Here is a 144179-nt window from a genome sequence, read left to right on the forward strand (position 1 = left end):
TATAGCCTGATTTACATATTCACAGTGCCGGGGTGTTTGTATAATGCAGACAGATCCAATAGCAGCTGATATTGTTCCCTATTGAACATATGCAATATTATTTTATATTCTAGAAATCCCGATCATATTAAGAGTTATGAACAGGTTGTTCAAATAACCTTACTTTGTGTTTTTTCAATTGTAAATTTGAACCCTTAAATGCTAGAGCAATGAAACAAAAAACCTATCTTATAAGTATAGAGCCTTGTCAACTTGCAGATCATTTTTTATTTGTTTGGGTCATCAGACCAAACAAATAATGGTAGCGAAATTTTCAGAGTCTAATGTTGTTAATTGCAAATGCCGAAAGTATCCACTTTTTTGAAGGCGGTTACTTCTCCCTTTTGTATGTTACACTAACGCCGAAAATTCAGGGGAGATCACTGCGTAAAGATGGTCAAAGACAGGCGCGTTAATTTCAAGCAAAGTGATTTCCGAATGGTCAAGATTTTAATATTGTTTTTTGATTTTTGATGAAAATAATAAATAAAAAGGGGCATTCAATTTACACAGAATTTCGAAAAACCAAAACAACAATAGTTCTAAAAACAGCAAAAAAACAAAACTTAAAAAAAAAAATTTTTTTTTTAAATTTTCCAAAAAATTTACAACCTTAAAATTTAAAACAATAGGTTGGCTTATAAAATTTGTAAAAAAAATGCAAAATAAAAATTGCCGGATAAAATATTTTTTATCAAAAAATACTTTTTTTAGGTGTGGTTACCGAATACTACAAAAACCGAGTAGTGGAATAAAAGTTTCCATGGAGAAATTTCGCTAAAATATTTTTCAATTTAAAAAACTTTTATCCTAAAAAATACCTCAAAATTTAATAAGGATTACAAACTGAAATCAAGGGAATTTCAATTTTTAAAATGATTTTGAAGATTCAGCCCTTGTTTATAATTTCTGGGTGTTAGGGGTAACGGCTCGTTTAGGAGTGAGGGGTCTTGGTTGTCCCAACGAGGAATTTTTTTTTTTTAAATTTTTTAAGTGTCTTTGTTAAGGAAGTAGCCTGTATGCAAGGGTAAAGTTGGTCGTAAAAAAAGAACATAAAAGTTTTTTGATGCAATCATTATGCAGAATTCCCTTTTAAAACTCTGGTGCTTTTAAAAAAATTTTAAAACTAAAAAAAACTTATACAGGAAAACATACAGAATACATACGATTTTAATTGCAAAGATCAGAAAATCCACAGAACTTTCACCCTTTGATTTTTTTAATATAACGCTTTTATAAACCAGGATTTTTTTCATCTTTTTAAACAACAGTTAAAGCGTTTAAAAAGCCCAATTTTTAATAAAATGGTTTTTTTTTAGGGGGTTACATATAATTCACCGTGCCTGAAGGGGTTTCGGGCTCGCTTAGGAAGCGTGAGGTCTGGAGTTCAAATCCCAGTAAAAAGGTAACTCATTTTTTTTTTTTTCAAATTGTTAAAGTCAAATAAACATTGGATTGAATATCAGTGTTGAAATTAGTCTTATAGCCAATTTACTACAATTAAAATGCTGGAAAGCATTGGTGGCACTATACATATAATCTCACAACTTGCAACTTTCTTACATTCTGAGACCCAAACAAATTCAGCGCCTTCTGTGCTTTGATTTATTACTGTTCACTGTATGGTTTAATTAATCAAACTTGCAGTTCCAAATTCTAAGCAGAACATTACTAACATTCCAGCAGTCAGAATTAAGGTCAGGAAAATACTGTGTCATCACAAGTACTCTGTAAATACATGTGCGGTACATGAAGTACATTAGTATTATTCTGAGTAAATCATATTATATACAAGTAAATATTTACCTCTCGAATCTTGGACAAATTGGAGCTGTGTTTATGATGTTCCCCACCACTACCATCTTGACCTTCCCCTGGCACAAGTACCTGGTAATATAACCAATAATGAAATAATAAAACCAATAATGAAATTATATAACCAATAATGAAATAATTATATTCATGGTCACTCACATTAACACACATTTTACAAAAAAATGTGCAACTTTAACACAAGATGTTATGAAAGTCTTATGCCACCAGTATAAAGGAAGACCAGCCTACATGTCTGTACAGTCACACCAGCCTTTCTTCTGTCACCTGCTTAATTACAGTAATTCTATTCTTTAATTATTTAGTGGCCTCAGCTGTGTTCCAACTTTCTTAATTTTTATATTGAATTACCTGAACTTATGATCATATTAAATGACCAGCTTTAGGACTATAACTTATTTCCTTAAAAAAAATCACATGTATTTTAATAAGACATAATTATAAGCTCAGTGTTGTAACTTAGAGAAAATTATGTGAAAGGGTGAAATAAAAGACAATTTGCAATCAAAACAAATCGGTTATTTCATATTTGATTACTTTCCAACCAACTAAATGGATTTTATTCATAAACTGTGGTAAAATGTAAGTTCTAAAATGAGAAATAGCCTAACAGGGACAAAATTTAGGAGCAAATTTAATTCATTGTAAAACACACAGAGTAATCAAAATACAAATTAATTAATTTGATAAAATTGCTTAATGTTCATTGCTACAATAAAAACCTGTATATTTATACCAATATAGAAAGTCTTTTCTAAAAAAATTGTCCGTGCAGATATATAATAAATCAGTTTATAGTTAGTCAAACTAATTTAAAAATGTCTTTACTGCATAGTCATGTTACAGCTGATTCATTTAACGATGCTATATAATCTATTCTCAGCAATACATAAATTTTCATGTAAGACTAATGAATGTCACATCAAACTCACTATTAAGACAGATTAATCAAAGGAGATTCTGTGATCAAGAATGAAGAATCATGGGATTTTTTACAATCAAGAATGAGTTCTTGGTTAATGTTATGAAACCTTTTCCATAGAGACCTCCACCTCAAAATGTAGTCACCACTAAATGGGTACATTTCTACCACACGCAAATATGATTTAGTAGTATGTAACTCAGGAAATTACATAGGTAATTGTATGTTAAATAAATTTTAATAAAAACACACAACAAAACAAAGTAGTGATCCTGTGTTGGTGTGTCCTGCAATTTTGTCTATGTTCAATATCTTGATTATTTAACTTTACATTTTGGTAGGAAAAGTCATGTGACACAATCATACCGGCTAATAAACATGTGCTCGCTGTAGAGCTCAATTTTTGGGGAGGCTATGCCGACCCAATGTTAATAACTGTTCGTCAAATCTTACTGCCGCGGTAATCAGGTCAAAAAATAGTACCTTGATTTTTTCTAAGCTTACTCATCACTCATCACAGACATTTACAATATGAAAATATTTTCATTCTTTAATTTCATATCTGCAATTTGTAAAGATAATAATTCTCTGAAAATTCTTGATTTTTGTATAAATCACTACTCCGTGACGTCATACTGCCGCGGGTAATCAGGTTTAGGCATACGTACGTCTGTAATAAATAGTTCAGGTATGAAAACCCTTCAAAAATAATAACTTTATCAATATTTTTTTAACAAAAAGCAGTATTTCGAAAACCAGCTTGCCTAAGAAACACACTCACAAAATCAGACATCAATCCCCAGATGAAACCACAAGGATCACACCCATGTAAAAGAAATTGTATCGCATGCAAACATATCAGCAGTAAATCATATGTTAAAAATTCATTCAACAGGAAAATACTTTCATATCAAAGGCACATATGACTGTAATTCATCCAGTTTAATCTATTTTTAATAACATGCAATAAATGTGGTATACAATATGTAGACAAACCGGAAATACTTTAAAAACGTCTAAGGGGCCATTTGCAGACAAAAAAAATCCCAACAATTTATAAACCCTTTTCCCCCATTACACCACAGAAACAATTTAAGAGTCGACGAAAACATTTTTTATCAACACCAAGAACGTCAACATCCCCCTCAAATGAAAAAACCTTTAATATCTATTTAAAAAAAATCACCATCCGGACTTACCTTAAAAAGAAATAATGGACTTTAAAAGAAATTTCAAAACAACATTTAAACACTAACAACGAACACTCATTGAAATATCCAAAAAAATACGACAATTAAAACCTGCACAAATTTTTGAAGGATTAAAAAATAACTTTAACCAAAACTTTTAAAATTCACCAAACACGAAAAATTAATTTTTTATCTAAACTGCAACAACCTTTAGCCGACGGAACCTTTAGAAAAAAAGCAATACATAAAAAACAACACTAAAACGATACCTCACCAAAATTAGAGAAAAAAACACGACAACATTGAAATAAAACCTATCAAACCTTGGAAAAAACCTTTGAATCAACCACCATACCGAAATTCCGTATAATACCCCGGCGTTAAATCATGGCTACAGAATACACCACAATCAACAACGGACGAAATTTTAAAAGAAATGATAATAGATCCGGAATTATCCCCACTTCAACTGTCACCCTTTAGAAGTAACAATCCGTCGCCGTGCAGCAGCCACACAAGTACATCAACCAATTGCCAGGATGAAAAAGAAACACTGAATGACGTTAACATAAACATTTATTCCATTTACGGTATTTTTTCTTAAAAGTATACAGCTAAATATAGATTATGGGGTAAACCAAAATGACATAATTTAAAACTATTTTAGAACAAATCACGTGACGTAAAGTAATACCCGATTTTTTGTACGTTAGACAATGATTTCTATTATTCTGATATTTTATAACCCTGATGAAGACTCGTGAGAGTCGAAACGTCGGTTATCATCATTAAATAAACCTTAAAACTTATCCTGTGTTGATTGTTTGTTCCACTTGTATTGTTTTTTATTGTAAAAAGCATAAATGAAAATTTATAAGTAAATGCTTTAATTTAGTGGCAAAAATTCTTTATTATTTTTGATAACAATTTTCCAATTACTACGCAGCGACCAACTGTTTATGACGCGGTCATTAACTAGAACGTTCCAACACCGTATTCTCCATTGGTCTTACTGACGATATTTGAGACCGGTGTATATACAATGCCGTATTCTCAATATCATGCATGTTATTTTGTTGTTATAAACCATTAATGTCCTTAATATTTTTTAAAGACAAATAATTGTAAACTGTCGCTTACATCAGAGACATGGATCATGCTTGCGTGATAACTAAGGCCTTTAAGGAAAAACTAACTTATTAGTACACCCCAGGAGGCTGTACCGCGGAAAACGGTCATAAACCGCTATAATCATATAGCTGTTAGTAAATATTTTGCATACATTTAACTAAAAATTCACTGATGGTGATGAGCATATAGTTTGAAACATTATATTCTTGAACCATTATCGCCGAAAAAAAACTATTTAACTACAAAACCCCTATAAGGACCTTCAGACAAAATTCAAGCACAATATTACATTTTACATTAGCAAAATAAAAATAGCAATACTTATAATTTTCATCTTACATAATTCATTAATCAAACTTTTAACATAAAAGTATATTTGGCAATTGACAGATCCCTACTCTGATCTTTTATTTGTATAGGAATACATTTAAACATGTGCTCTTTTGTTTAGGAATATTTGTAGTGAAAGTCTTATATATTCACTGATCTCATAATTAGAATTAGACAGGTCAGGGATTTATACAACCAGTGTTTACTTAACTATGCTCATTTTAATCCCAATAGAAACATTCAAATATTTGGGGTAAAAAACATGACCAAAGTACCTAGTAGTCGTTTACCCGGTGGTGATCCCATTAAACTGATTATAGATTCGAATTGATTAGAAAACACAAATAGAAACATGTGTTTCCGTACAACAAAAATCGGAAGTAAAGTGAACAGTTTAATTGACAGAAATATGTGGTCAAATATGTTTTAACAAAGAAATAATTATTTCAGAGAAAGACGCAAAAGATCAGTATGACCCCGTATTGTGTAATTAGAAAGTTTTATTCAATTCTAGGGCATACATCATAAATTTGATAGTCCATGTGTAATAAAATTCAAATTTCAATAGCCAGATTATGAGATACATAAAAATATTAAAGATTAAGAAGCTTTAATTAAAAAAAAAAAAAAAAAAAAACAAAACAAACAAACAAACAAAAACAAAAACGCATACATAAAAAATTACTTACAGTCGAGCATCTGGAAGTCATTAACATATCTTACGCAACTTTAAAATTTGAAAACGATATTTGCGCGAGCTGAAGTGATTAATGTTTATTTGAAAAATAAAAAAAAGAACTTTTATGTTTGTGTTCTAAAAAAATCGACGGCATAAGAGGAATTTCTTATTCATTTTACAACACTTGAAAAAAATTACTTACGAAAAAAGTTTTGTTTTTTTGTTTTTTTTTCAACAAAATGGTGTGTTTTTAAAATTATTTATACCCCGCCGGGAAAAACCTATTCCCAGATTTTAGCATTGGGGCTCTTTTTTAAGGGAGATTCTTCCCCGGGAAACCCATTCTTCGGCTTTTTGGGAAAGGGACGACAAAACCGTCAAGGGATCAATTTCTGACGACACAAAAAAGGGAAACTATTACGCCAAACCCCGAGTAAAACAAGACAAGGCAACCAATCACCTTGGGACTTTTGGGTGATTGGGTAAATTCCCTTCCCCGTGCCTTTTCCCGACGTTTCCAACCTCTGGGGGAAATTTGGGGGGAAAATTTAAAAAAAAACTTTCCCAAAAACGCCCCTTTTTAAAAACCATTCATAAACACTGACGGTTTGATGTTTTCTCTATTTTCGGGAAAGGGGGGCAGGGAAAAAACCCCAACCAATAACCCGACCCCTGTTTAACAACAGATTTTTTCCGCGTAATAATTATATTTCAAGCTAGTGGGTTTAAAAAATAACAAGCATCGATTTAACTACCATAAGTTGGGTTGATGTTGGCGGTAAAAAATTATAACTTCCTGATCAATTTTCCACTTAGGTTGATTCAGTTTTGGGGAATAACTTTGGGGCAGTATGTTTTTTTTCAAAGAAATATTTTAGCTTAATATTATCCGACGCCCGCAGTTTAATGAAAATGGAAATAAATTTTTCATGAAAAGTGATTTTTTTCGAGATTTCTTCGGGAAGACAACCCTTCTTTCCGTAGAACATTAAATATTAAACTCATATCACAAGACATATCCCTTATTGACTCAAAATTAATGGTACATCTAAACGTGTAAATTTTTATGTTAAATAAAAAATTTGCATCCTTTGCATTGTTATTATCATTCAATAATATTTAAAATTCATAAAATAATTTACTGGGTAAAAAAGGGGGCCTAGAATTTTGACACAGGAAATTGAAAATTTTTATCAAATAACCAAAAATTTAACCCAAAAAAATCCAAAAATACCCCCAATTACTAAAAATTTTTTTTTTAAAAATAGGGGGTAATTTGGGAAATTTTAAAAAAATTGGGGTTTTTATAAATTTCAATTCCCCGTATTTTAAAAAGGAACCGTCAGTTTTTAAAATTTTTTGTTTTTCCCGAAAAGAAAAAGTCGTCCCTACTTTCTGGAATTATTTTTATTGGGAGTTTAAAGGGTTTTTTAAATTTGTAAATTAAAAGCCCCAATTAAAATCTATGAAAATTTCCCGGGAAAATTTAAAAAATTAGCAACCCCCATTAACCAAAATATTAATGGGGAAACAAACAGAAGGTTTAAAAGCGCAAAATTCTATTTTTTTTTTTGGGAAAATATTTTAAGCAAAAAGAAAAAACATATTTTTCTGAAAAAAATTTTTATAGCCCCCCATCATACATTCAGGGTTTTATTTAATTTTGGGGCAACATTTTCAGACAAATTTTTTTTGTCAAATTTCCCGTCTTTACCCAATCACAAACATCCGTATTGTTGGGGGTGGGAAAAATGTTTTTAAAAAACTGCGGCATCCCGGGGTATTAATAAAAATTTTGGCAGCCCCAAACCAAGCCAAAAACTTCAATTAGCTTTGTCCCGTTGAAAGGAAAAAAAAACAAACAAGATGGGACATCCTTTTCTATTTTTTTGTGCAAACCATAATTAAAATTATAATTCGGGGTTTTTGGGGTTGAGAAAAAAAAATATTTAATGATTTTCCCCCTGTGCGTGCTACAAAATTTTGATGTCATTCTTTAAAGTTGGTCATTTGATCAATAATTATCTTTATGCAGTTTTTAAACTGGACATAATAATTGTTTTGTCAGTGCCAGGTATTACAGAACAAAATAGAGAAAAGTGAGGCCAACTTCAACAAGTCATAATTAATGGTGTCCCAACTTGAAAAACACTTAAGATCACAGTCAAACCCTTAAGTATAGCATTAATGCAAAATTTGGAGAAAAAAAAAACCCAAAAACCAATATGATCAAACAAAAAACCACGATAATTGAAAATCACGAAGGCGACTTTTAAAACTGGCCTTTAATAGCATTTCTCATAATTCTGATTACAACTTCCAAAACTTTATCACAACTATCTATGCTTGTTAAAAATATTTTGTCATTCTAACCAAACAATTATGAAATTGAAGGTGTGAAATTAAGAATTATATTAGCAAATATCAATAATTTCAGTGTTTGATACAAACTAAATAAAGTGGATGTTGTATAATGTATTAAAACTAGGACAGCTGTTGTATACATCAAATCAATATATGACAAAATGTCATTGTGGATAATTTACAGAACATGACTGAATCTACAGGTTGTGTTACCAATAATAAGGTACTATGTGTCATAATATAGCCGTTCAGGCAACAATTGAAATATTGTTCTTATTGGTGGGTTGTTCTTGAACATACCAACTGTAAGGACAGCATTTTTTCTTAAAGCCTATCCCAATAACTTAAGTCATGAAATTAGGTAATTCAGGGGAACAATACATTTTTTTTTTGCAAATAATTATTGAAATTTGTAAAAAAAATTTAATAATGAAACACTAATTGGGAAAAATTCAATAATCATTGTAATTTTGTGATTCTATTTTTTAATAATTGTTGTCATTTTTGGAAAATTAACATACAAAGATTTCCAGCCAACAGAAAAGGGTATATGGCCTTAAAACCCTGCAGGGATTTGGACCAAAAGAGGCGTATTAAGCACATGTAAGCCATCTTTGAAATATTGCATAAAACCATAATTGTTTTAAACAAATTAAGCATTTCTACAAAATTATATAGCATTTCAATGTTTTAAACTATAATAAATAACAAGTGAAACACATTTCAGATATGTGGTATATCTGAAAACACAATATATGTATCATTTTGAAATTGATGTTGTTTTCTTTCAGCATTGCAATAGTTATTAAAGTCAGTAGTTAATTGTTTTAATGATATATCATACACACAAATTCAAGGGAATAATGCAAAACATAAGTAAACTTGAACTGCCACTGTCATGGCGTGAATACCCCTGCATACCACTTTGTCAGACTCAACAGTGGTCACTTAGAGCTCAAGGACAACCTCCCAGCCAAATCTGAGGGAAGTAAGCCAGCGTATTGTTAAGTTATGTATTCTACATGTTTTAGTGGCAAAGATCAAAGTGACCTTTACCTTTGACCTACTGACCTAAAACTGCCACTGAATGACTTCAATACCCCCCCCCCCCCAATTCATGCAGCTTTGCCTGGAGGTGTTTTATGATGAATATATGACAACATAATTATAGCCTTCAAATGTAAAAATGAAAAACTCAATACACTGTGGACAGGCATTCTTAAGCATTTGAGCAGAAAAGCTTATTGTAATAAAAGCCCCTGGGACCTTGACCTTTGACACAGTCACCTTAAAATCAAAATGGGTCATCTAATAGTCATAACCAACCTCAATACTAAATATGAAGACTGTTGACTAAAGCATTTTTATGCAATTGAGCAGAAAAGCTTTTTGAACTAAAGGCCCCTGTGACCTTGACCTTTGACCCAATGACCTCAAAATCAATAGGGGTCATCTACTAATCATGACTAACCTCCATGCCAAATATTAAGACTGTGGGTCAAAGGATTCTTAGGTAATTGGATGGACAAGCCTTTATTAGTCAAGGCCCCTTTGACCTTTACCTTTGACCTTAAAATAAATAAGGGTCATCTACTAATCAAGACTAACCTCCATGCCAAATATGTAGACTGTAGGTCAAAGGATTCTTAAGTTATTGGGCGGACAATATCTTTTCTGTCAATGCCCCTGTGACCTGGTGACCTCAAAATCAATACAGGTCATCTATTTATCATGACTAACCTCCATGCCAAATATGAAGACTGTGGGTCAAAGAATTCTTAAGTTATTGGGCGGACAAGCATTTTGAAGTCAAGGCCCCTGTGACCTTGACCTTTGACCTCAAAATCAAAAGCTGTCATCTACTAATCATGACTAACCTCCATGCCAAATATGAAGACTGTGGGTCAAAGGAATCTTAAGTTATTTGGCAGACAAGCTTTTTGAAGTCAAGGCCCCTGTGACCTTGACCTGGTGACCTCAAAATCAATAGGGATCATCTACTAATCATGGCTAAGCTCCATGCCAAATATGAAGACTGTGGGTCAAAGGAATCTGAAGTTATTGGGCGGACAAGCTTTTTGAAGTTAAGGCCCCTGTGACCTTGACCTTTGATGTGGTGACCTCAAAATCAATAGGAGTCATCTACTAATCATGACTAACCTGCATGCCATATATGAAGACTGTGGGTCAAGGGAATCTTAAGTTATTGGGCGGACAAGAAAAAACCGACGGACAGCCAAGCTGATTCCAGAATACCCCCTTACAACTTTGTTGTGGGGGGTTATAATAATTGCTTCAAAATTTAATATGCAAATAATTCTTGCAGGAAATATCAGTAAAAGTTTGATTTTCGGTTTCACATTTCGAATGTCTGATATGCTATTGTTTGATCACTTTTATGTTTAATAGTCCTAACTGAACATCAGTTGTTGTTTTTTTACTTAAAAAAAAAACCTTGACAATTTTTGGCGACCAAAGGAAACAGCTAATAAGTGATTCATTGAGTATTTATGAATATTTGTGAACTTGCCTGACCATTTTATCCTATTTCAATCAACTTTAATGACAAAACACCCACACCAAACTCAAGATGGGGTTACAAAGCCCCTGGGTATATCATGCATTAAATTTCGTTATGTGCCTGTCTTCCGGTACTGACATTGACTGACATGTACATGTATATTGAGCGAGAGCCTGTGTCATGTTTCCATATTTTAATTGACATTTAAAGTATGTCATCAGAAAAATTAACAATATAATTACACTCAAAGCTTGGCTAGAACCCTGCTGTTTCTATGGTTACATCATTTCAGGTGATTTATAGCTTTAAATACATGTACACTTATAAATCTACATGTATTGTATGTTAACCATTTGTTTGGTGAAATTGACATTGGATTTTTGAAATTCAGTGGAAATCAATGACATGGCAGAAGAAAGGGAGATAAGGGAGAAAATGACCTGATGGGATATGACATGTAAGACTTTTGAAATTGTATAGATAGAAAAGTGGCAGAAACTACTGCAAGTATTTCATTCATTATTTACCTGACTCTTATCAAGTCCATTTGTGACAGGTTGTTTGGTTGGGACTACATCTGTGTTCTTTTTCATACCATTGCTTCCAATCTAGAAAATAAAACAACAAAACATTATACTGAAATAAACAGACTGACATCATCTGAAACATGTAACACTTACTTCGTTCTCCAAAGTTAAAGAACAAAATGGCTGACAGGATCTTTAGGGGTGTCCTGGCCAAAATTGTACAATTATTTATCAAACTCTCTCATGATTCCCAGATTAAGGCCACACTTAAACTGAGTTCCAGAATGGCTATCCCCAATGCCTCGATTGGTGGTTAAAAAAAAACTGGGTATAAAATATGTAGTTTGGAATATTTTATATGGCCATGGCCATTTAGAGGTAGTTATAATAAATATAATGATGGTGTTTTACATACTGTAACATGCTGTTATATCCAAATATTAATCAAATATGCTTAGAATACAAATTCTACAAAACCTTAATAAACCTTTATAATCTATCTTGAGGGTCAATGTCATTTTAAGGCCAAGATCATATTTTAATAACTTTACATTTATGCTTTAATTTCTCAAAAAAACTAATGCTAAGCATTGCTTTCTCCATGTTTTAATTAAATCTGCCCATAAATAACAAAGTTCATTTTAATTCAATTTTAGCAACCATAGTATCATGGTGATATAAAAGTCAATGTCAATTTCAGCCTCAACTACTAATTTATTTATTTTTTGTATTCCATCATTCTTTTTTTATTCTGAGGGGATGGTAGACATAATTATAAGATATCTTGAAATACTCTAGCACTAATGATTATAAAACTTATTTTCCCTTGATTTTCTGCAATAATAAGGGAGGGTTATATAAGGGCATACATTATTAATGAGAAATTATGGCATAACATTGTGTTTTTGACAAGAAGCCTCATGCATCTAAATGTTTAAAATATCATGAACATACAATACAGGATGTAAAAATATAATACAAATCAATATAGTTATATCACGAAGATTACAAACCAAATTTTCCCTAATCTGATAATTATATCATTATCTATAATCATGAAGAAAACCAGAATGCAGAGAAGACATTGACAGAAGTGTGAATAAAATAGAGAACATATCTTTGCAATAATAACTCACACAAGGTGGAACAACTGTTTAAATACAAGCTTAACAAAAACTGTGATTTATCATTATATGAATTTTTTCAGGGTATAAATAATGAAAATGAGAAAATAATTTGACAATGCAGATTCAGTTACAGAACCACTTGCCAAATGAAAACTCATTAATGTAAACAAATGCAACATCCATCGCTGCTAGACTTCTCTTCTGACAATTATTTATATAATAACAAATTAAGATGTATCCTTAAGATTAGATTATAACTTGCTTTTTCTTGAAAAAATTATTCTTGATTTTATACGATATTATAATGACAGTTATTACTTGAGCAAATTCAAAGTTGTAATTACATAAAGTTATGCAGGACTCCAAATAGGTTTAGTCCAACAAACTGCTATACTCTGTTTGCTTGGTTTGTATCAGCGCGCCAACACAATTTAGGTCATATGGCACCAAAACAGTAAAGATGATTTTGGCTAACCTTGGGTGTTACAAACTTAAACCAACACCAGATAATCTGCTGGAGCTAAAAGATGCATAGACTCCAGCAGTCGCCTCTTTTGATCATGCAGTCATAAACTGTGGCTGCAATTCTGATGCCTCATCCATCAAAGGCAACCCCTCAGCCACAAGGGGAAACTATTCTATAAAATGATGTTGTGCTATCTTATTTTTGGGCAATATCTCTCCTCTACAATTTAGAAGTGATTTTTAGACCAAAAACAATAAGTATCCAGAATCTAGCTTTGGATAATAAAATATTTTGACTATCAGAAGGTACTGAATCTCACAAGACAATTACTCTTTTACCAAAGTTTTCAGGAGTCAAATCAAATTTTTCTTGGATGCATGGATCTCAATGATCAACGTTTTTTTTGTTTTTTTATTTAACTTTTAAATTGGTGGTCTCATTTAACATTTAAAAGTGATAGATTATATAATTGTAAAGAATGGTATTTATTAAAAATATAATTAATTGGTTTTTTTTAGTCCATATTGACATATCCAAAACAAGATATGTTTGTAAAACATGTATGCCCCCTATCAGCAGCCAATTAGTCATGTGATAAGGTTATTATGCATGACTTCTGACCCAGTGATCAAACAATTAAAAAGGATTATCAAGTATCTACTGGTCATGACCTTAACCTTTGACCCCTTGACCCAAAACTCAATAGGGGTCATCTACTGGTCACGACCAATCATCATACAAAGTTTGAAGTTCCTAGGCCTAAGCGTTTTTAGTTAATTGATCAGAAACCGTTTTTACCTTCAAGGTCAATGTGACCTTGACGTTTGCCCACTTGACCCCAAAATCAATAGGTCATCTGCTGGTCATGACCAATCACCATACCAAGTTTGAAGTTCCTAGGCCTAAGGGTTCTTTAGTTATTGATCGGAAACCGTTTTAACATACAAGGTCAATGTGACCTTGACCTTTGACCCCAAAATCAATGAGGGGCATCAGCTGCTCATGACCAATCACCATGCCAAGTTTGAAGTTCCTAGGCCGAAGCGTTCTTTAGTTATTGATCAGAAACCGTTTTACTTACAATGTCAATGTGACCTTGACCTTTGACCCCTTGATCCCAAAATCATTAGGGGTCATCTGCTGGTCACGACTAATCATCATACAAAGTTTGAAGTTCCTAGGCCTAAGTTTTTAGTTAATTGATCGGAAACCGTTTTTACCTACAAGGTCAATGTGACCTTGACCTTTGACCCCTTGACCCCAAAATCAAAAGGTCATCTGCTGGTCATGACCAATCACCATACCAAGTTTGAAGTTCCTAGACCTAAGGGTTCTTAAGTTATTGATTGGAAAGCATTTTTACCTACAAGGTCAATGTGACCTTGCCCTTTGACCCCTTAACCCCAATATCAATAGGGGTCATCTGCTGGTCATGACCAATCACCATACCAAGTTTGAAGTTCCTAGGCCTAAGGGTTCTTTAGTTATTGATCGGAAACCGTTTTTACCTATGAGGTCAATGTGACCTTGACCTTTGACCCCTTGAACCCAAAATCAATAGGGGTCATCTACTGATCATGACCAATCATCATATCAAGTTTGAAGTCCCTAGGCCTAAGGGTTCTTTTGTTATTGATCGGAAACCGTTTTTACCCAAGAGGTCAATGTGACCTTGACCTTTGACCCTTAACCCCAAAATCAATAGGGGTCATCTGCTGGTCATAACCAATCACCATACCAAGTTTGAAGTTCCTAGGCCTAAAAGTTCTTTAGTTATTGATCGGAAACCGTTTTTGCTTACAAGGTCAATGTGACCTTGACCTTTGACCCCTTGACCCCAAAATCAATAGGGTCATCTACTGATCATGACCAATCACCATACCAAGTTTGAAGTTCCTAGGCCTTAAAGTTCTTTAGTTATTGATCGGAAACCATTTTTCCTTACAAGGTCAATGTGACCTTGACCTTTGACCCCTTGACCCCAAAATCAATAGGGGTCATCTACTGATCATAACCAATCACCATACCAAGTTTGAAGTTCCTAGGCCTTAAGGTTCTTTAGTTATTGATCGGAAACTGTTTTTCCTTACAAGGTCAATGTGACCTTGACCTTTGACCCCTTGACCCCAAAATCAATAGGGGTCATCTACTGATCATGAACAATCACCATACCAAGTTTGAAGTTCCTAGGCCTTAAGGTTCTTTAGTTATTGATCGGAAACCGTTTTTGCCTACAAGGTCAATGTGACCTTGACCTTTGACCCCTTGACCCCAAAATCAATAGGGGTCATCTACTGGACATGACCAATCACCATACCAAGTTTGAAGTTCCTAGGCCTAAGGGTTCTTTAGTTATCACTCGGAAACCATTTGGTCTACGGACCGACGGACCGACGGACCGACAGACCGACGGACCGACGGACCGACAAGTGCAAAGCAATATACCCCCTTTTCTTCGAAATGGGGGCATAATAAGGTCATACAATACCACTATCAAATCTATTAGCAAAGATAGAAGACCCTACCACATACAAAACATACACTGATTCTCATAAGTTTATTTGTACTTTAAATTTTCACTTCAATTCACTTTAACCCTCTTGTATATCGTTTTAAAGTTGTTGTTTATTTTTGCAACTTCCCAGCATTACAAGTGACAGGGAGACCTCATGTGCCCTCCAGCCTCCAGGCAGAACTGCCAATGTTCAGAAAGCAAGCTGGATAGCTTCATCACAGGGAAAAACCTAAAGTCCCCCACAGAGATAAAGGGTAATGAGCCTGAAGTCAATGACCTTCACCACTATTTCAACATATGGAATAATGAATGTTTTGTATAAAAATAACCATATAAATACCTTCAGAATAGGAGAAGTGTACTCGGGTATAATCACACCATGCTTGTATAACCAAAAATGTCTCCTCTCTCTTTGTGACATTGTAACAAAAATTCACACAGCAATAAAATATAAAACTATATTATTTCCTTGATAACATTAATATCAATTATTGCTTTTCATTAAAACATGCTGCCAGTGTCAGTGAGTATCACAGAGTAATGGTTGGAGTATGAAACATGATTATTGGACTGTTCATGATGATCGGAAACAACTAGTATATAAACTAGCTTCCTCAATATTATTAAATATGTCCAGGTATGACATTATATTGACATTCAAATGCGAAGGAAATTAACTTTTTTTATTTTAATGTATAAAAATACATTTTAGAATGCTGTATTGAAGTGTATTTTAGTTTTATAACTCTAGTTATCTTCCAGAAACAATTTTTCTATTTTTAGTTGCAGTGACCTTGACCTGAAAATCTAGGGAGTCCAACAACAATCCAAAGCAAGGTCTCTTCATAAGCTTGCTATACACCAAGTTTTATTACAATATCACATTCCTTACTCGAGTTATCGCCCCAAACCATTTTAAGTAACAGTGACCTTGACCTCAAGCGGTTCAAAAGCAATCCCAGCCTGGGTCTTCATATAAGGTTGCTATATACATAGTTTGATTACAATACCTCATTTCTAACTCTATATCTAGTTTTTATCCGGACACCATTTTGCTATTTTTATTAACAATGACCTTGACCCCTTGGGGTACAAAAACAATCAAAACCTGGGTCTTCATATAAGTTTGATATATACCTAGTTTGGTTAAAATATCTCATTCCTAACTCTAGTTATTGTCCGGAAACCATTCTTCTATATTTAGTAATAGTGACCTTGACCCCAGGGGTCTAAAAGCAATCCAAACCTTGGTTTTGACCAACGGTTGCTATATACCAAGTTGAATACAATAACTCATTCCAAACTCTAGTTATCATCTGGAAACAAGAAAGGCTGTACAGACAAGCTGACTCGGTCCTATATACCCTCTAAACTTCCTGCGGGTGAAATAAAGTTTCACAGTTTGGGGGTATAATTGGGGGTATAATAAAGTTTCACAGTTTATTTATGTTGGTCATTAACTTATTATAGTGTATATAAATAAAAGCTCATTTGATACCAATATATACCCGAATCACAATGATATGTATGTAATAAGATAATTACAAAAGACATTGACCTGATAAAGGATGCTAATGTTGAAAAGAAACATCATCCATTTAATCTTCTACAAGATAACTCAATCATGACTGTCCCTGTACATCAGAAAAACAAACAAATCAACACTTCCTTTGTTACATGTCTTTTTAGGTCATTTTACCATAACCACATTCCTATGTAACATTTAGGACCTGTAAAATATTACAAACATGCACACTATAGTGGTGAAGCTGGTTTTGAAACAGCTCAGTAACTATCTTCTATAATTTTGATCTTTTATTTTACATCAAGTTCTTTCATATCTTAACAAGTTCATACTCTTTACTGATGCTGAAAGAGTATTATTCAGTCAACTCAAACTAGAGAGAGCTACAAAATACACTTTAACCTTTAAGTTTTAAAAGCAACTGATGAGCTAACTTTCACATCAAACTACTTTAATGTCTGCCAATTAAATCTAGGAGCTTTATTATAAATCACATGAAGTAAATGACAAATTGATCATGTATTAACAATCTAGATGTAATCTATTTTTTATCAATTAATAATGTCTCCTGTATCAGGAAAATAGAGCTTTTGATTCAAGAGCATGCCTTCCCTATGGATATTACTGGAAGATGCATTAACTGACAACACACTGGAGATATTGTGTCAAAGATCAAAAATGTCAGTTCATTAAAATTTGTAGGCATGTAACACAGCATGTTAAAACAAATTTGGAAGAAATAGACCTAAACCTCTAATCATGGCTGTCTCCCAAATGGTTACCCAACAGTTATATAAACCATCTCAGTATTTGACTTTTACAATGATGGATGTAAAACAGGTATGTGAACAGTATGTGAACTTATGAACCAGGTAGTATTTAACAATTCACCGGCTGTTATTTATCATTGCAAGCATTATTTTTATGTTGAAACATAAAAGATATATATCCGTTAGTGTTAACAGTATAGCTGCTTCACTTGGAAGACATATGAAAGCTATAAAACAACTGTATCAACAGGATATGTGAACAAATTTTCAGTGAACCAGTAACTATCAATATGTACATCCTGACAGATCAATTTCACAAATAGAAATACTAACTTCCTCTATTGCTTTTACATCTGTAGAATTACTTATAATATTAATATTACTATCTTCTCAAATGGAATAGGATCCTAGCTGTGTTTTTATTTACATTGTATTAAGTTTTTAACTAAGACAATTACATAATATCGTAAAGCTGAGATGTCTTACAAATAGAGAATACATTCATAATTATGGCAGAACTCTTGAAAAGGATAGACAACATATATGCAAAATGTTCTACTGCTTTTTTTCTTTATCTAAAAAAGAGGATAAAATAGCTTCCCTCTCAAGTAGATAAAGCTATGTTGGAATTCATGTTATAAATTTCTTAATTAGGACTATAATCAAAGGAACATATTATTATTATTAGCTACCTGTAGAAGGCAGTATCAATTTATCTATTATGTTGATAACTTTCAGGGTTTTTTTTGCAATCATTACAACCAAGGTCAAGAAAATGAAAGTTGAGACATCCTTCATTTTGAAATTTTCAATTTTACAACTAAAAGGGTATAATTTATGTGTCTGGTGTATAGAACTTAACACTGATGTATCATTTGTCTCGAAGTTTTATTCAAGAATGAATAGTAAAATCAAACAAAAACATATATGCCTAATGGCAAAATATAAATGCAATATATTCTAATTGTGTCAACTTTACATACTTTAAATTAAAAGTTGTTATCCGGAACTCTGCAAATGTGGATTTTTGCAAGCCCTTGGTAAAGACAAAAATTATACTGTTATAACTTCATGGTGCACTGCCATTCACAAAAACTTAGTCAGCTTGTTGCCCTTTTGAAGCTGTAACTGTAAAAGTTTGTAACGGAAAACCTAAAATATTCTTAATTCCAAAGTAAGTCTATTAACTGCCAATGAAAGACCAAAATTTACTTAGCTATTCCCTTCAAAAAATTACTTTACGGCTCTTGTGTTTAAAAAAAATCCCTGATAAATTGTATATTTTATATTCCAAGATAATTAATGACTTGAGGTGAGACATGATTATGTAAAATAAATTTTCCCTGCCAATAAACAGACACTATCATTGATAAAACTTCAGCCAAAAATTTATAAATGCTTAAATGGTGAAAGATTAATCTTACTGTAGGTTGGGAAGCCAGTGTTGCTTTGGCAACAGACAAATCACAATATTTTTTGTTCAACTAACTCACCAAATTATCTAATGCAATATCTTTTAAGTTTTCAAATATATGCAATATTTTCCTAAAATACAGCATTGTCAAAATGATTTCAGCAATCCTGTTAACAAAGTTCATCTTTATGTTGCTTCAAATCATTTGTATTTAAAATTTTTTTTTATCAGTAAAAACAATTAAAGTAATTTTCTAAAATATTCAATTGATTCTTAATTCAAGAGCAATCATGACTTACTTCACAATGACCTTACTTATTTGACCTTAATTACTTATTCATCTTTACATAATTATGCTTCAAGTATACCTCACAATAACATGGTAAGTTTTGGACCAGACACTAAATGTTTTCCCTTTTTCCCATTTTTGTATAAAATTTAAAAAAAAAGAACAAACCCTTACATAAAAACTATATTAACTTGTTTTTTTATAAAGATATATCAAACCTGTATCATAGAAAGAAGGAATCACATGAAGAGAGTATACCAGTTTATTTTTCAAGTTCACAGTCCCTGCAGTGAAAGCACACTTGTAACAATCAAGAGTAGCAATATAACAGTTGATTTATAGTCCAAATTACCCATGCTATCTATGTGCTTATTATAATGAGAGCAATAAAAACTACTGAAGAATCTCCCATACCACTGATAATGCTGTATCAACTTTTTCAGGTCATAGTTCAATATCTTCATAAATTTATAACGGAGAAATTTAAGTTTTTAATTCCGTACTCTGGATAGTTGCTTCATATCAACTTACTGTTGAATAGTAGCTAAGATATGTTTGGGGTTTGTTTTACAAGCAATGACACAACCCTAATGTCAAGGTCCTAAAGCAACTTTTCAGCTTAATTACCTATTTTATCCTTGCTTTGCATTATATCAGCCTAGGTAGAATAAATTACTACAAAGCTTCATGAAGTGAAGGCAATTCCATGTGAAAAGCAAAGGTTTTAGGAATATTAACACAAAATTGCCTTAAATGCAGGTCAAAAAAACTTCATTTATCTTTTAGGCAATACATCTTGAATAAATTTGATTGCAAGCAATCTTAATGATGTTATTTCTGATGATGAATACCCAACAACAGCATTTTATCTTTCTTTTGAAAACAGCATTTTATGATAAGCCATTGTGATTCAAAGGTTACAAGCCTCACAAAAATTGCCAAAATAACCATCAATTACTAACATGATATCAATTAACTTTAAATTTAAGCAATATATTCAATGCCTTTATCATTAATCAATGTAGAACTTTATTATCACTGGGTTACTATGCAACAGAAGACACAATAGTTGTAAAGCAAGAAAAAAGTTCATCTATTAGCTGCTGTAATTGCATGCAATTTCTTTCACAATATTGAAGGGAAAAATCCTTATTGGAAAACATCTAACATATTACTTTAGAGAGGATATTTTCATAAAAACTATAAACCTTAAGACTTTTTGCCAAGTTCAATCAATTACAGTAAAACATGTTTTAGTGAGAAACTTGCATCCAGGTATATAAACATTGTTTTCATACAAACACAGGAAGGTAAAATGCACCAATTAGCCAAACAATTAGACACTGTATGTAAATATTACTGAAAGATATCTGAAACATTTATATTTTCATAAGCATAGACTAGTGAGAGAAGTAAAACATTTCCAACTTCTTGTAAATCTTTCCTTTATGATAAGGTAACACTTGTAGAGATATTTGAGCCGCGTCACGACAAAAACCAACGTAATGCATTTGCGACCAGCATGGATCCAGACCAGCCTGCACATCTGCGCAGACTGATCAGGATCCTTGCTGTTTGCTTACAAACTCTATTACAAGTAGAGAAACTGATAGCGAACAGCATGGATCCTGATCAGACTGCCCGGCTCATCTGGATCCATGCTGGTCGCAAACACACTATGTTGGTTTTGTCCATGACATGGCTCATTTAAAGTAATTACAAGTTATCATGGACAATAATGTCAGCAGTTAGTAACCCTTGTAGTGACATTTCAGAGAAAAGATGTGGTAATAAATTCTCTGAATGTTCATAGAGATGTTGTTTATCTGTGTTTGATAATTCTATCTTACATTTATAATCAAGATATTAATACTAGATGAAGTTTCTAAACCTGTTATTACTTATAGAAATGTCTCTCAACTTGTTGGAAAGAAAAATTAGTTGATAAGAAAAGTATGGAAAATCAGAATATTTGGCAGATTGATCATCAATTTATTAATAAATTAGCAAAATAATAATTTTTTTATTGTCTAAAAAATTATAAAGAAGAGTTCCCTAATAAAAAATAAAATATTAAATGCATTTTCCATTATCAAAAGTTCAAAAGCTGGAAGTAAAGTTGAGTTTTTCAATAAAACAAGTAAGTAGCAGCCACAACACATTCAAAGCATTATATAAACCTTTCTGGAATAGACCAACTAAAAACACATGAACATAATTTACAGTTCCATATACACGGGACTCAAAATAGATTATTTTTTTACTTTTCAAAGAATGGGAGAAAAAAGAAATCTTCATTATGATAACATATTAAACATCAAAGAATATGTTCTTTAGACGTAATCCTGTAATAATGTTTGGTAATATAAAACACTTCAGACTAACACAGCACTAGCTCTGCACTACAATACCTCAACAAGGCAGTCTGAAGACCAGCTGTATCCCCTACTCCAGTGGATAAGAATTTTTAACCTTTGACATGAAAATTTAATGACTTTTCCCAGTTGTTAGAATGCTAAGGATCTTTTCAATCCCTTTTAAGGACATTTCACTGGCTTAAAGGTGCCAAATTATTTTTTTTAAAAATTCAGTTGTTTAAAAATTCTAAAGTGAACAATCAGTCATGAAAAGTGGAATTTTTATATTTGACCTTTAAATGTGACCTTGACCTTAGGGGAAGCAACCTGGCGGTTGTTTTCTGCATGGTGTCTAATTCTTGTTATAATTTGTGGCAAGTTATTATTGATTTGATTTGCTTAAACTTAATGCAGCATACATGAAAAAGTTACAGATGGACAGACAAAGGGTATTCCAATAATCGCCTGCCTCCCTCTATCCCGTTACACAGCAGAGGATTAATAAGGAGCAGATTTCTCACAGCCAGTATACCAGTAAAGCAGGCGTAAGTAATTTCAAGGCATTTCTATACATTTATGGTTTGGTAAAAGAATATGAACCTGTGAAGAAATCCACAAAATTGTAATTATAGTCAATTTTCTTAAGAAATTATCTTCTTTCTTAAAGTATTGCAAATAAACACACACTCCCAATAAAACAAAATGTTGTTTATAATAAGACACCTGGTAAAAAATTTTGATGCTAAAAAGTCTTCAGGAAAAGAAGAAAAAAAACCATCTCAACATCCTTCACTGCACTTGGGGAAATCATATCAAATTTACAATTTTGTTATCTTCAAGCTGCAAATGTTACAATATTTTTTGTCGCAGTTCTACCACAGATTAATTATCAAGATTATATCATTATGCTGAATTATTGCTAAAATGATAACTGGGGAAATTTAATCATTGAATGAAATTTTCTGTTCAAATATCAACTGTATAATAACTATAATTCATACTAATGTATAGACTTAGATACACTGAAAATAGTTTCATGCATGGCAGTGTTCATGACACTATGGATGAAGACACCAAGGCAAGTTTAGTGTCTCACTGAACCTGTTTCATTGCAAGGTAAGCCATTTGTCCTGTTAAAAGCAACCCTGTGTCATTGAAGAGATTGACTGTTTACACCAACACAGTATAGGTCATATGACGACTTCCATCTTTACTGGCAGAGGAAATTCCAGGTTATCCAAAATCACCTTTTCTGTGTTGGTGCGCTGCTAGACAAAAACCTAACAAAACAGACAAACAAAACCTCATGTACAGAGGAATTTCAGGCACAAACATGCACCTGAGTAAGACCACTGATGTTCTACATACTAGCTGGATAGCTTTCTCACATATAGAAACCTAGGACAATATGATCTCATGCATAATAAAAGTTCATCATGTAATTGGCCAATTTTAAAGGCAGTTTTTTTCTCATAGCTTCGAAAAATTAAGATGAAATTTTTTTGCAAGACTGCTCTATTTGTCTGTGTTTCTATGAACACGCCAATCTTTGTCCTTGTCTGACACTGTTAACCAGGAGACTTACAGCCAATGAAATTCATTGAAGCATGTAAGTAGTTAATGAAGGGGAGAAATTATGTGGAAAATGCATGCAGTACATTCATGTCCTCCCAAGCACCTCAGACATTTTTTCCAGAAGTCTGACTCCTGACTTCATAATGAGATGCTATTTCTGTTTTTTGTTGTGTTTTTTTTTTTTTATCTTACTTCATTTTTATAAATTTATTATTCTAAAATATATCCTTTCAAAGCAATTCATTTACTTTTATAAATGTATTACTCTAAAATTTATCCTTTCAAAGCAATTCATTAACTTTTATAAATGTATTACTCTAAAGTATATCCCTTCAAAGCAATTCATTAACTTTTATAAATGTATTGCTCTAAAAAAAAATTCTTTTTAAGCAATTCATTACAAGTTAAATAAGAAACAATTGTGAAAATTGTTGCAATTTAAACAGGTTTGAATTCTTTTCTTCAAGTGAAATCATTAAGCCAAAAAGTTTGAGTGTTAAGGTAATAAACTGCTGAATATATGTATGTATTGGTCATCTCAATCAACTTCTCACCAATATTATAATTATATTATTATATTGTTTACAAAAATGCCCCTCCCCCCAAAGATAAACAACATGCAACACCTGTTTTGAATGAGAGTTGACCTTGACCTCAACCTGACATATATGATAATACTTGAGCTTCAAGGAAAATAAAGTTAACTTCTTTGAAAGAAAATATATGTTCCAAATTTGATTCTATTAAAGACAAAAGTTATGGTCCAGACACTAGTAATTGAGTGAAGTTGACCTTAATGGTGAACATACAGCAGAAATGCCAATATCCATAATGTACAATATAATTATGTTGTTTTTGTTTGTTTGTTTATTTTTGTGAGTTTGTTGGGTTTCAACACTGTATAGGTCATATACTTATGGCAACTTTCCAGCTTTACTGGTGGAGGAAGACCTCAGGTGCCTTTCAGTTCATTATTTCTCCACATTGAGATTCAGACCCATAACTGTGAGGGGCAACTGTTTTGAAGGCAACAACCTTGGCCACTCAGCCATCTGCTGATGCAGGATATATTGCAAGATGTGCTTTAATATATTCTTAAGTTATATAATTTACTCTATTCAAAAAGAAATGCAATAAGTTATCATATAATCTTGTATAAATTTTTCTAAATTAGGAATATTGTACACACAACTAATAGCTGATTAAAAACTGTTTCCACATAAATAATTAATGTCATTTATATAAAAGTCTCAATATCTGAACAAGTCCCTAAGTGATTTCATAACAATTCCATAAACATTTTACACTTAACTTGCTGAATATTTACCCTGAACTTGTAAATTTATTGAATTTGTAGCAGACCATTAGCAATTACAGTGATTTCAATATTAATGTAAACACTGAGCAGTTTACAGTATAAAAGCTTATAAAGATAACAAGTGGGTGGGAAGGATGAGGGGGTGGGGGTTTGGAGGTGTGTGACAGGGGTGGGGGTGGGGGGTCGCTGGTGCTTGATGGCATTCTGGCAAGTCATAATCATCATTAGCACTCTTAGGGACAGGAGGATACAAACAGCTGGATCATCAAATTATCAGCATATCATTATGTATCATAAAATGCAACTTTTGTCATGCATAAAATATTCTGATAAAAACATTGTTATTATCACATGATTAATATGACTGGGCAAATAAAATTCTATATTCTCTTGTTACAACCACAATTTGAATTAGAATAAAAAATCATTAAAAATCTTATTTAAACACACAGCAGTTACTGCATAAATACAATTATAGAATCAAATGTTAAAACAGTGTGTTTAGCTTCCACTGAATATAATGTGATAATATATCAAATTATTTTCTTGTCAATTGCTTAACATTTCTACTGTGACATGTCTAGGGAAATGTCTGGCATAACCACACTGAATTTCTATACGGCTGAAAAATGTCTGCCTACCTTTTGCTCTAATCGTTTTATCATCCTCCACAATTGATAGTAATTTCCAAATATAGATTTCAGCACCACAAAAATATCACATCACACACTGATTATTTTCCCTTAAGAAATTTGTTATAATTCCTTCCCATGAAAAAACCTGACAATCATTTTCTAGCCAAGCTGTAATGTCAAATTAAGTCCAAAAATATTTCCCTACTAATGCTTAAGAGTCATTCTTACAGTACTGCCGCCAGTCTCTTAGAAAAAAATAAGGAAAAAGAGAGAAAGCACAATCTTGTCAAGAAATGTGCTTGACAATTTGTAGACCCCTGGTCTGGCTTCTAATAACTTCCTTCTCATTTACACCATGTAATATGTTTATAATGAAGAAGTCTTTTTTTCTCTACAAAATTATCCAGCACCAAAAGTTTGAGAGTATCCGTGCAGCTCACCTGTATAACTGTTGCTTATAGTGCTTACTTCTCTTTCAAATATATGACACCTGGGGTTAACAATATATGCAAAAACTGAATAAATTATCTAGATATACTTTTTCCTTTTTTATCTACATTATTCTATAAACAAAAACTAAAGAAGATATTGCATCTTAAGAGAATTCTTCACATGTAAAACCATCATTTTCATGCTTGAAATAAATGAACACACCCAAGAGATAAATAAACCTGTAAGTTCATGCACAGAGGAAAAATACAAATGCTAACAAGTTTGTTAAACTAGGCATAAATAATAATTTTCTTGATAACTGGAAAGTTTTGCTACAGATGATATAAAATTAAGATTTATGTTAAAGGTAAACTGTATTTCACATCTAAACATATTTTAAATTATGATAATTGAAACTTGCAAGAAAAAACTGAACATTTTCCCAAATTATCTGCAGTACCTGTCACAATCAAAGGATGAAAATCTGATAAAATTACACCAGTTCTGATTTAATATAATCATAGTAATCAAATAAAAGTTATCAGCCTAGTTTATGGTACATTCTAATGAGATGTATATCTCTATATAATGCTGATAATATAAGAACAGAATGATGAGCTTTTTCTGTAAGTGCAATTTTACTTGTTTTTACAGGTTAAACTTTGCTAAAATCATGACTCAGGAATTTGATCTATTTAAATGTTTTTTTTCTACAGTAAAAATATTCTGCAGCTATGGTAGTGAGCAGCACTCAAGGAAGAAGATAAAGATGAAGTGGTAGATAGATATAATTGGCCTCCTGTAGACAATAGCACAGACCTCTCAAATATTTGTTAACAGGAAATTGTGCCAATCTTTGATCTAAAGCATTATCATAATTGTTATGAATCAATCAGTGCTGGCAGGTGCCCTTGCTCCCCAATCTTACAGTTTATATTGTATAGATAACCAGACATTGATGCCAAGTCTATGTAGCTTGACATATTCATTAATGTCTTATATATACATTTTATAAAGATTTTTTCAACCTCATTTTACCTACTGAATCACCATGTGCATTAAAATACATGTATTATATGTTTATCTTGAATAAGTGATATGAGAGGTTGTTGTGTGCTTCTTAAATATAACAAAGCCACAGCGTGCAGTGTTAACTTGTCTGTCAAGAGCAATAACATTTTCATAAGTATTCTATATAAGTTGAAAAGTGACATAACTCCTAAAAATATTGCTTTCAGAATTGTCTCACAACTGCAAATTGTCTAAATAATCAAGTATTTCAAGCCTTTACAGTACATGACTGACAAAATTCAAAGTTAAACAGGGACCTTACTCCTAACTATAATGCTTTCAGGATAATACCCCTTGCCATGTCATGATAAAAGTATTCCAAGTTTCATGCAAGGCCGTCGTCGATGGTCCGGCCCGTCCGGCCCTGGCCGGACCAATATTTTGGCCAAAAATGAGTTTTTAAAAAGAAAAAGAAAAAAAAACAACACCCATCGCTGATTAGCAATTAGACACTTAACTGGCCCCTTATGCAATGCGCGGTAACATACAAACATGACGCGAAGAAACAACTGGACACTGTTAATTGACCAGGTATATGTAAGGGTCCTACGAAGTCAAGACATCGACGTGACTTCGGACAGTTCACCGTATTATAGGAGTAATCCTGAATACACACATATATATGTTTACAATTCCTTAAATTAATTACATCTGTTCACATACAAGTATCTTAATATGAATAGTTTAAGATAGTTAAAATACCATGATGTGTGACACAATTCTATCGGAACCAAATCAACCAAAACGAACATTTGGTGAGTACATTTTTTCGTCAATGTTATATATATTATGATATAAAAAACAAAACAAAAAACAGTGCATGAGATTTGCAATATGCATTATGAATATCTTAAACTAGTATGCCTGAATTCTCCGAGAACTTGATAACATTTTATTGATTGTACACGGCAACCGTTCAAAAGTCATATTTTTATCACAGTCATATTGATCAGTGCCGTTTTTGCGACTCCGTGAAAATGGTATTGCACGGCCGTGCATATATTTTGACGTCATTTGCGTTATACACACTGAATGTTATCGTTTTTCTATGGGCGTCAATGAAAATGGTTCTTTTTTCACTTTAAAAGGTCCTTTATTTTGGTATGTAATAAACAGAATATTAAACTCGTGTAAGTTCATACTGAATGTATTGAACTCTTTGAATAAAATATTATACTCGCCAGAGGCTCGTGTAATATATTTTCATTCAGCTCTTGGAATTCAGTAGTAAACTCATTCAATTTACTCTATTACATAATTACAGTGCAGGACGTGTTCCGGCCTAAGTACTTTAATGAAGCACTCGATCTTGCAATGGCCAATGTAAAAGAGAGATTTGACCAACTGGGATATCGCGTACTTCAGAACGTGGAGGATAGACCAAGTACACTAGAAAACTTGGTTTTGTTTGTGATTTCTATGGCAACGATATTAAACAAGACATTTTAGAGGTGCAGCTTCAGCTGCTACGTTCACATTTTGACAAAAACAGGAGATAGTACTGTTACTCTACCTGACTCTTTGAAATTTGTTTCAGTACAGTCGGTGTTAGTACGAGCACTGTTCTCCAAGGTCGTTTTGTTGTTAAAGGTTTTGTTAGTAATGCCTGCTACTAATGCTACCAGTGAAAGGACATTCTCGGCGCCCAGAATAAAGAACATACCTGAGATCGACAATGTCTCAAGTACGCTTGAACAATCTAATGGTGTAACATATTCATAAGTACAGGACAGATTCACTCAACTTACTTGTAATTGCCGATGAGTTCATTACCACCAGAGAACGACGGCGATGTGTTTTTGGAAAATTTACATAAAATGAGACTCTGATTTTTGCAAGATTATTGTGAGCAAAATACAAGTTACTGCTAAACAAAAGCGGTTATTGTTGACTCGTAATGTACTATTCTTCCATCATGGCATCGACTGCTATTTAAGCTTATACCATTGTGTGATTTATGTTAAACAATAATCCACGTACTGTAATATTTCTTGTATTTGTTTATTTATAATTATCAGATTAAAATGTAACTAAAGAATTATAACAACATTAGTTATTGTTTATTTTTCATTTGCCAAATATCAATTGCATAAAATCTGTAAAAAATCGTTGACATATTACTATAACATGTACTAGCGGCAGGCTGTAAACTGTGCCAAATATACGGGAAAACGCCCCTGAGAGCATCCTAGAATAAAAAATTTCCGGGGGAGCATGCCCCCGTACCCCCCTAGATTCTAGCTAAAACATACCAAATTGGCCGCACCAATCACAAAATCGTGACGCAGGCCTGTCATGTTGAAACCTTCTATAGTTTTGAAATCATTCTATATAATAAGATTTTTTGTCAAAAATTCAAAGCTAATAATATATCCCTGAAATGCTAAAATATTTCATTTTCATTTCCAAATAAACGGGCAGATTGTATACATTTTCAAAATATAGAAAATAAAAATTCACAAGGATTTCTTTAAAAACAAATAAATAACCCTAATCACCCCACAAAAGATGCTTAAACAAATGCACATATAATGTATAATCAACCTTTAATTACATCGGTAACCTCAATCTTATGGAACCAGTAACACAGAAACCAGAAGAGCTAGTTTGTATAAAACAGAAACTAAAGTAAAGACTATAATGCAAACAACCTCAAGGCAAAACTTTTATATCTTCAAAACAAAGTGTTCCCAGATGCTTCTATTTGAAAGTTTCCAATAAACTTATTTGCTGAATAAAACCAGAAGGAAACAATAAAATTTATTGCAGATCGTTAGGAATCTTAAAGGAGGCAATGAAAACTATAACATACTTCACACACAATAAGATGTGCATGCAACAATTACTTTAATATCCCCCATGTATATTGTTTGCACTTTTTTTCCTTCTGTGAAAATTCTTCTTTGAAGACACCAAAGCTATGCACATTTAATGTCAATCTAACATAAAGTTCAATATAACGTAAACATGTGAAGGATTCATATCAAAAAGTGCTCAAACTTTGTTGTTTTTTCTTGTCTATTGAGCTTTTTTTTAATAGCCCCCTATCATATCATAATATGAATTTAAAACTACAGTAACTCTATGAACTCTAAAACCATTGACTTTAGCATGAGTAAAACTTACATCAATAAACCCTTTATTCGAATACCCAGCATTATCCAAAGTAGATTTGCGGTCCTGTTTTTATCTCTACATAAATCAATATAAATACGAGCGTATTATTCGAAATGCATTATCTGAATACCTCCTATTTTTCGAAGTAAAATTTCTATTCCGATTCTATAATTATGAAAGAATTTCACACCTATTATTTGAAACCAGACTAATTAGCGAAGATCCACTCTCTGACCAGTCGACTTATGAAAAATTATCATCAGTTGTGCGTGTATTTAGCCAATCGTGATAATAACTCTTTGTGTGTTCTTTAATCAACTTTAATTACCGAAAATGAAAAGCTATGCACCAAGTTCAATGTTGTTACTGTTATTGTTTGAAGATGACATAAATTTTCATACATACCGTATATGTGAATTTGTCAAAACATCCAAAAGATTTTTTTTCATTAATTATAACGCTACATGAGAGCCTTTACCCTAATCGAAAATACCAGAGTTAGTTGTAATTACGGTAGTGACAACACGGCCATTATCAAGGCTTTGCATGAAACGAAACGATACATAATGAAGAATAAAATGCAAGCATTTATAACTTCAATGCCAAAAAAAATATGTCTTTAATATTTATTTTTCTCAATTAATTGCGGGAAGCAAGTGTGTTGTAAACGGCAGTTTTGCTATGATTGGCCAAAGTGGAGTAAAATAATAAGTTTTCGTCTCTCACAATATTCCGATTTCGATTATTCGAACCCATCGATTATTCAAACTAGGCACTTCGAATAAACAGGGTTGGACTGTATTCAGCATGTTCTTTTTTTACACAAACAACATAAAACTAAGCTGACCATGTCTCAGAAAGAGTCTTTAGTTTCTTCAGAAGTTGGGGTTATAAAGTGCATTTAGTGATATTAAGGATAGGAGATTATCTCCAGATCCCCTAAATGACCAGTAGGCTCAATCATGCTGATAATGAATATATCAGCACAGCCTGATACTGATGCTATATGTTTCTTTCTCTAAGTCACTACAGTGACTCACTATGCAGCAAAACAGAAATTGTAAAATAAGACTTGCTCTGCTGTTCATTTTTAATCTGAATTATCAAAAATCAGAAACTTGAGCAGCTAAAAACATACTGTGTGTGTGCTTTGGATTGTTTACCATAGCCACTGGAAAGATTACTATATGGATGAGCATGAAAAGCATAAATATGATACTATTTAATTAAATGTACTGATTTGTCTGACCCTACTGGTGGCACCTAAGTTAAGTCATTTATAACCACCACATACCAGTGTTCAGAGAGTTAAAACAATTCTTTTTAATTAGAATGATATATTTAACTGGCTAAATTATATCAACTGACAAAACATAAATTTCCCAAGAGCTACATAATTTTGCAAGTGTGCAATTGTTCAACTTATGCTTAATTAATTTCGAATGAATTCTGCTATTATATTTATTACCGTATAATTTTAATGCAAGTGTATTACTTTTTTGTTACAACAAAGATATTCTGGGGAAATAATACAAACTAGTTTAGAGCAGAAACATCAAAGGATAATACCAAATAAAATTCTGCATCTCTTAGATATATCTATAAACAAATCAGTCAATAAGTTAAAGAGGAAAGCACATGTTGTACAGCAGAAAAAGAATCTATCAAAAAATAGCTATTAAAACCTTATTCTGTACCATACATCATCTAAACAAATCTCAAGATCATGTCCGACTATGACCTGTTAGAGGTCTATAAAATAAAATAATAAAGTGACTGGTACATGTATCTATGGGTGTAAAGGGTGTCTATCATTTAGTTTACAAAGTAATGACTGTACTTCTCATGTAATAAATTAAACTTTTCATAAGGGCGTGTTTTACTTACATATCACTGATATTATTCAAAATTCAAATTCTACTTATGTTTTGATACAGTAAACCAGCAAAAGGTACTCAAAACAAGAGCTGTCGGTAGGACAGCAATGCTCGACTATTCTTAGTGCTTGACAGTAAAAGAGCCTTGATAATGTAAAATTTTCTGAGTTAATAACAAAAGAACAAAATTTTTCTTTAAATCCATGTTACAGTTATAGGCCTTGGAGAGAGTCCTATTATGCTCTCAAAGAAGAGTATAAAATTTCAACTTGTTTCAATAGAATATGAAAATATCTGAGGTGGTATGCAAACCTAAATGTAAATTCTAAGTTGAACAAGAGCACCGCTAGGCGGAGCATTATATGCCCGAAAGTGATTTTTTTTTAAAGAAGACGAAGCATTTGTTAGACATGGGAATTAAAAAAAATTTTACCTCCTTCAAATAACAATCCTCCCTTGAAGTTTCAATATTTTGGTCCAAATGGAACTTAAGTTATGCCCCAGAAACTGTTTTCAATTCTAAGTAATAGTGACCTTGACCTTGTGACCCCAAAATCAATAGGGGTCTTCTACCCAATATGGGCAATCATCCTATGAAGTTTGAATATTGTGGGCTAAATGGAACTTAAGTTATGCTCAAGAAACTGTTTTCAATTTCTTAGTAATAGTGACCTTGACCTTTAACTTGTGATCCCAAAATCAATAGGGTTCTTCTACCCAATATTGACAATCATCCTATGAAGTTTGAACACTGTGGGCCAAATAGAACTTAAGTCATGCTCCGGAAACTGTTTTTAGTTTTAAGGTAATAGTGACCTTGACCTTTGACCTTGCGACCCCAAAATCAATAGGGGTCTTCTTCCCAATATGAACAATCATCCTATGAAGTTTGAACACTGTGGGCCAAATGGAACTTAAGTTATGCTCAAGAAACTGTTTTCACTTCTAAGGTAATAGTGACCTTGACCTTTGACCTTGTGACCCCAAAATCAATAGGGGTCTTCTACCCAATATGGACAATCATCCTATGAAGTTTGAACACTGTGGGCCAAATGGAACTTAAGTTATGCTCCGGAAACTGTTTTCAGTTTTAAAGTAATAGTGACCTTGACCTTTGACCTTGTGACCCCAAAATAATAGGGGTCTTCTACCCAATATGGACAATCATCCTATGAAGTTTGAACACTGTAGGCCAAATGGAACTTAAGTTATGCTCCGGAAACTGTTTTCAGTTTTAACGTCATAGTGACCTTGAACCTTATGACCCTAAAATCAATAGGGGTCTTCTACCCAATATGGACAATCATCCTATGAAGTTTGAATATTGTGGGCCAAATGGAACTTAAGTTATGCTCCGGAAACCAAATTGCTAACGGACGGACGGACAGAAAAAAGGGGCATAATTCTGTCAAAATGCCTGATACAGTTACCTCCTCCTGTCTACAGATTGGGGTCATAATGGTTAACAAGCGTGCAAAGTTTCAAAGCCATATGTCAATGGACTTTGAAAATATTTGAGGTATTACAAAAACTTTAACGCAAATACTAAGTCAAAAAAGGGGCATAATTCTGTCAAAAAGCTTGATACAGTCACCTCCTCCTGTTTACAGGTTAGGGTCATAATGGTGAACAAGTGTGCAAAGTTTCAAAGCCATATGTCAATGGACTTTGAAAATATTTGAGGTATTACAAAAACTTTAACATAAGTGGTTACGCGGACGCTCGGGTGACTACAATAGCTCTACTTATATTTATCGAATAGTTGAGCTAATAATTCAAGCTCAGATTCTTCTCATGATTTGATACAGTAAACCACTATTAAGGTGCTTAAAATAAAGTTTTATTTTCCCCCCTCGTCTTTCCATCAAATTCAGAAACATGAAATATTATAAGACTGAAAAATAGATTTTATTATTTTGTCCACTATAGAGCTTTGACTGAATTTATTACTTATTACAGTTTCTTCCTGCTGGATATTGGATTTCAAATTATTTATTAAATGTCATTTGATATATGAATGAACTTGATTATTTTAAAGTGACATTATGCCTATCCAAGGGTATAAATGAGTGAATAGGTGAAAGTCAAAATAAGTTTTTATTTTGCCATAATTTCTTTTTACATAAAAATTTATTTCACATGAACAATAAACAACAGACGGCAAACAAATTTTTTCTTAAATAAACCCTTAGAATTATTTAGTTCATAAAAAGAGTGGGTCAGTCTTTTTATATTTTAGGCTGATTTGAATTTGATCCTAAACATTTTTTCAATATGAACTATTGGTCAATCACCATTTTAACAGTCAATCTTTTGAAATATATAGTCAGTTCAGCCCAACTTGACTATGAAAATATGAGCATAATGTCACTTTAAATGTAATATAACCATTACATAATATTATTTTCTATATTAATCACATTTAACTTTCAAAATATAGAATTTGTCGATTTTCAGTGGGAATTTATTTTGGGCAAAAAATACAATGTGATAAAAGGGCAACATTAGTTTTGTTGACATTTAATAGATATATTATGACAGGTTTGATTTATCAAACTTTTCCTTTATAACAAAATCTGTTTTGGGTAGTGTTGTTCTCCTTTCCCCCTTCTAAACTATTTTCCCTTCACTTATTTATTGCAAATTGCAATATATAATATTGAGGACACCGAGGCAATAGATGAAAAACATCAATATTTCAGTTATGTAAACAGAACAAAGATACTGACAATATATAAACATAAACTATGTTTTAATATTATAGTAACATTCTGCTTTTTCAGGGAAAAATCAAGTTTATTCAAAAGTAAAGACAACTCTGAATCAACAAAGCAATACAAGTTTACCAGAGTTACCTACCTTGAAGAAACAGATAGCAGGAGAGGGTGGCTGACTGGTATCTGAACAATCCTGATCCTCTTTTACAGGTGAAGTCACAGTCACTGTCAGGCCCATCTTATTCTTAGACTCTGTATCATCTATGTTAACCTCCTTTGATTCTACACTGGCAGGATCTGCTGTTGTACTCCTGTTTTGTAAATGCACATGGTTTGTTATATTTTGTTTATTTTCTGGAGAATTTGCCAATTTGTTTGCGGCTGACCTTTGTAATATCCTTTCACTTGGGGCTAAATTCCGTTCACTTTCATATGAATTAGAAGTTTGTGGTCTTTTAGGACTTAGAACAAATCTAACTTCACTACTTTTGTTTACATTTACAGTATCCTTCTCGACTTTTTTATCACTTTTTTCACTGGGAGTACAAGCTTGAGAATTCGGTTCAAAACCCGCACTCACATAGTTCTTAGACCCTTCTTTATTTAAATCTACAGCTACTTTACATTTATCAGTAACATTGTCAATAATATCAACAGGTTTATCACTGGATAAAGCTTTACCATTATCAAGTTTACAATCTGATGCAGGGACAGTAGTAGAATTTGTTGTAACAGTAGCATGAAATGGTTTAACACTGTTGCAATTAATATCTGAAGCTTTCCCATTATTTTCCTCCCTATCTTTCTTTATGTCAAGAACTTCATGCGGAGATACAGATGCATTATATGAGGAGGTATAATCAAGAAAAGAGATTGGAGATTCATGAGTGGAGACTGAGGTAGAGTGAAAAACTGGAGATCCTGATGGTGGCGGTGTTTTAGAACTGAAAACAAAAATGTATAAGAAAAAATAAAATATAAATCAAATTAAAGTTCCTCCAAAACCCCGAAAAAGCATAAGAAAGTTTCATTCAGTAGTAAATACTATTTGATTATGATTTGATTAGTAGGTCTCTATACATGTTATAAACAGAGCTAAAATGAACTTAGAGATCAAGATTGTACAAGTATACATTTATTGTCTGGCAGAGAAAAGACAAATTGAAAATACATGTATATATCAACATTCAAATATGCATCAAAATTCTATTACAATATACAAACTGCATGAAACATATCTGAGAAAAACAGTTTGAAAGGACTAAATAAAGATTTAGAAGTTCTTGCATTTGATAACTTAAAATTTAAATTTTCAACAGCCACTCCTTCTCAGATAACAAGAGGGCCATGATCAAGAGGGCCATCATGGCCCTGAGTCCATGATCAAGAGGGCCATCATGGCCCTGAGTCGTTCACCAGAAACAACTGCTTTTCAGTGTTGGAATGTCAATATACATTTTTGTATTCTAATACTAAATTTGAGCATAGAATATGTTTAAACAATAATTTGAAGAAATGCCATGATCTGGGGCATTAAAGCTTTAGCTTAAACGGGGCTAATCAAATTAATATGAGCAAACTTGATAAAAGACTACCTAAGAATGCTACAAAGTTTGGTGATCATCTATCAATTATTTCAGTAGGAAATGTTCAAAGGTTTTTTCTATTATTAGCTTTAGTGGCCCCTAAAAGGGGCTAATCAAATTAATATAAGCAAACTTGATAAAAGAGTACCCAAGAATGCTACAGACAAAGTTTGGTGATCATCCATCAATTGGTTCTGAAGTAGAAGATGTTTAAAGGTTTTTCTATTTATAGCTTTAGCAGCCCCTAAAAAGGAGCCAATCAAATTAATGTGAACAAACTTGATAAAAGATTACCCAAAAATACTACAAAGTTTGGTGATCATCCATTAATTAGTTCTGTAGGTGAAGATGTATAAACATATTTCTATTTTTAATTTAAGCGGTCCCTAAAAGGGGCTAACCAAATAAATATGAGCAAACTTGATAAAAGACTACCCAAGAATGCTACAGACAAAGTTTGATGATCATCCATCAATTAGTTCTGTAGGTGAAGATATCTAAAGGTTTTTCTATTTTTAGCTATAGAGACCCCTAAAAGGGGCTAATCAAACTAATATGAGCAAACCTGATAAAAGACTACCCAAGAATGCTACAGACAAAGTTTGGTGATCATCCATCAATTAGTTCTGTAGAAATAGACATTTAAAGGTATGTCTATTTTTAGCTTTTGTGGCCCCTAAAAGGGGCCAATCAAAATAATATTAGCAAAATTGATAAAAGACTACCCAAGAATGCTACAAAGCATGGTGATCATCCATCAATTTGTTCTCTAGATAATGATATTTAAAGGTATTTCTGTTTTTAGCTTCAGCGGCCCCTAAAAGGGGACAATCAAATTAATAAGAGCAAATTTGATAAAAAAAAAAAACTATGTAAGAATGATAGAGACAAAGTTTGGTGATCATCCATCCATTAGTTCCGTAGAAGAAGATGTCTAAAGGTTTTTCTATTTTTAGCCCTAGAGACCCATAAAAGGGGTCAATTAAATTAATATGAGCAACTTTGATAAAAGACTACCCAAGAATGCTACAAACAAAGTTTAGTGATCATCAACCAATTACTTCTCTAGATATAGACATTTAACAGTATTTCTATTTTTAGCTTTATAGGCCCCTTAAAGGGGCCAATCAAATAAATATGAGCAAACTTGATAAAAGACTACCCAAGAATGCTACAGACAAAGTTTGGTGATCATCCATCCATTAGTTCTGTAGAAGAAGATGTTTAAAGGTTTTTTTCTATTTTTAGCTCTGCTGACCCCTAAAAGGGGCCAATTAGAATGACATGAGCAAATTCAAGTGTGACTGTCACAAGGATGCTACAGACCAAATTTGAAGTAAATCTGCTTAGTAGTTTCAGAGAAGGAGACGATTGTTGACGCATGACGACGGACGATGGACGCCGGAGCATCCCCCTTTGATACTAATAGCTCACCCTGAGCCTTCGGCTCTGGTGAGCTAATAAAGCTTAGCATAATATCATACCTATGTTGTATAGCATCAGTATGTAACAGAATTTCTGTACTTTACCAGCAGGTAGTTGTATTGGATCATGTAGCAGACCATGTAATGTAGCAAAATTTTCATTTTATTTATATAAAAACAAGCTCAATATTGTTATATGATATAACCAAACTTAAGTGTACTTACCTATTTTCATTAGAATGGTACATTTTATTATCCTCTGATGGTGACCTATTTGCTTTCTCAAAACTTGTGATAGAACTTGAATGACCGGAGTCACAAGATGATGGTGTGTTTGTGGAGTTTTCTGAACTTCTGCTCAATGTCCAGATCTCAGCAGAGAAATCATACTCTGAAAGCTGACTTTTTTCCTGTCCTGAATTGTCCATTTTGGAATTTCCTGACTCGGACGGACTTGTGAGACCAGATGGCGACGAATGTGAACACAGGGAGCTCTGATCTCCATGAGCTTCCTCCTCCAGGAGGATTGATAAGTGGTTGGAACTGCAATGAGATAGTCTGTAATACATACATTCAAAATCTGTCCTAAAAGGCCAGTGGATGAAATGGAGAAAGGAGCATTTAGTGAGAGGTTGCCTCTCATAAAAGGAAACAGAAGTGCAATGAAATAAACTGTAATATATGCACTGAAATCTAACCATCAAGATACAATGGTCTTTGTGATAGGCCACCACTCATTAAAGACAATTTGCACAATAATAGATCACAAATAAAAAAGGAAAACTAATATAATATATTTCATATATATTGTATTTGGGAGGTCTTTAAAGCAGTGTTGACTGTAGTTGGAAATTCATGAAATACATAACATGTTACAGCAGAGTTTTGCAATCAAACTTCAATATAATAAATTATGAAACATTCACATATTTACAAAACTGTTTTATCTTTTCAAATAATCTCCTAAACTATAAAATTTCCTCAGTAACATTATAACATCTACTCTAAACACTTTCCTCATTCTCTCAATACTTATATTAAGAAGAGTATATTTAAAAGAAAATAATATCATAAAGGAAAACACAATAAGTTGATGTTCCTACTGAAGAGTGATAACATCACTTCTCACTTAAATAACTTCTAACAACTTTGATCTCATCAATAAATAAATTTGTCTGTTAGCATATCTGATGTGAGATGTCCTGTGACCCACTTTGCCAATAAGTACCAGCTATCAATTTAGCTAGCTTTTAAGCAAAAGAATTCAGATTAAACTATGCACTATGGATTTCAAATTCAACAAGCAATTATCATAGTATTGCAAGCAATCCATAAGTCCCCAACGGTTGGAACCCCAGCAACATTCTGATGGGCCTTTTGCCATTCAATTTTACCAGTGAATGAATGACATGAATGAACTTATATCTTTTGAGTTCTAAGTTTGTCTATATCACAGTAATGTGTTCAGTTTCCCTGCCTAGTAAGGAAATTATGTTTATACAACCTTGTCATATTATAACAATGTGGGATTTTAAAGTAAATCCTATAAGGAATGAAGAAGTTGGAGTGAAAAATACCAATTTCTCGAAAAAAATCTAAGTTCAAGGGGGACATAATTCTGGAAATAGTCTTGCTAGAGTATTTAACCTTCTCAAAAATGTTGAGTGATAATAAGAAACATATATATGAAGTTTGAAGTAGATACATTAGGAAATAAAGAAGTTATTTAAAAAAGACAACATTTTTTTTCATAAAAATTCTAAGTTCAAGAGAGGTAATACTGATAATCTTTGTGCTAGAGTTGTAAACCTTGTCACATATGATGTGGTTGATGACCAGAAACTTATATTTAAAGTTTGAAGTAAACACCTTAAGAAATAAAGAACTTATAGTGAAAAAGCTGAAAAATTTAAATCAGAAATCTTGAAATTCAGGCTATTGTTGCCATAGCAACCAGAATTTTCAACATAGGAAGATAAGAGAAAGATGTGCATAATCTCCAGACTGCCATCTACCCATATTATAAGTTTCATAAAAATATTTTCAGTTCTTTTTAAGTTATCACTGGATCCAGTTTATGTGTTAAATTTGCCATATTTTCAGACTATTTGTTGCCATAGCAACCAGAATTTTCAACATAGGAAGAAAAAAAAAGACGTGCATAATCTCCATACTGCCATCTACTAGTATCCATATATATCAAGTTTCATAAAAATATTTTCAGTACTTTTTGCGTTATCGCGGGATCAGTTTTGTGGACGGACGGACGGAGGGTAAACCTAAAGTCCCCTCCGGTTAAACCGGTAGGGGACTAATAACAAAGAAACTACATCTTTCTTAAGTTGATGATTTTGTGGTATCAAAAGAAAACAGAAGTTAACTTACTTATTTGAATTCACTCCTCCAGCTTTGAACAACTGAGCCTGAAGTGTTGGAATCTTTGGTTTACTTTCATCATCCTTACAACTGGTTCCATTATCATTCACACAAACTGTCTTTCGATCAATAGGAACAGGTTTTACAGTATCAATCGACAAAGGAGTGCTAAAGTATCTTGGAGCAGAGGTCATAGAGAACGATTCAAATCCCTCATACTCTGGTGTAGTATCACTCACAGAGAACACAGGGGTTGTTGAGAAACTGGTGGGACTTATCTGACCTTCTTCTATAGCATTACTGAAACTGTCACTTCTAACTCTACCTGTAGGCATCTCATCTGTTGAACTAGCAGGATTTTCAATGGCTTTCCTGTAACTTTGCCTCCGTAACATAGCATGACCTTTGTCCTTGTGAACAACAGCATTTTCTGTACCAGGTCTTTTAAATTCAATTCCTTTTTCACTTTCACCCCAATCTCGGTCTTTGATAAATTGCCATTCTCCATTTCCATTTGATTGAATTTTTTCACCTGATCCAGTCTTTGATATCTGACATTTAGGATGGTTGTTGTTTATAACCCCTCCCTCTGTATCAGAATTATTTGAAAGCATACACTCTGACCCTGTAGAGTTGTCAGACCTGAATCTGACTGGTATATCCTTCCTATGCATATTATCAAGTTCTTCAGAATTATCTATGATATCTACATTGGCATCTGAATTTTCACTTGTCAAGTTTTCTTGGTCATCTAACAGACTATCACCATGACTAAACTGTTGTCCATCAGAGTTATCCTCACTGCTATGTTTACGCATCAAAGGTACAGATCTATTACAGGTGTGAACTTTATTATCACACTCACACGAACATTTATCTCCTTTACTTATACCCTGCCTTTTTATACTTTTCACTACATCTATGTTTAATGCCTCTGGAAAAATCAAAACAAAACATCAGTAGTATTGCCTATTGGTACATTTTAGTTTGGTAATTATAGTAACATTATTCTTCAACTATACTTTGTATATAATATAAGACAAAAAAAATATTATAATCCAGCTCTTTTAAATTTTCCATTACACTAAATTTTGAAAGCTGATTGAAACTTTTTTGTTTTTGTTGTTGCAAGTCACAACAGTTCAAACATTCAGTACAACATTATTCTAACTGTTGTATGTTGTGTATATCTTAGGTTTTTCACTTAATAATGCAATGTCAATAAAACAGAAGTCTGAAGGTAATATCTTACGAAAACCTTCATTATGGACATAGCATTTCTGATTAATATTGCAATAAAATGGATGGAAATGAAATGTAAAGGGAGAATAGCAAAAGAAAACTTGCTTACCAACAAGTGGAGAGTTTGTTGTCCTTTTCTTACAACTTGGATGGACCTTGGATTTTTCTAGTCTCTGAAAAAATAGAATGAAGTTATTGACTTGCAATCAAATGATTGAAAGAAACAATGTTTTATTGTGTGTTGATGTAGATTGCTGTCTATTGATAAGAATTTTAGTTCTATTCTGGCAGGCAGTTTCATTCATTTCGTTTCAAAAGCGCTTAAAAAACTTAAATCTGGCACTGATAAGCCCAATCTCTACAAACCAAATATGAAAGATATTTGTCAATAAATGAATTTGCTTAGAGGAAGTGTAGAAAAGTGCTATGGAAATACAAAGGGATGAAGCAGCAACTATAATATGCACCCTGAATTATTCCAGAAAGCATTAAAACATTACTCTGTATAAATTCAATATCTCAAACAAATAAACTCAACTCTCAAGACAACTCGGTTAAAGAATTAATTCTATCACAAAGGCTGCATTAAAAGCAATTGCAATAGGTGTTGCACCGATATGTAATTCTAGCTTTAAAACTTCAACAGAGGTAAAAGTTATCAACAAGTCTATTTCTTGAACTAATATGACTAACCAGGATCTATATTTATTAATGATAGTTAATATCTTTATAGTACAATGAAATAAGCTAGGAATGGTTTATTCTAAATTCAAAGCATCACAGAGCCATTATGCAAATTTGGTTGGTCAAAGGGTTACCAAGATTGTTAGAAAGAGATCAGTATGACAGCCTACCAGAGCAGACAGAGCTTTTTCCTTGATGTTAAGTTTGTTTCTGAGGGCTGAAATCTCCTGTCTGATCTGATACTTTAGATATTCTGCAGATGATGACAATGAAATCTCACTCTGAAAATATAACAAAATATTTAACTTTAATATCACTCATTTCCTTCACAATCGCCTTTCATACAGATATTGTTAAAAAATGTAATTCTGTTTTGATTACATTCTTCTATCAGATTGTTGTATAACAATATATCAAATATGAAAAGTTCTCATCCAAAATAAAATGATAATAGAAAATAGAAATAAGTGTTATGAATTAACAATAGTCACAATTTCATCATTGAAATGTGATAGAGATTTAGAATGCTGTTTAAATCTATATATTTTTTTGTTTCATTTCAGATTCAGGTATGTATTAAATGGTAGTAACTGATGAAAAGAAAATATTTATTTAGTTTCCTTGCCAACAAAGAAAATGACATTTATAGGAGAACATCAGATTTCACATTTTCACTAGAAGCCGAGGCATACATTAAAGTGTTTACAAGCTGGAAAATAATGGTTATTTTAATCTTACACAGAAACAAACATTCTCTGTTTGATGCATTCCTATATTTAAAGCATCAATGACTTTTAGTGAGGCAGAATTAATACAATCCTATATCTAATGCCTCTCAGCAAGTGTACCATCAATTACAAGATTTTATTGGTAATTGATTTTGTGATAAGGTTAGACTTCATTCTAATAAAATTGTCATAAAAACTAATTTGATGAACCAGACAGAATAACACTATCAAAAGTTTGTGACTCAGAAACAATAGTCATTCTTTCCTTATGACCAGTTAAACAAGAGCCGGTGGAACAGGGTGATGCTCCCCGAATAGGTTTTGGACACAGGAAGGTATACCTCTTGTAGTGTCAGAGTTATGTCACAGACAAAGTTCAAAGTGTAAAAACATCCCAAATGTTCGCGTGACACGTCGTCTCAATATGGTGATAATTTCAGTGAAATTGTTATAAAATCTGACTTGAAATAACAAAGTTATGGGCTGGACACGATTTTGCTTAAAGGTCATGCTGTGACCTTGACCTTCAAGGTAGCGACCCAAATGTTGCGCGTCGTTTCAATATGGTGATAATTTCTGTGAAATAGTTGTAAAATCCGACTTCAAATAAAGAAGTTATGGGCCGAACACAATTTTGCTGCACGGTCATGCAGTAACCTTGACCTTAAATGTAGCGACCCAAATGTTGCGCGCAACACATCATCTCAATATGGTGATCATTTCTGTGAAATAGTTGTAAAATCCAACTTTAAATAAAGAAGTTATGGGCCGGACATGATTTTGCTGCAAGGTCATGCTGTGACCTTGCCTTCAAGGTAGCAACCCAATTGTTGCGCGCGACACGTCATCTCAATATGGTTATCATTTTTGTGAAATAGTTGTAAAATCCAACTTCAAATAAAGAAGTTATGGGCCAGACACGAATTCGGGACGTACGTACGTACGTACTGACTGACGGACGGACAACCCGACGACTATTTTCTCCCCTGAAATTTTTCGGGAAGCATAAAAAGACTTTTATGATTTGAACAAGGCATAAACTTAAAATTTTATTTCTTGAAAAATGATTGACTGATAAAACAATTTTGCCATTATGTTGGACAATGTAGAATTTTAATTCAATGTATGAGTTTTAAGTCCTTTCCATGTAAAGCCCATCATTGACGCCACCAAATAGCAGCAAGTATACGTATGATTTCTTATCAGACCCAAACTGTGTGTTCCTCAATATACCTTGAATTTGGAATAAATTGGTTTTCCGAATTGTTGAGAGAATATTCTTCACCTGTATACTCCTTTAAACAAGGGCAACATTGTTGCAAATATGCCTGTCACAATAGCTTTTGTCAGAGATGTGGGCATCGTAGATATGCATATAGTTGATATGCTCTGGGCAATATCCAGACAATATCTGGAAATTTTATCATCTCTAGTGACCTTGACCTCGCAAATATTAACCTAAATTACATGTGTCACAATTGTTATGATTGTTATAATTTGTGTTACAATCCATCAATAAATAATGACTTAAAGGTCCCTAAAACACACTTTGACCTCTATGTGACCTTGACTTTGGTAGCAGGGACCTGGAATATGTGCACAATAGGTAGCTTCACAATGGTAGTCATGATAATGACCGTTTGTGTTTCAATCTCTCAATAAATGATGACTAAATGGTCCGAATACACATTTTCATATTTTTATCTGAACAAGCATTTTTCAATAACCTCTTAGTGTGACCTTGACCTAGAGACCTGGTTCATGCGTATAACACTGCTTCTCATAGTGGTGAACATGTCTATGAAGTTTCATTAAAATCCCGCCATATGTGTAAGAGATATGCTCTGGACAAAATCTCTATATTTTATCATCTTTAGTGACCTTGACCTTGCATATATTAACCTAAATTACATGTTTCACACCCGTAGTCATGATAATGACCATTTGTGTTTCAATCCCTCAATAAGTGATGACTAAATGGTCCAAATACACATTTTCATATTTTAATCTGAACTTTGATCTCTCTATGTGACCTTGACATTGGCAGCAGGGACCTAGAATTTGCATGCAACACTCCGCCTTACAATGGTGAACATTTGTGCCGAGTTATATTGAAATCCCTTTATGCTTGTAGAAGTTTTGCTCCGGACAAGCTTTTTTTTAATGACCTCCAAGTGTGACCTTGACCTTTCACCTAGAGATCTGGTTCATGTGCATGACACAGCTTCTCACAGTGGTTAACATTTCTATGAAGTTTCATTAAAATTCCTCAATGCATGTAGGAGATATGCTCCGGACAAAATTGTGGGCACGCAAGTCCAGGGGAAACTTTAATACAACCGGCTTTTCAAACAGGCATATAATATAATTATTACTTGTTTGTTTGTTTGGGTTTAGTGTCACACCGACACAGTATAGGTCATATGGTGATGTTCCCGCTTTAAGCTTTTAACTGATGGAAGAATACCTCAGGTGCCCTTCCGTTCAGACACGAACGGACACCAGAGTAAAACAACCAACATTCCATACGCTAGCAGGATAGCTTCCTCCCATGAAAGAATCTAAAGTCCCTGTTGGGATACGAACCCACAGAATGGAGGGGCAAGTGGTTTGAAGTCAACAAAGTCAATGTTTAATATTTTACAAATATTACAAGTGCCACATTCAGTTAGCACTTTAAGGAATTTTCAAGTCTTACTATGTGTGACTGTCGTCATTTCAAAAAGACTTATATTCAGTTGTGTTTGAAATCTTAATTTGGTGCTTCTTCATAAACTGTATTTGAATGAAACATAAATATGTATCATTATCCCATTTTTTGCATAACATATTATGGCATGTTCAGCATATCTCTTTAAGTTACAGCTGACTATAGTCATTAAAATTAGTGACAATTTCTTTCAAGGTAAACACTAGTTTGTTCCCGAACACCAGTTAATTAGCAAAAATAAGTGGTTTTCTAAAATCTTCCTCAGTAAAAGTAAAAAAATTGTCCACTTTTCACAGCAAGGTCTTTGAACAGACCAGGGACTTGAACATGGGCTACATAAAATGGGGAGAAATAAAAACAAGAGGGCATGATTGCATTGAATCGTGTTAGAAATAATTTTATATAAATAATTTCAATTTAAATAATGTTTAAAGGCTTTTCTATTTTTAACTGAAGTGGCCCCTAAAACTGGCCAATCAAATTAATATGAGCAAATTTGATAGAATGCTACAGACAAAGTTTGGTGATCATCAATTAGTTCAGTAGAAGATGTTTAAAGGTTTTTCTATTTTTAGCTCTGTTGATCCTTAAATGGGGCCAATTGAAATGACATGAGCAAATATAAGTGTGACTGTCACAAGGATGCTACAGACCACATTTGATGTTAATCTGCCCAGCAGTTTCAGAGAAGAAGATGAATGCTGATGCATGACCATGGAGCATCCCACTTTGATACTAATAGTTCACTCTGAAGGGAGTTAACAAAAGAGAAGACTTGCCTTCCAACTTTACAGCTCAACACTATTTACCAAAAGAATAGACTATTGTGATTATAAACCCTTATGTTGCAAGACTACTATCAGATTTTGTCAAATGCACTCTATAACTATATTATTAAGAATATCATTTATCATATTTACCTCGGTAGAATCCTCCTCATCAGGGTTGTGTACAAGCCTCCATAAATCCTTCAGATCAACCTCTCTGGCAGCTCTGTTAGACTCGAGACTTTCCTATAGATATACATAAACAACACAGATAACAATAAATTAATAGAGACAACAACAACAGTGTGGTGATCAAGATACTTCTTTTTTTTTTTCTTCAAATTTTGTTGCTTGGGTAAGTTCAATTGTAGCTTGAGGTCAAAAAAGTGATATGACATCTGTAAACACTTATATCATGACAATCTGTGCTTGATTGAAATTTATGAGCATGATTTAAGTCACTTGTTACATTTTTATTGCAGGTAGAAGGAGGGTATATCAATATAAACATTTTCAAAATGCCACTTCATATCTCTGTACACAGAAAACATAAAAAATTTGCATTAAACTTTGAGGATATGGCAATCAAAGATCACATATAAAGATCTTGTTACAGCTATCAAAAGTATATTACAAATATATAGTGACCGATTTGGTACACTTTTGTGTGTTGTGTTGTCGCTAGTTACAGCACGACAAAGCGCCAAACGGCACTGTCATCTTGTCTTCCTGTCTCTAACGAAGCACATTAAACAGCGTGTTGTAGCGATGTCGCATTGTCGCTCGGCTTAAATCTAAGGATTAGCTATTTGTATATATATATATAAGCCAAGTGACAGGGCAACATCGCGCATCAGGACAAGGCGCCGTTTGGCGTGCTTCATTAGCAACATGACTACAAAGCGTCGTTCACGGCGTTTCGCTAGCTACAAGACAAAAAGGCAATAACAATAAAGGTTGTGTGGTGGCTATCGACAACACAACGTGCAAAGTGTACCAAATCAGCCAACATACACATACCTTATTGAATAAAATTATATACAATTAAAGTTATCAACATCAAGATATCATTTAGTTAAAATCTGTAAAACAGTTACCACAATTTATAATATGTACAATTTCTTTATATTGAAATATATCGATCATAACACTCACAAATAACATGTCAACTATACATTACTTCATCACCTTACATATTCTTAAACACTATTGTTGTTCTTTATCATTAGATAGGTGTCAATATTTTTGTAAATTTTATCATCATACAGTAAAAGTTAATGTCAAATAAAATATCATGCAATACAAACCTCTTAACTTCCTAGTAGCATGGAAAATGCACACACAAATGAGCACATCCTCATATCATTTTTCCTTTATACTTAAATTCAAATATTTGAAAGGAAAATGTTGAAATCTGAATACATTGTACTGTTGACTTTGTCAAGTAGTCCATGTACACTTGAAATAACTTGTAATATTATTGTATTTTACAAATTAATGGATTGTTACAACCACTGTGGTTACATTAATATCTCCTTCACTCTGGTGTCACAACTGTAACTTCACCAGATTAAACAATTTGCAGGAATGATTTAAAAGATTCCAATGTTGTTAAGTATAAACAGTGACAGAATGGTCACTTCCCAAGACTACAACAAACAATCCTTATCAGTCTTGCTAGGAAAATGCATTAAAATTACACAACCTTTTAATCTAAAAGAAACTGTGAACTCAACTCTACCCATGAACACTTAATAAAATACATTCTACTCCTGTATAAAAACAACTTAACTTGTAACCTAAATGAAACCAATTTCACCAATCCAATTAAGTTACAATCCAGTGATTTTTGTTTTCATACCTAACCTTAAAAGAAAGTTTATACACTGGGTATTACATCTGCATCAAAAGTTAATGAATTTGTCAAAATGTTGAATTTGTACTCAGTACAAAGAAATGACCCACCTGTACACTGCTTTATTTCCTAATTACCCCTATACCCTACAATATACATACACTATAACATGCTAGTTTAAAACTGCATGTACTGTATCAATGCTATTACACACAACAAATCAACAAAAATAAGCAATATTAATGAAGTAGATCCTGTATGTAAGTATAACATTACAATATACTACTAAATTACAAACCAATAATTATGACTCAGTAATTTAGTGTACTATAATTTAAACTTCCTATAGTAGGTAGTTAGCAAATTCAGTAACATTTTCACTATGCCCTTAAGATACTGTGCTTATATATAACAAATGAAAGTAACTCCTTTATTTTGTTTACCCTCACTTTTAATTTATATCCAGGGTAAACATGTAAACATATTTGGCCAAGTTGACAAGATAAAATTCATCAATATTCTTCAATCTAATCTAGGAAGGCGTAGTCAATAAAATCAGAGTAAAAATCCTTTTCATCTTTTGCAATTAGAATTTATTGACCTCTCCAGTCAATGTTGAACTTGTTATATACTATTTAAAAGCCCATTTACATTTTTTTTTCATTTTCCTTAATTTCTATTTCAGATTAATAGTGCAAATGGGTCTTACATTGAATCATGGTAGAAATTCATATGCCTCCAATAAATACCCTTTGCATGCCTGTACTAATTTTTAATCTTAATGTTTTGTATAAATGACAAAAAAAAACTTCTTTCCCTCATTACTTGCTATTACTCTTATACCTATTACAACTTTCCAAAAGGCATTATGAAAGTCACCTTATGAAAGAGGAAAAAAATAATATAATGATAAGTGATCCTAAATATAGGGAAAATATACTGAAGTTGCTGGGGAAGCATGAAATTTGGAGGAAAAAATAGATCATGCTGTCATACATCTAGGTTATATTTTCTTTGTATAACAAGGAAGTAACATTGTACATAATTATATAAATAACATTAACACAAACTTACATAATGTATTTTAAGTATAAAATTACACTCTCATATTCAATATCAAAAAATGGCTGCAAGAAACAGTGTCCTTTTTGGGCAAGTTAAAAAATTGCCCACTGACATGATCAAATAGGGAGATGATCCCCACCATATTAAAGCATCTGCTGATGATTACAAATAGAATGTTTACCCTGTCATGTTTAAAAGTTGAACAATTTTTTTTTTGTTGTAACAATATTTCAAGCTTTAAATCTTAGTTATCTATTCTCTGAAATAATCAAATGTAATAGTAAATCCTCTGAACAAACATGTCTTATTAGGTAAACTTCTTAAACATAAATAATCAGTAATAAATCCAATCGCTCATTTTTCTGTGATCTACAATTTATTATGTTATAGAGAATCAAGTCAACAGTAACTCAAGTTTCATCATCCTCAAGCCAGTGCGGTGAGAGGGGGGGTGGGTGGGGGCAAGGAAATGACTTGTTACCACACTGTACCATCAATGGTTTTGTTTCGAGGCCAATATGGCCAGGCTTAAGTCCTTTAACAGGCAGTACCAGGGAATTTAGCAGGGATTACACCATTCTAATTGTCCCCTAGGGTTGGGTGTTAACATGGGATCAGGTAATCTAAAACCATGTCTGCTTTATCCCATTGTGGTGGTGTTGGGGTGACTCAGATTATAACTGGTTTAATGTGATGGTCCACTTGCTGTTTCTGTTTTTTTGATAAAGATTATTGTATAAATTACCTCAAGTTGCTGGCGTTTATCTCTGTCTGCTTCAAGCTTGTAGTTTGTCGTATTAAAAGCTTCACGAAGCTCAACTTCATTCACTGCAAGATAAATAGTTTTACATTACATTTTTTTTACAAGATTTTTTCCCCATCAAATTGCATTGCTCCGACTTTGTAACTTTTGCTTCTTTCAGAAGGTTTAGTAATTAAGTACATGAACTGAATAGGCAATGGAAATGCAATATGTCAAGCACAGATGTGCTGAATGAAAGAGATTTTATCACTTTATAACATAATGCAAAAGAAAGTAATGGTTCTTGAAGGATACAGTAACATATATCTACCTTTTAATATTATATCAAAGTTCAGCTTCAAGTCAAGGTAAGCTTCAGGTCAAAATCTCCCCTTGCAGTTTTCTGGTCAAATAGCCTCTAATGGAACAGAACTTGGTGTTCCCATAAATACAAACACAAGTTAATTTTGAGTTTTTATATTACTTTTTCTCATTTTAAAAATGTAAGAAACCTGCAAAACTGGTAACTGTCATGCAAAATGAAGACACCACCATAATGATTTTGATAATCCTTCTTAACCATTGCATTTGTCTAATTGCTCAATCAATCAAAGGTATCAAAAAGTTACAATAATTGACTTACATTCAGATTTGTGACATTTCTCAGCCAGATCAAGGTTTGCTCTGAAATAGAAAACAACATAACTGTAACTTTGTATGAACACAATAACTTGCCTACAGAAATTGAAATCACCCATACACAACCATACAGAAATTACAGACATCTCTGTTCATGACCATGTTGGTTTGTGTTAAACTGGCTGGTGGTTTCTTGTTTTTTTTGTTCAAGTGTTTACATTAAACACCATTTAGTAGGATAAGCAGACAGAATTTCATAACTAATTATTGGATAGAACTTTACAATGACAATCAATCACAAATCAGAAAACAATAAAACAAGATATGTTTGTAAAACATGTATGCCCCCTATCAGCAGCCAATTATTCATGTGATAAGGTAATTATGCATGACTTTTGACCCAGTGATCAAACAATTAATAAGGGTTATCAAGTATCTACTGGTCATGACCTTGACCTTTGACCCCTTGACCCAAAACTCAATAGGGTCATCTGCTGGTCAAGACCAATCATCATACAAAGTTTGAAGTTCCTAGGCCTAAGCGTTTTTAGTTAATTGATCAGAAACCGTTTTTACCTACAAGGTCAATGTGACCTTGACCTTTGACCCCTTGACCCCAAAATCAATAGGGGTCATTTGCTGGTCATGACTAATCACCATGCCAAGTTTGAAGTTCCTAGGCCTAAGGGTTCTTTTAATATTGATCCGAAACCGTTTTAACATACAAGGTCAATGTGACCTTGACCTTTGACCCCAAAATCAATAGGGGTCATCTGCTGGTCATGACCAATCACTATGCCAAGTTTGAAGTTCCTAGGCCGAAGCGTTCTTTAGTTATTGATCAGAAACCGTTTTTACTTACAAGGTCAATGTGACCTTGACCTTTGACCCCTTGATCCCAAAATCAATAGGGGTAATGTGCTGGTCATGAAAAATCACCATACAAAGTTTGAAGTTCCTAGGCCTAAGCGTTCTTAAGTTATTGATCAGAAACCGTTTTTACTTACAAGGTCAATGTGACCTTGACCTTTGACCCCTTGACCCAAAACTCAATAGGGGTCATCTGCTGGTCACCACCAATCATCATACAAAGTGTGAAGTTCCTAGGCCTAAGCGTTTTTAGTTAATTGATCGGAAACAGTTTTTACCTACAAGGTCAATGTTACATGACCTTTGACCCCTTGACCCCAAAAACAATAGGTCATCTGCTGGTCATGACCAATCACCATACCAAGTTTGAAGTTCCTAGGCCTAAGGGTTCTTAAGTTATTGATCGGAAAGCATTTTTACCTACAAGGTCAATGTGACCTTGCCCTTTGACCCCTTAACCCCAAAATCAATAGGTGTCATCTGCTGGTCATGACCAATCACCATACCAAGTTTGAAGTTCCTAGGCCTAAGGGTTTTTTAGTTATTGATCGGAAACTGTTTTTACCTAAGAGGTCAATGTGACCTTGACCTTTGACCCCTTGACCCCAAAATCAATAGGGGTCATCTACTGATCATGACCAATCACCATACCAAGTTTGAAGTTCCTAGGCCTAAGGGTTCTTTAGTTATTGATCGGAAACTGTTTTTACCTAAGAGGTCAATGTGACCTTGACCTTTGACCCCTTGACCCCAAAATCAATAGGGGTCATCTACTGATCATGACCAATCACCATATCAAGTTTGAAGTCCCTAGGCCTAAGGGTTCTTTCGTTATTGATCGGAAACAGTTTTTACCTACAAGGTCAATGTGACCTTGACCTTTGACCCCTTAACCCCAAAATCAATAGGGGTCATCTGCTGGTCATAACCAATCACCATACCAAGTTTGAAGTTCCTAGGCCTAAGGGTGCTTTTGTTATTGATCGGAAACCGTTTTTACCCAAGAGGTCAATGTGACCTTGACCTTTGACCCCTTGACCCCAAAATCAATAGGGGTCATCTACTGATCATGACCAATCACCATACCAAGTTTGAAGTTCCTAGGCCTTAAGGTTCTTTACTTATTGATCGGAAATTGTTTTTGCTTACAAGGTCAATGTGACCTTGACCTTTGACCCCTTGACCCCAAAATCAATAGGGGTCATCTACTGATCATGACCAATCACCATACCAAGTTTGAAGTTCCTAGGCCTTAAGGTTCTTTAGTTATTGATCGGAAACCGTTTTTACTTACAAGGTCAATGTGACCTTGACCTTTGACCCCTTGACCCCAAAATCAATAGGGGTCATCTACTTGTCATGACCAATCACCATACCAAGTTTGAAGTTCCTAGGCCTAAGGGTTCTTTAGTTATCACTCGGAAACCATTTGGTCTACGGACCGACGGACCGACAAGTGCAAAGCAATATACCCCCTTTTCTTCGAAATGGGGGCATAAAAATTATATTCAACATGCTACTGCTACAACTACATACAGGCTATGATAATATATCTCTATTTGGTTTGCTTTCATATAAAAGTATGAATGTATCTTTATGTTTTATGAAGGTTACTTCATTTCCTATAATGACTGCATCTACACTTATTTTAACAACTCAACAACAAATTTGTGGTATGTAGAGGTTTATTTTAAACTAGATGTAGATATAAACCAAATGTAATACTGAAGACAGACCCAGATCATTTAACAATATTAAGCAAAACAAATTCAACACTTTGAACTTAAACTTCTTCTGAAAAAGGCACAGGTTGGTATTAAATTGTAAGTTGATCAAAATTTCAGCCTATTTATAAACAAATGAAATACAAGGTATGCAAATTACACTGTTTACCTTTCCCCACACACCTATTAAATTCTTTACATACGCTTTAATTTTCCTTTCAATTTCTTTACTATACCAAATTAATAAAATAACTTCTTTACTAGATCGGATTTATAAAATTTCATATATTCTTAGCCTTTCAAAAGCACAAAAATGCAAAAATAATAGATCTATATTCGCTGCTTGTAATTTTTGCTTTTAATATTTCAAGTAATTTCTCCAGCAGATGACTTGGTTTTGCCAAGATAAGGATATTTCATTATCAGCAGATGTATCATCTGCTCTTTAACTGTTAAGAAATGCCACAAAGAAAATTAATTACCAGAAAGAAAACTGCCCTAAAGAAGTGAATGTTCCATGGCAACAAATGATTGTCTCAGAGTGTAATCAATTGTCCTAAACATCAATGAATCAGCCCTAATTATTTGAATATACTCAATCATCAGGACATCACTACAGTTTATTCTCCCAATAATGAATCCTAAAAACATCAAAACAGGGTCAACAAAATAATGTCATGTTAAAAGTCTATGAGTTTAATGGCAGTAATCCAGTAAGAATTCCAATAAAGTATAGACCTTGATAACTGCTGAAAAGAGAGCTAGAAGTTAGGTGCGAGGAAAGAAACAGAAACTGGTGATATCACTTTATAATATAATATCTACATGTCAATAATTTGTTTGTTAAAATTGATTGATTTCCTGTAGAAAGATTTACAGAATGGTTAGTCACAATTGTTCATCCTAACAGTACCCAAATCAAACATACGAAGTTGACACAACTATGTTCGCTGAGACTCTACAAGTAAACATCAACTTTGTTGAATGATGGTAAAAATAAAGCAACAGTTCATACTAAATGTCTAAATGTTTCATATCTTATTATTAGTTACTGTTTTTATCCTGTAACTTTTAAGTTACTGTTTTTATCCAAGAACAACACTCATTACAACAATTTTTCTGCATATTTTGGCAAAGAAAATTAAGGATACCAGTCAAGTGCTTACACAATATGCAGTATGCACATGCTTCTGTTATGGAACATTTGATTCAATTCAAAGTGGAGCAAAATGTTGAACTATAATATTGAAATAATATTGCACACATGTTTTTTATAAAAATATTCCATATTAAGATCTACCATTTATAATTTAAAGAAAAGAATAAGACTTATTTCACTAAGAAGCTTGTTTTATCTCAGGTTTCCAAAATGTTGTATAAGTACAATTGCATGCTTTCAATGAATACGCCTTTTTCTGAAAATTTTAGGCACTTTAATTTAGTGTTTTTCTCAAGACTACATTACACTTTTGGAAAACAATAATGTCTGACAGTCACAGTTAAAAACAATCCTATATAAACATAATCTGATAAATAGAAACATGATCAGAAATATTGTTTTAGCTGTAATTATCAAAGAAGAGGAGAATAAAATCATTATACATACATTCATACCCTTCATACCTATTACAAAATCACATCATAATAAATATATATCAACCAGTTAAAGGCACAGAAGAGAAATTACTGTTAATTAAAGTTTTAAATTCTCAAATAATTAATTTAAATGTCTAAGAATTAACAAGAGCGATCAGTAATCACATGTGTCGCCTCATGATGGCCAATTTTATGTTGGGACAAGTTTTGTGACAGACTGACAGACAGACGGACAGTGCACAACTAGACTTGGTACTGATCATTCCTCTAAAGTTTGGATAAAATTGCACCAGTAGTTTATGAGGAGTAGTCCGGACAAGCTTTTGTGTATCTGACAACACACAGAAAAAAAACACCTTTTTATCAAAGGGCCATAACTCGGCCAAAAATCATTCAACCGGAAAACCCGTGCAATATGCGCCAGGACTTCAGCTACAGATCAATCCTGTAAAGTTTCATTGAAATTGCATTAGTGGTATAAGAGAAGTAGTCCGGACAAACTTTAAAATTAAAAATTATTAAAGGGCCATAACTCTGACAAAAATCATTGAACCGGAAAATACTGACAATATGCACAACTAGACTTGGTACTGATCATTCCTGTAAAGTTTGGATGAAATTGCATCTGTAGTTTATGAGGAGTAGTCCGGACAAGTTTTGTGTATCTGGCAACACACAGAAAAAAACCCACCTTTTTATCAAAGGGCCATAACTCGGCCAAAAATCATTCAACTGGAAAACCCGTGCAATATGCGCAAGGACTTGAACTACAGATCAATCCTGTAAAGTTTCATTGAAATTGCATTAGTGGTATAAGAGATGTAGTCCGGACAAACTTTAAAAATAAAAATTATTAAAGGGCCATAACTCTGTCAAAAATCATTGAACCGGAAAATGCTGACAATATGCACAACTAGACTTGGTACTGATCATTCCTGTAAAGTTTGGATGAAATTGCACCAGTAGTTTATGAGGAGTAGTCCGGACAAGTTTTGTGACGGACAGACGGACGGACAGACGACGGAGAAGTGATCCCTATATGTTGCCACTACTCCGTAGAGGCGACACAAAAATGAATTCAATTAGGTTAAATCTGAATAATCAATACTGAAAAACACACAATACAAAACCTTACACAAGCCATGATGGCCCTGGACCGTTGACCTGAGATATTGTCACAATTCTTTATTGTAGAAGAAATAGATTACTGGGTGTGTCATTTTTGACCCAATCTGCATAATTATTATAAACTTTGTATATCCTTTGCCAGATATCCAAGTTCTTCACTGAAGGAGACTGATATGTGTTTTACTACCAATATTTACCATTTACTATGTATAAAAGAGATGCTCAAAGTGCTAAGGTGAGCTACAAAAAAACGTTACAAAGATTATCAAAACATTTTTTAATCAAACTGTGGTTAAATGCCATATAAAGAATGGATTACCCGCAGGGTATCATTTAGATATACAGGGAAGTAAAATATATATCTTATCATTTATATTTATTCCAGAAACCAAGAATAGTACTAACATTTTCAGTGCTTTGACTATGTCTTTTATTTCTAACAATTGGAATAACAAAGCATGTTGGAGTCAGATCTTAAAGTGCTTGTCTGAACAAAATAAATGTGATGTAATGGCCAAAGACGCCAAATGTGAGAAACATATGAATAATCTTTCTTGTGCAATTTAAATTTATTGATCTTTACTGAATAAGATATTGTTTATAACCCAAGATGATACAAACTATGATAATACAAACTATAAATTTAATTTCATCCTTTGACAGCAAACACAATTTTTCCGCAATTTATGTAACTATGTTTGTATGTTTTCCTGTATTTTAGCTGATTTTAACACTTTTTTGGTCACTAGCCTTTTCCTGCATATAACTAATTTCTCCACATCTGACTGACTACTAATCCTGCATGATTTCTGTTATGTACATGTAAATACTTTTGTAAAGAACTTCAAAAACAACTGTGATCACTAATAACCATTAGTATTATAAGCAGAAAACCTGCCCTGTCAAAAATAAACATACCACAGAACAAATGCAAAGGCAGGAAGCAAACATGTCAACACCAGGTAGTTTCAAGAAAAACAATTTTAATCTAATTGTTTTTAATCTATATGATTCTTCACATGAATATTACTAATAATATAATAGAAGCAAATTTGAATGATGAAAAAGAAACTTCAAATGCAGACAATAGAAATATATATACAGTTGAGATTCTCAAAGGAACAGTAAAGTGATTTTTCATATAAATGACTACAGATGTCAATGATATAAGTCAATATTAACATTTAGTGAGTGGAAGCAATAGATATAAATGACATGTGTCAATAAGAAATCAATGCAAGAGGGCCATAATGGCCCAGAGTCGCTCACCAGAAACAATTGCTTTTCAGTAAAAGATAAAAGACTACCTAAGAATGCTTCAGACAACGTTTGATGATCATCCATCAGTTCTGTAGAAGCAGAGGTTAAACGGTTTTTCTATTTTTAGCTTTAGCAACCCCTAGAAGGGGCCAATCAAATTAATATGAGCAAACTTGATAAAAGACTACCTACGAATGTTCCCGACAAAGTGTGATGATCATCCATCAATTATTTCAGAAGGAGATGATGCTCAAAGGTTTTTTCTATTTTTAGCTTTAAAATTTAAAAATCATCCTGATTCCATCAATTAGTTCTGTAGAAGAAGAGGTTTAAAGGTATTTCTATTTTTAGCTTTAGCTGCCCCTAAAAGGGGCCAATCAAATTAATATGAGCAAACTTGACAAAAGACTACAGAAATGCTACAGACAAAGTTTGGTGATCATCCATCAATTAGTTCTGTAGAAGATGTCTAAAGGTTTTTCTATTTTTAGCTCTGGAGACCCCTTAAAGGGGCCAATCAAATTAAAATGAGCAAATTTGATGCAAGACTATCAAGAATGCTACAGACAAAGTTTGGTGATCCGATCCATCATTTAATTTAGTAGGAGAAGATGTTTAAAGGTTTTTCTATTTTTAGCTCTATTGACCCCTAAAAGAGACCAATTGAAATGGCATGAGCAAATTTAAGTGTGACTGTCACAAGGATGCTACAGACCAAATTTGAGGTAAATCTGCCTCCCTTTGATACTAAATAGCTGACCCTGAACCTTCGGTTCTGGTGAGCTAAAAATTTGAGCATTTAACTTTTTGTTAACAGTGTTAAGCAATATCAGCTATTGCTATTTTGAAGATTTCTCTATGACAACCTATCCACTTCAGTTTAAGTGAATTTCATATCACAATGTTGAAAACAAACAAACTCCATAATAAACTGCTTCCAACTTTGTTGTGTGGGGATTTCAATAAGTAACAAATAGTTTCATCAGACTGCATGAAAGTGCTGAATGGCCTGGCTGCAAGCATAGTGGTGGCAAAGTTAGCTATAATATTCACTAGCAATTAACAAGTCAAAATTATACATGACATTTAGACAAACAGATTTTTATATTTCTAGCAATTACAATTTCTTAAACATTAGCATTATATGTGTGATTTCTTCTAGTTTTATCTTATTTTGCTTAACACCTTAGGTCTTGAAAGCCAGTGATTTAATCTATGTTTCAAAAGTGTAAAAAACTGATACTAATTTTACAAAAGAACTGATTCCTACTTTGTGAAACATTGCATAAAGATAACCTCTTGGTAATGCTAACTTTTCTCAGAATAAATGGTTTTCAAAATGAAAACTGAACTGACTTTCATACACAAGAATATTTCAAAACTTACATATGAATTTTTCCTTTCTTGTAAAATCTTGTCTTTCTTGATATACAGGAACCCATTATCAACATCGCAAAGTTTCAACAACAAGAAATCAAAATATTTACTGAAGAACTTGTTAATATCAAAACTTGCTTCCTGCTTCAGCACATATTTTCTCTCAGAAAATAACAAATATTTTCTCAACACTTTGTCGAAGAAACACTTTCATAAAGTCCAAATTTTGTCTCTCAAGGGAAATTTTAGAAAACCCTCCTTTACTATTTCAAAAAAAAAAATTCAGACATTTTGAATTTAACACATTCAAAATGTCATCATGAAATAATTCCACCTAAAATCCTGCCATTCATAGTATCAAACTGAAACTAAAACCTGTTTCTTGTCAGCAAATTGAATATCTACAACTTTTATATCAAAATCTCAACAGGATGTAGATGAAAGTCGGGCTGCCAAAACTATTTTTTTTTGTATTTTATAAAAAAAACTTTCATGAAATCAAAAAAAAATCTATCTTATTCAGTCAATTTCTCAGAAATCAAATGAAAAGCAGAATATCTGAAATATCAGCCAAAGATATAAATATGCCTAGGGGGCCAATACATGTCTTTCCGGAACTTTCTTCAGGATGCTTTTATATATAAACATTATCTTAATAGCATCATCCTGATGTCTTACAGTTCTTGTCTCATGGTTCATGATCAATATTCGTGACTTTTAAAATCTACATATCTATGAAAAGTTTTTGCTTTTAGAAATTAGATAGAACTTAAAACTGATTGCCTGTCTCTGTAATGCATTTAAATCTCATTTACTGGTTTCCTTAAAACTATCTATCATCTTTGTTTGTGTTGATTATTTTGCTATTGGCAGTCTCTCTACTACATTTGTGATACAAATCAATTGAATCTGAAACATTACAACATAAAAGAAAGCACTTCAAAATAGAATTCAAGCCAAATTCCCTGATAGTAATTAAATTAATGATTGATCTCCAAGATTATTACCTCATTTATGAAAGATATTCCTTAAAATAAAAGTTAAAACAAGTCACAAGTCTATGACTATTTAAATAAATACAAAGTTAAGAAATGAAACATGCAGTATATTAGAGTGAACATCCATGCTCTTGGTGGTGATTTTGACCCATGACCTCCAGCATGGGCTGGTGGATAGGTACATACACAATGTGGAGTTAGTGAGCTTTGCATGCAATCACTTTCATTTTATGTCTAAGGTTAATATGTTAATATGTCCTACTTTGGGTCACAGTGACTGTGACCTTTGAACCCAATGACCTTTAAAGGTTTGTTAAATAGCTTTGGATGAAGCAATTTCATTTTGTAAGTAAGGTTAATATTTGCTTTCATTGGTCAAAATGACTTCTGAAATCTAAGTTGGTTTGGCAGGAAGAGCTCATAAAGGTATATTTGAAGTTATAATGATTTGGGTGAAATAACATACATTTTCATTTTATGGTAAAAGTATTTGTTATTTGGGATCATATTGTCAACCTTGTCCTTTGACCCTGTAACCTCTAATAGTCTTGCAGGTACAGTAGATCAAGGTGCATACATCTTTGAAGCCAGTAAGCAGTAGACTGAGGGACTTATGTTTTATGGTCATGGTTAATGTGGTATTTGGAGATCAAAATAATGCTTTGGATGGAGGCATGTTTATTTTATAACCATGGTTAATATTGGCCATCTGGGGTCATAGTAACCTTTACCTTTGTCTCCACTGTAATCTTAGTGTGGAGTTAACCAGCTACTGCACTAAGGAGATGAAATGATCTCCAAGTGGGTCTGGTGACCATGAAATTATATGTGACAAGTGAAAATGTAAATTGCAACAGAATAAAAATCATTACAAGAATTTAACTGGATAAGAAGTTATTTATCATAGGACCAACCTCTAACTTTCTTCTCACTTTCATTTTCAATAAAATGACTGTAGTTTTTTTCATTCCATCTTTCATCCATTTTTGCTTGCAGAGGTGTTTACCATGCTAGCTCAAAAGAGACTCTGAATGAGCAATGATTTGAGACATGGAACTTTCTTCATATGATATTGGTAGATCAATATTTGATGATTTATTTTGTGATTATCATTACCAGCCATTAATACTTGTATATGCCAGAACAGACAGCTATTCAATCAAATATTATGGCATTACAGTCCAGATAATGCCAATAAAGTAACAACGGATGAGAAAATGTCAAAAATTGACCATTTAGGCCTTACTTTGTATGAATATTTCCCTGTTTAGATAGTCCAAGTCAAGTGCTACGAAAATGCTCTAGAAATTAAAATGAATAAAGTATGTCATTTTTATGCATATGAACACTGATTGATAATCAGCAAGTCTTTTTTGTCAATGCTTCAGTACCTATTTCAACTCGAAATTGTGTTTATTATAAGACACTTCTGCACCGATTTCATTTGCCTGTCACAGTGGCATGTTTACATACATAATATATAAATATCAAACAGGTTAAGTTTTATATACATGTATATAATAACAGTATCATAACTAGTAAGTTTTACCAACTTATAAGCAATTGATCAGAGAAGGAGTTTATTTAAACTTTGACAGCAACGTTGACCTAATGACCTCAAAATCAATAGAGCTCATCTTCTGGTCATGGGCAATATCCCTTTCAAGAATATCAAACCTAGACATTTTTCAAGGTTTCTTTACAGGACAAGGATTTGATCTGAAGAACCTCATGACCTTCACCTTTAAACTAATGACCTCAAAATCAAAAGATGTCACAAACTGGCTTATTACTTCTCAAGTTATTGATCAGACAATGATTTTACAATGTCATTGTGAATTTTGACCTGAGGTCCCATAAGTCATGTAAGGTCATCTACTGACCATAGGGAATATCTCTTCCATCTCACATAAACCTTTCCAAGAAATTGATTGTACAAGGATGAAAGTATGAACAGACCATCCAATCACAGTATGCCTTTCACTTTTAACAACATGATAATTCAGGGACAGGTTTGTTCTGAAAACACTTTTAAGACTTTTTAACAATGATGCAAGATTTAACAGTAGTTTATATATCAGCCATACATATAACTTTGAACCAACTTTATCTTGTAAAATGGACTTAAATTTGAAAATCACACATAAAGTGCAAACAAAAATCTTCAAACAAAATGTAAGAAAAACGTCATCTTGATATCTAACTTTAAGTAAAATCTATACCCACTATTATGTTACTAGTATTAAGAAGCTGTTATGAAAAGAAAATTTAAACACTTGAGCAGCATTAATAATCACAGAAATATTAGACCACAAGTCTGACAAATTGTGAGGTGACCAAGTACACTGAAAAATAACAGACTATGTGCTTCAAATATCAATTTCCTAGTCTGTCAGTCTATATATGTCTACAGGGAGAACATATTATATACAAAGACATCAAACTGTTAATGTAATTGACCTATAAAAGAGAATAATTTTACCTCCCTCAGTTTATACAATTATGACATATGAGTTGATTGCTTTAAACAATTATGCATGAACCAAGAAGGATAAGTTAAATTTATAACACTCTTAAGATATGGCATTATGAAAGATATATGACTAAAATTGCAAAACTTGTTACATGGAATTCTGTACCATTTCAAAAAATTCAATTCTTCCATGTTTTATCATCATTCAAGAGCTGCACAGAATTTGTCAATGGTACATTTTCAGTCTTCTAGACTCTGCCTTCTTCACATAAAGATATTTTTTATCTTCTTTATACAGAAAAGGATTGAAGCTCACGAGTTATAGAGCTGCAGTGTATAAAGGGGGTAACATATAACAATACAGATCATGATACAGGGTTATGAAAGTGAATATTTATTAACCTATGTGAATACAATCAATAATTGGAACAAACCAAGGTACAATCTATTTTTGATTTTTTTTTTCATCTGCAAATTGGTTTTTAAGGAAAGAATATCATATGTCAACTTAATGTTTATGCATTTGAACATGAACAACTGTCTCATATATCCCCCCCCCCACCCCTAAAAAAAAATTAACAGACAATCCTTGATTTGATTAGCAAAACAGACATAGTAAAACTTAACTGTTTTCTATATAACATTTAAAACTAACCTCACATTAAAATATTTCTTAAAATTTACTGCAGTCAATATCATCAACCCATTGGCATTTCATATTAGTTTTATAAGATACTTGATTTTCTTTAATGTTGTAGCCATTGGATCACTATATATATATACAGCAGCTGTGCAGAAAATGAAAATTGGGCTTTTTCAGATAAACATTTACCAATTTGTGTATAATGAAAAGCTCATTTCAGATTTTATGAAATATGTCACCTGCTTTTACACCATAGTAATAAAGTATAAGCTGGTGTATTTGCTGTTGTCCACTCTAGAGACTGATTGCACAGAAGTGCCTCCAAAAAGACAAATAAAATCACTGTATACAAATTTTCTACCTTTTCTGAAAACAAATAAATATATCTTGCAGTCCAACAAAATAATTTTTTCCCCATTTGTCAATAAATGCACAATTTAAAAAAGAAATAACAAGTTTGAAAAATTGTTATTCATATAAGCAACATTATAATTATTTAATATGAAAAAAGGTTGCCAACAAAATCTCAGGAGGTTGGCAATGTTTATATTTATTTCTAGACAGATTTATCACAATAAATAGAAAGACGAATCAAATTGTCTACAGTATACAATATAATGGATTATCAACAATCAACTGATAAAAATAATAAAACTTAATATTTAACATTTACAAAACTTGGCTAATGTTATTCAAGAAAGATTTGATTACATCATGACAAAACAAAATGAAATACATGGACAATTATTAGGATACACTGTGACAAACCTGCAACATGTCCTATTCAAATCATATCTTTTTCTACTGTACATCACTTATATGGAAACTTCATAAACACAGTTTCTTAAGACATTACAAGCTGTAGTTGTTTATTTTCTACTTAACAGTTTCCCTCATATAGACGTGTTTTGACGGCTTTTTGTCCCCTCCCTCCCCCTTTTTTGAGGCCTCAAACAGTGAAAAAATGCTCTATTTAGGCCCCAAACACTGTTTTTCCTTTCAGATATGTTGTTAAAATAAGTAACTTTTTCGGCACTGCCATCCATCCAAATGTTACATAAGGGTGTTGCAAAAAGGGGTATGTGCCCCTTTCTGTTTGGGGGGTTTGAAGGGGGGCGGTAGTCCCCCTCATCGCCAAGAAAATTTTGGACATGTGACAGGCTGAAAATGGCCTCAGGTCGATCTTAGGGTAACTACTAACCAACGCTGAAAAGCCTTTTACTCTATCTCAATTCATTGAGAAGTTGCAGTACTTTGAAATCAGTTTTGATAGAAAAAAACAATGCAAAAATAGTGGTTTTTGGCAATTTTGAGACGTCCCCCCGTTGCCATGGTAATAGGAAATTCAAGATTGAGCATGCTGTTACAGAGGCTATGGTCTAGTCAACATTTGTGCCAAGTTTCATCAGTATTGAAGCATTTTTCATAGTTTCATAGCAATGAAAACAGCCATTTTTTGCAATATGCTCATGGGGTAAAAGGTTAATTTATTGTATGTCTATTACAACCTTACTCAAAAAGTAAGTATGTCATTAACAAGCAAAAATGTCTACCTTAAAATAAAATAATGTAACCTGAAGGCATGACAGACTTCGCAAATACAGATGAAAATTTCAAATTATTATCTAAAGCTATGGAAATAATTCCTTACCTAGATATGAAAACATGTCCAGACTTTATTGCCATTTTCAAGCCATCAATTTAGTGGGATCTCACAATTTTAAAATATTTATAAATGATACTGTAACAAATCATTTAATTCTACTTTCATATTTAATAACAGACATGCTGATTTTATAATTTTTGTGACAAATATTTCTTGCCGTAAAATTTTGCTTTCTAATAAACATTTTCAGCTAAAATGTTTCTAGAAAAATGTGTTGCTTATGTAGGCACAATGTGTCAATATTCTCCCATAATGGACATCTATTATTCCCTATACTGTTAACTGTTCCTACAGAGTTCTATAATCTAATTTCATCAATCTTGTACAATTCCATGTTACAAGAAACAGATTCTGCCTATATGTCTACATAGACTAAGAAATAGGATTTGAAATTAACTTTTTTTCCTCATCTTTTAGGGATAGAAATCATTGACCTAAATAATGAATATTTTGAAAATAAAGTACAATAGCATTATCCTATGTATTATTTTGTTCAAATATTTCTACTGTTTCTCTTGCAAATACAATTACTGTGCAACAATGATATATTTCACCTTACTTTGGTGAAGTTTTCTGTTGTATTAATGGAGGAACATACTAGGGTAGCATTATTTCATTCATTGAACAATAATCAAATTGGGTTAAAACAACAAACATCCTGACGAGTCACCTGCATTATCAATATGCCTCCTCAATTCAGTATTTAAAGATACAGTAAAGACTGTTAACAGTGACCTTCGATGGGAGAAAAGAAAAAAGGTCATTATAGACAGGGAGTCACTGTGGACAGTCTCTACATAATTCGGATATATGAACATATCATACCAATATTTTGTTGAAAAGCAGGATAGTTACCATACTAAAGGGTTTATTTATATTTTTTTTTGATATTAAACATATCAATATCATTATAAAAATCAAGAGAATATTAAAAGTGCATGTATTATTGGTTAAGATTATAAACTACACCATAACATTAGTATTTAAAAGTTACATATTCATTAAAATGTAATTTATATTGATAAATCTGTTTGTAAAAAAATGTTTAATTTCAATTTTTACTAATGAGAATGTTACTGTAGAGACATTTAATTTTGTATAAATCAGCCTGTTTACATTACGGAGTTCAATGTATTAATCAAACAAAGATAATAAAAAAAATACAAAACTTCACATAATTTCTACAGATAAGTGTTTCCGAAAAAGAATTAACAATCGAGTTTCAAACATAACCCACACCTTTAAGACGTTGGCATTTTTATCTTAACTCGCCAAAACAACCGCCGGGCAATTATGTATATGCCAGGTGTCTTTAATCATTCTATCAGCGAAAAAATTGATTGAATCTGTCGCCATTTTTGTGTAATTGTCAACAAACAGTCACAGTGTATTAGCGTGTCACCGATTGGTCAATGCAAAAACTGCCGTAGATACAACGCGCGTTCTGATTCGTCAATCGCATGAATACGTAATAAGAAAAAGATAACATAGTGAACTCTTGCCTTGCGGGCGTGTATTTAACTTTGTTTGATGTTGAACACGCGTTCGTAATTAGCGGAAATTAACGGTAATTGTTGTAATTGAAGAGGTAAACAAATTATTAACAGACCTAGCGCCGCGTAAATAAGTATGACGGAAAATTATAAAATCGGGCAACTTCAAAATCTATTTGAAGTTTGTTTTTAGGGGCAAAGTCGCTGATCCGGGGGCGACTTCTTCGCCAATGTCGTCACCTAATTCAAGCCTTGCTCCCCTTGCAAAAGTCGCTGTTCACGGCTTCAAATACCGTAACGGGTGACTAAATCATGGTCGTTGTACGGACTAGACAGGGAGTCGCTACATACAGACCATTTATATAGTAAATACTGTTCGGCGCACCTAACTATGGTCACTAAAGACAGAACGTCGCTATATACAGGGGGTCGCTAAGACAGTCTTTACTGTATATTCTATTAGAAATTCAAAAATATTCAGATGAAAAATTCAACAATGAAATCAGAGTTTTAAGCTTGAAGAAATAATATCAAGTAGAATAAAGGCCAATAAGTTACAGGAGATTGCAGACATCAATTGTACACTAAACTGGTTAAAAGAACACAAAATTACACAGATAACAAATTGTTCATGCAATTGAAAACAATTTGGTTGTCTGTTAATACAAATATAGACTAGGAGTCTTGCTATTAAAACTGACAGTGAGAAAGAAAAAAAAACATCTGCAAGACATTATATATGTTTGTGTTTCTAGAATTCAGTGCACTGACATTTCTTTTATTATTCAGATTAAACATTTCTAAAATTGTGTAACAGAAAATGGTAAATTTGGGCACTAAAACAAACACAACCTGAACCCAAAGACCAAAGCTAAATCGAAGATACAAGCTTGGTCAGACATACATTAGAACATGAATACAGAGACCAAAGATACAAGCTCAACCAAACATACAAGTTTGACCAAAGAAACAAATTTTTTAGCCAGATCAGAGAGATTCAAACTAGACCAGAGATACAAGATGAACCAAAGATACAACCTGAACCAAAGACAAAAGCTAAATCAAAGATACAAGCTTTGCCTGACTAGACCAGAAATACAAAATAGACCAAAGATACAAGATATACCAAAGATACAACTTTGACCAAAGAAACATATTTTTTTTTAAAGCCAGACCAGAGAGCTTCAAACTTGACCAGAGATTCAAGCTAAACCAAAGATACAAGCTAAACCAAAGACACAAGCTGAACCAAAGATAAAAGCTGGACCAAAGATACACGCTGGACCAAAGATACACGCTATATAGACAAGAGATAAAAGCTAGACCAGAGATAAAAGCAAGACTAAAGATCAAGCTAGATCAAAGATACATGCTTGGTCAGATATAAAATAGACAATAAATACCAAAGAAACAAACTAGACCAAAGATACAAGCTGAACCAAAGATACAAGCTGGACCAAAGATACACGCTATATAGACAAGAGATAAAAGCTAGACCAGAGATAAAAGCTAGACTAAAGATCAAGCTAGATCAAAGATACATGCTTGGTCAGATATAAAATAGACCATAAATACCAAAGAAACAAACTAGACCAAAGATACAAGCTGAACCAAAGACACAAGCTGAACCAAAGATACAAGCTGGACCAAAGATACAAGCTATATAGACAAGAGATAAAAGCTAGACTAAAGATACAAGCCGGATCAAAGATACAAGCTTGGTCAGATTTAAAAGAGACCATAAATACAAGAAAGACAAAAAGACAAAAGAAACAAACTATACCAGAGATACAAGCTGAAGCAAAGATACAAGCTGAAGCAAAGAAACATTTTAGCTGGACCAAAGATACAAGCTATATAGACAAGAGATAAAAGCTAGACTAAAGATAAAAGCTAGACCAAAGATATCAGCTTAGCCAAAGAGACTAGTCACACAAAAGATGATATAAAGTAGATCAAAGATAATAACAAGCTATATACATCAGAGATATAAACCAGACTCAGACTCAAAACACAAGCTAGACCAAAGATAAATGTTAGACTAAAAAGATAAGAATTCAGTTAAACCAGAAATAAAATAGCAAGAATAGAGAATATACAAGCTTGAATTCAAAGATCAAATTAAGATTGAAGGATACACTTAATACTAAATCCTGTTCAAAATACATACATACAATATTATGAAAATAGACTCTTTTTTTAGATGTTATTGGATAAATTTAGGTGATAGCAGTAAATGCTTGCATTGGAAGTAAATTTTAACCAATTTAAATATTTTAACTTAATCTTATTTTTTTGTTTAATATAACACAGTATTTCTACTAACTAAATAATTATCATATCATATTTTAAAGTGTAATAAGACGATGTCCCTGTCACAGAAAGGGCACAAATACCCTGAAAATTATACAAGAATTTCTAACAAGAAATTGTACTTGAACTCACTGAGTCACTATTCCGTTGGTATATCTTTTCTTGGATGAAGTACAAGAACCCATGTTCCTCATTGTATAGTTTATCATGAATAGTAAATCCTCACTAAATATCCTTTAATAATAGGCCTTCTTCAAATACACACTAAGTTTCATCAACAATGTATTTTATATTTATTCATTAAATGACCACAATTATCAAATAAAGAAGTTAACTTTATTTGGTTTCATCAGTGTTATTTTCCCATTACAAAATCTGCAATGCAAATCAATTAATTTACACAAAATTTCTTCAGTAACAAAAACAAGTTCAATCAATTTGACACTTCAACAAAGTTAAACAAATTAGAAAAACAAAGTAATTAAATTTCCTCATTATACTTTTCCACCTTTTCATTGTAAAATTACGACAAGGCAATTCACAAACGGTTTTCTCTAAAGAAATATCCGCTCTCTTCTCGTATTTTTTCCACTATTTGAGTTTCCTATTTTTGACATAATATGACTAAAGAAAGTAATGGGACGCCAAAACCTTGCCAGTTATATATTCCCTAAAGCCAATACAACAAGAGAATCTCAGTTGAATGTTCACTTTAACACCTAATACTGAATCACAACATGGATGTATATATGGGGCACCAGTATTCTTGGATTTCTTAATATTTTCAGATTAAGACAAACAATTTAATATGCTATCATTGCCATTTATTTTCCTGAACCAGGAAGTTGAACCATTCTTCTGTTAAATAGTTTCTTGATTAAAATATCAATCAATCAACACCAGTCTCAATATTCTCTAGAGTAACAGTTTGATTAACTAGATGTTTTTAGCATTTAAGAAATGTAAAGAAAATGTGAGTTTATAAATCCATAAATATGATCTCTGCTTGTCAGGGTATTATAGGTCAAAGTTATGCTGTTGCAAGACACACAGTATTAAAATGTGATTGGACTAAATAAAGAAAATTAAAAGAATCAAGTAGACCAAGGTAATGATTGGAAATGGATTTTTAAATAAAGTATCATTATAACCTTATTATAGCCTTTCACCTTGAACAAGACAAGGTCATCCACTGGCCCTGGACAATAGCACTATCTAGACTTATTCCTTCTCAAGTTATCAAGCAAACGAGTATTTTCCATTAGTGTCACTGTGACCTTGACTTTTGACTTTATGGCCTCAAAAAAGAAAGTGATCATCTACTGGTCATGACTTTTCTCCCTATAAGTATGAGGACAGTTCATGAACACCAAGTTATTGAGCAACCATCGGTGTGGATCATACTGAGCTACAGATGGACAGACATGTTGTTTAAATGGAATATCAGGCCAAATCTTTCATTTATTCTCTTATTTAATAGAGGGTCATGGCCCCTTACTTTGTTGCTACTGAATGAAATCCATTGTCCTATTTTGTTTTGTCTACAGTAAGATGGCCCCTCAATGGTTTAAATGATCTGGGCAAGTGACATAACATAATACAACCAAATCATTCAAAAAATACATTGATTAGAAATTTTCATAAAGATGATTTAAAGCACTTATAAACAAGGAAGAATATTGCAATTATCACCTAGGGGCAGGACCAATTTTGAACCCAGGGCTTTTATTTGAACAAACTTGGTAGACACTAACTAGAAGATGTTTCATGCTTAATATCTAAGCTGTAGCTATTGGGTTTTTTAATAGAAGATTTTTTAAGTTTTTAATATAAACAAAAAAGGAAAATCAATGACCCCCGGGCCTGGGCAAATTTTGACCCCAGGGCTTTTTTTTTAACAAACTTGGTAGATACTGATAAGATGATATTTCATGCCAAATATTTAAGCTCTAGCTCTTTCAGGTTTTTAAAAAAAGATTTTTTAACTTTTTTCTTTCAGTTGCCATGGCAACCAGAGTTCTGCATGGAATAAAATTCTTTGAACAATTTTTAAAGTTGGTTACCAAAGGAACATTCCTGTGAAGTTTGGATGAAATTGGCTTTGCGGTTTATGAGGAGATGTCATTCAAAGTAAAACTTCTGTTTACAGACGGACCCCAGACGGACAAGGGAGGGATGGACGCTGGACGAAAAGCCATCACAAAAGCTCACCATGTCACTTTGTGACAGGTGAGCTAAAAATAAAGGCTATGACTTTTTGTTCCTCAACAACAAATTTTCCTGAGAAACATTTTTGGCTGCAATTTTTTTTGCATAGACATTTCCAGGCATAAAAAGTCAGGGATGGACACCGGACGAAAAGCGATCACAAAAGCTCACCATGTCATTTTAGTGACAGGTGAGCTAAAAATAAAGGCTACAACTTTTTGTTTTGAAAAACCTTTTTAGCTGCAACTTTTTGTGCATAGACATTTGCAGGCATAAAAAGTCAAGACTTAATGTACAAACTCAATGACTTACAAGGTATGCATCAAAACAAACTATCGCGGATTATAATGGCCTCAATCAGCTTCCTAAAAAACGCATATGTTTCCGTGGCTAAGTCTACTATGTAGACAGAAACCTTGTAAAACACAACTTTTTCGAGAAAAGTGTGACAGAAAAACTCAAGTGTTTCAATAAGCCGAGACATTTTATGCAATTTCGACATAAAATCTTGAAGATTTAAAAGTTGCCCGCTGCATTTTATAAACTAACAGTAAAATTTGTTGCGGCTTTAAAATGGACGCCACTGGCCACCAAACTAAATAACACAAAAACATGTTCTCATATGCAAACTCAACTGCATGTGTATATCTATTTTCATCTAAATCAAATTATTTTCATTACAGTATTTTATTGTATTATACTTCAACATAATTATGAAAATGTTGCTTTCACTACTCGGAAGTAAAATATACAAAACACAAAAATTTTGTCTGTAAATTATCACTCAGGGAAAACTTTATTAAATTAAGCTTCTTGTGGGTGTTAACTTGACATTCCATTTTACATTTATGAAGCTAAGAGAAGATAAATGAAAAAAAAAAAGTTTGTTATTACCGTTACTTCATACACAAAATTGGCAAAAACTTTCTTCATCAATATTTTTTACAAGTTATGAAGAGAGGCAGTGATCCATCTTTAAGAGTTATCAGACAATTTCTAGATTTCTATGGCAGATTTTTTCATTCATAGTGTGTTTGTGCTCACTCTCAGGCTAGAATATATCAATTTTAAATAATGCTGCAAAATAATTATCACTATGTAGGAAATTATACATTGCAACAATAAGGAAACTCAGTCTACAAATTACTGGTATATATGATCTAATAATACAAACAAGAGCACTGCAAAGGCAGAACAATATATAGGCCACGAATATAAAATTGTTTCAGCAATCATAATCGTTTAATTTGGGAAGAGACCCAATCAAGAAACTTGTCTGAAAATGCTTTATATTTAGTAATTGCCCTTATGATATTAAATAACTTCCAGAGTGGGGGGCATTTTTTATACTTGGACAAGTGCATAATTCATAAAACTTTTATAGAAGTCTACTAGGCAATGCATTGCAACAAATATGCATGTAGAAGTTCTGTGCATTTTTGCTGAATATCCAGCACTTTTAAAGTTACACTCCGTTTCAGGAAATTGTCTAAATATATTCCTTTACCCCAATACAATAAAAGAATGTCAGATAAATGTTCACTTTAACCAAACACTGATTTCAGAGTACATATTCATACACAGCCAAGATACCACTATTCAGATTTTACCTATGTTCAACAATTTAATATGTCTATTGTTTACAAAATGAAAGATCTTCTACAAGGAAAAGAAAATATAAGTATGTATTTGACCCAATTTACCAACATTCAAGCACAGAAATTAAATCTTTTCAATAATTATCAATAGATTGACTGGCATGTTGAACATGTTTCTGCTAAAGTTTTCTATTTGTGACTCTAATCAATCAAGAAAGAGCCATTTAATGTCCCTGTGTAACATAAGGATTATTTATGCTTGAGCATTTTTCCCTGAATGCTTGCCAAATTTATCCAAGCAAATTAAAGTTTTTTGTTAATCAATCAGTCACTAAGAAAGAACATACAGTATATAAATATATCAGTGGATATATAAACATTCTTCTCAATCAAGTATATGACTATAAAGGGATATACAGATTTCTCCCTCCCAAGTAAAATGGGGCATCCTAACAAAATATGGGAATAACATTTCCTACAAAAAAGTGTTTTATTTTTAGAAGACCTGACATGACTTTCATGACAAACAAAGTCATAGTTAATATCAAATTATCATATGCAGATTCTACATTGATGATTCTTTTCGGAAAGGTCATTCTACCTTCTTCTGTTTTAACAAAGGATTATTTAACAAACAGCGATGGAATAATCAGAGCTTTCCAATATATCATACCTTTAACAAGATGCTATTGTAAATTTTTTAACAGCATATAAACATAATGTAATTTGCAATGTGAAAATATTGCCTGCAAATTACAATAGAATGACCAATGATTAAAACCATTTCATTTTATGGCCTTAATTTTACAATTTTCTAGTACAAAGCATCAACATTTAATTTTCTTCAACAGAAGGAGAAAAGCATAATATATTTTCTTCAATTCTTTAGTAACTAGACAATGGTAAAATTGGCAGTAATATTGTAAACTAATAGCTTTATTGTTACAAACAGAGCGAGAGAATCTAGAATCTATCACAAGAACACATTTGTTACAATCACCAGCAATTTCCAAATTAGGGACAATTGTTTCCTATAGAAGAGTCCTTTCATTAATAAAGTAATTGTGCTCTCTCTTTTTCCAGCTTAAATAAATCTAGTTAATGCAAAAATAGAATTGAGTTAAATTCAGGCTACATGAAGTCAAATAAGGCAATGTACAAATAGATAAAAATTATGTTCATTCAATATATGCACATTTCATTTTTATACATCATTGTTTAAAACACCTGTTTCCATTTGCTAAAGATTCCTTACTTTTTAAAAATGTTGCCAATTATCAATTAAAACATACAATTTTGCCTCAGCCAAAACTCGTAACAAACTAGAAATGTGTCCATAGGACACGGGTGCCCCCACCGCGCCACTGTTCTGTCAATCTTTTGACTCTAGGTCAAATATTTTTTGAAAACTAAAAATCTTTCACTAAGTAAAGGGCAAGAACTTTACAAATACTGAATTAATCCACAAGCAAACCCCAATGTGCATAAGTACAGATGCTGACCAACATTCTTGTAAACTTTCAGGCCTACAAGTGAAATTCTTTTTGAGCTATGCATGAACAAGTTGAAAATTGCAAATTTATACTACTGTAAGTCAAGGGCAACAACACTAACAAAACTGAAAAAAATCCACATGCAAAGTCCCAGGTGCATAGCTTCACAGTGATGTGAATCATTATTCCTGTAATTTAGTGATGTTGATCATTATTCCTGTAAAGTTGGTTGATTCTAACTCAAGGAACAAATAACATTTTTTTTTTTTTTTTTTAATGCGTTTATTTAAGGTCGCCGCCGGAAAGCCCATATGGGCGACCGTACACTCAAGTCGGGCCATCCTAGAGCGTCCCGCCGAGATTTTTTCGACGATTTTTTTCCAGCTTTATCGGTGGAGGAAGACCCCAGGTGCCCCTTCGGGCATTATTTCAGGCACGAGCGGGCACCTGGGTAGAACCACCGACCTTCCGTAAGCCAGCTGGATGGCTTCCTCACATGAAAGATTTCGACCCGATTGAGGATCGAACCTACAGCGGTGAGGGACCTGTGATCTCAAGTCAGCGACCTTAACCACTCGGCCACGGAGGCAAACAAATAACAACATAATGAAGCTGCTTTTATTAAGTCAAGGGAAATAACTCTACAAATACTGGATAAATCCACAAGTGAAACCCCAGGTGCAAAACTAAATATGCTGAGCAACCTTCCCATAAAGTTTAATGACTCTATGTCAAATCCTTTTTGAGTTACATGCGACACAAGTTGAAAATTGCAAAAAAATTCTAAGTCAAGGGCAATAACTCTAAAAATACTAAATAAATCCAGACAAAAATACCCAGGTGCACAACCACACATGCTGATCAATATTCCTGTAAAGTTTCATGACTCTAGGTCAAAAACTTGTTTAGTTACATGCAACACAAGTTGAAAATTGCAAAATTTTACTAAGTCAAGGGCAATAACTCTAAAAATACTAAATAAATCCAGACGAAAATACCCAGGTGCACAACTTCACATGCTGATCAACATTCCTGTAAAGTTTCATGACTCTAGGTCAAATACTTTTTGAGTTACATGCGACACAAGTTGAAAATTGCAAAATTTTACTAAGTCAAGGGCAATAACTCTAAAAATACTAAAAATATCCAGACGAAAATACCCAGGTGCACAACTACACATGCTGATCAACATTTCTGTAAAGTTTCATGACTCTAGGTCAAATACTTTTTGAGTTACGTGCGACACAAAAGAGAACGGACGGACGGACAAGGGTAAATCTAAATGCCCGCCACTAAAGTGGGGGCACAAAAAAGGGGAAAAAAACAAAGACCTGGTCCCCTGAATTTGGAACTAAAATTGTTTTCACATTGGGAACCTAGAAATGTTGCCAACCCCCTATCCACCCTCCCTGAAAAACAGCAACTAAATAAAACTGTATGAAAAGTATACAGAGACAAAAAACTTTAATTTCAAAGAGAAACTGTCAGTTAATAGAGCGGATGTTCCCATTAAATAGACTAAGGGGCCATTTCTTTTGTTATTTTCTTTTGTTTAATAGAGGGCCATGACCCCTTATTCTATTGTTACTGAATGCACTCTATTGTTCTCTTTTGTTCTGTTTACAGCTACTAGGCCCCTACTTCTAATGGCACATTCAAAGGTCTTATAATACATGTATAACTTAATTTGTGAGTACAGCAAATGTAATTTTTTTTTGTGAGACAATATGGTTGAACATCCTTTGTGAAACAACATTTGTCTTCCACTGCCAATTCATATCAACTATAGCTGATATTTGGCAGAATCCTTCAGAAATAAATAAGTGTTGGTAACTGACCAATGGCTAATATTTGTGTAATAAATTGGCACTAAACATTAAACAAAAATTAAGAACAAGATAAAATATACTTTTTAACTGCATGATTGTAAAGATAGAATGAAAATTTATATAATTCTGCTTTTTATACCCCGGACTTTCGTTAATGAACAGTTTCATTCAAATTAAAACATACATGCTTTTTGGTATTGCAAAAAGAATATAATATTGTTGCTCACATAAATTAATTTCATGAATTTTAATTGATTTTGAGTGAAAATAATTTCTTCTCAGGCTCTCAAAATTTCCTACACAGTTAACATATACACGAGTCTCCTAAAACACATGTTTTACTCTAAAAGGAAATGTGTCCGATTAAAACAACTAACACATTTAAAAGTAACAACCAGTCACTTCAAAATAATATTACTACCTAATCTAGAAGGCATCAGACAGGGTTGAAGAAATCAGTTGAAATTGTTTCCCAGAAACAACAAGAATCATTCTATATCTAGAAATAAACTATTTGTGTGCAGACAACAATGCCCCTTTTTTCTATGCAAAGGAAAACAATCTCATAATCTCACAATATCAAATATTTCTGTCTCAATAACACTATAATAAATTCTGAATTTCTATGGATAGTAGTGACTGTCCAGAAGATGACTCATATATACATATAATAGCAGTCAAATATGTGTAAATACACTGAAAAGCCAACAGACTTATCAAAGGATGCTAAGCTAAATGATGCAAAATGTTCAAGAATTCTACATTGTAGAAATTAACAAAAAAAACTACACTGTAGAAATTTACTGTAGAAAATGTTAAAAAATACTAAAATCAACATTCTAAAATGGGCTTTACGTTAAAATACAAATTTATGATGAAGTATGTTTGTATCTATAAGGATTTACTTAGAATCCTTCCTAATAAATGGAAACACAATATAACCAAATTTGTTTTTGTTGTTTATTCTTTTTTTTCTCTTTTTCTTTTTTTGTAATAAAGTAACTGTTCTGAAAAATATTATATCAAACAAGACGGTAGAAAGAAAACAAATTTTGTTGGGTAGACAGTTTTATTGGTGGTATGTCCTAACAAATTGCTGTATTTGTATTGTTACAATATTCTCTATCAGACCAACATGGGCAAGTCTGACAAAACAATGAATAACATTAATAAAATAGTTGAGATCTTTTTTCTTTAACACTACAGATTATACAATAGTTTATATTTATATTCAAATAAGTCCTTATTGATAGATCCCTACTCATCATAATTTTTTATTTGGATAACCATAGATTTAGCCACATCATTGACATGTACTTTTTTCTTAACAAATACCGGTATGTGTGTTGAAATTCTTACTGTATCCACTAATAAAAAAAAAAAAAAAAAAAATTATATATTTTAAATTAAACCCTATAGGAAATATTCGTATTTATTAATCCGATATCTATTGTGTCGTTTTTATATTTTGATGCTTTGTTTGGTGCACTTATCTCTTTTATCATGAATTGGAATTGTTCGTATTTGTTCGTTTTTCCGCTAAAGTGGGCGTGACGTTAATTGTAAAATTACGACGTCACGTCCGTTGATATTATTATTATTTATTTACCTTGAAAAAGGCATACATTTGCCGAAACGTTGGAAAAATAAAAAATGATATTATACGTGTTATTGCTGTGACTTTATTATTTTAATGTATCCACTAATCTGATAATTACAATTAGACAGGTCAGGGATCTTTGCATTGTATCTATCAAAGGTACTGCAATCTTTTGCTTACAATAAAATAACTCTTCATAACAGTAAGTGTTAATTTGACTTTGAATATTAATTCGATATACTTCAAAGGTAAACATTTGCTGATATTAATTCAATATATTTCAAAGGTAAACATTTGCTGATTTCAACACATTTTTGGTCATATCTTGAATATTATCTATGTAAAGGACTTTTCTGGATAACTAACCAGTGCAAGTGACTTAAGTGTCTGTAGTGAGGTCAGGGATAAAAGTGATCAGCCTGATCTGGAACATGAATTCTTACCTGTCTTTATAATGGGGAGAGGTTTAGGAAAGAGAAAGAAGATGGGGGAATAGTTGGGCTATAGCCACTACTATGTAATTAATAGCTAAGAAATAGTTTCAGTATAGGGATTTTTTGTTATATTTAAATAAGCTATATAATGAAACATTTTCATGAATACAAACCACTTGAAACATATAAAAGTGAAATGTTTATAACAGACACCTAACTTCTCCCCTGTAAATTAACAAGAATCTTGTCCAACCATTGAGGAGATCAATAAAGATTTCCATCAATCACTAGACAAGTGTATATAATGAATTCTCTCTTACTTTAATTAAATGTCACTAAGTGAAGGATTAAGTTACTTTTTTTACATTTCTGAAACAATTCCGTAAACAAACTTCATCTCTTGACATGAAGGAGAACAATCTAAGTTGCCTGGCATTTGCATGCTTCCTATGATTTATTTACTGCATTACCAGACACACTTAAGGGAAATTAATATATCTTCACACATTCCATATTCATTTCTCAATTTTACAGATACTTTCTTGGGCATAAACACTAGATACTTGAAAATGCTTGGCTACTTTCTGGGGATTTGGCTTGTAAGACAATATCAAGAAACAACACATACTGGCTTCAACTTCACCAGATTAAATGGGGTTTTTAACATGTATGTGTACTTTTTAAGTTTTAATTATATTTACTGCATCATCATTCATTAAATTTAGTCTGAATCTTGGACAGTTATGGCAAAAAAAGATTTATTAAGTCTATCAGTTGTAATGTAGATTAAATTTGAGTATAAATGTAAATACCTTTTAGACAGCTTTAACTTAAACCACATCTTACATACTGCACCATAAGTATCTGTATATTTAAACCACACTTCACCCTACCTGTATATAAAACTACAGCTTTACAATTCACTTCACCTACCTGTATAACTTCACTATCTCTTTCTGCAGTCCATCCTTTTCAAGATCTTTCAGACTATTAAGTTTCTTCTCAAAGTCAGCATCATATAGTGATGGACTCAAACTCTTCCTGTTCTTCAACTGAAATATTTAATCTTGCATTGCTCTATTTGTATAAAACACCTATCATGTTTTGGGTATAAAAAAGTCTAAAAAGTAGCACTGACTTGTACCCCCACCCCTTACCCCAAAACTAAGTAAGCAGCCTTGTTACCTGGCTTTATACTGGTGGGAAAGGTTTTGATTCCAGCATTGTAAAGATAAATAAACAAATTATACCAGTTTATACCATTCTACCATTCTTTGATTTCAGGGTTGAATTATTCGAAATATATATATACGATTAATAAACAAAACAGACAAAAGGAGAAATTGATAAAGTAATTCCATCATTTTTATCCTTTAAATGTATAAAATTAATTTTAAATTTTATCTTCAATTAGTTTATCATTTTCCTAATTATCATATTCAGAGAGATAATACATTTTTGTGTATTATATACAAATGTTCATTGCAGTTTAAATTCCTCATTTCTATTTAACAGGATTGCTGGAAAAAAATGCATATGCTTAATATGCAAATATTGATTCACAGAATTGAAACAACTTAATACCCTGACACAGTGTCATTGAAATAATGACAAAATGATTAATGTTTACCAGCTCTAGTGAATAATCCTGTAGGGAACCATTGGACACTTCAAAATCCCAGGCGGACATGTATGTAGGTAGGAGGACTGATCTCCTGTTGATGATGTTAACATCTGTTGACAGCTCAAGTTTCTCACAGAATGGTGATGGCAAAGTTTTATCTTCATTTAACTGAATAAAAAAGTTCTTTTATATATATTCATACGCATTTACAGCAATACTGTTTGTTGCCTCAGCAAGAATCTACTTTATCTATATACAAATATAGACATTTGTTTTCTAGTTTATCAGGTAGGCAACTATTACATGCTAGTAAAAAGAAGTTTAATACTAGAAACTTTTCAATTCTCAAGTCAAAGTCAAAAAACATTTTATTCTCTCATTCCATGTACATATTCTCCAGGAATAATTTTCCCAAATCTGAGATCCAATATTCATGATTTTATAGGACTTGTAAGAAGTTGATTTGAATAAAAAGTGAGCTACTATGTCCACAAGGGATTATGTTTCATGGCCCTATGCCTCTATGAAACCCTGTACTCATTCTCTCACTGATATAAATGACTTCATAATAACGTAAGTTCTAGCATAAGTATTCCCTTGCTGTAGAAGTTATCTAGCCTGCTAAAGTAAGACATTTTTATGAAGACAAGATAATTGTTCATAGTTAAGTAACCATATCGTCTGTATATCAATGCAATATTGTGATAACTTGTTGTAAGCGTTCAGTGAGATACAAGTGTACTGCATTGCTTCCTATGACTGACAATTCTGGACATTTACATCAGTAACAAATGACATGTATTCCATTTACAGTGAAATCTTCTCAAATGCTGGAGTTCAAGTGTTCTACCACTGTCTTTATTAGTGTATAACAAATCATATTATCTTGCTAAAATGAGGAACAAAATACTGTTTACGAGGACATGCAATAACCAAAGGAAAATACCAACAAAACTTCAACATTACTTTTATAGACACAGATGTAGATGTCCTGTTTATTATTCCATTATAAATTTACAACCGGCACTTTACAGATACACGAGATGTCAGTTTAGATTTATTACTTTAAGTAACTAACATCCAGTCATAACATCAATATGATACTGTCTCCAATAGTGTCTGGAGTAGTTTATGGTCATGACAAGAGCACCATGGAGGCGGGGCAGAATTTACCCATAGTCATATAATAATAATCTTTAACTGATGAAAAAAGAAATCTAAATATAATCTACTGTACAGAATTTCTTGATTTCATATATTAAAAGCACAAATCTGTCAAAAAGTAAGACATCTGTATCCAAATTCATAATTACTTAATAATATATTTACATCCCCTCAATCCACGTACCTGAAAAATCAGTACATTTCAAACAAGAGGAGTCGGTAGGACAGCAACGCTCGACTATTCTTACTGCTTGATAGTAAAAAAAAATGCTTGATACAGTTACCTCCTCCTGTTTACAGGTTGGGGTAATAATGGTGAACAAGTGTGCAAAGTTTCAAAGCCATATGTCAATGAACTTTGAAAATATTTGAGGTATTACAAAAACTTTAACGTAAATTCTAAGTCGAAAAAGGGGCATAATTCTGTCAAAATGCTTGATACAGTTACCTCCTCCTGTCTACAGGTTGGGGTCATGATGGTGAACAAGTGTGCAAAGTTTCAAAGCCATATGTCAACGGACTTTGAAAATATTTGAGGTATTACAAAAACTTTAACATAAGTGGTTACGCTGACGCCGACGCAGACGCCGACGCTCGGGTGACTGCAATAGCTCTACTTATTCTTATCGAATAGTCGAGCTAAAAATGATGCTGCAAAAATATTTTTTTTTCTTTAAGCAGAGCCAGAATCTTTATATTTGTCTCATATTTTTGCATAGTTAATATACACACTTACATGTATATATAGATAATGAATGAAATATGCCTTCACTCTTTCTATATGCTTCAAAACTTAACTTTTTCATTAAAAAATGTTCCTTGTAAGGACTCTCTTATTGAAATAACCACATTGTTTATTTTCATTAACTTTATGACAGATAGGGTTGGACACAGGTTCCCGGTATCGGTCCTATACCGAATAGTAACTTCGTAAATTACCGGTATATACCGTTTCGTAAAATACCGGTACTGGATTTGATACTTTTGTAATTTTGTATAAAAAATAATTTAATAGTCAATATGTCAAAAAAATAAGAAGATTATTAAATAAAAACAGCCTACAAACACGTAAAACAAACTATGAATTACTATTATCATGCGGCGAGTACGGCTTTCGCGGCAAAGTTGAAGTTTGTGATGCGGCGATATTTTTGTAAAAGTATTGTGCCGCTTATGTTCAAGATAATAATATTTTTTACTCGGCAGGAAAATATAATTATTTAAACTGATTTTGGTAAAAGTTTGTAAGTTTTAAATGTCAAAGAAACAACGAGAAAACAAATCGAATACTTGAGTAATCATCGGCACATCGCACACAGTCCTTCCAAACACATCGCACACAGCTTTTGCCATAATGACAATGTAAATCCAACATATTCAAACAATGCTTTTAAAAAACAATTAAATCCTTTTTTCAGTTTAAGTCTCTAAACACTCATAATGAATACATATTTAATGTTTCCAGGTTCTATTCATCCATTACCAGATGTACAAATCCACATGTGAATTACGATTTGAACATAAATGAGGCCGAAACATTCCAACAAAATATGCCTCCTTTTGTTTTTGGTGTAACACTGAACTATTATTAAACATGTATACATTTTCTTAACAAAATAATGCTGACAGAACTTTAATCAAAAAGTGTGAATGTCGGCGGCTCTTTGATGGTGATAGAGTAACAACATCAAAGGGAGGCATATTCTTTTGAATAGCCTATTATGCACCTGTCAAAGGTCAACTTGTGTGTATTACACATTTAGATCTGTGATACTTTTAAACAACTGAAACATATTTCATATAGTGTTTTGTAGGAATTTTTTGCAAATGTTGGCTAGTATTTTTGCATATTTGAGCAGTATGGAATTATGCAATTTGGTAAGGACAATACCTTTTTTTTCTTTAGCAAGATGTTCACGGTGCATACTATTGAAAAATAAAAGATGTATAAAATTGAAAGGTAAATTCAATATTAATAAATACCAAATCCTTATTATTTGTAAAGTGTAGGTATTTGCTTTATGACTTCTACAAGGACTAATATTAGGTTAACATGAAAATGTAAACAGGTCATTTTGGAAACAGTCTGTGCTGACTGTGCATATACATGTATTTCAAAATTTCTAAGTTAATTACTGGTGGAAAATATGTTTGTGCTGTTGTAGTAGAACAGACTGGAAACATAAATGACTTTGAAAAAACATCTTATGAAATTTCTTTCATGTAATTCCAAATTGCAAAGTGAGCCAACCAATCCAGTGATTTCATTTATTATAGTAAACAATAATGTGATTTAAAAAAGAATATCAGCATCAGAATAAAATTTCTACACAGTAATAATAATAGCTGTAAGAAAATAATAGATAACCAACTGTCTTAAATCCTTTCAGATGTAGAGATATCAAGCTTAAAACAATAATTTGTAGACTTCTCAGCTGCAGACTGCTGTCCTGCATAAGATATTTTGCTGTGTTTAAATTATGTCATGTCCTTTTGATGAAAAAGTAAAAGTATCTTACAATTAACATGTGTAAATGTTGTAAAAAAGAGTAAACACAAAACAACAAAAGAAAATTATACTTTACAGCATGAAAGGGCTAGGTTCACTTTGGGTGAAAAAATGCCCTGTTTCAGAAATTCATCAAAATTTCAGCAAAGATTAATATTTATGTGTTGAAAAAGAAACAAGAACAACTTAGGCATTTTTTCTATTTATTAGGTTACCATAGCAACCAAGTTAAATGCACCATTTTTTATATTTCTAACAAGTTAATTCCTTATAACATTGGCAAATAGCTAGATAACAGTCTCAAACACACAAACTTAACATCTCTCTAGATATAAAACAGATAATGTCAACATTTAAAAAAATGAACATTAAAAAAATAAATTTTCTACATAAATTTAATTAAAATTCCATGGCAACGTCACCAATTTTCACATATTGTGATTCTGCAACTAAAGTCACAGAATTTTACAAATACTTGCAATCTATATTTCTTTTATATGTAAGCCTCTACTACAGTGATAGTTCCAAGATTAAGAATGTGAATGTATTGTTTTCAGTGTTGCCATGGAAACATAAACTAGTTTCATTTTAAACAAAAAAGCTGTATGAAGAGACAGTTTGCATGTGTTACATTTTTAACATTTTGGGTGTTAATGAATTACGGTATACATTTAAATTTCAGAAGGTTTTTACTTTTATAGGGCATTGAAATTTTCTTGTTTCTATAGCAACACTGTTTGATTGGCTTTGGTGAGATGCATGTTTGAAGCAATTGAAAGATAAAGGGTACATAATGTTCTAAGAATTAGACAATAAAAGTAACTCAGTTAATATATAAATAAACCAGTAGCATTAATGAGCATTGATTAAGTATATTGGACAGATAAACATGATACATTGTAATTACAGTAAATAGTTTAAATGCTTCCAATGACAATTTAAATGATTTGAGCCGTGTCATGACAAAACCAACAAAGTGCGTTTGCGACCAGCATGGATCCAGACCAGCCTGCGCGTCGGCACAGTCTGATCAGGATCCATGCTGTTCGCTATCAGTTTCTCTATTTGTAATAGGGTTGGTAAGCGAACAGCATTGAACCTGATCAGACTGCGCGGGTGCGCAGGCTGGTCTGGATCCATGCTGGTCGCAAACCCATTATGTTCGTTTTGTCGTGAAACGGCTCATTTATACAGTACCGGTAAATTAATATCCTGCACTTTTATACAGATGTACAAGTTAAGATTAACATCACTGAAGCAATATAACATTATATATAATTACTTATATGTACATCAAAACATAAAATTAGAATTTACAGTATATATTAATTTACATTTATTTATCTATAAATATATAAGTCAGCATTACTGTATTTAAACCTGTCAGATCTGGCACAACTGGGTGACATATTGAATGGAATTAATGCTGACTTCATATCCCCTTATTTACTTAATGGTTAAAGTTTTAGTTCAATATTTACATATTCTAAGAGAGTATGACACGCTGATTGAAACAGGATAATATTAGTTACAAGAATGTCTGACAGGCTATGTACATAGTTCAATATAAACATTCATTGGATTATATAACATGAGCCGCTAGGGGTGGGTTATATTGCAAACAATCAATCATGCATGGCCATATAACCTGTTAGACATATTTATAAAATATATAACCAAGCAGAATCACTTTATTGAAAAAACTTTTGTTTGTACAGAATTTGAAAATAGAAACAATTGCATTTGGATATAACAATATATCAACCACTATATGAGAGGAAGCTATTCCTCAACTATACTTTCTTCTGAATCTGAAGAGTCTATTGATTCTGGATTAGCTGAAGCATCCTCCAAATACTCACCCAGTCTTTCACACCAAAGCTTGTTTCAGCTGTATGGACAGCCATGCCCAGGTACCATATGACTGCAGCAACATGAGAGCAAGTACCAACTGTCCTAGCCCCAGCCCTACATTTGCAATACCATGCAATTACATGGTCTTCATCATATTTTAACCACACAAGATATGATTTTGATGCTATATGGCGGCTCTGAAGTCTAACTCTTAGAAGGCCAGGAATTTCCTTGTGCAAGTGAAAGTCACAAGTACCACTAATATACTCCTGTACATAGCTTGAGCTCAGTTTTTAACTGGTAAGTACCAAGAGTTAAAATTCTCAATATAGTTTCTGACAGTTTTGGAAAATCTGTCAATGATTCAGTAGTTGTCCAATGGGCTACACTTCTCCTAGCAAGATCATGTTCTTCCACAAAATCTTGAAGACAAAGATTGCCTGACAATCTATCCCGCATCTGGCTTGCTAAAGTTGAGTCAAGTTCTTGGGTTTGGTTGATAGGTGGCAGGTACTTATTACATAAAGCACAAATTATGCTTACATAATCACCTATGTATGGCACTTGGTTTGTTGGAAGAACATGTGAAAGATACTTCCACCTTTTGATCCTTGCATTTGCAGCCTCTACCACCCATCTCACCTGAAGCACAATTAAATATAATTACAAAACATGTGTAATAATACAGTTAGAATATCCAATTTAAGATGTATAGTACAATGTACAAGTAAAGGATTGAATAAAAGTTGAATTCTGATAACCAAGAAATATTTTTCATTATTACATTATACTTGTTACATAATGAAATATTAAATAACTCTAGCCATGTTATATTACTTCTCAATTATGTCCCCTTCACCAGAATGTGACCTACTGTTACAATTTCAAAGAATTTGAGGGTCACCTGAGGTAAGTATTCTATAATCAGTAGTCTGAGAAGTGTTTCTGGTTTGTTTTTCTTTTGATTTTAATTAATAAACTAATTAATCTTAGGAAAAATAATTGAAGATTAAAGTTTTTTATGTTCTTATTATAATTAACTTAATTAATCAGGCAATATTTCTGTGATTAAATAAAAGAAAGAATAATTACTATGAACATTTGTATGCTAATCTTGCAGTAAACTATCTACATTATATTGAATAAAATACAGTATTACAGTACATCATATTTAATGAGAGATAAGGTATCAAGAAGAAATATGATAATCTACAGAACAGTCTGGTCAACAATAGATGTTAAATGCATTTTAATTAAATTGGTTTTATTTAAAATAAAAATATTTTATAATCCTAAATGTTTAATTATGAAATGACCAGCTGAAAATGTTCAATATTATCAAAATACATCCAATAATATATGTATTAAGTGAATGATATGCTGTTAAAATGAAAAGTTGATAAAGTATACATGAAAATATATGAACTTATATTAAGTTGATAATATTATGCAATGTAATTTATCTTCTTTTACTTTAGAAATGTTTCAATATTTCATATATAAGAATTGAACATAAAATAATTTTCAATTAAAAGCTGTGCATTTAAATCTGAAATTGATAATAATAATTTACTATATATGTAGTTGATTATTTAAATTATTACCTTTGTTACAAACCTACTGGCATTTGCATCATCTGTTGTCATCTGTTTTTCTGTTCTTTTCATAAAGGCAGGCATTTCTGCTTGTATCCCTAGTTCCTTCATTAATTCAATAGCATCCCTAAAACCACGGTCTACTACAAAAATGTCACTGGGGTCAATCCATGATTTGATTTCTTGTATGTTGTTGTTTAAAATATGTTTTAGAATGGATGCATCATTGTTTTTTGAGTCAGCAAAAATATGGCCCTAAAACACTCACAAAAGTAACCAGTGGTAGAGACAATTATCATAGGTTTAACTAATGGTCTGTGCTTGTGCATACTAAAGCTTCTCCTTTGGAATTGAAAGTTGTTGCTTTTGTTAATGTAAATATATGTTCCATCAAGAACTAGAATTGCCTGGTCATTGCTTTCAGCTAGAAGGTCTTGTGCTAATTTTTCTGGTGTGTTTTTGAATGATTTCTTCTCTAGTAACATGTTCAAATCCAAGATGGGCTGGAACAATGATATCACAAAGAGCTTGTCTAGCTGAGTGAATTGCTCTTCTTATACTTGATTTTGTTATATTGAATATTGTTGATAATATTTTGTTTGAAAGTCCACATTTCATTTTAAAGAGGAAAATACCAAGTGTTGTTATGGAGGTTCTTGCTGGAGTGTTTTTTATTGAAGATTCAACATGTTGGTATAAATCAAGAAATTGTTCTTTGTTTAGGCCTGTTAAGTTGATTAAATCTTCATCTGTATAGGTATGCATACTGTCAAATGACATTCTCTTGTTTGAAGATTTTAAGGCAATTTCTCTTGTTTTATTGATGAATTCAGTAATAGTAGTTCTGTTCAAAAATGATTGTTCTTTTGTTTTCATGTTCACTAGTTCTTCTTTATTAAATTCGTTTAAGTTGTGATTGAAATGAGAAGTACAAAACTTCTGCTTTCAGCTGTGATAATAATTCCATGTTCAATGAATACTGAATATCTTATATTTTGCTGGTACAACTATGATTTTGGGACCTGGCTTTTTACAAATAAAACAGTAGGAATGGCTTTTGGATGTAGATTTAATGGGAAGCTGAATGGATGGTGGACTTTTACAGGCTGTAGATGTTGTTGCTGTTGCTGTCTGATTTTCAGTAGATTTTCTTGATGTGTCTGAAACAGATGACTTTGGCTGTGCACTAGAAAACTGGATACACTTTTTTTGCTGCAAACCTCCACAAATAAAAATCCAAATTGGTTGTTTGCATCAAATAGAATTTTTCCGTAAATATTTAGCTATATTTTTGTTGACAGGTCTTCTTTGATGCAGTTTTAGCTTTTTTCTGCACAGCACACATATCTTTTGAGGCATCCTAGAAAAAAAGATGAATCATAAAAATATGCCTTATATTTTATTAATTTATTAAAGTTAATTATCACTGCAGAGTATCTTAAATTAATCCTATATCATTTTGTGTTTTCCAGTCTTAAACTGAACAAACTTTTTGCACCATACCAGTATATGTGATAAGTCTATCTTTTAACAATCATTTTTTTTTATATTTATCACATCTTTTTAATATTATAAAAAAAAAAACACTTAAAATTCAAAGAAAATAAAACAAATGAGTAAGACATTATCTAAAGAAAGTTGTTGAAAAAAAAAAAAGAAAAAAAAAAAAAAGGTAGCAACCTGGTTTGAACTCCGGCCTATCGGGTGACAGCCACCGATTACATCCACTAGGCTATAGAGTACCTTGACTTTACCATCTGCAAAAACAAATATTAATACACTTAAAAAAAACATTATCACTCTGTTGCTCCTTTTAAAAACGATACTTTAAGGCTCTTTTCTGTAAAACTTTTAATATTTCAATTCATTACCAAATATTTTGATTTCACTATTGATTTATCACTGTTCTTCTATAATTTTTAAAAGTTGACATGTTGACGTCTGCGTCCGTAACAACACAAAATGACAGGTCGAAATAAACATTTTGATTCGATACAGAAATTGAATTTAAAAGTATTATCGTCACAAAATATAATTATACAAACGTTTTTACCTTTCGTTTCCAGTTTTGGCACCTACATCGCTGAAAAGTCGTTGGAAAAACGATCAGAGAGGAAAAACAATAGCAGTCTACTTTCAGTTTCAGATTCAATGTCGAGTTAATTCCCTTGAATACAGGAAGCGGTCAATTCTCGAACCAAAAGTTGGCGTTCGTACGCATTTTTCTGTTTCTTACGAGAAGCGGGTTAAAACATAAATGTAATGTGCTATATTGTCTTTAGTATTTTATTTATTAGCAAGACATAAACAAATGTTTTCCACAAACGGATACCATTTTTTTCTGATCAACCACGTATTCGGGCAGGACAAGTTCGGATAATGATTAGAAATAAAAACACGTAAAATATGTTATAAATCAGTTGCTGTCTAAGTTTATATAATTTTATTAAAAGGTCTACATGAGTAATTAGTTTAGATAAAGATTTTTAAAGCAAACATATTGTTTTCATGCCAAATATCATGGGAATTATCAGCTAAGACCGAATTTCCATAGCAAAGCAAATGTCGGGAAAACATTATTTTTAGATATGAAGAGCCAAACCCGACACCACCATATTTCGGCCACAGCTTTAGTATATATTTAGTATCATTACCTGGAAAAGGACTTTTGTGTCGCTTGTGGCTCTTCATATGTTATTTTAAGAAAAATACGACAGCGAACGTTCTGAATTTCGCTATTTTGACAATTATGCATGGTTAATAAGTTGTGTTTTCTAGACATTAAAATACGATTTACCGTGATATTTTGTGATTTTTTGTTAGAATATAGGCCATTTCTTTTAAAATATGTAGGATGTTGTTTATATTTTCATGGTTTTTGCATTTGTTAAAATTACTGGGCTAAAAAGCCCCTGTTTGTGAAACCTTGTCCTTTCAGAAAGACCAGTAATGTAACATATTTATTTTCTTGCAGTTTCAGTTCTTATACTTGCAGCAAAGGGTTTGGTATTGTAAAAGTATCAGTATCAGTATCGATAAAATACCCGTATCGTTTCGTCAGTACCGGTATCGGACCGTTTCGTGAAGAACGATATCAAACCCTAATGACAGACACATTAAAGTTATTATTTTCTGACAGGCTTATTGTCTTGTAATAAATTAACTGACAATCACTTTCTGAAAACTTGTATTCTGATTGAAAATATGACAGTTAGAAAAAAACTAAGAGGTGGAAATCATACAAAAACAAAATTTGAAAACATAAAATAATAGAGGCACTACTGTTGAGTTGTTCATATTAATGGACTTAAAAATGCTAATTTAAGAAGCCAATTTATCAGGAAATATAAAAATTGATAAATTGAAATGAATTGTTTTATAAAAACAAAGTAGTATTTACCCTATCTTTAAGTTCCATACATATTGAATGTCTAGCTAGAGGTGTGCTAAATCTTAATTTAGGTGAAACCTTTGATCTTTCACCAGCACTATTGTTTCCTGTTAAAGACTCATCTGATAAACCCTGCTGCTCTTCATTATTCTGATACCTAAAATATAATTACAATAATAACATAGCTCTGTCAATTAAACTTAAAACAAGAGCTACCAGTATGACAGAACCCTTGACTATTAGTAAAGCTGGAGAATGTAGGCATTCAAAGGGAAAGCTTCATTTGAAATCCATTCAAGTTTTGGATGTTGACGAATATTCAGGATCCTGAGTTCAAAGGTAAAGATTTAATAGAATACTTCTTTAAGTTTAAGCAGACTTATGCAGAATCATGGGTGTAGGAAATTTGAAGTGAATACATTCAGTAGTGGTGAAAAGTGATATTGAACACAAAACTTTAACCATCAAAAAGGGCTATTCAGTCAAAATGCATGCTACAGTTATGGGCCTTGGATAGTGACCTCTAATTATGACCTCAAAGATGTGTAGTTTCAAAAGTATTTATACAAATAGTTAAAAGATAAAAATAATTCTATTCCTAAACAGAGTGTCATGATGGCCCTAGATTGCTCACCTGAGATCAACTACTAAAATGGTCATAATTCTTTAATTTAGAAGGTCAAGGAGTCACAATTGGTTTGAGACATTTTCTAAATGGGAGTATAATCCATATAACTTAATAAGATGTCCACTAGGCAATGCTACATGCTAAATACTTTTGCTCTAGGCCATCTATTTTCACATAAGAATAATTATTTTAATGTGTTTTCCTTTATGAGTCTAAGTAAACCTAAGTAATTCCTAGGGCAGGAATGGGCCAATTTTGACCCAAGGTAAATGATTTCAGAATTTTATTTGAAGAAATCAGCAAAGTCTAGATACATGCCAAATTCTAGTATCTGAACTCTGGGCAAAGCAGCTTCTTGGGAGGATTTTAACACTACCACACTATATAACTTAAATGGACCTTCCTATCTTTTACCCATCCTTTTTGGGGAAAATTTCAAAATATGTATTGACATAAATGCATACAGAGCAGATTATGATCAGATGGCATGGATGTGGTAGCTGATCTTGGTCTGCACCGGTTACATGGGTAGAATCAGTTTCCGCAAGTAGGTATTTTCTATGAAAGATTGATACAGAGGGAGGGCACTTTTTGATCCAAGGGGCATGACTTATTACATTTTTCAGAATTCAACTAAGCTATTCTAGATGTTTCAATATTTTTCCTCTTGGATATTTAGTATCAGAGATGATATCAAACCATTTTACTAACACTGTAGAGGTAATTAGGAAATGCTTTTTGCAAAATTTATATCAGGCCACTGTAGTTTCTCACAGATAGGCATAGCAAATTCTAACCTTGAGCCATGATTTATAAAACATTTTGAAAAGTACCAAAGGTTGATGCTTGATGGTACCATTTATGTAATTTTTGTAGAGGACCACACAAGGATCAATTCCTGTGAAGTTTGGTCAAAATCTACCATATGGTTTAGAAAAAGATGTTGTGGCTAATGACAAACATCATCAAGGTCACCTCTGAGGTGAGCTAAAAAGTAAATCTCCAAGAAATGTTTTACTTTTACAAAAACATGACAATTTCTGATTTCTAAAGACAAACTTTTGTTATTTCATTAACATTTTATTGTAGACTGAAGGCCAATGACACCTGAGAACAATAATACTCCTCAGACAGATTGTGTAACCTGACATCACACCACATACCTCTGTAATTTCCCATTAATCTGTGCCAGTTTTACTTGAACATCTTCTTTTTCTTCTTGTAACTTCTGTTAAGGAAACAATATACAATCAATCTATTTCAAATAATGAATAAACATGTGCCTTTCTATATTTAAACTAGAAATATGTCCATAGGACACAGGTGCACCCACACTCCACTGTTTTGCCAATCTTTTGACTCTAGGTCAAATTACATTTTGTGCTACATGTGCCACAAGTTGAAAACTAAAAATCTTTTACTAAGTAAAGGGCAAACTTCACAAATACTGTTTAAATCCACAAGCAAACCACAAGGTGTATAAGTACACATGCTGACCAACATTCTTGTAAACTTTCAGGCCTACAGGTCAAATATTTTTTGAGCTATGCATGGACAAGTTGAAAATTGCAAATTTTTACTAAGTCAAGGGGAATAACTCTACATATACTGAATAAATCCACACACTAAATACTCAGGTGCACAACTACACTTGCTGAGCAACAGTCCTGTAAAGTTTCATGACTCAGGTCAAATACTTTGAGCTATGTGCGACACAAAATGAGAATGGACAGACGGACAATGATGGTAAATCTAAATGACCCTCCCTCTATAGTGGGGGCACAAAAATATGTAATTACAAGTATAAAAATCACTTCAAAATTCTATATGGTCCTTTCTCACTTTTAAACATCAGTTGAATCAATCTTGCCATATGAGTATGCCAGTAAGAATTTGATTTCACAAGATTTAACCATAATTATCATATAAATCAATAAATAGGAAAACTATACCTCATTCTGCTCCATTAACTGCTTAAACTTTTCTTTTAATGTATTTAATTCCACATCTCTCTGAAAACATCAAACAATACATCGTAATCATTACCATTTAAATCAATCAAAATTTAAATTTTAACCATTTTATATACTACCAGTCTATTATGAACATGTCCTAAATACTAGCCCATGTCCATGTTGTCTATAAATAAACTTGACTTTAATACTAGCCGGCATATATGGTAATCTGTTCTATATATCTACATACTGCTGCAGTAATTGTGTTGACCTGTGCATAATTAATTTAAATTCTAGCTCCCATCTTCTATCAATACAAGAATAACTCTGTTATCAAATGGGAGACCAATATGACCTATATTTATCAACATATGACCACATCAGAAATTTAAACAGACAACATTTAAATATCTTAATATCTTTTTTAATACTTACTATCTTTTAAGCAAATACTTAATTAAAATAATCTCTATTATGAGGACATAGTATAAGTACATTTTGTTTAAAAAGCATCATAAAAACATCCATTTAGAGAACATCTTAAAAACTGCTTGAACAGGCTGTTTAAATATCATAATTTCTAATAAAGGAATATCATACATACCTGTATAAAGAGTATGTCAAAATTAATTCTAATAATCTAGTCATATTTATACTACATGAAGACCTAATTACCTCAAATAAGCAATCATATTTATACTATATGAAGACGTAATTACCTCTAATAATCTAGTCATATTTATACTATATGAAGACATAATTACCTCTAATAATCTAGTCATATTTATACTATATGAAGACGTAATTACCTCTAATAATCTAGTCATATTTATACTATATGAAGACATAATTACCTCTAATAATCTAGTCATATTTATACTATATGAAGACGTAATTACCTCTAATAATCTAGTCATATTTATACTATATGAAGAACATGAAAGACGTATAATTACCGTCTATATAATCTAGTCATAAATTTATCCATAGATGAAGACATAATTACCTTCTAATAATTCTAGTCCCATTTTACTACATAGTAAACGTAATTACCTCCAATAAAATCTAGTCAATTTAAATACTAAATATTTAAAACGTAATTACCTTCTTAATAATCTTTAGTCCATATTTATAAACTATATGAAGAACGCAAATTACCTCTAATAATCAGTCCCATATTTTATACTATATGGGAAGACGTAAATTACCGCTAATAATCTAGTCCAATATTTATATCTTATATATAAACATAATTACCCTTCTAATAACTTAGTCATAATTTATACTAATGAAGTACGTTTAATTTACCTCTAATCAACTAGTCATATTTATACCTATAGATGAAAACGTAATTTACTCTAAAAATCTAGTGCATATTTTATAAACTATAGAAACGTAAAATTAAACGCTCTAATAAATCTAGTCTTAAAAGTAAAACCCTTAATAAACCCCAATAAATTAAATCATAATTTATACTTATGAAAAACGTAATTAAACCCCTAATAATCTAGTCTTATTTTTAAAACTAAAATTTTAAACATAAAACCCCCTAAAAAATCTAGTCATATTTAAAACCCATATGAAGGGCTAATTAACCCTCTAATAACAGTCAATTTTTTAAATTTTTGAAAACTAATTAAAACCTTTTAATAAATTTAGTCAAAATTTTTCTTTTAAAGAAGACCCCTAAAACCTCAAATAATCTATTTATTTTATATTTTTGAAAAACCCAAATTCCTCTAATTAAAACTAGTCCCTTATTTATACTATAAAGAAAAAACGTAATTACCTTTTAATTTAAACTAGTCCCCTATTTTTTCATATGAAGACATAATTAAAACCTTTTAATTAATTTATTTATTTATACTATATGAAACGTAAATTTCCTTTAATAATCTTTTCCCCAATTTTTTAAATATAGAAGCGGGAATTTTCCTCTAATAATTTTAGTCCTTTTTTAAAAACTATTGGGAAATTAAATTTCCTCAAAAATTTTAGTCCCTATTTAAAATATATGAAAGGAAAGTAAAATTTCCTCTAATAATCTAGTCATTTTTTAACTTTTATGAAGACGTAATTCCCCCTAATAACTAAGTCCCTTTTATACTATAAAGAAGACATAAATTTTCCCCTAATAATCCCCAGTCTATTTATACTATAAAGAAAAACATAATTCCTTTTATTTAACTGTTTCCAAAAATTTTACTAAAATAAAACAAAAATTACCTCTTTAAAACCCAGGGCCATTTTTATCTAATGAAGACATAAAATTTCCTTTTAATAAACAGTAATTTTAACTAATGAAAAACCCTTAAATTTTCCTCTTATAATCTAGTCATATTTATACTATATAAACTAATTACCTCTTATAACTATCTAAATTTTTACTATAATGAAGAGGGAATTACCTCTAATAATCTATCCCTATTTAAAACTAAAATGAAGGGCTAATTTTCCCCTTTATAAATTTTAGTCTATTTTATATAATGAAGACATAATTTCCCCCTAAAAACTAGTAATTTTTTTACTAAATGAAGAAGTAATTAAACCCCAATAATCCCAGTCCCTATTCAAAATAAAATGAAGAAAGTAATTAACCCCTAAAAATCTTTTATTAAATTTAAAAACATAATTACCTTTTGTAAGGCTTTACTTATTTTCCTTGGCTTCTTGAGCCTTTAAAAAAACAATTTCCCGGGGAACCAAAGAAAAAATCCCCATCCCTTTTACCCGGGGTTTTTTGTATACTTAATGCCCAAAATTTTTAAAAAAAATATACCCCCCTAAAAAAATTTAAAACCCAAAAAATCCCTATACATTTGTTAAAAGGCTTTGTACTTTAATTCCCCATTACACTTTAAAAAACACCTTAAAAAAAAGAAAATTCAGACAAAACCTTTTTAAATTACATTGTTTTTCCTTTCACAACAAAATGGTTCCAAATTCCAAACAAGGGGTTTATTTCATTTTACAATGTTTTTTTTTTCATTTCTTACCCTTTTCTTGCTACAAAACAAAACAATAAAAAAACCCAAAACCCTTGGGTTCTTCCCTTTTTTTTTAAAACACCAAGATAGACAAAATCTTTTTGTTTTTATAAATTTTATTTTTCACTTTGTTCAAATATCATATGATGTTTAAAAAAACCAAAAGGGGTTTAATATGTATTCCTGGGATGTATGAAAGGGCAATTTTTAAAAAATTCTTTGTATCATTTGAATATAACAAAACACATAAAACATTTTTATGTTTCAAATTCAAAAAAGTTAAAGGGGACTACCTATTTCAATTTGTAAAATTTTTATCAGATGAAATAAAACATAATTTTTTGGGTAATTTAAAAACATTATTTTTGAGATAATTTTAAACAGAAAATTTAATGATTACCCCCTTTTCCAGGCAGTAGGGATTGCTTGTTTCAGTTCTTTCCCATTTTTCCCCAATTTTAAAACAAGTTCTCTGCCCCTGGAAATAAAAATAAAATACCCAAAATTTTCCCCAATTTTTTTTAACCCCCCAGACAAAAATATTCCCCTATTTAACTGTAAACAATGTCTTTAATTTCCCCCTAAGATTAAACCTTCCCTTTCCCAAAAATTAAATTTTAATATTATTGCCCCTTTAAAAAAGATTTTTAAAAAGGGGGAACTTTTTAAAGGTTTTAATTAAACAACAATTAAAATTGAAAAAAACCCTGAAAATCCCAAATTTCCCCTTGTTTAAGGGTTTTTAGAAAAACAAATTTAAAAAACCAATATAAATTTTTCATTGGGTTCCCCTTTATAATATAGGGTTTGGGTTTTTGGGATTTTTTTTACTTTAATTTTGTTTAAAAATGATAAGATTTTTCTAATTATGGGTTTAAAAAAATAAAAATGTTTGTTTTTTAAATCCATTAAAAATTATTTCCCCAGCATTTTAAAAAAATTTTACAAGACCAATGCCCCCCTAAACACATAAATTTTGGTTTCAAAAACCTTTTTTACAATTTTAAAAAGTTTCAATTTTCTGAAGTTATTTAAAAATTGGTGTTTTTTTTTTATTTTTTTTTATCCCCCTTTTTGGGTTTCTTTTTAATAAAAGTGCCCGATATTGTCATGTGTACTTAAAGTCCAAGTTAGTTGTAGTCAACTCAAGACTACAAAATTTGGAATAAATGCTTTTTATCAAAATTCAATGAATGAATTTAATTTAATGTTTTTATGACTATTATATTTTGAACATCCAATCTACCCCTACTGATAATTCAACTTTAATTTAGCTATGACTTGACAGTGCCACTTTTTCATAGAGTTAAAATAGCCTCTTTTTGGACAGGTCCATTAGTGTTAAAATTTTGGATATGAAAATAAACAATATTATGTGAAGGTATAATTTCAGATATTAACATGTGTGATCTTCTTAACCTAAAATATTCTTTCATATAACAAAAACAGAAATCGAATATCAAAATATGTAAGTCATTCTACTTAAATTCTTAATCTTTTTTTTTAAGGTTTTCAATTCCTATCTTATTTTTTGTTACAAAAACTCACAACTTTTTGTATGAGCCCAACATCTAGTTATTGATATACAAGCACATGTACATTAGTAATATAACTTCTGTATTTTTTTCTCAGAATTCCTTTGAAATTTTCAACTCAAAACAGGGTTACTACGACATATAAATTTAGTAAGGTAATAGGCTACAAGGGTTATGATCAAATGAGGCCTAGCAGAAAATTGTGTAAGTCGTGAATTATGTCCTAATCCAGGTTTACAATAAATTATGGCACAGTATAGATAAACAGTGGAGAGTAAATTTGAACATATTTAAACCGAGGTGTCCCAAACAAACACTTTAAGTATGACTTCTACTTATATAAGTAGATTTACTGCCCTGGTCAGGTCAAATTAAACAATTAAATGAAGGTTTATAATCTGTTATATTTGGTCTGGTTAATGTAACTGGACATAATGTATATACACCCTTAAACTTCAACTTCATTCAAGCCCAGAGAATATTATGTTGGGAAAAGATTTCCCATTCTTTTAAAACACTCAATTTCACAAAAAGACGACTTTACTACATTAGGTATAGTATACTATTAATTTCAAACCAAATAATTATATAACAATATGATTTGTTGGGAAAAAAATCTTGCTACTGCAGATCTATTATTTTTCAACACAATCACTCTCAATGTCTAACTTTTGCAAGTGATATTAAAAGGCTTCAATGCCAAATCAAAATCTTTTTCAACTTTAGGTATAGTGAGTCTGTTTGGGAGATAGGGACATAACAGGGTGTTGTTATAATCCTTCAATATACTGGTCAAAATACATCAATCTGCATTTGTCAGATCATCATAATTTACAATATAATATAATACAGCTTGCTAAATGATAAACATCATTCTCTAGGGCTCAATTGTGTTATCTAAAATTAAAATTGCACTGAAATTTCATCAGTGCATGATATTGATTATTGATTGATTTAAGTAATACTGGATAAATGTGTCTATTTTTAATGATTTGATGCTTGTAATTTGTCATGTGAAATTATTTTATCATACATTATTATTATTAATTTTTTTGAGGTGTGTGTGTGTGGGGGGGGGGGGGGGGGGTGGGGTGGGGCTGGAGGGGTCAGGTTGATACTAAGTCTTCAATAGCAGTTCAGTAAATACTGGCAGACAGAATTTTAATAATAGACATAGCCTGTCCAGATCTACGTGGATATAAATAATAGATCAAATTTTGAAAATCTATTGATACTTCTCCACTGCAATATACAACTTACAAGAGAGACAAATAATCTTCAGCTTTAATTTCATATATGCTTGAGTTATCACACATTAAGATATAAAATATTTAAGAAAACATGAATCAGGAAAACATCACTGATTTTAAAAGAGAAAGTTTATATCATAAATATTTTCTATGAACAAATCTTCATCAAAATTTGGCATGTATACACTTGAATTAAGTAATCATGTAGTGTAATCTTAGATACAATTTTCAGACTTCAAATACTTGAAACATCAATATGAAGAACTTTGCTGAATATTTGCTGCACCTGATCTTAGCATCTATATTCACTTTTTTGAAAGATAATTTCCTTTCACCTTAACTTTTTTTTTATTTTAGTATATGAGATTAAGATAGTTCATAATGTTTCAGTCTTAGAATAAAAGACTGATAGGTCTATATTTTACACTTGGATTTTTTTTTATATTTTAAATGATAATGCACACCAGAAAGTGGAATCTTTATAAAAGGTCATAAACATTATAATTATATGCATAGAAAGTTGAGATGGTTGGAGAGAAATTTCACAATTTTTAGCAATTCTTAAGATTAAATAAATCGGGAATTTTAAACACTATTGCTAATTGGGCACGCCCTATATTTGGCATCTTTTTTATGCAAAACAATAGTAACTGCAAATTTTTCACAGAATCGTCTTTGCAAATAAACATAATGTAATTATCCTATGGGAATTTTATATAATTTTGACACAGGAAAACTACTCACCTTACTTTCATAGTTCCTGACCTGGCTTTCTAAATTGACATTTTCTCTTTCTAAGGTAAGCACTTTAGTGTCCAAATCTCTTTTTAATTCCTGGGTACTCAATAATTTTGATTTTAGTTGTTCATTTTCATCCAATACACCTTGCCTTAATTCTACAATATCTTGAAGGCTGCAAACAAATAAAAAATTTCATACTATGCAACTTTTTTTCTGTGTAACTTACTTGTTACAAATTTCTTTATTCTAATCTTATAAAAATTACTGAAAAATGTACAAATAGCTGTAACTCCTGAGGTACATAACTCAATGGCCAAAAAATATACAGCTTGACCCCATGACTGAAGAAAAAATAAATTATCCTTGATAATCTTAAATGATTTTTAATGTTTTGTTAGACATTTTTAAAACAAATGAGGTGGCATTGAACAAATAAAGACATGTCATTACCTTAGTGCAGTAATGGGTTAACTCCTTATATAATTTAATAGGAGTTAATCCATTACTGTACTAAGGTGATGCTGTATTACTAACCTCTTATACTGTCCAAAAAATAAAGACATGATATGATCCTAAGATTCTTGCCATTCTATCACTTGTTAATTACAAAAAACTTGTTCAATTGTTATTCTGTAATCACTGTTATTACTGCTGCCTAAATAAACCAGGTAAGATGATACAAGAAAGAAGTAATATAAGATTTTACACTGCTATTTGTCATTTGCTACAGTTCTATGATTCCATCTTTCACAGGTGACTCTTAAACTGAAGGTTAGTGAAATCATATCACTCAGTAAAAATTCTCATTACATTGTTCTTATAATAGTAAAAGCTACATTAAAGTTGATGGAAATACGACTGGTAAAAAATGGTATATTTTCACCTTTTAATTTTTTTCCTCAGTTGTTCTTCATCTTTATTTCTATTTTGCAGCTCTGTAGTTAGGTTGGTAGTGACTTCTTCCTGGGCATCTAATTGGTTACGTAACTGTATCTGTTCTTCACACAACTTGCGATTCTGAAACTTTAAATCCTCCATCTCTTGTAGCAACTCCCCTAGGTCACTGAATAAAAAATAATGAATTTAATCTCAGAAACATTAAAAGTTAACTGTTGATAAAAAAAATCTGATTTCTATATCTAAAAACAATAGAAGTAGAGATCATTAAAATATCCCACTAAATATAATGGATTATTCAATAATTTAAATTGTTTATACAAAAAGATCTATGAAATCAATGGTACTTAAGGAAGAAGTTAATATAATAAAACTGAGAAATGTCAAAAGAAATATACTTGCATCAACGATCTTCAATATTTGTGCATAGCCTTATCAGAACAAAAGAGAAAATATTGTACTAGAGATAGAAAAGTTATATTTTCTACATGTGACAATAAAGAATTTTTCACATTGTTTAGAAAATAGCATCTTTCCATGCAAGTACACTTCCCTTTGGTATAAGGAGATATGCTCCACTGTTATAACAGAAAATGATTAATCATGTCACCTTAGTGCAATAATGTAATAAGTGTTTCTAAATTTAATAGCATTAATCAGTTATTGCACTAAGGTAATTTATACATTTTTTTTTTTTAATTATTTTTATAGGACAAATCTCTGACGAAATTTCTACCATAAGATAATATGTTACCAAATTAATGTTTATTCAAGCATAAGAAACTTACTCTTCAGTCTTATGAAAGGATCCATCCCCAATACCTGATGTCTCTATACATAATGACCTGTCTAAAAATAGAAATATTCAGTTAAAAATATTGACCTATAACATATAATCACTGGTTCTAGTGAATTGAGATAAAAATGTAATAATAATGCCATTTGGAAAAATGTTACAGGAGTAATGCTTGGGGCATTTAAACAAAGTGTATATAGTTTAGATTATACAAATTTATTTTAGTTTGATTGTGTTGGAAGTAGGGGTGTGGATCGTCAGATAAGTGACGATCCGATCCGAACCACGATTCAGCGCTTAGGGTTCACAAATCGAACCACAAATCTTTTGTTATTAAGACATCCATAAAAACATGTACATTAGTTATATAAACATGTTTATTAAAAAAAAACAATACTAAACATTAAACATATAAAATATAAACTAGATTTATGTTTTTATTATTTGGATGAGTATTTTTGTTTTGTTTTTTGAAACCGATTACTGCCTAGCTCAGCATCATGGTACATGGTCTTTAACCGGCAAATTGTATGTAGGTAAACTTCATATAATTTATACTCAAATCGTATTTTTCTCAATTTTAACAGTGTGAGAAACAGTGAAGGTATCTAAAACAAGAGCTGTCGGTAGGACAGCATGCTCGACTATTCTTAGTGCTTGATAGAAAAATGCCTGATACAGTTACCTCCTCCTGTTTACAGGTTGGGGTCATGATGGTGAACAAGTGTGCAAAGTTTCAAAGCCATATGTCAATGGACTTTGAAAATATTTGAACTATTACAAAAACTTTCACGTAAATTCTAAGTCGAAAAAGGGGCATAATTCTGTCAAAATGCTTGATAGAGTTACCTCCTCCTGTTTACAGGTTGGGGTCATGATGTTGAACAAGTGTGCAAAGTTTCAAAGCCATATGTCAATGGACTTTGAAAATATTTGAACTATTACAAAAACTTTAACGTAAATTCTAAGTCGAAAAAGGGGCATAATTCTGTCAAAATGCTTGATAGAGTTACCTCCTCCTGTCTACAGGTTGGGGTCATGATGGTGAACAAGTGTGCAAAGTTTCAAAGCCATATGTCAATGGACTTTGAAAATATTTGAACTATTAAAAAAACTTTAACGTAAATTCTAAGTCGAAAAAGGGGCATAATTCTGTCAAAATACTTGATAGAGTTACCTCCTCCTGTCTACAGGTTGGGGTCATGATGGTGAACAAGTGTGCAAAGTTTCAAAGCCATATGTCAATGGACTTTGAAAATATTTGAACTATTACAAAAACTTTAACGTAAATTCTAAGTCGAAAAAGGGGCATAATTCTGTCAAAATGCTTGATAGAGTTACCTCCTCCTGTCTACAGGTTGGGGTCATGATGGTGAACAAGTGTGCAAAGTTTCAAAGCCATATGTCAATGGACTTTGAAAATATTTGAACTATTACAAAAACTTTAACATAAGTGGTTACGGCCGACGCCGACGCTCGGGTGACTGCAATAGCTCTACTTATTCTTATCGAATAGTCGAGCTAAAAATTACATCATGATCCACGATCTCTGGGCTTACGATTATTCAAACTTGATTTTTCACTTTGATTTGTGATTATCCGAGTACTCAGATACTCGCTCCAGCCCTAGTTAGAAGCTATAAACTTATTGAAACACTCTCAAATCTGTTCATGGAACCAACCGGTACTAAGCAATAAATGTAAAGTTTCTTGCTCAAATAAACAATGGCTTGTCCCAGACAGGGTTTGAACCCACATGGTCAGCATTCCTTAGATTACTAGTACGACGCGTTAATCACTAGGCCACGCGACCACTCTAAGCGTATATAACTTTTAACAGTTAGAAAAAAACAACAAGAATGATTTCCCTCAATTTATTAAAATTTCAGGCATATACAGTCACCTTACTATAGTCAACCATCTATCATCAACCTCCTCACAATGAAGAATTTAACATTCTATATGGGATATACAACCATTTTAAGTTATTGGTTCAAAGTTATTTACTTCCATAATGTGTATACTGGGATCCTACATATTACCGGACAAAATATGATGTTTTTTCGCTGTAACTTTTATTTAAAATAATAAAAAAGAATGAAATTTTACCAAAATAATTGTGGGTTCTTAATATACGTAAACATTCCTTTATCAAACATAAAATTAAACATTTGACCGTAGAAATGTGTCTTTAAAGTAGGTCATTAAAAGAGGAAAAAAATCGTGTAGACAACTCAATTTACCGGACATTGTGTTTCAAAATTTTTTGAAGTCGTGAATTGAAATTAATCTTTAAATAACCAGCAAGGAAACAACCACTATTGAATGGCAAGGTTAAGATATATGAAAAACCCAGCATGTCACTAGAAATAGACACGGCAGCCATGAAGAGGCCAATATATAGGGTGTAACTATTTAACTATGAAATTAATACTATTAACTCAACGTATTGATCCTTCATGATCCTTAAACGTATGAAACATTTTAATATTCAAATAGAATTTTGTTGTTCTGTTCTTTGTCATACAGTTTCCTTTTGGTCATCATGTAGGATATTACAAAAGCCATAAAATCAATTTTATTTATATTTCATGTAGAGTTTCCTTCCATGGGCGTAACCCGTTTCCTTATATGTTTTTTAATTTGAACTTCTTTGTAAAAGACAATAATGTGATACTGTTTAAACTAAATATAAAATAACTTTTTATCATTAAAATATGTTACGATTGTCTCTTGAGGTAACGTTGAAAAGAATTAAAAGTAAAACCTATCTAAAAAAAACCCATTAAGGGTCTCCATATTCGGGCCTGCGCAGAACAGATTATTCCCCCGCATGACCAGGTTATGAAATGACTAGTAAGCAAAAGGGCATGTTAGTAGATAAAGAACTGAATCAACAATATTTACCTGAGAGTGGTTTTGTTGTTATTTACTTTGAAATAGAAAGTGGGTGTACAATTCAGAATGTATGATTTTTGAATCGAAGCAAAAAATAAAGCTCTATTCAGCAGTAATATCTTTTGTCCGGTAAACTGATTGTCCGGTAAATATGTAGGACCCCAGTACCATTATCCTAGAAATTGTTTCGCACGTTTTAAGTTAGCGTTTTTTGCGGTGAATATATGTCTGCGAATGTTTGTATCCTTGAAAAAGTTGCATGTATCAAATCCGCGAAAATTAGTAGGTTTAACCCCTAAGATCATCATTATGTCATTATGAAGTAGTTATAGCCAAGCATAATTGAAAAACAGTTTTCAGTAAAATACAAATATTGCTTAAGTTGATATAAGAAATAAAGTATACCTGTAGAGTTGTTGAAGAGGTTGTATGAAGAGTTAAGAGGTCCATCTGGCTCTAGGAAATTTGTACTCTCACTATAAAGAAGTCAACAATATAGCATCAACTTTTTATTCTTAAAGTAGTATCAAACTTATCTCCCTCCTTGTTTATTTAAGGTAACATCTATGAAGACTTGTCTAATTTTACTTTTCTGTAAGTTTGAGCAGGGTTTGAATTTCCGCTCATATACTGGCAAATTACTAGCAAATTTTGAAATTTGCAAAAGATTTAATATTTCATTCTAAAATTTTTGCAAGTTATTTTTGCAGAACAACAGTAGAGAGCACCTGCGCATTGGCAGGATGTTGTTTCATTTTGCTAACTACATGTAAACTGTGGCTGAAACATAAAACATGTTTCGAAGTGGCCTGCAACACCAGAAAAATCAAGTAGAGTTTCAGCTTTTGCAAGTAAAATCTAAAAGGTTTCTTCCATTGATTTTTTCTTTTAAAACAGTTGGTTTATACGATGGGTAAGAAAGCCACTGCTGCCTGGCAAACTCTGTAATATTTTGATAAAACAAACAGACAATGGCTGTCGCTGACGATGTTGCATGATTTTTGCATGTTTTACAAACAACTTGTTGGAGGATGCAAGCAGAAATTTGAACCCTGTTAATTCAATTTTGCAAGCTTGTTTCTCATTTTACAAGTTTATTAATTTTAAAAAGTCACTGCAAAAAATTTGACAGTGGAAAAAAATGCAAAAAATTCTAATCCTATTTAGGTCATTTAAAAAGTAAAATATTTATGCTATAAATAGCAAGCTGGCTATGCTAAAGAACAAAGTGCTGCACTGGAAAAACACAGGATATATCGGTATTTTATAAAATAACTAAGTTTCCTCATGAAATTCAATGCATAAAATTCATTGATCAAGATTGATTTTTCTGTAATTCCAAATGTATTTCTGGAGTCACATGTGCAAACAATATTGTTATATTTATAGAGAATATATATAAATAATCTTCACGTAATATCTTAATATGCATCTATTTATTTAAGGAGATGGCAAAACATTGTTCTAATGTAACAATACCTGCAATACAACTAATTAACCATGTATGAAGGATTAAATGACAAAGCAAATTTGTTTCGCAGTAAACAACTCATGTAAAATGCAAAACCCTGCAATTGCATGACTGGAGCCTAAAGCTTACAATGCAATGCAATAAGTACTCTCTTTAATATTCAGTATAATTAGTTAGGAGACATAGAGTGTCTTTTATAAAGGTAAAGAATTTAAAATATAATAGAATATGGTAAAATATTCAAGAAAAATATCATATGTTGCGATATTCGGATTGGAATATCTGTCCCGAGGGAACCCTCCCTTTGGGCGGTAACAAGGCTTATCATTCCACCCTTAAGTAGTGTCAGAGTAATAAAATTACAAAGGGTGATAATTGATTATGCAAAAGAGTTATGGTTCATGAACAGTTGAACACTGCATTTCTTCTAAATGAGATCAGTACATCCGTTAAGATTCAAGAGCTGATACCTCCTATAGTTTTTCAGTTATTCCCCAGACAAACAAAACCCAAAAGGATGGCCCAACTGACAGAAAAGCTGATTTAAAAATATCCCCCTTATAACTTAGTTGTGTTGGAGGTATAGATATAATTTCACTAGTAACCAATCAGTATAGTATGCTCTAAGACTGAAAATTTTTAAAACATTCCTGTTCATTTAAGAAAGGAATTTATGACCATGAAAATTAAAATCTTACAACAATAAACCTCCAAATCAAGTTCTCACCTTACTGTATTTAAATCAAATAAATATCACTTCACCATACATGTGAACTCTCCCACTTTTAGCGGGAGACTCCCACTTTCTGCAGTCATATTTTCAAAGATTTTTCTTAAAATAAGGGGTATTTTCACAAATTAAAGAAATTTCCCTATTTTTGATGTCAGAACTTCCTTCTTTGTTTTTTTGCAAATTCTAAAATCTCCCTCTTTTTGAAGAAAAATCTCCCACTTGATCATCAAAATAAAGTTCAAATGTATGCTTCACAACGATTAATTACAATTAAGATGATTTCTTTTTCAATAATGTCTATGAAGATTATGTATACTCAGTAACAAAATTCTCCAATCTAACTATTGTTTTTCTCTGTTATCCAAAAGAATTTGATTATAAGCTGAATCACTATAAAGCACTTCCAAGTTCTATTGAACCGGTTTCTTTCCTATGTAAATTGTACATTTAAACTTACAATACCTGTACTTAAAAGTTTAGTAACTTGATAGCAATACCTATTCAACAATCACATAATTCGTCAGTCCATTGTTTTACTCACATAAAGAAGCAAGTATAGATATATTGAGAAAGTAACTGTAATGGAACTTAATTCCAATTTTAATTAAAGGCCAGTTAAAGGTAATTTAATCTGTACCCATTTCATTTTCTGCACTACAGATTTGTTACTGTGTTTGAATAAATATACATATGTATATGAAAATGTGCTACAATCAACATTATGCATTTTAAGTCTAAACATGCTGAATATTTAAATGGACTTGTCCCACTTCCATTTTTGGGACTGTCTATTATCAATTTTAGGGATATCAATTTGAATATTTTAAGTTTGTCAGCCAACAGTATAGAGCCTGGTCAGACTGCACTGATGTGCAGGCTGGCCTGGCTCTATACTGGTGGCAAAGGCTTAACGCTTTTCGTTCCAGCACTTTTAGGGTTAAGTCTAAACAAGACCTGTCCACAGACAGCGCGCTCCACTTTTCTCAGTATTGATACTTCAATAAAATAAACATAGAAACAAGAGGGCCATGATGGCCCTGAGGTCGCTCACCTGTATATAGGCCCCCGGATTGGGGCCAGTTTAAACCCCAGGGCTTTTATTTGAACAAACTTGGAAGACACCCATTAGAAGATGTTTCATGCTGTAAAGTTTTTACTACTACCGCCCCCCCCCCCCCCCGGCAGGGCCAATTTTAACCCAAGGGCTTTTATTTGAACAAACTTGGTAGATGTTTCATGCTAAATATCTAAGCTCTAGCTCTTTGGGTTCTTTAAAAGAAGATTTTTTAAGTTTTTACTATATGCATATAGGGACCTGGGGTGGGGCCAATTTTGACCCCAGGGATTTTTAAAAAAAAAACTTGGTAGACACTCACTAGAAGGTGTTTCATGCCAAATATTTAAGCTCTAGCTCTTAGGGCTTTTTAAAAGAAGATATATAAAGTTTTTTCATTCGGTTGCCATGGCAACCAGAGTTCTTTATGGAATTGAATTCTTTGAACAACTTTGTTAAGGCTTCACACAAGGAACATCCCTGTGAAGTTTCATTATGATCTGCCTTATGGTTTCAGAGGAGATGTCGTTTTAAAAGTGTGAACAGACAACGGACGACGTACGACGGACGACCCTAATGGCTCACCCTGAGCATATGCTCAGGTGAGCTAAAAAAAGGGCTTAGCAGAATTTGAGTTTGAAGTTGAGTAAAAGCAAATATTCTACATAAAAGAAGGGAATAAATAAGCAAAAACGGCTTTAAGGGTTATCTGCCCCTTAGTAATGCATTTCAAATTTCATGGTTAACAAGTACTTTGAGAAATGTACCTGAACAAAAAAGTTAACTATGAAATTCAGTCAAAAAGGAGCCATTAGTGAGAAAAAAAGTTACCTTCACTTTAGAAATGCATTCTTATTTAAGAATGTAACAAGTATTTAAGTTTGAAGTGATTTACTTTAAGTTTTTGAGAAAATGATCTTAGAAGAAAAAACGTGCAAAAAAAAGATCTTTTACAATTATCTGCTCTTCTGAAATGCCACATTTTGATAGTGAACGTGTATATCAAATTTGAAATAAAAAGCTTTTGTAGTTTCTGAGAAAATTTATCTTAACAAAAAGGTTAACCAGAGCTAATTCTAAGTTGAGAAAGGGGCATAACATTGCATAAAATAATTTTAGGATTATCTGCCATTTCGAAATGGCATCTTTTTATGACAATAAAGAAGTATACCAAGTTTGAAGTGAATAGCTTTTACTGTTTCCAAGAAAATGGACATTAACAAAAAGGTTAACCAATGGTAACAAGAGGGTATTGACAACATCTCCATGTTTTTGTCCGATAAGTGGAGCTAAAAATTAATCAGAGGAACTTTCCATAAAACTGTTACAACAAAATTGTCAAGAGCGATGATTTTGTTATTCAATCATATATATAATATATAGTTTGACTAAACCTATAATTATATAGAATTAGAATTGTTATAAATTACTATCAATATCCTATTTAAACACTCACCATCTATTTCTGATTTCTGTGACCCATTGTCTAACAGCCTGTCTGTAAGATGACAAGTTGATTTTACCATCTGTACATTCAGATTCTAAAATTGTTGCCAACTCTAATAAATCTTGTTCATTCTGCAAATTATAAACACTTAATATACATATTAACTAAAGAAACTAACATGAGAGGAACATACAACATTTTATTATATATGTACACTACAAAATGTATATAATGTATTTTCAGATTTCTTATTTGATTAATTATAACACTATCTAGGTCATGATGCACACAAAAAGACATACCAACAAACCTTTCAAAGCTTGATTTGTACAAAAAACAAACTTGTACTGTCAAAAACCAATACATTCTAAAGAAACATACACGTTAAAGCTGTCTGATATATTCAAAGTACAACAGTCAAGCATCAAAATTAGATGCCCTATTAAACAAACAAAGTTCTTTTGAAAAAACATACAGGCTCATTAATGCAAACATTAGTGCAATGTTTCTTGAAAATACATTGATTAATAGGTAAGTTACATTCTACAGGAACATTCCAACAAGAGCTTGCCATTTTACATATTGTCATCAATATCAGCGTAACATAGCCTTCATAGGCCTAGTGATTACGGGTGTTGACTTCAAAACAAAATGCCCTTCACCGCTTTAGGTTCAAATTGAGACAGGGACATGAAATAATGCACAGAGGGGTACCCAAGGTTTCCTCCACCAGTAAAGCCGATAAGTCACCATATGACCCACACTGTGTTGGTGCAACGTAAAAACCAACCAGCAAACAAACAAAAAAATAACATAGCCTTAATTATAAAACCCTAATAACTGTCAAGCTTCCAACTGTGTCAAGTCATTCGCCCACAATTACACTATATGCATTTAAGCTATTTCTGCATGTAACCATTGCTCAGTCTGATTAATTACACAAATTATACACTAATTTACAACATGAAATGGAAAATTGTCATCAGATGCAACCATATTGACATAATCGGATTTTAGTTCACTTTAATAATATGGCAGGGAATTTATATACCTTTAACCAGATCTTTAATATAGTTAGTTTGGTTAAAACATACTTTTATAAGAATGGCTTCATTGCAACTTTAATATTAAACACTTTCATCTCTGGTTCTTGGAGCTCACCAGTACCGGGTCTAATGAGGAAATATTGTTGACTTAAAGGGGATTCATCTGTATTGGTTTTGTTTGTTTGTTTGTTTCATTTTACGCCTTTTCCCAACAGTATTTCAGTCATGTAGGCGGGTAGTTTCCTAAAACCATCGTTCCTGGAGAGTTATACCAGTACTAGACTACCTTTCTCCGCGCTAAACTACCAAAGATCTGTATTGGTAATCATTTATTTTCTTTATCAGAATAATTATTGAAGCTCATTTTCGTTTTTGTATTGCATATTAGCAATAAAGGCAATAACATACTAAGATGAGGTATTTTCTACATCCCCTCAGCCATTTATGGCCGCATGACGTTAAGGCCGCATGATGTCATGCAGCCTTGAACGCGCACCTGTGTCCACCAGTCAAATTTTCGCAGGCACACCTTTCACATCCGGGTCGGATGACGTAAGCGGGTCAACAATGGCGGCTTGAGGGTCAACAATGGCCGCTTACATGCGCTTCAGATAAAAAATACGCCTTTTTTTCAAAAAACAATTATCATTTAAAATATTTCCATATAAGCCGTAACCATGTTTGCATATAAAAAAAGTCATTTATTTCCGTCTAAGCATTTACTTCAATGTTCTTTAAGGTAGCCTTACTGCAATGCTTTACTGCAAAAAATTTTCTAACATATCGTAATAAATTGGTCATTTCCAGAACATTATTTTTCACAATCTTCGGTATTCAATAATTTTTAACCATTTATAACCGGAATTTAGAACATAGCGATAAAGGATCAGGGATTGTAAATAATCCAATGCCCAAGACTTTGAAAAATTAGCATTCCGGAAACAACCAATTTGCAGTATTATCGAGCGGAGAAATATACATGTCAAACATTTCATAGAGATTTTAGGGCGACTAGAATTTTGATTTTCCGATCATATAGGGCGAAGTGAAAATATGTTTACGGCGAAGTTTTCGCCTGACTTTGCCCTGAACGCAGTCCCTGTATTGGCCGATGATAGAATTTTTTGGCAGGAAAGCATAACAGTAAGACTACCTTAAATGAATCCTCCAGCGATGAGAGGCAAATTTAAGGCCAATGCTCCCCTGAGTATCAAATAGATCTCTAGTAAACCTGCATAAAGAGAAAACTTACATTTCCATTTCCAAGGCAGTTTTTAAGGAATTGAATGACAGAATAGACATGAACTCTGCCCTCTCCAAGTGAATCGCATCTGTAGAACAAGCTGTCAATCATCTCCTCCTCCGATAAGGACACGCCCACTTCCTCATCCATAACCAATTAAAAGTCAATTTACCAATCAACTGTAATGAGAATTCTCTTATTAATAATTATTAATTAATTTAACAACAAGATTTATATCAAGTCCATTAATTTCTTAAAACCAACAAATTCTTTTTTTTCCAAACACCATGACCTGCACAATCCACATGTATATTAATTCTTTTATTGATATTACTTCTTCCAAGTGACTTTTATTGACTTGGTAATTAAAAAGAATTTCAATTTCCTTTCTTTATAAGGTATCTATAATGGATAGCTGTTATAAAACAGAAACACATTGAAGGAGTACTTGATACAATTTTCATTCCCACTTACAAAATCATTACATAACTGATTAGAATCACAATAAAAATCCTTTAATCCGGGTAGCTAGGAAGTTAAACCACTATTCTGAAATATTCCACATAGAAATGAGGACTATTATCGTATCTGCTTTAATTTGCATTATATTCCACTGTTCAATACTTGCAGGCAATCTATATAAGATTACAATGCAAATGACATGTCCAAATGTAACCACTAATCAGCTGCCAGCTACAGGAATAAAGTAATAATAATATCAAAGCAAGTATTGAAGTGACATTGTTTATACTGTCTAACAGTTACTTAGTACCCTTCAATCCTTTCAATGCATGAAGATTGAAAGATTTTTTACATAAATTTTTAAAAATGTGCTCTTAATATCAGGTCTTCTTACTTGATATTATCCTTTATGTAACAGAACAACAGATAAGCTTTGAAAGTGAATTGGGTATTACTCCATCATTTCATGTGGAATTGGGCATTGGCTCCATTTAATTGGGTATTCTAAAACATATTACCCAATGATTTTAAGATCGATTGGGTATTCAATCATGAAGATATGAATTTCATGTTTAATTACTTTTTATAATTATTATTTACGCGTTCGCCCGAATTTGCCAATGTGCCCGTTTTTTGTTTGCATTCAGGAATATCAAACATGAAACATCGTTAAAGAACTTCGTTTTCTGGCAGATTTTTATTATTTAGAACCGTTATGTTTCAAATCTTCTTTCGTTTCCTATAATGTAAATACAACACCATATTGCTTTCAGAGCGTCTACTGTTACAGGTTATTCGCATAGGACCTACTTATCGACAGCCTCCGCAAAACAACGGACTCCGTCGGTCTGTAAAGACTGTCAACCGGAGTAGAATGTTAAATAAATTTACGGTCTCATGCTTAATTGATTTGACTTCTGCAGTCTTTTGATACCAGGGACCATCTTATTTTTTTTAATGGGTTTTGATATGCATATCAAAAACAAGAACCGGTTGAACCGGGTGATGCTTCCATAGTAGGTTTGGGACACAGAATAGTATACCTGTTGAAGTGTAAGCGTTTAATAATGTCCCTGACAAAGTTCAGTGTAAAAATGAACAAAGGCAAATAACTCCAAAATTAAGCAAGACATAGTTATGGTTTTTTTTACTGCACTTCTACGCAATGAGATCTGTCTACCTACAAAATTTCATGTTGATATCTCTTATAGTTTTAGAGCAAGTTCAAAGTGTAAAAATAAACAAAGGGCAATAACTCCAAAATTAGGCAAGGCAGAGTTACGGTTCTTGTGCACCGCACATCTACTCAATGAGATCTAAGGCAGAGTTACGGTTCTTGTGCACTGCACATCTACTCAATGAGATCTATCTACTATATATGCTCACCCTTTGAAACGCAAAAAAAAAATTGCATATTATGTAAAATTAATTGCATGAATACGCAAATAAGCACCTTATTTGTTGCTCTGTGTAACATTAAGTGACTGTGCCAGTTCTGTTATGTATATTTTTATTTTTGTATATATATGTATACAGTAAATTACTAGACTTGGTATTGATCATTCCTGTAAAGTGTGGATAAAATTTCACCAGTAAGTTTCTGAGAAAATGTCAGGACAAGTTTTGTGACGCACGGACAGACGTGCGATCCAAATTAAGATAAAAGGCCTTTTCTGTTGTTATTTTCTTTTTTTAACAGAGGGCCATTGCCATTGCCCCTTCCACTATTGTTCTCTTTTGTTCTGTTTACAGTTAGCCCCCTATCTCTATATGGTAGTGCGGACAGACGACGGAGAAGTGATCCCTATATGTTGCCACTACTCTGTAGAGGCGACATAAAAATGATTATTTTACATGTATTTGTTTTCAAAAACCTAAAGTTGTATGTAAACAAGAGGGCCATGATGGCCCTTGATCTCTCCCCTGACCCATCAACAACATACAAGCAATATCTTAGACAAGCATCCTGGCCAAGTTTGATGGCAATTGAGTCAAAAATGTACCTCTAGTGTGTAAAAAAGGTTTTTCCATATTTGGGCAGTGTGACCTAGCTTTTGACCCAGGTGACCCATATTCAATCTTGATATAGAAATCATCAAAACAAACTTGAAGACCAATTTCCAGGGTATTTGGATAACAACAGTAGCCACTAGAGAGTTCACAAGATTTTCAGGGTTCCCTCTTGGTCAAAATTAGTTTGCGCCACCAAATTCGCCAATCAGAAAAAGTTGGAGCCAATGGCTCCAAAGTTGGAGCCAATAATTCTGCAAGGGAGACATGCCTATCTTTGCTAAGATATGCTAGCAGTTATATATCATTATGATTACAAACACATATTTATAATATTTCATTTTATTACAGCTGCACATGTTTTATCTAAAATATAGACATAGTATTATGTGGTTTTCAAATTCCCTTTAAATAAATACACATGACAGCATAAATGTAATCAAAAACATCATGTTAAGTTAGTCATGAGAGGTCCTGTTTTCCACCGTTTTGCCAGTATAGCAGTTCTTCTCACAGGCTGGACTGAGCCAAGATCTTTCCCAGCTTCTATCCGACAATCTGGTGATCTACAGATACAAAATAAAAAAAAACAACATTACTATAAATTGACTTCATCTAAAAATCAATGAGAACTAAAAAATGAAATAAATACTAAGTATTTTTAACAATAAAAAATATTGTTTATTTTAATAGGGTTTGCATGTGAATAGACACTTTAGCACTTTACATTCAGATATGAAAATATTAACATTGCAGTAAACAGTGGCTTTAGATCCATCATTAGTGAAATTATTCTTTTAATTGTCTTTCGATTTAATATTCAAACGGTAATTATTTTTAATCAGTCAACTTACCTAAAGTTCAATGTTTGTCAACATAACAAACGATCTTTCACTTCTCTGTTCGCTACTAACACCCGTTGACCACACATGTTATTATCAGTGCTCCAAGTCAGAGAATGAAAGACGTAAATTGTTCCAATTAACACATTGACACTTTCATCTTCACATGTTCCCGAAGTGTCACACAATTGATGACATAATTGATTATACGGTACCCGATTATACAGTTTGATAAACAAACTAATAGCGCGTGACCTTTCACATTTGGGCCGCTTATGTAATTGACGCGGCCGCTTATGACATTTAAGTGTACTAGTTGTCGGATGCTTTTATCTTACGTTGGCGCCAGTTAAATTCGCCAATTAAAGATTTTATGCGCCAGAATTAATATTTTGTCGCATTTGGCGCCATTGGCGAGCGACAGCGGGAACCCTGGATTTTCTATTTTTAGCTCCTGTGACCTAGTTTTTCATCAGAGATAGCCATATTCGAACTCGAAGCAATTAACTAGACAAGCATCCTGACCAAGTTTGGTGAGAATTGAGTCAAAGTGTTACCATTAGAGTATTAACATGGTTTTTCCATATTTGGACAGTGTGACCTAGTTTTTGACCCCAGGTGATCCATTATCAAACTTGGCATAGAAATCATCGAAACAACCTTCCTGACCAATTTCCAGAAAAAATCTGGATCAAAACTGCAGCCACTAGAGTGTTAACAAGCTTTTTCTAATTTTAGCTCCTGTGACCTAGTTTTTGACCAGAGATGACCCATGTTTGAACTTGACCTAGAAATCATCAAAACAACCTTCCTGACAAATTTCCAGAATATTTGCAGCCACTAGAGTGTTAACAAGCTTTTTCTCTGACCTAGTTTTTGACCAGAGATGACCCATGTTCGAACTTGACCTAGAAATCATCAAAACAACTATCCTGACAAATTTCCAGAATATTTGGACCAAAACTGCAGCCACTAGAGTATTAACAATATTTTTCTATTTTTAGCTCCTGTGACCTAGTTTTTGACCAGAGATGACCCATGTTCGAACTTGACCTAAAAATCATTAAAATAACCTTCCTGACAAATTTCCAAAATATTTGGATCAAAACTGCAGCCACTACAGTGTTAACAAGCTTTTTCTATTTTTAGCTCCTGTGACCTAGTTTTTGACCAGAGATGACCCATGTTCGAACTTGACCTAAAAAATCATTAAAATAACCTTCCTGACAAATTTCCAAAATATTTGGATCAAAACTGCAGCCACTAGAGTGTTAACAAGCTTTTTCTATTTTTAGCTCCTGTGACCTAGTTTTTGACCGGAGATGACCCATCTTCAAACTTGCCTGTATTTCTTTGAGACAAACATTCTGACAAAGTTTGATGATGATCCAATCAAAACTGTGACTGCTAACAACCCAATTGTTAACGACCCACAATGACGGACATAACCCCATCACTATACCTCACCTTGACCACTTTGTGCTCAGGTGAGCTAAAAAAGTATACATTTACAAGTTGTAATTTTAATGAAACTCTCTTACAGCAAGTCTACACAAAGTGAAAAAAACTTCTAAATTTTCATGACAACTTTATAAAATGACACTCACCCAAACACAATATCAGACAGTTGGATGTGAAAGACAGACATAATATTCAAAATCGTTACATCTTTTTAAAGCAGTGCATGATAACAGAAATGTCAGACTCCTCCTTTATTTCAGAAATACTATAATCAATGACCCTTAATTTGGCAGCCAATGAGTACAGTACCATTCCAACTTCATAAATCATTCAAAATAATGATCATGACAATTACGATACAAAATAAATACCAAACACTAAATAATGTATTATAAATATTATTATGTTAATATTATTATTTGTTTAATGTAAAATATTATACATACCAAATATATAAAAGAAGTATGGCTAGATTTTTAAAAATTTACAGATAACAAGAACTATACCAGTTAGGTAGTTATATAAATCCATGCATGATAATGAAACTATTTGTGACTGGCATTTAATATTTTCCAATATTTACTATGCACAGAACATTACTTTTTCCTGCTCATACCATGCTTCACTTGCTATTAGTACTTTCATTAGGAACAACAATCACTAATCAATATAATAATTTGCCATACAGTAGACCTGTGATAAACGCTGACTGTAACTATGATATATTTCGCTACCTTATGTGCAAAGATATTACAATATATCTGATATAAATATCATTTCAACTAAAGAGCAAACTAAACACAATAAAAGTAAGGTAAACAAACTTAATTTTCAATCTGCCAATTGAAATTAAAGGAGAGTCAAGTAAGAATTATCATACAGTAGATCAAAATTTAATCAGTCCATTGATGCGCATAGTTATAAACATCATGCAATATTTAATTCATTTTGTTTCTTTAAAGTGTATACAGTTACATTTCTTCTGCTGTCTGTAATTTACAAAATTATTGTTACTGAAAAAGACTAATTCCAAAATACATTTAGAGGTATGCAGGTGCCTTTAATAAGGTGAATTTCTGTCAGCAATCTGATCTCATGAGCATTAAATATCAGAACCCTATCTATATTGTGGATTGAGACCTTAAACCCCAACATGAGCCTTAATGTGTGACAGACAATTACAATTCAACTCTCATCAAGAGATCTTCCTGTTTACCAGAAACAGATATCAATTGAGTACAGGAATATATATAATCACAATAGGTGTTTTCTTAAATTACATAGTGCCCCCTGACCAACATTTCATTACTGACTTTGGGGGGGGGGGGTGAAGTGGGTGAAGTGTCTTGAGGTGTGAAGTGTCTTCAAAACTTGAGAGGTGAGTGTCTGTGTGATGAAGTGTCTTGTTCCCCCCAATCAGACTAGTCCATATCATAAAAGTACTATAGTCAGCCTGGTTCCCTGCCTTCATTTACTACTGTAAGTAGTCTAAGAAACTCCAGACTACATATATGATGTAGTCTATTACACGATTAAATTGTCTGGACAATTAAGTTAAGGCTAGCAACATACTGTTGTATTTTTATAATTAAATAAACAACTTAGAAAGCAAGTTATATTGTTATATCTGCTTCCATCATATCTACTTGATACTCTTGTTTACAACCATTTTCAAAAATTTGGTGTTGAGATGGCGCTTATGGGAATTTTTATTATATAGGCTATAGTCGCCTTCAATGATCATATATCATTTTTTAACAGTTTAAAGTTGGTCGGTCTTGCAGTCAAAATATTGAGACTATTACACTGTATTATAGAAGGAATTTAAATAGGCTTAACTTGTCTGCATACTGTAATGACCTTTTATTAGTAATGATGAAACAGTGGTCATTGCAGTTTCATCCTATGCACAAACTTTCACAGTCGTTACAAGTAAGGTGAACATTTCTCGTGTTCCAAAACGATCCGATGATCGAAAGCATCAGATCAGTTGACACGTGCATAAATCGCAAAGAATAAATTGCAAATACATAGATTTTCTTGGACAAAATGTCTTAATTCTTCAGTCTTAAGACGATATTTTTGAAAACGCTGACTGCAATAACTATAGTTTTTTGATACCTGGTGCTTTAACGAATTATCCCATGGTGTTTCTGCTGTCAAATAGTCCCGCGGAACTTCATTTTGTAGACTGGACTCTGTAAAATAACCGAAAACATTTTTAAATACCGTAAGGTAAAATAACTACCAATAAGTATGCTTGGTTATTTTGATGAACACCGCTTTAGTTACATCACGGATTTATATTACATTACATTATATTGTAATATAAATCCGTGAATATCACTAACAATTAAAATAAATAATTTGGAAAAATGGATGCAGTGGAACATACCTAAATTCTTAATATCATTTTCATAATTCACAATCATTTCCCTGCATAACTCTGTCACATATAATATAAATTGTGCATGCAGTTGTCTCCCTTACATGAAAATAAAAAAAATTACACTAGACCTTTTTTGAAATCAAATAAGAGATCCTTTATTCAAAAGTTATTTGCTTTGAATGCTTTTTTTTTTCAGGAAATACCTGCAGATTTACATTTCGATGCAGAGTGATATACATAAGTTCTTTAATATACAACAGTATATGCATTATATACAAGTATGTGAATATATTTAGAAAGCCAAACAAAATGTGTATGAATTTTAATTTGACATGAAGTATTTTAGATATGGAATCATCAGGGACCATGACATAACACTGTAAGTCATGCAAGATTATTCATTTCTGGGTTTCCTAATCACATCAGTGTGGACTGACTGAAAGAGAATTTCCGCGCCAGATTATAAGAACTCTACCTCTACAGTACCCTATCCTTCATCAAAGAGTACTCATATTTTTGCATCAATGTATGAAGGCATAGTTTAATTTTTTGTTGCATGAAAATCCTTTCTGCAGTCATATGCACTGTACCTCTGCTGTAGCATGTACAGAAGTTATCAGTTCCTTGTGAAAGTGATGGCAACTAGTACTAGTTAACTGCTTGTCAGCCTGCCCAGGAATCATGCAGTGGCTGCACTGTGTTCAGGTGGATTCAAAATGGCTTACTGTCATGATCTGGAGAGTAAACTACCAACACCAACAGCACTGCTGCAGTGACATAGCATTGATAACCATGATAATGAAGAATTTTTAAAGTAAATACAGGTATTTTTTATATCACATAGGAACTAATATTTATCATTGATAATCTCCTATCTTTAGATAAGTATAATTCTGTCAGCATAAGTAACTAATGGTAATATAATCTACCCAACTACGGAAGTAGTGTTACTCAGTACACTCAACATGTTCTGTTTTACTGAAAACTATGCAACGAGTTATCACAGAAAACAAAGTTAACAAGCTGTGGAAAAAACATACTCCAAAACACTATATTTATATTTAAATGATGTAAATTCTTTTTTGCGCAAATTTAATGTCCCATTTTTTTCCACAACTTGCAAATGACCTAGATTAGACTTCCATAGTTGATTATTTAATAGATATATTTGTAAACCACCAAGTTAGTGATTCTATATTCTAGAATTGATCACCTAAATAAATGCAATAAAATCATTATTTCTTCAACAATTTTTTGTTGAAACTTTACTGATAATTCATACTGTACTTAGAAATAGCTGGCTTCTGTAACAAGTTGCTATGGCAAGCCAACACATCATTCTGTGAAGTCTGAACAAAGAAGCAGCTGCTCAATCTTATTATTTTGAAATTGAAATATGAGCCACGTCATGACAAAACCAATATAATGGGTTGCGACCAGCATGGATCCAGATCAGCCTGCGCATCCGCGCAGTCTGATCAGGATCTATGCTGTTTGCTACCAGTTTCTCTATTTGTAATAGCGTTTGTAAGCGAACAGCATGGATCCTGATCAGACTGCACGGATGCGCAGGCTGGTCTGGATCCATGCTGGTCGCTAACGCATTACCTTGGTTTTGTCATGACGTGGCTCATATTTTTTATTCGTTTTAAGTCACACAAACACTGCTCAGGTGTATGTTGTAACTTTCCAGCTATATTGGTAGAGGAAGACCTCAGGGGTTCCTGCAAATATTATTTCACTATAATTTCAGGCACAAGTGGGATACCCTGAGCAGAACCATCAACCTTCCGTAACTATGTATTGCTTCATAGCATGGTATATTCATGATACCAATTCACCAGGTATGATACCTTAACTAACAGCATTTTCTTGTTAGTCAATATGTTTGACTGCAGTTATGGCTTATTTTAACATAATATCAGTAAAAACAGCTTAACATTCTAAAATCGTCTTACAAATAACTAATTAGTCAACCCTTACATTATTCCAGCAAAATACAATGGTCACAAGTTTTTTCTAAACCATCTTTGTCTCAGAAATATTAAAAGCCTAGAGAGGTTAAAATAGATCACAAACACACAATTATTTTAGTATTTTTTTATTATTAATTTATTTTTATTTTATTCATTTATGATATTGGTTTAGTCCTTTGTATGTATATGAATATTTGACACATATTTTCACATTCAATTTTGTTATCTATCCTTCATACAACTTTACATATAATATATAATGCAGAATATTTACATTGTGAGCTATCACCATTGAAACATAACTAATTTACATATTACCCAAGATGCAACAGTAACTTAACATTTAACAATGATATAACATGTGCACCATGGAATGAAAGTGGGTGGGGTAATGTACAAGCAGGTTTAAGCCTAGGGAAACTGTACAAGTGGCTTATTAAGCTAATATACATTACATATGATTCTGTACACTGTACACTTTATACAATAACAACATTCTGTCTGTCATATACAAGACATAAAAGTTTAAATACAATCAATAAAACACTAGTTCTATTTTACAATAATGACATACTTATTTCTAAAACAAAATTTGTTCTAAAAGATATAAAAAGATACAAAACATTTAAAATGCCCAAACTGGTAAAATAAGTACAGTCCAGATACTAGCAGTTTCAACCCTATGAATTATCTTGATTCAAATCAGCGGCAAGATGAACAAAACTGAACTGCTTTTTGTTCTTTTATCTTAAAAATTCATTAAAACAATTATGTCTTGCAGAAGAAAATAACATGGAAATTATAAAAATGATTTCAAAAGTAATTTCAACTGAAACATGAAGGAAAAATTAATCAAAATAAAATATTTAATGTTGTTATCACTTCCTTTTGACATCGAGTCTAAACTAAGTAAATAAATATTTTAACTTAAACTGAAAAACAGGTTTCCATACTTAAAATACCAACCATATTCAAAGCATGATAATGTAATGATTTATCGTTTAACTTTCTCACAAGTAAAGTATATGTTAATGCATTCATTTATATTCATTTGAAAATTATATCACCAGAAAGTATTAATATATCATCACTTCATGATCTCATAAGGCCATCCAATAAAATATTTTTGTTTGCAGTAGTTCGACTCGCTCAAAACTTGTAACTATTAACCTCCCTGAATTTCTTAAATGGGCTTATCCAGCTCTCATTTTGGAACTGTCCATTATCAATTGTGGGGATATAAAGATGAAAATTTAAAGTAAGTCAACATTACAGACTCTGGTCAGGCTGCACAGATGAGCAGTATTGTCTTGCCATATACTGGTGAAAAAGGCTAATCAATTAAGATTTGATTAAAAAAAAAAAATTACCCATTTTTTTTTATAAATTGGGGTCAAGCTAATTTTAACAGCCTTAACTGCTTGCACTGGGAGGAACCAAGCTAGCCTGCAAATCAATACAATCTGAACAACTTTTGTATTTTGATATTAAAATCCCTTATTTTTTAAATGGACTGCTCCCAATTCAAATCTAGACAAATCCATTACACAACTTCAGCAGGGTCAGGGTTAAAATGAGCCTGTCTGATACCAGCAAACTACTGAATTTTTCAGAGAGGACTGAAAACCTTGCATTTAAAATACAATTGTTAAACAGTCATTATGATGCATTTGATAAAAAATGTTAAGATTCTTGTACATAATTCATCATGATCATTATAAAGTTTATTTGAGAAGTTAAAATATTTATTACATATATGCAAATCTATCACAATTAAACCTATATAAGTGCAAGTTTTTCAGGCTATTTTCCTGACGTTTTTTTCTCCAAATCTTTAGCAATTTATTTTCTATTATGCAAACTGCAATTTTCCCAAAATGGCATAGACATGTTTATAGAGAAGACATAAATCATTTTTCATCTTTTCAATAAAAATATGAACTCCTTATATTTCAATTCAATTATAATAATAAGGTAGAAATGAAATGTTTTAAATTATTTTGAGAAATATTCAACAATTGAAATATCAAATTATTATTCTAATATGTGGAGAATTTGCAGTTTTTGACATTTTGAAAACACATTATTCACAATTAATTCCATTTCAAAGGTCATGCAAATTTATGATGAAAGGTAAAATCTGGAAATAAATTAATCCACACAAAAAATGTTAATTTTCTTCATCTCGGCCCATATTAAAAACAGGACATCCATGTATGTGTTTGTGAGTTAGTTTTTTTTTCTCTATAAAATAAATAAAATCCTGTAAAATCTTAAAAAGCAGTTAAGCAAAGAAAGAAAGGATATGTATTTTTTGCTGATTTTTGCCCTGAGATATAGAGTAAGGGCATATGTTGATTCAGCACCTAAATAACTGTACACATAAGAATCTTATATAAACAATACAAACCATTATCTAATCATCTAGTAATAACTTTGGTAATCATTCAAACCTTTCAGCATATATAAATTATTTGTATAACACTGTACAGTAACAGATTCATAGTAAATTATCACAGATATCGCAAATCAGTAACCATGGAAACAAACGTTTTTTTCCCCTTCAATTTTTATCAATTAAACTTCCATTAAATCAGGATTTTATCACTGCACTATCAGTCCTGTAAGGAAAACAACTTTTTAAATTCTCTCACCTTCACATAAGAGCATTGCTATGTTTAAATTGCTTTCCTTCAACTAATCTCACTATTCTAGAACAATATTAAAATGTTTGTTTCCATAGTTACACTGTATTTCAAGGCACCACAATAGCTTGTTACCCAAGTCCTCCACAAAACTCATACCCAACATGTCATAGTAAAAGGTCACCTTCTGTACAATACAACTATAGTACTACATATCAATTGTGAATATAAAAATAGAGAATAACAATGTTAAGGCATCAATATCATTAAATTTATCCTGGTAAAATAGTGAAAATAACATGTCACAATAGTCCTAAATCTGAAACAAAAATATTAATTATCTTTTACTTATTCTTTATTGCATTCACAAATCAGATGTGCATTTCATACATGTAAATTTTCTTTGAAAGTCAGCAAAAAGCAATGCCATGGGACAAAATTAATCAAATTAAGAAAGCAAACTATTTTCTGAAAAATATGAAATAACAGAGAATAATTATTTTTAGTGCATAAAGACCCGAGATATAACATTTCCTATCAACCTACTAAATTTAATACTTGCCAAAATACCAATCACTCAAAACTGTTATAATTTTATTAATTGTCTGCCAACATTAAATTTTATGCCCTTTTATAAAACCATTCTTTTAGTGACACCCACACACAGCTGTGGTAATAGTGAATGATTTGAATACACATATGCCAAAACTCTGTGCACTTTCCTCCTTACATACTGATCATATTCTGTTGAAATGTCAAGGTTATAAGAATATTGTTTGTAATGAAATGTTAACCCACTATAGTTTTTAATGTCTTCATATACAACAGAATCAGGAGTAAAGGAGTAAATCAACTTCCGTTTCTTTCACTAATTGAGGCGTCAGTTTCAGCAGAGATAATAAGAGAAAGAAAATGCAATGGATACATGAAATTAAAGACCTGAGCCTCTGATTGGCTGATTACAGCCTCTGATTGGCTGATTACAGCCTCTGATTGGCTTATTACAGCCTCTGATTGGCTGATTACAGCCTCTGATGGGCTGAATACAGCCTCTGATGGGCTGAATACAGCCTCTGATTTGGCTGATTTACAGCCTCTGACTGGCTGATATTTTAAAATACTGAACAATAATGTAGCATTTGAATTATTCAAAATTTTAAGTTCATTTAACAGTTACTTCTTTTCACTTTCAAAAAGCAAGACAAGATTTCATAAATATGCTGAAAAGATTGAAAATAGTAACTTTAGATTTAAAATTCTTATACAGAATTTTATTTTCAAATGACACCAAACAACGATTTGAACACAATGCATTTAATGCAGAGTACCAGACATTCATACAAAGAAATACTTATAAAGCATTCCTGAAATAGACATTATTGAGATAAGAAATCCCTCTTCCCAGCAAGTCATACTTGATACTTAGTCAAAGTTAAGACTGTGTTATGTTAATGCATATAAAATCATTTATGTACTGAAAAATATACTGAATAACAAATTAGATTTAACTAAATTCCTGCAACATAAAACAGTGAGTATGATTTTAAATATTATTTCAAAATATTTTTTACAAATTCAAATAAAACACACTGGTATGTGTCAAAAAGAATGACTGTAAAACATGAATCAACTGGAGGTAACAAAAATGCAATCTAGATGAACAGCACTGAACACAATTCCTTTCTTCCTTTTGGGTTGTTAACCCTTTTCATGCTGGTACATAAATTGATCAGCAACCAGTCTAGAGCTAGACTAGACTGCACATCTGTGCTGTCTGACTAAGCACTATACAATTGGTTGCTCAATTTTTCTATTTTAATGCTGAAATACTTTAAACATTGAATGGAGTGTTCCAAATTCAAAGTGGGATAAAGGTCAAGTATTTACCATTCTGCAGCTTTAAATAACAAAAATAGAAGCAACTTAAATTTTTCACTAAAATAATCATATTGTCAGTGAATACATTGCACAACCCAAGACATTTTTTTTCCCTTCACACTACCACTAATTCTTGAGCAAAAATCTGTTCATATCGGAAAATGACCTTTTACTATTGAGCGTATGCTACACATAGACAGGGGAGTTTGACTCTCCATTTGATTCAGTGTCCTGTTTTTTCTCTTCAGTCCGTTCACTGCGCTCTGCCACATATTTTGCGGTCGGATAAGGATGGCCAGCATCGTCGAAAAATCTCTTAAATGTAAATTCAAAGAATGCATGTTCTGGAAATTTTCCATTTAAGGGGTGGTCTAAATTTCTGATCTCGTTTTCAGAATCACTGTCATCTTCCCGTTCTTCGACAGGATCAAAATTTGATGTATCCATTGCATGACGAATTTTTGGCTTATATAACGCTGACTGTTTCCGAAGTCCTTCAAACTGAATACATGAGAAGAAAGGGTGTGATTTGATTTCTTCAGCACCATTCATGCCCAGTCTTTCATCTGGCCCACAACACAACCTGATAATAAGGTCCTTTGATGATTGTGAAAGGTTGGCCTCACGTGGAATTTTTAAAGTCTGCTCCCAGTGTATAACCTGAAAGTTAAATAACAATCCTATTATCATATTGAAATCAAGATTAAAACAACATATAGACGTGTTATAGCAAACCACTAAATTAAATCAGAAAATATTCATCAACATTTGTACAATATCATGCTGAGATTTTATGAAGGCATAAAGCAATTCAAACATTATGCGGGTAATTTCACGTACTTGTATTAACCCCCTTAACACATGATAGAAACATCTCAAATATTTACAAACTGACAAGTAGTAAAATTCTTATCATTTACAACAAATAAGGCAACATATAAATCCTGATTAGATAATTGAAAATAAAAGTTATGAAATGGGTGTTCCTCCAAACACTTATACCTACTGCTGGCATTCATAATTAACTTAACATTTCTGTTTTATTATCATACTCCAGTCGGTTTTAAAAAAATCATGTTAAGTGTAATGGTATATACCCCTCGGCTTAAATCATGGTGTATAATTATACACTCCCATACTGCTTGAATGTAATATGCTAATGAACAGGTCTAGAAATGCACATCTATTAATGATTATTTACAATAAACTCTATTTATAATGCTTTCATTGACCTTGCATACATTAACTTACATAACTTGCAGCACAAATAACATCCACAGAAATACTTAACATCACCTTTATTTACTACTAGTGCTTCACAAACAACAACATTAAAATGCATCTCCCATAAATCACAAATTCCAACAATATATACTATTTTTGAGTATAATTATAAGCCAAACAAGGTTCTTTGACAATCTCACAGAACAAGCTTATGTAACCTGGGGTATTTAGGTCTGGTATGAATATAAAGTTTGAAATCATCTTAGTCAGTATGTTTATCACATGGTTTTTAAAAGTGTCCCTATAAATAATTTCATTTATTTTCCCTTGCCGAGATGGAAAAGTGATCAGCCTTTGCCACCAGCATAGGGCCAGGCCAGCCTGCACATTTATGTAGATTGTCCAAACTCAATTTTGTTGGCTGATACATTTTCATATTGACATTCCCAAGAGTGATACTATGTTAGTCCCAAAAATGGAAACTTCACAATTCACCCAGTTTACAAGTTTGAGGAAACAATTTAAACTTTAATAGTCATGTAATAGTGAGTATAACGCCTAATTTCATAATGAAGTTCCACTAAAATATATGTTATTAATGTGACAACATATCCTGTCATATTATACACACCTCAGACTGACTGACCATTTGTAAAACTGTACCCATACTGCTGGGTACCCAACAAAAGTTAATGACAATATAAGTGGATATGAGGACATACCTTGTACTGGGTTTCTTGCGGTGTTTGAGCATAGAAGGGTGGTTGTCCGACTAACATCTCATACAGGATCACGCCAACACTCCACCAGTCACAACAAGACTTGTAACCTGTAACATTAACAACAGTTGCTCACATGTTACATTTGATTGAAAACAATACATTTGATAGAAATAGCAAACATTTTAAGACATGGAAAACAATATAAACAGAATATTGCAATATGTGATGTCAACTTATACATTACAGTAGTCTTATCTGTATAAATGTCAAGTTTTTAAAATTAAAATAGTAGTCATTTTACATTGTTGAATTCTATTGGATGAGTACACAGTTGTCAAACTATATTGGACGAGGCGCTGGTGTACAAATAAAATAGAATCAGTATTGTTCGCAACAATGTATAATTACCTCATTATTTCATACCACCAATTTTTTGAGCGAACTTTATTCCTTTTATTACGATCAGGATTTGATACAAATATTTTGAACTCTAAAAATGAAAATGAGGTTCTAAATGGATTTGATACAATATTTTTCGACTCTGGCTAAATAGATGATTGGATTCAATAATGATTTCTATTGGAACATTGCATGGTGCAATCACTGAAAGTGCATTGGTTATATTTTACAAGATGTGAAATATTTTTTTCATGTATCATTATCACATGATCAAAATAACCCCTATTTTCAGTTCAAGGAGTTTCAATATACAGTATCAAAATTGGGTAGTCGGTCTACCAGTGTGTATTGTATCAAATACCAAAACCGGGCAGTCAACCAGTATGTAGTTTATCTAATACCAAATCTGGGTAGTCTGGCTCAGTACTGTGATGTAACAGGCAAGTAATTATTGTCATAAGTATTCAGGTAATGATAAGACATATAAATATTTTATACATGTACCTTGTCTAAGCAGCACTTCAGGAGCTATATAGTTTGGTGTGCCAACCAAGGAATGTGCCAGACACTTCTTGTGTTGTTTTCTTCGCTCCAATGTCTTGATCTTCTGACATCGACAATCTATAGACATTGGTGATTCCGAGCAATTCACGTCCATGGAATCTTGCCGATTGTGGACTCCATCTAAAGAAGTAAAAATAAAGAAAAATATTAAGTGTTTCAAGAAAACTATTAGCTTGCAAGTCCTCAATAATTCATTAATTGCCAAGGATTAATTTTGTTCAGGACGATGTTGATCTAATCAACAAATTTCATAATTATTTATTTATCAATTAATTAACAAACATAAAATTGTTTAAACACATCATTTAAAATGATAAATAAATGTATATCAATAATTATAGAATAATTAAGTTGGGATAATTGAAATCAGGGTAATCTCATAGTAATCATCATCAAAACATTCATTTAAATCATCAGCATTATCAACATACAAATATTGTAATCAGCAGCAGTAATGGCTTGTCATTGACATTTTCAATTAACCATCTCTTAAATATACAGCCAGTAATCATATTAAACTTGTTATCTTGAATTTGTTAAATTCACCTTCTTAAATTCACTGTAATTATTAAATTCACCATCTTAGATTCATTATGTCATATTCACCTTCTTAAATTCATTACATCAAATTCACCATCTTAGATTCATTATATCAAATTCACATTCTTAAATTCACTATAATTATTAAATTCACCATCTTAGATTCATTATGTCATCTTCACCTTCTTAAATTCATTACATCAAATTCACAATCTTAAATTCATTATATCAAATTCACCATCTTAAATTCATTATATCAAATTCACCATCTTAATTCATTACATCAAATTCACCATCTTAGATTCATTACATCAAATTCACATTCTTAAATTCATTATATTTAATTCACCATCTCAATTCATTATATTAAATTCACCATCTCAATTCATTATATTGAATTCACTATATAATTTGCAATTCATCATTTAAAATTCATTTTATTAAATTCACCATCTTAAATTCATTCATTATTTCAAATTATGTTAAATTTCTTGACTGAAATAAGAATAAAATCAGGATGATTACAGGACCAAATGTTCATTTCTAACAAAATTCTTGCTTAAATTCTTTAATGATCAGGTTCATGTTTAATTAAACTTTACAAGTAATGAAATGATCATAGAAGAGAAAAAAATCCTACAAAATGACAAGGTGTTCCCAATCTCAAAAACTTTTCCCTGATCATAATGATAAATGTGAGAAAAATGTTTCATAAACCTGTCAGAGGTTAATATACCATCAAATATTGAAAGAGCTTTAATTAATAACATGAATGAATTTCTGGTATTTTGGAGGTATTTGTAAATATTAAACCGTACTGATCTCACTATCACCAAACAGAAAATAATTGAAATTTGATTGAAATACTTCTTTTTTAGGAGAGATCTAAATGAGAGTTATTGAGCAGCGGTAGGTAAAAATATGAGTAAATAGTTTTTTTTTAGTTTTGCCCCTCCCTAGATTATGTTGACAAACTCGTCTGGCTTTAAACTGTTGAGTGATTTCAAATTCAAAGCTAAAATTATAAATAGGGTAAAGTATAAATTAAGTAATCAATTAAAGAGCTAAAGTAATATCACTTTTACAATAATAGATAATTTTAACTTTGCATTTCAATGACAAAGGGGCAATTTCATGATAGAGAAAAGAGCAAGTATTTCTAGAAAAAAGTAGAGCTGTCATTGATTCAGTGCAAAGCATATCAACGATATATCGATATCAAGTGACTAAAATCAACGATACACCGATATATCGATAATATCCTATACTCACTTGTCTGTCATTCACTTTCATACCAGCTGTTTCAATGATTTCAGTCAAAAACATGTTCTGTACAGTGTCTTGTCCACTGCATGATTTTTTCTAGAAAATATTTTTTGTCACCATTGCTATGAAATAATTCCACTATATAACAAAAGCATAACATTAGATATAAATAACTGCTTCTGTATATATTTTGGGTGAATTTTATAATTTCTAGACATTTAATTTATTAGTCAAAAGTATCGATTTTTTAGAATGTGTATCGATTATTGATCGGCAAAATAATATCAATGATACATCGATATTGTTGATATCGATGACAGCTCTAGAAAAAAGAGATTTTAAAGGGGAGTAAAAAATGTACTTTTTAATATTTCAATTGATCTTAAAAAAGTAACAAATTGACGTAGCAGTTACTTTAAAAAAACTTTTATCTTTAATGCAATTATTTTACTACAACCAAACCCATGTACCCTATGACAGATAAAACATTTATCTCAACATTTTTGACATTAATGCTATTACAGTTTGTCAAAAATGTGAATCATAAAACAATATTCAGTGATATCTATTTCTATACTTTTAACTTTTAATTTTTTTATCCCCATTTTACCAAAAAAAAAATCAGCATTGATGAAAATGAAAATTTCTGAAATGCTGTGACAGATCACAAATGATGTTGACAAATGATCAAATTATCCAATTAAAAGCAGAGGGGGAAAAGATAAATGAAATTATAGCTCTCTGGTTTTTACATGTCTTCAGGGGGAAAATGTGGGTGGCATTTATTACACTGATTCACCAAGTTTTTCTGTACATTTTTTCACTCCTCTGTTTTGTAACCAGAAAACACATCAAGTAACAATATCTTAACAAATGAAAAATCTACAAAATAACAGAAATATATACAAAATGTCAAGGTAATATGTCACTTTATTACACCTTTTTTGCCAAGAATAATGCAAACATACAGGATTAGAAAATAAAGAAAATAAAACTTATATTTTACAGTAGACAGGTATGAAAAGTACAGCATGCGGCATGTTTCCTTGCCAAAACAAAGCCATCAACCGAGTTTACCAGCTACCTACTGCCTTCTAAATATGATTCATAGGCCAGAAATGTTTCCTTCTTCAATATAATCTTGTATTTTGGCTAACAAACAAACAAGACAGGCCACTGGAGACAAGAAACCTACCTTCCAGCACCAAATGAATCAAAATAGTAAAACTGCATACAGAACCTGGGAGCTTCCCAATTCATTATGACTTTAAATACTACTTTTTTCTAAGTCTTAATTGTACACTGTCTTTATGAATGACATGGTTCAAAATAGAAATGTCTGGTGTCATCAAGATGAATGCAGCACCTTCAAGGCTTCAACATATCATGCTTCACCATGGTGACATCTATATTATGTACACCTGAGTAACAAAATTTTTGCTATTATAATTGCTATTGAACTGAAGTTAAGTCTGACAGTGATTTCTTGTATTTTCTAAGCCTATGAACAATTACAAATGTATACATTCTGGCAAAATACAAATTTTTTATCCTCTGTGGTCAAAAACCCTACAAACATGAAATTTGAATTTTTTACATAGATCAGCTTGGACAAAAACATAAAGACATGCAATAGATAATTAAGTCTATACTCAAAACATGAACTGCAGTTGTATTACTGTGCTACCTTTTCACCAGTTTTGAGTGAAAAGCATTGCAATACTTTTCAATTTTGGGTATGATTTTTTCACAATCTGGAAAATCAGCGTGAGTGAATCACACAAGTTATTGGTCTTGACCTTCATCTAATAAAACAATAATCTCTAAGAAAAATTCTTTCCAGTGGAGTATGTTTATTAAAGACAAGGAGCTAACAAAATTAATGCATACAAATACAATCATGTATATATATGTATGTATAATTATTGACATTGCTCTGCAGATAATTATTATTGAAATTATCTCTCAATTAAACTTATAATTGCTGTTTAAATATATTTATTTGTTTGCATAAAATTTCAATACTTGAATAAATTATAGATTTATAATTACAGTAATATAACACATTAAAATATTTGTGGCCAGGTATTTTGTTGTTTCTTTTTTATTCACACCATGGAGCGCACTTACAACATAACTTTTCAAAATTGAAATATTTAACTAACCAAATCTGTAATTTTTGTCATTTTAAAGAAGTTAACTGTTTGGCAAAAAAAAAAAAAAAAAAATTTCCCTTCTTATATTTCTTTAAAGGGAGACACAGTCAAAATTTTCATATTTTAGATTTTAATTTTCTATCCAATATTCTATAAATGTCACCGAAATGAGTAGACTAAGCAGTCCTTGGAACAAAATTTTTTTCCATATAAAGAAAAAAATGTTGGTTTCCTAACCTGACCCACGCGGGTCAAGTTACAGCATTTAGATTTCACCATAGTTATCACCGTGAACTATAAAAACGTAAAAGAACCTGTCAAATGAGCGACTTAGGCTTGTTTTAATCTTACAATATCTACAATATTTGTTTTGTTAACTTTTAGGGATTGTAATGTCAAATGACTTGTTTTTAAAACTACTCATTAGTTCTTTCTGCGTCGTCATTTCGTTCAACATATGTAGACTTATTTAGGTTTTAAACTCACATTATAAAGTATTTATACAGACAAAAACATGCAGGGACTTTTAATCACTTTTTAAACTTCATTTTAGCATAAGTTAAGTAAATATGGTAAATTTAATATTTTGTCATATATTTGCCTGAGTATCCCTTTAAATTATGTTCTTTTATTCAGAAAATTTGTTTAATTCAATGATCTCTAAGGCTTTTGCTACTTTCAGCTTTATCATTAAGTAAGTAATAGATTACAAAACTGAACAGGAAACTATTTCTTGCAATTTTTGCGAAATTTGGAAACAGAAAAGATAAAATTTTGCTTCAAAAACATATGAATAACGTAAGTTTTGAAGGTTTTCTAGGCTAATAACTTGACTCCAGGAGGGTAAGACATGTTAAATTATGCTGGCAAAAGTTGATAGTGTTTAAAAAAGGTCCTGTAGAACTTAGACAACAATAATAGTTGATCATCATTAACTTAACATACATAAATGTTATATCATAATAAGATATAACATGTGGATGAAATGGTCCCGCTTGCATCTAAGGTAAATGCTTTTAAAGATCTTAAACAATTCTAAGGGTTACAACCTTCCAACATTTTTGCACTAGGTAACAATGGGTACCAAAGTTGATATTACCTATAATGGCAAAAGTGAAATTACAATATAGGATAACTATCACATAAATATAACAGGCCAGAACTAGGTGGGTGAAATATCCCACAAATGTATCTCTAAATCTGTGTTTATCTACAGGAATGCATAGAGTATTTGTCAGTTATGTAATAAAGCTTCTGTTAGGATAATTCAGATTTACTTTGATGATAATTTGCAGGAATTTCTGTCTTCTATCATTAATATTGTTCCCCATGGTGTACTTTACTGCCTTTGTTCTTCAGCAGGATTCACAAATACTTCACCTATTGTAAGGTTTAAGGGGACATATTTGTTATAAACAACTAAGAATTCTTTATCATGAGCTCTGTCAAGAATTTGATATTACAAAACCTGAAATTATCAAGAATTTGATATAACAAAACCTGAAATTAGTCCTTAGGACACTGATGTCCTCACTAAAGTTGTCTTCCTCAGTGGCATATTTACACTTATCCATATTTCATGAAGGTAAAGTGTTGAAGTAAAAAGTAATATATAGAACATAAAAATAGTATAATAACTAATAAATTTCACAAACCTATTACTGAAGAAACACTAGTTATTGATTAAACTATGTTACATCAAGTGTCACTGTGACCTTGACCTTAAATGACCTCAAAATATATAGGGATCATCAAATGGCCATAAGTAATACCTCTATCAATTTAAACAAACTAAAGGTTGTTTTATTCATTCTTCAAATATGTTTACATTACATGAACTTTGACCTTGACCTTTGACATAATGACCTCAAAATCAATAGGGATCATCTTCTGGCCACAAGCAATATGCCTATTAATTTAAACAAATGTTTGGCTTATTGATCAGAGTTGACATTAAGTGAACTTTGACCTTGACCTAAAAATCAACAGGGATTATTATCAGTTTACTGCTTTGGTAATGTTTCTGCAAAGTTATGTAAATCACAACTTATACATTAAAGACAAGGATAACAGAAAATACATGTAGTTTTAAAGACAGACAGACCACATTCCCCATTTCAGTATGCACTGCACTTTTAGTGGCGGCATAAAAATTTGGCCAATCTTACAGTGTTATTCATATATGTACATTTTTGATAGAGGCTCATAGGGAAGACTGGGCTTGCCTAACTATGTTGCCTCTTTAAATAAAGTCTTTATTATTATTATTATTATTCCTCCTTCAACCATTATCAACAAAACCTGTTATGAAATGTTTTTCATCCCTGACAATTGTACACAAGGCCTTGTAACTCAAAAAGATTTTATATTGATTATGTAAATATGTACTCGCAAAATAATTTGGTAATATTCTTCAGTTATGTTTAGTTCATTTTTGGCAATTCATTTCTTAAGGGTGACTATACAATTTTAATGTCATTGGAGAACATTTATAGTGTTTTGCATTTTATGACCAAAAAAAAGTACTATATACAATAAAGTTAATTTCATAAAGTAAATTTTTAACATTACTAAAAATATTTTATGACTGAAATCAGTAGATAATTGGCATAGTCGCACAAAGCTACATTTTTAAACTATGTTATTCAAAAGACATTACCAAATACCACATTGCCTGACCTTGTTGGGTAAGCTATTTACATTTGTATTGTAAATCTACAATGGTTAACATACCAAACTTCTTTAAACTGTTCAGCTTTTATCGTGAACAAACAAATATGAAGACTTTGTGTACATTTATCAAGAGAAATATTCGGGTCAACAGAATTTAAATCTATATGCGGGCAAAGATTTCATTTCTTGTCCCGCATTCTATTTTAGGATAAACGCAAACAAGGACTGCCATTTTTTGTGCCCGACAACTGGTTGTAAATCTGACAAAACAACTGTTTGACACACACAAACAAAAACTGACTAAAACAAGACAAGTAAAACATAATCCTAAAAGTTGTAACTTTTGAGCAAATAAACCATGAATTAAGTAATACTGTATGTCAAATTTGAATTTTCCAAACATTAATTTTAACAATGTCAAGAAGAAAATACTATAATTGAGCAGCCAACAGTGTTGATTCTTACCAGACTGTAAGAACATACATATATATATAAGCTGAGCAAGACTGCAAGGGGTTTACTAGACTGCAAGAACATGCAAACAGGTTCATTTGGCTGCAAGGATATGCAAGCTTGCTCGGTTTATTGGACTGCAATAACATGCAAACAGGTTCATTTGGCTGCAAGGATGTGCAAGCTTGCTCATCTAGACTTCAAGGGTTTATTGGACTGCAATAACATACAAACAGGTTCATTTGGCTGCAAGGATGTGCAAGCTTGCTCATCTAGACTTCAAGGGTTTATTGGACTGCAATAACATGCAAACAGGTTCATTTGGCTGCAAGGATATGCAAGCTTGCTCATCTAGACTTCAAGGGTTTATTGGACTGCAATAACATGCAAACAGGTTCATTTGGCTGCAAGGATGTGCAAGCTTGCTCATCTAGACTTCAAGGGTTTATTGGACTGCAATAACATACAAACAGGTTCATTTGGCTGCAAGGATGTGCAAGCTTGCTCATCTAGACTTCAAGGGTTTATTGGACTGCAATAACATGCAAACAGGTTCATTTGGCTGCAAGGATGTGCAAGCTTGCTCATCTAGACTTCAAGGGTTTATTGGACTGCAATAACATACAAACAGGTTCATTTGGCTGCAAGGATGTGCAAGCTTGCTCATCTAGACTTCAAGGGTTTATTGGACTGCAATAACATGCAAACAGGTTCATTTGGCTGCAAGGATGTGCAAGCTTGCTCATCTAGACTTCAAGGGTTTATTGGACTGCAATAACATGCAAACAGGTTCATTTGGCTGCAAGGATGTGCAAGCTTGCTCATCAGACTGCAAAGACAACCAGCTACCTCATCTGAGTGCAAGCTGGCCTAGGTTAAGTACTAATGGCCTAGGATTCTCATTATTGCAATTAGCTTTCAGGGAGTTAGGATTTTTGTTGTTGAATTTGACCAACACTGCCTTTAAATAAAATTGAATAACTGAAACATAGTAACATAGTGACAGTAATACTGCACTGAACACAGAAGATTTACAATTGTTAAAGCTTTACAGATTTTTTCCAAAAACTTCAATTAAACCTCATTTCAATATATGTCTCATCATCAACAACAACATTTATTCAGCACTTCTTGTCATATACCATATCAACGTTAATTGACACAATCAAACATGCATGAAATATTTTCATGGCCCATGCTTTCAAATGATTCTTTCACCTATTTCTATTTAATGAATACATATTATCAACGCCTGACCGAGTAGATATGTTTTCAAAAGGCCGAACGAATTCTTTAAAAATAAACCTTTTAAGGTCTTTACAAGTAACAAATACAAAAATGTTGATCTTTTTTCTATATTATCAACATTGGTACTTTAAATGAACTCAAATATGCTTTTCAAAAATATGCAATGGTACATCAATAAGGTTTCATATACAGGCTATACTGTAGAGGAACACTGAATGAATTAAACTGACTAAACTAAAGAAAAATTCCAAAACACACTCAAACAACATCATAATGATATGTAACCGTCCTAGAAACAAAGATCCCAAACTTGTAATGCCTCTCGATCAAGTAGATCAAGTACTTCTACCTGCACTTTTGATGAAAAAACATCAAACATAAGGATTTTGTCAAGCCCTAAGATCTAGGAACATTGCTTGCATTCTTCAAGTAGATGGGTGGGCTAAAGTCTGCTTGGGGGCTATGTTTTAACAGTAATTGCAATGGTATGAAATGATGATTATATATACAGCATAAATTGGATATGTAAGAACTTGATGACCTTCTTTAACCTATCCTTGTAATCCACATTGATACCGTACCGTTTCATTACCGGCATCGAGACAAATTTCATGCTTTCTGACAAAATGTAAAATAGCAATAATATCACATTAAAGTTTAACTTTTCTCATTACATAATATTTGCATTCTTCGCTATTCGAGCTCCCCGAAGCAAAAGTTGGCAATAACTTGTACAAACAAGGTTATGATGATTATCCAGGGCCAAAGAACTATAAGCCCATTCATAAAATACGATTTTCAACAATATTTATACAATGATACCAACATATTTTTCAAAAACAAATTTTTAGCCAATTTCAAAGTGAAATGACCTGAAAATCTGCCAAAGTTTTTTTCTTTTGTAAATGTAAGTATTTTCAGACAATTGTCAAACACTGTAAATAACTTGTTTTGTTGTATCTCGTTCTTTTCAAAAGCCTGATCAAATCTTACAGTATTTTTTTTTATTTATATACATTTAATATTCATATCACATCTTAAAATGGTAAATTTTTATATTTGTTTTCTTTTATAGAGTTAGTAAGTCAAGATGAAAGGCCCGAGGTCCAAAAGCCTAAAACATGAAATAAATTCAACAGGGACATATAAGCCAACGACACATACTCAGAATAAAATAATTATTTTATGCCATTTTTAGTTCAAATGAACAATTAAAAGAAATATTATTTTTTAAAAAACAGAAGGCATCGAAGATATCCTGCTTCTGCATCAAACAATAATAATAATTTCAGTCCAGTTATGTCAGAGTGCCTTAGGTAGTTTAGTCTTGAGGTAAAATAACCAATAATTTTCAATGATTTGTTAATATAAAATTATCTATTTTGATAAAAAAATACTTTATGATTAATGTATGTATGTTACCAGGATAATACCGCTATCATTTTACAAGAACTGTACTAGTATTTTACCAGTGGTAAAACATTTTTTGTACATATAGCACTATATGGTACATTGTTTTACCTGAGTACTGTTAACTGTTTGTTTTTTTACTAGTACATGTAATATACTAAAATTTGACCGATACAATACCAATAACTTAAATACATATCTTTTCAGCACCATACTAACTATAACAGTATTTCACCAGCACTATAATACCAATCATTGTACATATTACAGTCATTTTCAGGTGCAAAAACATTTGTTACAGTTCAATCTAAATCATGTGAATAGGTAACAGAAAATGTGCCAAAAATGTCTTCATTAGGTGTCAATAATTACGTAATTAATAAGTAAATAATACATCATCATCATGAAAATATTCAGGCTTACACAAGAAATGTAGCGATTGATCATGTTCAGTTATTAACCATAAATATAATTTTGAAAGTGTCATATTAAATGTATCATCATTATAAATAGTCAGCAGTGACTTACAATAACTTATTCATATATCTTGACACTTAGCCAATCATTTACACACATCAAGATAAAAATGTATTCAGTCCAATGTGTATACCAAAATATTAATACGATATATATAAATAATCACTATGTAATTACAAATCATTGTACCATTTTTTGCATTTTCAATGAATGAAACTGCAATAGCCATATCTTATCAAAATGGATTAAAATTAATGACTTATAGAATATAGGAGTCACACACACACATTCTTAACATCTGAGCAGATACAAATGGTAGAAACATCCCAGAACATTTCAACATCTTAGAACAAAACACTCTTCTAGTAACATCAAAGAAATGCTTTACTTGTTGCAAATATAAGATCAATTCCTCTGTGACTCAACTCCGAGAGAAATATAACTCTATTGACTAACTCACAAAACAATTTGGCTAAATGACAGGATCTACTGCTTTGAAATGCTGACTGAAACAATGTCTTAACACATGACTTGATACTAAGACATATAGCAAAGTACTAATTCACTTGCCTAGAAATTTGAAAATAACATTACTTGTTACCTTTAAAACCTTTCTATATTTACAGCAAGAGTAAGTGTGGTCAAACAGATGCCATACAGCAAGAGCAGAATTGTAAGTCTGGTCAAACATAGGCCAGTGATACAGCAAGAACATAATTGTGTGGTCAAACATAGGCCATGCATACCAGCAAGAGCAAAGCAGAATTGTGTGGTCAAAAATAGGCCATACAGCAAGAACATTAGTGTGTGGTCAAACATAGGCCATACAGCAAGAACATTAGTGTGTGGTCAAACATAGGCCTGGCCATACAGCAAGAACATTAGTGTGTGGTCAAACATAGGCCATACAACAAGAGCAATACTGTGTGGTAAACCAAAGGCCTATACAGCAAAGGTAATTGCGGTCAAACATAGGTCATACAGCATACCAGCAAGAGCAGTATTGTGTGGTCAAACATAGGCCATACAACAACCAGCAAAAGCAGTATTGTGTGGTCAAACAGATGTCATACTGCAAGAACATTACTGTAATTCATAAAGTGTGGTAAAACTGAAGCCATATAGCAAGAGCAGTATTGTAAAGTGTGGTCAAACATAGGCCATAAAGCAAGAGCACTACTATAAGTGTGGTCAAACAGATGTAATACAGCAAGAACATTATTGTAAGTCATTAAGTGTGTTTAAACTGAAGCCATATAGCGAAAGCAGTATTGTAAGTGTGGTAAAACAGAGGCCGTAGAGCAAGAGCAGTTAAAGGTGTGGTAAAATAGTATCAAATAGGTAGATACAGTACAGCAAGAGCCGTTTTGTCTGAAGACAACACTGCCAATAACATAACATTTAGCTGATACAGCTAGAGAAGTATTGTAAGTGTGGTCAAACACAGGCCATACAGCAAGAGCAATATTGTAAGTATGGTCAAACTGAGATAGTACAGCAAGAGCAGTTAAAGGTGTGGTAAAGCTGAGACCATACAGGAAGAGCAATATTAAATAGGTAGTCAAACTAACACCATACAGTACTGAGCAAGAGTGGTCAATCTGTGACAACAACATGTAGGCAGCCGCCTGTATCTATACTTGTGGCATACAAGCAACTGGCAATCTGAGTTAAGTAACAGAATATTATCATGTCTTAAGGATAAATTTCATATTATTATGGTTTTAACCATTGATTTTTGGTTTAGAAATTGTAAGCTTTCCTATAAATGTTGTAATACACATATGTAACAGCTGCATAGCATACCTAACTCCTGGTAACTGCTGTAACTAGTAGCAAAATAAAAGTGCCTGACTTTAACTCGCCCTAATTAAAAACAATTTGTTTCAACTGTCCCAAACTTGAACTTGCCTTAGTTAAAAACAATTTGTTTCATCTGTCTGCTCTTATTAAAAACAATTTGTTTAAACTGTCACTGACTTGAACTTGCCCTAATCAAAAACAATTCATTTGACTGTTCCTTATTTGAAGTTGCTGTAAATAAAAACAATTTGTTTCAACTGTCCTCAAGTTGAATTTGCACTAAATTTTCAACTGTCCCTGACTTGAACTTGCCCTAATTAAAATCAATTTGTTATAACTGTCCCTGACTTGAACTTGCTCTAGTTTAAGTTTATATTAAATTAAACATTAAGACAAGGTATCTCTATTATTTTACTATAATCTTGACCCAGTGATAATCCATGATTACTCTTCAACATTGTTGTATGTCCTTAAAATGTAGAGTAGTCTGTATTTATCAGGAAGATTTTTCTGAAGTGCAGATATGATTGATATGTGAGTGATAGGTAGAGATATCTCAACATTCCACAGTAAGATAACCTACTCTTGATATACAATGTACATGATTCACAAGTGTGATAACATTCTTCAGTTTAATATACCATGTACATAGTTTAAAAATGGTTGTTGTGTGAGAAAGTCAACTTTTAATGCAATGTTAATGCTTCACAAGTGTGATAACAACTCTCCTCGGTGAATAAGTCTATATTGTTGATTTACAATATTCACCCACTATCATGAAGTATAAAGATTGTTTTGTTCATGATTATAATAATAATAATAATAATAATAATAAAGGCTTTATTTAACGAGGCTACATATTCGCCAAAACGATCTTCCATATGTACCTCAACATATTTTACAACATATTTACATCAAATAATTATACAAAAGACAATGTAATATTATAAAACATGGTATTAACTAGTTATAAATGCAATGACAAACTAAACATAAATATTAACCATTAACAATGAAAACTGCAGTAAACATAATTATACAAACATAATACTATGGTATTGGTTTAACCAGAGTACTTCCACTTTATGTAAGCTTTTTTGAATTTTTCAGTACTTTCAGACTGACGTACATAAAGTGGTATATTATTCCAGATTTTAGTTCCAGAATAAGAAAGTGATTTACGGTAAAACTCAAGATTAGGTTTAGGGACATGTAGATTAAGATTGTTTGTTGATCTAAGATTTCTGTTATGTAAAGTTGAGATAAAATGAAATTTTTCTTTCATGTAGCATGGTGAGTTTTCTTCATGTAATGATTTGTATATCAGGATTGCCTTTTTGTACTCAACCCTGTCATTAAATTTCATCCATCTTAATTCTTTGAAAAGAGGTTCAGATGGTGCATCTGCAGCTTTATCTAGGATAATGCGAGCTGCTCGTTTTTGAAATTTTAGTATTCTCTCAAGAAGTTCTTTTGAGCAATTTCCCCAAATTGAACAGCAATAGTCTATATGAGGTAATATATAGGCATTATAGAAAAGTTTCCTGGCATGTAAATTGAGATATTGTTTTAACCTTAAAAGAAGATAGAGATTACTATTGCATTTCTTTATTGTTTGTTCTACTTGAAGTTTCCACGTTAGGCAATTGTCAACTTGTACTCCAAGAAGCTTTTCAGATTCAGTGAACTCAATATTATTGTTAAATAATTGAAGTGGTGTACTTGTTGATGCATAAATGTAATGTTGGGTCTTTTTTGAGGCTGATATGTACATAGCTTTAGTTTTGTCTGTATTAGGTATCATAGCACTGTGAGTGCACCATTCTTGAATAGAGTGTAGGTCTTTTTGAAGTTTTACATTTAAAGTTTCAGTGGAACGTCCTGTTGCACTTATTGTAGCATCATCTGCAAACATATCCATTTCTGAGTGTTCAAGATGTAAAGGTAAATCATTTATATAGATCAAGAATAACTTCTGCATATAAGTTTCTAGTAGTTCCTGTTTTCTGGGAAATTAGACAAACTTTCCCACATACTTAGCCACTAAGAAATGTAATTTTTCTAAATACTTCAAACCTGCACAATGTGCAACTGCAATGAAAAGGTATTATCTACGGGAATTTTCTCTTCACGTTTCAAATATATACAAGATATAGGCATTGTTAAAGAAAATATACCAGATGTTGTTTTCTATGCAAATTGAGAAATCATGTTTTTTCTTTACAAAGTAAACATGGGCAAGATTATGTACTTGAAAAGTTGAATAAAGGAGAAGAGAAATGAAGGTGTAGAAAGCGGAAAGTTGTACTGAACTTAAACTGTACTGAAGTTTAGAGATGTACTGGGCTACATCATGCCCTAGTATTCAACCTTAAACATTGCTTGAATACAGTCTAGACATCACACCACTAAGACTCAGTGGTTTCCTGTGAAGTTACAGATTACAGAAGAAATATTTCCGAATATTTCAGCAGATTGTCTTGCACTGATGATAATTTGGTAGAAACCTGCATGTAAGATATGCATCAAACTGATTCAATACCTGATAGTTCTCAACAAATTTTCCATTCACCTTTTTCAAAACTGCTGAAACATACTCCTCTTAAATACACATGAAAATTACTCAGTTGTTTAAAAAAAAAAAACTTGCAAAATTTACTCTCTGTATAAATTTGGTAAAAATATGAATATAACAAAGGCACGGCCTTTTGTGGGGACACTGATAAAGCTTCTTATTCAATCTTAAAACAAAAATACTGGATGACAGACTAACTTAAATACTCCTTTTCCTGTCCTGTCATATTCATTCAAGAAAACATAAATATATATATATATATATTTTTTTTTTTTTTTGGGGGGGGGGGGGGGTGGGCAAGTTAAGTATTCAAATGAAGCTGGGTAAGATGAACATATTCAATGTTTCTAACATCCTGTCACCTGTCACATCAAACATTACCCTTGCTACATTATTGTGTCAACTTAACTTGGCATTTCCCTAACTGACATTTCTTACATAGTTTCACTTCATTGAAAAAAAATGGCCTTGTGAAAATGTGTAGTCTCAAATTCATAAAAACATGTCAACAGTCACATGTCATTGACATGAAAATGTAGCTTTAAACAGACACTGCCAGTAACCACACTAATTTGAGACTATCATTATCCTTCAAATTATAATTTCATAAATAATAAATTAAACTATGAAATATAATTTTTGTACTGCTAACAAAAACTCAATCCCACACTTTCTTTTTTCCTTGCAGTTTTACCTTTTCCAATAGTTACTAAGTAAAGAAACCTTAATGATAAGAGAAGTGATCTTTCATGATTACCTCTGGATAAACCAAGATCAGCCGGACACATGTGAACAAGATCAGCCGGACACATGTGACCAAGATCAGTTGGACACATGTAACCAACATCAGTCGGACACATGTGACCAAGATCAGCCGGACACATGTGACCAAGATCAGTCGGACACATGTGACCAACATCAGTCGGACACATGTGACCAACATCAGTCGGACACATGACTGACCAAGATCAGTTGGACACATGTAACCAACATCAGCCGGACACATGTGACCAAGATCAGCCTGACACATGTGACCAAGATCAGCCTGACACATGTGACCACGCCCAGCCAGACACACAAGACCATGATCAGTCAGACACATGTGACCAAGACCAACTGGACATGTGAACAAATTCAGCAGGACACATGTGACCAAGATAGCCGGACACATGTGACCAAGATCAGCCGGACACATTTTTCATTTGATTCTTATTTTGGTTGGGTTTTACTACACATGGCCTGTACTAGACGGTATTCAGTCTGACAGGTTTCACTAAAAATAATAAATGATTTTGTTCTGATTAAAAAATGGACAAGTCAATTTAAGATATTATTCAGCAGTGTATAAGGATTAAGGATGGTTTCCGCACCATCTATATAAGAGCTGACACTGAATTATGACTGACATCTATGTAATAATGGCTCAGATTTATCATGCTATTCTATCTTGTTACTGAATTTGAATTATTAACGTAACTTTTGTGTTCCATGTATTTCCTCCATTCACAAAATGTTTTTCCTTATTTCAGTTGTATAAACACACTGTTTTAATACATTTTTTGTCATTTTGAAATTTACTCATATATCACATTCAAAGTTCTGTTGATTAGTTTTATAACTTCATAATGTTAGTTTTGCCGGATGTCTTTCCAAAAGAACAACATTTTTTTAAATGAAAACTCATCCATCTAGAAATAAAAGCAATCAACATGTTGAAGTGTGGTTTTTAAGGTATTCGAAATGAACTAATAAATTTTCCTCTATAGGTAAATGATGACTACCTTACAAACATGTTTTTCTAGGACAATTCAACCTTCAATTAAAACACGTGGTTGCATCATCCATTAACTGATATACTGGCTGTAAAAATTCAAGACATGCATGATAATTCATCACAATATAAACCTACATAATGTCTTACCTAAACAATCTATTCTCATTTTAATGAAGATAATAAATCTGAGCCGAGACATTTGGCGGAATGCATAATTACCACGGAAACTGTTTTTGTACATGAAAATTCACAGTTTCAACTCTGAACTTTTTAACTTTTCTCAGTCTACATTATACTGTATAATTTATTCATGTATATATTATAATACATCTCCCATGTGTAGAAAACACAGACTGGAAGGTTGCTAGGAATGATGTCACAGTTTTTGCGAATAATGTCAATTTGCAACTGTTTTGTGCAACAAGGTGATGTAATTTTTACCCTTTCTGCACTTTCTAAAACACTTCAAAACATGCGTCTGCTTCATCCTAATTATCATTATTAAAATAACATCAATATTTGTGCTCACGCCAAACTGCAATAATTTTTTATTCTAAAATATCCCAGAATCTAGACAGCCTTAAAAAATGCTGAGTATTCAGCAAACAGTTACTGTGTTGTTTATATCTTTACATGTTCCACCTTGACAGAATCAACTTTGGTATGCTTGTAAAAATGGGGTTGTCACCTTCAAAGTAGTAATGAATTAACTGCTATTGTATTATATAGGAGTTGGCCCGTTACAGCTTTTAGCGGACAATATACCGATTCTGCTGCCACTGCTGCTAATTTATCAAATTTTGCTGCTCAATCTCATTCAGTTATTAACATGATCTATAAATATAAGGTAAGACTATAAATATTTTAAATGATCAATTAACTCTTACCTTTTTGATAATACTTGGAATTATGGGTCCATCGGAAGCCCGTGCACAATCCAAAGTCTGTAAGTTTGATATGTCCACTTTTGTCAATTAAAATATTATCAGGTTTGATATCCCGATGTATGAACCCCATTTTATGTACACTTTCTATAGCTAGCACTAACTCTGCAATGTAAAATCTTGCAAGAGGTTCTTCAAAAATTCCAAATTTGATCAGTAATCCCATTAAATCCCCACCTGGAATGTAATCCATCACAAAATATAAATT

General features: G+C 32.2%; 4 protein-coding genes across 10 annotated transcripts in view; all 4 read right to left on the reverse strand.

Annotated features, from left to right (window-relative positions):
* Positions 1-1845: 1845 nt before the first annotated feature.
* On the reverse strand, positions 1846-92101 carry LOC132732834 (uncharacterized; the record flags this gene model as incomplete). Of its 4 annotated transcripts, none has more annotated exon segments than XM_060719352.1 (15): positions 1846-1926; positions 11537-11617; positions 34884-35685; positions 37977-38294; positions 40137-41061; positions 41479-41542; positions 42224-42334; positions 46412-46504; positions 49924-50006; positions 50564-50604; positions 78196-78314; positions 78893-79054; positions 89409-89556; positions 91191-91255; positions 91980-92101. In XM_060719352.1, coding segments are annotated over 15 exon segments (3108 nt in total), but the record flags the coding sequence as incomplete, so codon positions are not given.
* On the reverse strand, positions 84672-86246 carry LOC132732838 (uncharacterized). The gene is made up of 2 exons (XM_060719361.1): positions 86018-86246; positions 84672-85055 (listed from the first exon to the last, which is right to left on the reverse strand). The coding sequence occupies exons 1-2, from the start codon at positions 86117-86119 to the stop codon at positions 84672-84674; spliced, it is 486 nt and encodes a 161-aa protein (XP_060575344.1). The 5' UTR covers positions 86120-86246.
* Positions 92102-97692: 5591 nt separating the features above from the next.
* Positions 97693-117053, reverse strand: LOC132732829 (inositol 1,4,5-triphosphate receptor associated 2-like). The gene is made up of 8 exons (XM_060719342.1): positions 116977-117053; positions 110090-110259; positions 107801-107922; positions 103492-103562; positions 100181-100241; positions 99379-99558; positions 98499-98667; positions 97693-97746 (listed from the first exon to the last, which is right to left on the reverse strand). Exons 2-8 carry the CDS (start codon positions 110228-110230, stop codon positions 97693-97695), a joined length of 798 nt encoding a protein of 265 aa, XP_060575325.1. The 5' UTR covers positions 110231-110259; positions 116977-117053.
* Positions 117054-119329: 2276 nt separating this feature from the next.
* The window catches only part of LOC132732836 (serine/threonine-protein kinase LATS2-like), a 44868-nt gene continuing 20018 nt past the window's right edge, over positions 119330-144179 (reverse strand). For all 4 annotated transcript variants that reach the window (XM_060719356.1, XM_060719355.1, XM_060719357.1 and 1 more), the window contains 4 exons: positions 143915-144179; positions 126593-126772; positions 125690-125796; positions 119330-124403 (listed from right to left, as the gene is read on the reverse strand). The exon at positions 143915-144179 is cut by the window's right edge and continues 2234 nt beyond it. In XM_060719356.1, the coding sequence (XP_060575339.1) occupies positions 123930-124403; positions 125690-125796; positions 126593-126772; positions 143915-144179 (1026 nt within the window). In that variant the 3' untranslated portion in view covers positions 119330-123929. The remainder of the gene's footprint in view (positions 124404-125689; positions 125797-126592; positions 126773-143914) is intronic.

Source organism: Ruditapes philippinarum, unplaced genomic scaffold (assembly GCF_026571515.1).
Source record: "Ruditapes philippinarum isolate M1 unplaced genomic scaffold, ASM2657151v2 ctg3445_1_1_1_1, whole genome shotgun sequence".
Taxonomy (NCBI): Eukaryota; Metazoa; Mollusca; class Bivalvia; order Venerida; family Veneridae; genus Ruditapes; species Ruditapes philippinarum.

Coding starts and splice junctions, on each gene's coding strand:
- LOC132732838 (XM_060719361.1), bottom strand. CDS start 86,119: ATGAAGGAACTAGGGATACAAGCAGAAATGCCTGCCTTTATGAAAAGA. Junction 85,056..86,017: donor CCAGTAGGTTTGTAACAAAG/GTAATAATTTAA, acceptor ATTGTGCTTCAG/GTGAGATGGGTGGTAGAGGC.
- LOC132732829 (XM_060719342.1), bottom strand. CDS start 110,230: ATGGATGAGGAAGTGGGCGTGTCCTTATCGGAGGAGGAGATGATTGAC. Junction 100,242..103,491: donor CCTCTTCAACAACTCTACAG/GTATACTTTATT, acceptor TTCTATTTTTAG/ACAGGTCATTATGTATAGAG. Junction 99,559..100,180: donor TCCTTTCATAAGACTGAAGA/GTAAGTTTCTTA, acceptor TTTTTTATTCAG/TGACCTAGGGGAGTTGCTAC.